Source organism: Cydia splendana, chromosome 6, assembly GCF_910591565.1.
Source record: "Cydia splendana chromosome 6, ilCydSple1.2, whole genome shotgun sequence".
Lineage (NCBI taxonomy): Eukaryota > Metazoa > Arthropoda > Insecta > Lepidoptera > Tortricidae > Cydia > Cydia splendana.
The window spans coordinates 8,847,426-8,981,439 of record NC_085965.1 but is presented as its reverse complement, the minus strand read 5'-3'; the positions used below and the strand labels follow the sequence as shown (position 1 = coordinate 8,981,439).

At 36.9% G+C, this 134,014-nt stretch overlaps 7 protein-coding genes across 11 annotated transcripts; 4 read left to right on the top strand and 3 right to left on the bottom strand.

Moving 5' to 3' along the window:
• Window positions 1-23,194: 23,194 nt before the first annotated feature.
• Window positions 23,195-45,734, top strand: LOC134791295 (trehalase-like). The gene is made up of 2 exons (XM_063762299.1): window positions 23,195-23,344; window positions 41,839-45,734. The coding sequence occupies exon 2, from the start codon at window positions 41,839-41,841 to the stop codon at window positions 43,573-43,575; it is 1,737 nt and encodes a 578-aa protein (XP_063618369.1). The 5' UTR covers window positions 23,195-23,344; the 3' UTR covers window positions 43,576-45,734.
• Window positions 45,735-46,908: 1,174 nt separating this feature from the next.
• On the top strand, window positions 46,909-49,272 carry LOC134791296 (trehalase-like). Its single transcript, XM_063762300.1, has one exon. It carries the CDS (start codon window positions 47,218-47,220, stop codon window positions 48,940-48,942), a length of 1,725 nt encoding a protein of 574 aa, XP_063618370.1. The 5' UTR covers window positions 46,909-47,217; the 3' UTR covers window positions 48,943-49,272.
• A 16,178-nt stretch (window positions 49,273-65,450) lies between these two features.
• Window positions 65,451-67,941, bottom strand: LOC134791316 (transcription factor Adf-1-like). 2 transcript variants are annotated; one of them, XM_063762328.1, is made up of 5 exons: window positions 67,698-67,941; window positions 67,301-67,447; window positions 66,735-66,876; window positions 65,659-66,117; window positions 65,451-65,511 (listed from the first exon to the last, which is right to left on the bottom strand). In XM_063762328.1, exons 2-4 carry the CDS (start codon window positions 67,431-67,433, stop codon window positions 65,772-65,774), a joined length of 621 nt encoding a protein of 206 aa, XP_063618398.1. In that variant the 5' UTR covers window positions 67,434-67,447; window positions 67,698-67,941; the 3' UTR covers window positions 65,451-65,511; window positions 65,659-65,771. The 2 variants fall into 2 exon arrangements, with proteins under 2 accessions (XP_063618398.1, XP_063618399.1); XM_063762329.1 differs by having other exon boundaries at window positions 67,301-67,443.
• Window positions 67,942-72,097: 4,156 nt separating this feature from the next.
• Window positions 72,098-100,434, top strand: LOC134791287 (acylamino-acid-releasing enzyme-like). 2 transcript variants are annotated; one of them, XM_063762284.1, is made up of 14 exons: window positions 72,098-72,241; window positions 73,113-73,324; window positions 74,559-74,728; window positions 85,037-85,185; window positions 85,563-85,700; window positions 86,363-86,492; window positions 88,065-88,198; window positions 89,018-89,198; window positions 89,969-90,087; window positions 91,299-91,446; window positions 92,342-92,473; window positions 95,482-95,770; window positions 96,807-97,016; window positions 99,870-100,434. In XM_063762284.1, exons 1-14 carry the CDS (start codon window positions 72,221-72,223, stop codon window positions 99,967-99,969), a joined length of 2,133 nt encoding a protein of 710 aa, XP_063618354.1. In that variant the 5' UTR covers window positions 72,098-72,220; the 3' UTR covers window positions 99,970-100,434. The 2 variants fall into 2 exon arrangements, with proteins under 2 accessions (XP_063618354.1, XP_063618353.1); XM_063762283.1 differs by lacking the exon at window positions 95,482-95,770 and adding an exon at window positions 94,226-94,523.
• Window positions 100,435-107,299: 6,865 nt separating this feature from the next.
• LOC134791277 (forkhead box protein J1-A-like) lies at window positions 107,300-111,530 on the top strand. 3 transcript variants are annotated; one of them, XM_063762266.1, is made up of 3 exons: window positions 107,300-107,540; window positions 107,888-108,505; window positions 110,192-111,530. In XM_063762266.1, the coding sequence occupies exons 2-3, from the start codon at window positions 107,903-107,905 to the stop codon at window positions 110,648-110,650; spliced, it is 1,062 nt and encodes a 353-aa protein (XP_063618336.1). In that variant the 5' UTR covers window positions 107,300-107,540; window positions 107,888-107,902; the 3' UTR covers window positions 110,651-111,530. The 3 variants fall into 3 exon arrangements, with proteins under 3 accessions (XP_063618336.1, XP_063618335.1, XP_063618334.1); XM_063762265.1 differs by having other exon boundaries at window positions 107,300-107,680; XM_063762264.1 differs by having other exon boundaries at window positions 107,300-108,505.
• Window positions 111,531-118,785: 7,255 nt separating this feature from the next.
• On the bottom strand, window positions 118,786-121,060 carry LOC134791294 (ecdysone oxidase-like). Its single transcript, XM_063762297.1, has 3 exons — window positions 120,823-121,060; window positions 120,480-120,682; window positions 118,786-120,231 (listed from the first exon to the last, which is right to left on the bottom strand). Exons 1-3 carry the CDS (start codon window positions 120,953-120,955, stop codon window positions 118,810-118,812), a joined length of 1,758 nt encoding a protein of 585 aa, XP_063618367.1. The 5' UTR covers window positions 120,956-121,060; the 3' UTR covers window positions 118,786-118,809.
• Window positions 121,061-121,775: 715 nt separating this feature from the next.
• On the bottom strand, window positions 121,776-127,236 carry LOC134791276 (geranylgeranyl transferase type-2 subunit beta). Its single transcript, XM_063762263.1, has 6 exons — window positions 126,981-127,236; window positions 126,352-126,469; window positions 126,009-126,102; window positions 125,083-125,253; window positions 124,538-124,691; window positions 121,776-122,121 (listed from the first exon to the last, which is right to left on the bottom strand). Exons 1-6 carry the CDS (start codon window positions 127,172-127,174, stop codon window positions 121,851-121,853), a joined length of 1,002 nt encoding a protein of 333 aa, XP_063618333.1. The 5' UTR covers window positions 127,175-127,236; the 3' UTR covers window positions 121,776-121,850.
• Window positions 127,237-134,014: the final 6,778 nt, after the last annotated feature.

Here is a 134,014-nt window from a genome sequence, read left to right as displayed (position 1 = left end):
ATGAACGAAATACCTAAATTCGATACACCTAATGTACGAAATACCTGAAGTCGATGCATTTAATGAACGAAACATCTAAAATCAAAACTATAACTATTAGGACATACAACATTTGGTATATTTTTTTAGCCAAATCATTCAATTGGCTTACTATTTTTTATTATAATATAAGGTCTAATCATTTGCCAGAGTCGAGATATGTGCGACGACGAGCAAACCGAGGAGGAGCGTGTTAGGTTAACTGCGACCAAACGGATCTATATCTGAATCCCTAAAGTCTTTTCTCCTATTTTTGCATTCCCTAATATTGTTTGTCATAATGATCAGTTGTTCTAACACTCGTATACCCTAATTTTGGTTTCCCTATTATCGAATGGCCGATATTTTTTTGTCCTAATATGTTTTTCCCTAATGGCACTTTCCATATTGAGTATTTATCCTAATGTTATGTAGCATAATTCTTTTTTTGCCTAATTATTGTTAGGCCTAAAAATTATATATCCTAACCATCATGTTACCTAATTTTACTTAGCCTATCGTTGCTTGACCTAACACTCGTATGCCCTAATTTTGATTTCCCTATTTGGTTTCGTTTTTAAAATGCTCGCAGTTCCAACCTAACCTAACCTAACCCACTTTTGTGGCAGCAGTTCGTTTTTGCGAGGATCACAGTTCTAACCTAACCTAACCCACTTTTGTGGCAGCAGTTCGTTTTTGCGAGGATCACAGTTCTAACCTAACCTAACCCACTTTTGTGGCAATAGTTCGTTTTTGAAGGATCGCAGTTCTAACCTAACCTAACCCACTTTTGTGGCAGCAGTTCGTTTTTGCAAGGTTCGTATTTCTAACCTAACCTAGTTTTAACAGCAGTTCGTTTTTACAATGGTCGCAGTTCTAACCTAACCTAACACACTTTTGTGGCAGCAGTTCGTTTTTGCGAGGGTCACAGTTCTAACCTAACCTAACCCACTTTTGTGGGTCCATATTGGGTTGCATACAAGTTTAGGTCATATCTTCGATGCGCATAACAACTTGTGTCATAATCATCATTGCGCATACAAATTAAAAGTCATATTATTATGTGTCATACATTTTTAGCCATAATATTTGATGACATACTCAGCATTTGTCATATATTTTTTGTGCATATAGGTTTTGATTATAATGAATCAAATGTCATACCAGCTAAAAGCATAGTTATCGATACTTGTAATGTTTCTACGTATAACGTTTTGTAGCATAATAATTTTCAACCATAATGGTTTACATAATTTTAGCCTCTCAACAACTCCTCGAAAAAAACCTTTTCCCTAATATCCGTCCAAACACTTAATTCGACGGAGCCCCGCTCACGCGGGGCTCCTATTTCTGCGTAGTTTGCCCTTCGGGCATCTAAAGAAACCTAACGAACCTAACCTACCTATTATGATTAGTTTCTTTTATAAAACCGTTTCTCCTACTGGAGGGGGCTCCTCTCCTTCGATCTCCTCTTTTATACGGTCTTTGTGTGGTTACGATTATGACATTTATGACTAAAGTAATATTTGCTTCATAGGTTGCTCACAACCATACATATTTATTATTCATGCTTTGGTTACAAAAATTTTGAAAATTTTGAAACTTTATGAAAAAAACATTATGACCACTATAAATATATGACTTAACTTTTTATGTCTATATTAATACTATGCACTGCAATACTTCGAACGAAAAACAATTATGGATATCAAGCATATGACTTAAAATTGTATACTAATTAAATTAATGACTATAAAAATTATGACAACTCATTTATGACAAAAACCCAGTTATGCTCAGGAATAATTCTGACTGAAGATTTTTATGACTTACAATTTTATGCATAAAGTGTTATGACAATTTAAAATATGACAAAAGTTGTTATGCGACCAGAGGGAGTCCCCACTTTTGTGGCAACAGTTCGTTACCATTCATTATGGAAAGTAATTGTTATGATAATTGATCAATAGGAAAAGTAACTGTTATGAGAATTGATAATTAGGGCAATAGCCATTAGGTCAAAACAGTTAGAGCATATTATTTTATGCCAAACATTGTTAGGGATTTCGAAGAATATGGTAAAAATCATTAGGGATCTTGATAGTTATGGTACAAATGCTTAGGACAAATGAGTCTTAGGCTAACCATTACATTATGGAAAATAATCGATATGACAATTGATCGTTAGGGCATGTGCCCATTAGGACAAACCAGTTAGGGCAAGTGACTTTAGGACAAACGTTGTTAGGGATTCAGAATGACACCCGACCAAACAGTGCCAAAACCGACTTTTATTTCATCGTCATGATGTTAACTTACAAAAATTAAGTTTTTGATAAGATATGATAAGATAACTAATTTGGTATTAGACTTACGAAATCATTTTACTACCTAAAAAGTAGCGTTTCAAAAAGTGTATTTTTAAGTTGTTATACAAACAAACAGTATCTACTGTAAGGTTGGGAAATCGTACGATTTATTGGGTGGAGTTGCCACTTGATCATTCGGCAAAATTATATGAACGTTGTACCAGGTATATAGACTTTAGGTATTCCGTGCATTAGGCATATCGACATTAGGTAATTCGTTCAGGAAGTATATCAACTTTAGGTATTTCGTGCGATAGGTTTAACAGTTTTAGGTATTTCGTCCATTAGGTAAATCAAGTTTAGGTACATCGTTAATTAGGTATATCAGCTTTAGGTGTATCATCCATTAGGTATATCAGCTATAGGTGTTTCGTGCATTAGGTATAATAGCTTTAGGTGAAACGTGCAGTAGGTAAAACGTGCATTAGGTATATCGTGCATTAGGTGTTTCGTCCATTAGGTTATTTGAGCTTAAGTATTATAAACTTAGGTCAGTCAATGTTTAGGTAAAATGATCGATAGGTAATTTAAAAATAGGTGAATCAAGCATAGGTGATTCAACATTAGGTAAATCAGTTTTCGGTATTCTGATATGTAACCCCTTGTTTTTAGGGTTCCGTACCTCGAAAGGAAAAACGGAACCCTTATAGGATCACTCGTGCGTCTGTCTATCTGTCCGACCCCCCTTTATCTCCGAAACTACTGGGACTAAAATTTTGAAAAAAAATACTCAAAATAGTTCTTTACCTATACCGGCCGTTCTTTACCTATTATGACCGGAAAACCTATTAAATGTGCAGTCGAGCGTGGACTTAATTACTTAGTTTTAGATCCGACCCCTACGGGGTTTTTAAAGACATTTTATTCACGTCCCACATTGTTCAAAATTGAGTAATGTACGGAACCCTTGGAACGCGACTTGACCGGTTGTTAAGATATAGAATAGGTACATATAGATACAAACCTCATGCGGAATTTGATCAATCGATTGAATTCGTTGCACCTTATGAATTTAGAATAGAAAATATTTATTTGGCGTAAAAACATACATTAGATACAATATCAAGTCAAACAAAGAAACGTACACCAAATAGGATGCCGCTCAGCATAAGCAGACAGTGTAAGGGTTTACTAATATGTGGCCGAAAATTGTATGGCAAATTATCACTACCCAAACTATTTTTCCCATAGTATAATTTGGCAAAACTATCAGATGGCAGACCAATGTTTCGCATATATAACATGTCGCAAATGATTATTTACAATATTATCGTATGGCAAAATATTTAGTTGGTCATGTTTCAAAATGTCTTTTATTGTTATGTCGAATGTATTGATAGGCATAAATTATTTTTCGCCTAATATTGTGAATAACGTACCTATCCCTGGGAGCAGTTTCGTTTTTAGGGTCATAAAAAAAAATAACCCTAACCTACCTATCTCTGGGAGCAGTCTCGTTTTACGGGTCATAAAAAAAAATAACCCTAACCTACCTATCTCTGGGAGCAGATTCGTTTTTAGGGTCACCAAAAAAAAAATAACCCTAACCTACCTATCTCTGGGAGCAGATTCGTTTTTAGGGTCAACAAAAAAAAAACCCTAACCGACCTATCTCTGGGAGCAGTTTCGTATTTAGGGTCATCAAAAAAAAAACCCTAACCTACCTATCTCTGGGAGCAGTTTCGTTTTACGGGTCATAAAAAAAAATAACCATAACCTACCTATCTCTGGGAGCAATTTCGTTTTTAGGGTCTTTTAAAAAATAACCATAACCTACCTATCTCTGGGAGCAGTTTCGTTTTACGGGTCATAAAAAAAATGCTAAATATAGTTGTGATCCAATAAAAAGTATGCGAAATTTCAATTTGGGCAAACGTTATTTAACAATAAATAGTTAGGTATAATAAAACATTTGCTTAGTAACTATTTTTCTAAATGAATCGTGGTAAAATGAACATCTGCTAAATAAAATTGTGTTCAAATAAAAATTATGCTAAATAATAATATGCTAAGTATTGGTTTGCCAACTAAAAGTACTGCAATAAGTTGGTTGGGAAGTGAAATTAGGCGAAAAATATTTCGGCGAGATGGCAGTACACCCAGTGTAAGACACTGCGCTGGTTTTCAGGGCACACAAAATTAAAAACTAAAACTTTAAAACGAATATACAGAAACAGAGCAGATAGAAACATAACACGTGTAAGAGCGTTTTCACATTTAATTGAGGAGAAATTAGTGAGATTGGGACATTTTGCGTGCACATTGTTTGTTAGCAAATATTGGCATGAAGTGCAGGGGAAACCAGTGGGGATCTCTCGTGACGTCGGTGCGGTAGGTGTGTTTGACACAGCGTTGCGGTTTACATAGGTGCGGTGAGGTGAGCCATATGGCAGGTCACGTAGACGAGCCCCTTCCACGTCACTCAAGGATATATCCCGTGATAGCTTTATGTATCTCCTTTATGTACGATTATTATATGTATGTACAAACATAATATTAGAATAAAAACATCTAGTTTGTATCGTTTGTTGGGATACCAGTGGAACTCTCGTGACGATGATGGAAGGTTTAAACGAATGCAAAAAACGGAATAATCCAACTTCTGCGGTGCAAAAAAATTAAAAATACCGGTCAAGTGCGAGTCGGACACGCGCACGAAGGGTTCCGTAACATTACGCAAAAAACGGCAAAAAAAATCACGTTTGTTGTATGGTAGCCCCACTTAACCTTTTGGACGCCAATGACCGATATATCCGCACCGCGGGTTCAACGCCAAAGACGTGACGTGGCGTCCGAGTGACAGCTTTTGTGTTTGACACGGCGTCGAAAAGGTTAAATATTTATTTTATTTTGTTTTTAGTATTTGTTGTAAAAGCGGCAACAGAAATACATCATCTGTGAAAATTTCAACTGCCTGACAGACAGACGGACAGCGGAGTCTTAGTAATAGTTCCGTTTTTACCCTTTGGGTACGGAACCCTAAAAATAATATTTTATATTCATTCTATACGCAAGAAACAAGTAATTTGAAACAAATACTTCATAGGTGGTAAGTACTCCTACTAAAGATTGCGTTCGTGGAGGCACGAACGCAATCTTTAGTAGGAGGTAGGACCGCTTTTCAAATACGTAGTTACAGTTGGAAATGGTTCTTATTCTAATTTTGAAGAGTTCTCGTACCCGTTTTAATGATTTTAGATTTTAGATGCGGACTTCCTCCTATCATCAGATTGCTTGTCATTATTGTGAGTTATTATTTGGCATTTATTTGTGTGATAACACACAAATAAATCCTGTGTTCCTGAGTCATTGTTGTAATCTATGTATATAAGTATGTATTTATCTATATATTTATGTATATCGTCGCCTAGGACCCATTGTACAGTCGACGTCAAAGATATATTTACACTTTTGCACCTTACTCCTTTGTAATAAGGCGATAAATGTGAACATATCTTCGACGTCGACTGTACAAGGTTTGCTTAGTTTGGGGCTAGGTTGATCTGTGTAAGATGTCCCCTAATATTTATTTATTATGCTTCTTTGTAATAAATGTTGAGAATACTTCTAGTCTCTAGTCTCAGGGCTGATCAGTTAAGTATAATGAGTTTATTAAATAATCTTTATCTCTAACCGCAACATAGAAGATTTGAGTCATTCTCATTAAGCACCTTATGACTAAAAATATTAAACCTGTTGTTTTATTGGATGATATCATTTGTAAACAATAACAAGTAAGAATTGTAGTCACTTGGTGGGTGTGTCAAGACATAGTCACGACGCTTACCGAGCTTGTCAAAAAGAACCAGCCGGCCTAGCCAAGTTGACAATCGCTATCGCTACGACAACGAAACGCTTTGTGTCTCTCTATCACTTTTCCATATTAGTGCCGTAGTGCTACAGTGACAACTGTCACTGTCGCTACGGAGCGTAAGCGATTGGCATGTTGGCTACGCGGCCTGTGTAGACGTGGCCTCGAAATCCATTAGAAATATAGGCGATACGAATATATTATGCTATATGTTTGGGGTAAAAATGCTTGGTATTTGATGGGTTGTGTTCAATTAATAACCCTTTAGCCTAAGCGCGCACCACGATTTTAGTTTTTGCGACACGATTTTAGAATCGCGCTGTAATATATCGCAGAAAATTCACTGCGCGCACTGCGATGAAAAAGTCGACGATTTGTGACGTTCCACGGAAAAAGGTACCTTATGAGGGTTTCTAGTTTCGGAGATATGAAATGTTTTGTAAAGAGGTGAAAAATGCTCTTTTTTTTTATTGTGTGATCTGAAACCTTAATGCGTAACGTTTGTTTACCTGTTTTTATTTTTGTTATAAGTTAGTTATAAGCCTAGTAATGTCGTCTCAGAGTTTAGTAGAAAAGGTACCTTATGGAAAAAAGATTGAAAATTCCCAAAAAAACTAGTCAATACGGGAAAAGAAGTTTGGTAGAGAACTGTATTAGCATTCTGCAAAACTAATTTGATAATTTCAGTTCTGGTTGGGGCGCCTCGCAAATATTATAACCGTACATCGACCGACATTACAAACCCAAGTAGCCTGCTATTATACCAAAGTTACTCTCGTCAAGTCTTTCTTAACTAGAATAATCTTCATTTGGTTTGGTCGCATGCAGTAAATCAGCCATTGGTTTGCTGAAAAATGCCAATACCCGACGCATTACCTTATGGAATATCTGAGGTCATTGAACCTCAATGCCGCTTTTCTTCAATAGCAACCGAAATATATTATTGATAAGAAATAGACGATTTATACCATCTTAACCCCAAAATGTTATCTAGTTTATCCTAACTGTTCCATCATCATCATGCCTCATCATGTAACTTAATCACAAGGTACCTTTTCATTACATACAAATTATTGGTCTTTTTTAAGATTATTATGACGAAGAACTAATTTAATTTGGGGCAGTTTAATGTAAATTAATATTTTCTATTCATAAAAGATAAACTGTAATATGATTGATATTTTGTAGTGATGTATTATTAGATTTATTTCCATAAGGTACCTTTTCGTAAATGTATGGAGCAAATACTGTTATTGTTATGTAAGTTTAAAGTGGCATAAGGGGTTAAATATAGTATTTAGTTGGGGTTTTAGGATTTATTTCATTTGAATGACAGAATTTCTTTCATATGTGCTCAGAAAAATTGATTGTGTGTCACATTAAAAGTAAAAATATTCAATTTTGTGATTTTATATGAAAAAGTCAGAAAATACATTTTCACCTCTAAATCGGTATTGTTTTTTGCTTAAACTGTCTGTCAGTGTCGTTTTCTAATAGATAAAATTTAAATCTTGAGAGCTCATTGCAATCAATCGTGAAAATGAAATAAAACTTTATTTTCAAGAGATTGGCTAGTATACACATAAATCAGTCGATATCAAAAGTTTCTATTTGCATTACAGAACAAGTCGCAATATTTTTTTAATCTCACATATATAAGGTATTATTATTTGTAGTCAACTATGTAACTTACTTCAGGAACATAGTTTTTTAGGCGGCTAAACTTAAAACTTCTCTATCGTAAAGTTGCTAATTTCACAACATTATTTTCAAAAAATCATATCTCTGTAACTACGCAACCTAGAAGGTTGATCTTTTGTGTTATCGATAGCTTATTTATTGTAGATTACTGGGGTATGCATAACTCCATACCCGCCATAAGGTACCTTTGACCGTGGGACGTCACATTTGTTCATTCTCAACATGGATTTCGTACCAGTCGTTTGTCATGAAACGTTGTCTTTAATACGTGATCGCTGTATGACTTTGAGTATTTATACCACAAAGGTGATCTCCTTCTATTTCCATAATTAAATGGTCAACATCTAGCGTCTTCAGCAGCAGGTTCCGACATGTTGACGCTTGGAGAGCGATATGCCGACTGAGGTCCGGGTGCGATTTTATTATCGCAGTGCGCGCGGGGCCATACAACTCCGTATGCTGCAATTCACTTTGCGACAATCGCGTCGCGAGCAGTCGCGGAAAAATGTGACAAATCACAATTTTAAAATCGCTGCGATTTTTTTGTCGCATATGCGCGCACTGCCATATAAACACATACGTTACATTTCTGCGACTAAATTATCGCGCGACAAAAAGTCGTGGTGCGCGCTTGGCCTTAGAGAGTTTAGAGAAATGGCTCTAGGATATCTATGGCTAGGTGGTGTATTATGTTATTATTTTCTAAGCTATCTTCTTTGTAATGTTTTTTTGCCGCACAGTTGTCACGTGATGTGATGTAATTATCATGTTTTGAACCTACTTATAGTAACAGCACCAGTCATGGGACATTTAAGAGGAAATTTGGAGTATTTATGATATTTCCCTTGTACATGTAAATGGTCTTCCGCTTAGCGTGTTAAAAGATGAAAGTCCTATCCGCCTTTCATGTTTTAGGCGTGTTGTATCAAAGATACTGCAATGAGTTTCCACATAATTAACAAATTAAAACTATGCTTTTTTTCTCCAGTCATGGACACCAAAGCTCCAGTAATGGGCCCCCGGTAATGGACGTGGATCCAGTAATGGGCCCCCTATAATGGACATTGCTCTATCAGTATAAAATATTGAAATGGGGAATAAGTTATGGCAAAAAAATAAATTTTTGGTATAAGCTTTTATCGCTGAATGTATTTTTCTTTCCACAGCCAATTATTATTGTATTAGATTCATCGAGACAATTCTAATATACCCAAACACAATTAGTTAGGGTTTATTGCGATAAAGTTCCCATGGCCACCTCCTGTCTCCATCATCAGATCAAGTCCATGTTATCATAATGTTGCATTATCATCCGATTTGCATACTTAATTACGTACTTACACAAAATTTCAACTGAATCGGAAATCGAAAAGTGGGTCAAATTCAGCTACCAAGATTTGACCCACACTAACTAACAAGGCAAGTTAAATAAAAGTTTGGAAAAACGATATTAATTTATCCTAAGTCCGAGAATACCTCCTGGTTGACATATTTCGTAACTACATTTTACTTCTGTATTGTTTAAAACATGAAATTATGGCATGGCAAGCATCATTATGTCAATTGTCCCATCATAGGAGGTATGCAGTTTTACAGCTCCTATAATGGGATTGGGCCAAATACCACTATTTTTTTACATCTGTGGAGTCACAACATAGTGTGTTGTATACCTTATCTCATGGTAAATGCAATTAACAAAACACATTCTAGTTTTCATCAAGTATTAATTAATTAAAATTTAATAAATTAACTCACCTCTCTTAGCGAAGTTGTTAAGAATTTATAGTGATATTTTTTTTCAGTGGCACGACAACTTTTGGGTTGACGCACATTTCTTAAAAAATAACCGAATTTAATAAAAATTCAAACATAATCAGCTCTAGGACTCTTATTTATGATAAAAATATATCCAGTGTTTATAAACTACTTTTATATACTTATTTTAGAGGAATTGTGTTTTTTTGTCCCATTACTGGTTCCGTGTCCATTATAGGGTATACTACTATATATCACGATGGTATACAAGTACTGCTCGTCTGATGCTGTGCAGACACCAGAACCCATAACCTCATTCGTGGCGGTGAATTATTCCATCTATCTATTCCCTTGATTACCGTGAATTTGGCCATGATAAAAAATATAATCATTCACATTTTTATCGCAGTGTTTTTTCTGGTATTCTACTACTGCTTCTAGCCCAGTGTCCGCTTGTTTCTCATAAAAACAATCTTCCTATTGTTTATGATCCGACGGTTTTATTGTTTGGTTACGTGAAAATATTCCTACGAACTAAATATGTGTAACATGGCAAGTATCCACTTTAGCAGAAGGGCTAACACCTTTCTCCTACTTTAGTAATTTTCCATTTCAAGTACCGATGTGGTTTCGATTCTAATCAAAGAAAAACAACATCGAGAGGTTCCTGGACTAAGTGCTTAGAACAAATTCCGTAGGTATGATAACTTTATTGGTGGGACCGGTGTTCCAATGGTCGCAGGTTCGAGTCCTGCTGGAGGTGTACATTTTTTAATTTTTACTTAATTTAAAAATTTCTTTGTTGGGGTGACAATGCATTTTTTTTGTAGATATAAAGATGAGCATTTGGGTGATTATGCTGTCTGTTTAGGTACTTACCTACAATAGGGTATTATACTGTATTTAAAATAAATTATTTTACACCATGCATGAAATAAAGCATACAGATAATTATTGGAAAAACACAGATAGAAGTTATTTTTAAACACAAATTCTATTTAATAAATCGGATAGAAATATAAAAAGTAGGTGAGTTGACCGTGACGTCACGATGTATTGTTTCATATAAATTCCACCATATTAGCAAATCGTTTTGACAGCTCTAAAAAAGTAACTGATTTGACTAGTAGGAAAATACCCTATAATACCTACCTAATCTTAGAGGATATAACCAACGGAGACGCCATGTCTAAAATTGTCGGTACAAAATAGTCTGCCGTTTTTTGCGGGGGAGGGGCACATCAAATGTATAGGTACGTCATGTCAGATAAACGTCAGTCCATACATATGGTTGACAAGTTGTTGACCATTGGCCGCCTATTTTCGACAGAGGGGAACGCCTGTTAATGGCGGCTCCATTGTTAATTACTCCGAGTACCTAATAATAATTTGCAATGATACCTAATATTGAAAACCATCGAGTTGGTCAGAAATTATGCGTTCAAAGTGCACTACAAAGTTTGCAGTTTTGTTCGTTGTGATTTTTAATACTTAAATTGTTGCTACAGTATTAAAAAAAAAACATAGATACACTTACTACATAAATACGCAAAATAACAATGCCGTTCGAAGTAGGTATACACCTCACTCTTGGTACATATCATATTAGGTACTTATGATTAAAAGGCACTCAATACTTTAATTATTATATACCTAGGGAATTGAGAACCAATGTAAGAGATAAGATAAGATAAAAATGTATTCAGGACGTGTAAACAAAAAACAACTTACTAATAACTGACATACAAAAACGCTTTACAACGTCACTGAAAAGGTTTCCACTCAGCTTCGTTTCAAAGCATCTTTTGGATACCTCGACGCTGGTCTTCCATGGAAATCCGTCTAAAAGTGCGCCACTAAGTTATACAAATAAAATCTTATTACTGTTTATTAGGTATATCTTACTAAACCTATAAGACATATGTACCTACAATAATTAAAATCTGAGATTTACTTTAATGGCTAAAGTAAACTTGATATAAGTAATAGTAATATTACAATTAATATAATAACATAATAGATTAAGACCCTGGGACCATAGGTGTAGGTATTTGACTCTCCTTTTCCACATGTAGGCTCTTAGGGTGGTATTCCACCTGTCCAATGTCAGTGCGTCTCACTCTCTTACTAAAGGAAAATTGTGAGACGCAATACACATTGGACAAACAAATTAAATACCACCATTACTGTATTTTCGGTACAAAGCGGTGTTCAAAATCATATTGTTATAGAATAGTTATCTCATCTCTCTTTCATTTACCTATACCTGGATTTCGTAGAACGTCACTGTAGTAATGTCGTTAATACTTAACTTACATTAATAGTTACTTGTCTCTCATAAGTCCTTCGGGAAGGATCGATTCAGGAGTGTCGTTCCACTATGACAACATTTAGGTACCTATTTACCATACCTATCGATTTATTTCGCAAATGTTTCACTCCCAAGGTTGCGTTGTTTTTCTGAAACCGGTGAATAAATAGGGTTGGTTTTTAATTCATCATACATTTACGTTATGTTTGTGATTCAAAAACAATTAATTAAAACCATTAAATCATCATGGAAAACTATACCCTGGTATAATACCAAATTTTCTCCTGACGTAACGCAGGTAACACTATTTTAGGAAACCTGTGCACTAAGTACTACAGCACAGTCATTGGAAAAAGACAACTTTTAGTCAGTCGTTTAAAATTTTGTTAAGGGTTATGAGGACATATTTCTTATATTGTTATATAGAAATACCAGGTACCAATAAGAGTGACATAACATAAATAATGTCAGAGATGAGGATGATAGTATAAAGTTTCTCGATCGTGATTTCCCCTATGTACAGTTTTATCAGCGGTGACCCCAGACGTTTTCCTATTCAGCGAGCCTATCTAATGAATACTTGCTCGATTCGAACTTTAAGATACGTCAGTTAATAGATCTAGAAACGATATGGATTAGATGTGTCAGTGTCAAAAGTGACGTTTTTGTTTGAAGAAAGGTCACATTGGACACTCACATATCTATTCCATATCGTTTCTAGATCTATTAACTGACGTATCTTATAGTTCGAATCGGGCTGTACATGTGCGTATTTATTATTATGTAATTTTAGGTATTTAAGGTATTTCAGGAGACGCGTGTAAATAAATCATGTACCTACCTAACTTATATTAAAACATAGAAGTTGGCTGACCCCACCACCATGTGGGATAGATAGCTAGGAAGAGAGAGAAATAGAAGTAGGCTTCCCTTATTTACATTCTGCGATGAGGTAGGTAACAAAAACAATTTAAAGTGTAAAATCACTAGAATGTGCCAAATAACATGTATAACATGTATAAATACGTGTAATAAGATCAACCTTCCTCAAAATTTCGGAAAGCATTTACTTTTAGTCATAACTCTTGGTTTGAGGAAAAGTGGAAGGTTGGTGTTTGTATTGTACCTACTAAATCTTCCAGTTTATTACCAATTGATGTATTCCATGATTACAAAGGTCGAAAGTCATCTCATCTCATTACAACCACTGGTTTTTATTTGTTATTTGACTTTGTAATTTTTATACTTACCTAATATATTATATTTAATATTATCCTGTTAGGTACTCCTAACTCTACTCTAACTCCAACAAGCTTTTATTAGGTCGACCTGTATGTAACTATGTAATGAATCTAATTTAACCATCTTCCAAGGATCGTAGCGTCATGAAAATTGGCAGCTGTATGTAGTTCTGATGACAATACAATAATATGGTACTGTCGAACTGATCTGATGATGGAGACAGGAGGTGGCCATAGGAACTCTGTGATGAAACAACGCAACCTAATTGTGTTAGGGGTTTTTAGAATTGTCTCGATGAGTATTAGTTGTCTGTCGTAAGAAAAGTACAGTCAGCGATAAAAGCTTGTACCAAAAATGAAGTTTTTGCCAAAAACTTATTTATACTAGCGTATAATCCGGCTAATGGTAACCGGACATTCGGACAATACACTTTACGGACGTTATTGCTGCTCCGCATTGTCGATCATTTCAAGGATTCACTTTTTTGATTTTGATTCACGTTGAACGGACGAATACAGACCCCTTAGTTACCATCAAGAACTTAATTTCTACTACCTACAGAACAAGTAGCAATATTATTGAGGCGGTAGTCTTCAGTTAGGTACTTATCCAGTTCAGCTATTTCAGATTTGAACGAGATGAGAAATATTTGGTGCTGAAATAAAAAAATAATGGAAAAATATCTGTCTCGCCCGGGAGACATTAAATTATACCTATTGTTCGTATTATAGTATCGTCAGCAGACGTGTCTGCTTAATCTATCTAATACCTTTAAACAAGCAATTCTTGTTTATTTATAAATATATATATTTCGGGGATCTCGGAAACGGCTCTAACGATTTCTATGAAATTTACTATATGGGTTTTCGGAGGCGATAAATCGATCTAGGGTCTTATCTCTGGGAAAACGCGCATTTTTGAGTTTTTATGTTTTCCCAGCAAAGCTCGGTCTCCCAGATATTGGTAAATTAATTGAGATGTAATTTCCTTGACCTGCCAGATGTATCTGTCTGATACCTACTACCTACCTGTCCCATTATTATGTATTATGCATTATGTCACCTATTCAGTTGTCAAGCGGACCCCAGGCTCCCATGAGCCGTGGCAGAATGCCGGGATAACGCGAGGAAGAAAAAGAAGACACATCTTACCTATAAATATCGTGCTACTGACTTTATCAATGAATTAGTACACCATACTTCCCATAAATGACACATTCTCTCATCTGAAGAATAGTTTTTCCTCCCGGCGCGGAACGTCCGAGGCCGCACGTACCAGCATTGTAATTTGCTCTCTGGCAGTAAGCGCAAAGTTCCGGAAATATTAGTAAGAAATCGATTTCCTTATCATTGGTATTCAAAACGGGCGTAATGATGCTATAGTTTACCAAATAAGGCCCGTAAATCTCGTTTGAAAGGGACGTACTTGCTCTGTTGCTTTTCGTATCGCTTTCCACTTTTATACACTCTTTACTTTTATGTAAGTAGTGGAGCGGTCGCAAGGTTCCTAAGGATTTTGGCAGATAAATGGTACTTAGTCCGGGAAGCAGGATTACGGTGTCAGTCAGTTAATTCATATAAATCAGGCCTGGGTTGATTAACGGATTGTCCAACGATGGCACTCGACACCCTAATAGATAGTATAGTTACCCTATGATAATATTTAGGCCGAACAGCAGTTTTGCCTCTATAATATGCATTTGCGTCTACAATATTTTACTCTACTTAACACGTCTGAGAGTCTGCATATTCCTTTGCATATGCCATAAATAAAACCATCGTGTCCGTAAACGTCGCATTCATTTAGTAAACAATACACAATCTTCCATGGACATTTAAACAAATTGCTACGTGCTGCTCAAGGAAGGGAAGTCCCTCGAGAAACACCTAAATGTCCCATTATTATGTATTATGTCTTATGTCACCTATTCAGAAATGATGAGCGTAAACAGTTTACAGCGAGAAACACCATGAAATAATTATGAAAATAGGCAAAGCAAGGTCATCTAAGGGATGTTCATACTTCATAGGTACCTAATTGTAAAATGTGACTAAATGAACGACATTATTTTAAATGGAACTCTTTTGTCCTAATAGTAGGCGGACATAACAGTCAAATAGCATTTTGCTTAGGCTTTTAGGGTTCCGTGGTCAAATAGGAACCCTTATAGTTTTGCCATGTGTAATGCATCACGTTTGTCAGTCCGTCGGTCCATCTGCGGCTTAGCTCAGTGATCGTTAGTGCTAGATTAAGCTGAAAAACTTTGGAGTTGGGGTGCTAACAAAGTGGAAAGGGGTTATTAGAGCAGTTATTCGATAAAGTACCTACCTAAATTATGTTGGCGGAAATACGCGTTAAGAAAATTAAAAAAAGTGTAACATTAACTTTTGAACCAAAAAATTGTTCATCTATCAGTTAAGATTTTAAGCCGTTTTTAAGTTTTCGCATTTAATTAAGGTGTATTTTTTTAAAGTACACTGCATTTTAACATTGTATTTTGTTTGACATCTGTCCTCTATTATGTATACGATTAGGTAAATAATTGATATAAGGACGACCCGCATGGCGACATAAGGACCATTAAGGTTAACTTTTTGTTGCATTACTGAGATCTGTATTTGCCAATTTGATGACTAATTTAGATTTTTTTTTGTAAAAAGGGGTTAAATTCTTTGCAATTTGGAGCAATTATTTCCAAAAAATATTCACTTGATAAAAGGTACATGCTTAGCAGCGGACACATCGACGAACTGACAGAAACAATATTATGGGTTCCTAGTTGACTACGGCACAGAATAAATAATACGAGTAGTACTAGGTACAGAAGATTCACTCTCTAACAAAACGCGTCTGTTACGATTAGGACAGATATGAGGGACCTCTATTGACGCATCGCCACTGATGTAAATACCAAACCGGAATAACCAAAATTTAGAGTCTGACCGAAATCGGATTTTTTGCCGGAACAGAAACCGAAGGTTCGGATTTGCTCTACCTTCGGTCGAAACATGATAGCTAATACCTATACCTATGCTGAAACCCAAATAGAAATTGAAACGTCCGTCGGACACTGTAAAAATTACAATCTTATAAGTTTTCGGCGTGGCCAAAAAATTCAACAGTTTTTTGAAACCGAACCATGGACCGGAACATTATTTTTATGCCAAAACCTGCCGAAACCGAAACTTCGGTCAGACACTACCAAAAATATTTGGCGTCATATCTAAAAATACTTGCTACGGGTGCACTTGACACACTCGTAACGAGAACTTATCTCATTGAGAAGAAATATGAGCCCCCATGGAAGTCAAGGTTGACATTATTTACTGGTTTGTAAGGAAATGCTTTGTAATTACAGGTTTGTATAGTTGGCCTTGAAATAACTAAAATACTTATAAAATGACTTTCTCATACGAACATACATATATACCTACTCGTAGGACGCTTTTACTTATTTTAACTTTATCGTAAGTACAGCTACTTTCAACAGTTTCAACCAAAGGATCTCTATATACCAGGTACCATACTTAAGGACGATATAGACGGACTGCAACCCGAATGCAATTTGTATGTGAACTGCACGCCGACCGCAACGTCGAGGTGCAGTTCCCATACAAGTTGCAGTCGGGTTGCAGTCAATCTGTACCGGCCCTTACCGTCGCCATCAGATATACTGGAGCGGCAAAGGTGTTCAAAAATATCTGAACATGCACATTAATCTCTTGATAATAGAGGCTTTCCTTAGATATTTATGAACCTTGGCATAAATACTGTATGTTCAATAACACACACAATTATTCAGGTGGAGTAGGAAAGGGTAGGAATTGACATACACTAGTAGTTCGCCCCGAACTGAGAACTCGCGGTTAACCAAAAATTATATAGCGATTGACTTTGTTGCACCTGCATAGGTACCTACTCGTATTGTGCGACATAAAATAATAGAAAATAAATGAGGGCGCCACATTCTACGTAACTGTCACATTTTTGACGTAAAATGCTTACACATGGCAACAATTTAGTATGGACATTTTTGAGTTCCATTTTATTTAATTTCTACTATTTTATGTCGCTCTATAGGCGGCAATGGATCAAAGATCGCGTGGATTTATTGCTAGGTCTGTGGAGCCCTTAACTGATAGATTTAAGCAAAGAGTAGTATGTATAATATAGTTGAGTTGTAATTTTGAAGCGCCATTTAAAAGTTTAGCGTTAAGTAATATAGATGGCGCTATTTTTTCGAATAAAGGGCTTCGTATACGCAAGTATACGGCTGTCCCTCCCCTGGATTTAAGTCACCACCATAGAGATTAAAATAAACTGTATCTGTGCTAAGCCGAAATATTTCCTGTCAAATGTCAAATACTTATATTATGTTTATTCTATTTTATTTTTCTCTTGCTAATTATATCAAAATGGCAAATTTAAAAACGATATTATAAAAGTGTAAGTCGAGCACTTTCATTTGATACTAAACTCGACCATGTTTCTTGCAAAAAAATGACCAGAATAGCAAGACCTCTCACAAACGGCTTTTTGGCTTTCTAAGCTCTTCTAGCTCAATAACCCCTTGATCGGGCCTGCTCATAATTTAATGACTAAAATATAATGCCCGCGACTACACGTTTACCCAATTTAATTTAAATTAGAACAAATTTACTTAAGTTTTTGAGTATCAAACTATCTTCTGACAGTTCAGCTTAAAAACATCGAAATGCCGGGACGTGCCGCTAGCCAGCCGCGTGTTCAAAGTCGAATGTAAGAACTTCGCTTCGCTTCGCTCGCTCGTTCGTTAATTATTCTAAGCCGATTGTTTTTCTACATTTAAACCGGGTTAAGTTTTCGATAACATTATCACCTGACTTTCGAACCAAGGCCAAATAATAGTAAATAGCACTATGTCACATTGTCAGAATGTATGCCTCGTGAAATGTCTTCCAATTAATGCAATAGAGATAAAACGAAATGGTGCTGCCATTGACAATTTGCGCGTTAACAGATGCCCCAATTCTGAACCAGTTGCAAATGTTACAAGGAGGTCTCTTTGGGCTATTCGTGATAGTGAACTTCATTTTGGTTTTGGCACTTTTCGTCTGATAAGAGTTGGTTCAATAGCTATTAGTTTGCAATAAAAAAAACTGGATTAGCGGGGAACCATAGCCCAAACCCTCTCGTACAATGAGATGAGGCTTGTGCCCTATGTAATTTAGAATCTGGGCTGTTGATGGTACCTACTAAAAAGAAAGAAAAGCTATCGACCTTATTCTATTCTCTGTACCCATCAATGTATCTCTCACGCTCAGATATTCGCAACACCAAACTTGATCTCGGTGGACGTGTGCTTACTGCATATAATAAAAAATATTTGTTGAAATTTGAACTTTAATAGCTGTCAATAGAGTTAAATATCATATCCGCCATATATGGCTTCGTATGCGGTAAGGCGGGGTTAAGACGAAAGTGGAGGACCCTTGCAAAATCGCCTTTTCATACAAACGTAGTCCTCATTTTCCTGTCTGGATATTAGTTTTATTGAAAATATTTTGATACAACACTGATGCTATCGCGTTCTATGGTTGCGTCACTTTTAAACAGATGCACAGAATATTTAGGCAGCAACTACGCACTCTGTTGCTGGCATTTGGGTTTGTCCTGTGTATTTGTTTCTGCCTGTATTTCCCTGACAAATACTTCAGATAGGTACCGACATTTTATATCTTCGACTGATGGCCAAGCCAAGGTAACACGTCACAATACGTCACATACTCATAAATGCAGGCACAGCTACGTCATGACATAGATGGAATGATATCAATCCTGTTTGATGTTTATTTTTTAGCAACACGTAATTGGACCGCACTTCTAAAAAGGAGGAGAATTTAATATATATATTTAACAATTAAATTTATAAATGTCTGTTTTTTCAGAAACAGTCTCCGTCAAATTCCGTCTTGAGGCACTTTCAGATTATCCCATTTTTGTCCAAGTTCCATTTTGTTATTTTGTGGAGAGGAACTGCTGATGACGATCGAAACGAGACTACACGTATATTAGAAGAAAGTGGAGGACCCGTGCTAAATCGCTTTTTCATACAAACGTATCTTCTTTTTTTCCTCTCTGGATGTTAACATTATTGAAAATACTTTGACACAATTTGTTGTAGGTATATCAACATCAACCACAGCTATGCCCCTACGATATTTTTCGAAATTCTAATTATTATAAGAGCATTTAAAAATTTGTATGAAATCTGTTTACAGCTCCTAATTTTTACAATAATCAATAAATCTAGGTTAATATACATCAAATTATGTAAAAATATTTTCCATAATGACAATATCCACTATATTCAGAGAGGAACATGGGGCTATGTTTGTATGGAAAAGCGGCCGTCCCCTATTCTCTTAACTTTTGGCTTGTTAAGATGGTTAAGATTGATACGCAACATATGCTAATAAGGTAAAGTCACAGACAAGACATCCTCCAGACTGAGCATAGTAGCTCTACCCCCTCTCCCCCTCTGCCACAAATACGGTAGTTTTACTCCATTTTCGAGTCGAAAGTGTCTTTGTGTGACGTCCGTGTCTTTGAAAGGACCAATCACGGCACGGGAACTCGCTCACCTCGTCCCCCGCACCCCCGTATTTTTGGTAGCATCGGTTTCATGAAATAATAGCTCTAACCTCCGTCTAGAGGATTCCTAGTCTATGGGTAAAGTGTAATTTTATTGGTCATGAAGACTGTACAACGATCGTGTATTTATAGTCATTTGGCTAAATACGAGTATATTTAACTTACACTGCATGTATTATGAGTCCTTAATATGTATACCTATAATATGTATAGTACAGTCAGCAGCAGAAGTTGCTAAGCGGGCTAGGTGTTCAAAATGAGCTTGACGCGTCTTTATTGTTAACAGAATAAGAGCGTGTCAAGGTAATTTTGAACACCTCGCCCGCTTAGCAACTTCTGCTGCTGACTGTACGTTGTAAACGAAAATTGTATTGCAATAAAATAAAAACATTTAGGTAATTTACATATTTATTGCCTATTGTACATTAACTTTTTAACGCATGTGTTTAACGAACTTTATTATCTCTCATCTATCAATCAGATAATCAATTATAAAAGCAAAAAGTAGGACTTAAATTGAAAATCGTGGACTTATCATTCTTATCAACGCTGGTATAGGGGGAAGTCCCGTATCGCCGGACGGCATCTAGTGCGCTTATCCCGGCAACTAACAATACGAGCAATTCAAGATTATGTGAAAGGGGCGCGGGCCCCGGGGGGACGTACCATGGTCGTGCATGGGACGCGCATTTCTTGTGACGCGCGCAGCGACTGCTGGAGAGGAGAGTTTGTTTGGTGTTTTTGTAGGGAACGCACACTCTGAACGACAAAGACTGGATACAGTACTTCACTTGCCATGGGTAGGCGGACGAAGCCTGTGCTTAACATTTTAGAGTGTTTAGAAGCCTATATTTGTAATAGCTGTAAAAAAAATTAAACCGTCCGGTGCTAGGGATTCGAAATGTAGTTCGTCCGGTACTAGGTGCCACTTGCACAGACTGAGTTTTATTCACTAAAGTTTACTTTTCGTTTTTGAATTAAATTTATGTAGAAGTTACACTTGTGATATTTTATTTCGATTCAAAATTTTGCTGACTAAAGTAATTCATAAATAAAGTTACATTTAAAAAAATACTTTTTTGTTTTCTTCAAAAAACCTTAGGCAACTCTTTTTGCAACCAAGAAACCAAGACTTGTTTGGAACAAAAAGTTAGCTAAATGTATACTTAAAGCTAGTTTTTTGGCCACACCATGGGATGTGAGACTGATAGAGTAGTCGCAATAAAAACCTACCCATCTCAAAAATAACTACTTAAATAATTAATAATTTACGTTCAATCAGGTTCCATAGGAAGGATAAACTTTAGTGTACAGTCGACGTGAAAGATAATTATGTTTACATTTTCCGCCTTTTTACAAAGGAGTATGCATGGTGCAAAAGTGTAAACTTATATATCTTTGACGTCGACTGTACAACTGTAAAAATGTACTTACAAACGCCATAAAAAAAAAAATTAATATAGGGACATTCTTACACAAATTGACTAAGTCCCACGGTAAGCTCAAGAAGGCTTGTATTGTGGGTACTCAGACAACGATATTATATAATATATAAATACTTAAATACATAGAAAACGTCCATGACTCAGGAACTGAAGGATTCGAACCCAGGACCATCGGCTTCGCAGGCAGGGTCACAACCTAGACCAGTGGTGGGCAAACTTTCTTCATGGGGGGCCAGAAAGTTTAGGATATTTAAATGGAGACCCATGCAGGATTGTAGCCAAATTTTTTTTTGATTTGTGATAACCGTGAGCCAATGCCATATATCCCATATACTAATTATTTCATAGGACCGGCGGCGGGCCGGATAAAATCCATTCGCGGGCCGCAGATGGCCCGCGGGCCGTACTTTGCCCACCACTGACCTAGACCCACTAGGTCAGACCGGTCGTCAAATGCAGGCTTACTGCCTCGTTTAGCAATTTCAAGTTATTGCCATACAAGATTTTGTACATATTCAATATGTTGTTGTTGCTGTCCTAAGGGTGGTATTCCATCTGTCCAATATCTTGGTCCAATGTCATTGCGTCTCACAATAAGAATTAAGCAAAATGTGAGACAAAATACACATTGGACAAAGAAGTTGGACAGATGGAATACCACCCTAGGCGCTTTCAGAGCAAGAGTACCTAAAGGAAAATCTTCTTCTTCTTCTTCGTCGTAACCTCATGACTGAGGATCGTGACCGCCATAAGTTGCGTTTTCTTGGATTGCTCTCCAACCTGGCCGATCTTCTGCCTTCCGCATAGAGCCCTGGAACTTGACGCGTGTGACTGCCTCAATGGCATCAAACCAGCCTTGGGGTATTCTGCCTCTGCCTCTTCTGCCCTCAACCTGGCCACCGATCATCAACTTCTCTAGACTGTCGGGTTCCCGCCGGGCCAAATAAAGGAAAATAATATTGAGAAATGCTTGAGCATGTTATTCTCTGTAGGTCACATTTTCAGCTGTTAATGAATCTTAGGGCCACTTGCACCATTCACTAACCCGGGGTTAACCGGTTAGACCTGGTGTTACCATAGTTTCCAGTACAATTTGACACTGGGTTAACAGTTTAACCGGTTAACCCCGGGTTAGTGGGATGGTGCAAGTGGCGCGTAACTATAATGTCCCTGGTTTAAAAGCCCCGAAAAACCTAATAGTAATCTAATAATCTTGAAGCAAATAAGGAAACGGCGCGGTAAATTTGACGTTTTAGATAAAAATAAGGAGACTAGATAATTTAAAATAAGTATTTTAAATTCTGTCGAGTCAAAAACACACGGAAGCTGATTCTGTTTTAAGAATTTGATATTGGTCTAAATCTGATTTTGATACGACCTCGAGTCAGTGTACTTAACTAAACAGTAGAAATAGGAAAATATGACGTCAAATATAATTCATTACCTTAATTACCTTTGTATTAAATCAGCCTTTTGTCGAGCTAATAATTGCTTTATCCCATAAAGTTTTGCTTGATGTTCACGTACTGTTATAAATTAATACATATTACGTTGAAAATTGCAAGGATAAGCGTGAAAAATCTGTGTATTTGTTGTGTTTACAAGTTGATAGAAATGTTACGTCGGAAACGCACGTATTTTTTGATGACATCTATCACGTTTATTCTACCTTCTACCGCTAGGCCACCAGCGCCGCGGAAAATTTTCAAAGAAACCTTGTCACAGTAACAATCAATAACTAGTCGCTAGAGACCTCATACTATTGTCACTGACAAAGTACAAAATGGGTAGGAAATTAAATTCTTCGACTGTACCTACACTCATCAAACTGAAGTGTCTCGTCAAGTGGGAGATTCAGTTTCAGGCTGAAGCTCACGTCAGCTTTTTATCATCGCGTGTATAAAAGGATGCGCCTACGCCGCTACAGCGAGTGTACAGCCAAGTCAGTTGAGAGGACACGGGCGGCGCGAGCGCGCGTGTTCGAATCAAATATCGACGATAACGACTTTACGATCGATAAGATAGTGATTGTGGATACATTGTGGGGAATTAGTGCAAGGTAAGGTGTTTTATTTGTTTATTTATTATAATTAGTGTGTTTATTTATTTTTTAGGATAGTGTACTTAGGTAATAAAATTGTGTTTATGGCACTTTTAGTGTTTGTTTGTAATGTATTAAAATATAGTACATTTATTAATTTGATTAATGTTTGCGTTAATGCTTGGATTACAAATAGATAAGACACTCTACATTTGTAATATACTTTCATAATCATATGTGGAATATTACTTTCATAATTATATGTAGAGGAAATGCAATTTCCAGTTATGTATATTATGATTGATTTAAAAGTATTTTTTTTATTAAAAAATACCTATAAATTGTTAGTTAAAATAACATTTTTTTAACTGTTGTTGTCAGTTAAAAAAAATATTTCACCTTCAACAATATAATGTGCCGTAAATGGATTTTTATAAACTATAATTAAGTGTAATAAGTCTAATAACGTCCTCCAAACAAAAATTTACTTGATCCACAAAAAGACCAAAAACATTGATTTTAAGACGGTTCATGTTTTTATTTCAATTTAAACCGGTAATTAAAGGTTTTTTGACATAACGAGAGGCAGAAATATAATGCTTTATGTTTTCGATAAACTAATTATCCTCCTAGATAGGTTTGTCGTGCTGTTATAATGTTGCGGTTGCCTATAAATACCGGATTCTCAAACTAATTGTTTCAACCACGCTTTTTGCAGTCTTTGGTCTTGTGGTCGCAATCAACTTCGGTAAGATAATCACGAAGATATTTGTGCCATACTCGTTTTTATAACATAAACGGTTAAGATTTACAATTGCTTGATCCGTCCGTCTTCTATTAATGTTTCGCACATTTGTTTGTGAGACTTATAAAAGACTATCTTACTATATACCTAGCTCGATAATTACACTTACGTATATAATCGGAATAATTATATTTACGGATTTTTGTAATATTAAAAAATATTTGGTTTCGATTGATTTCTGAACTTGGCTGTCACACTCGTTCTCCTACATTTAGCTATCTTAGAGCCACTTGCACCCGGAGTTAACCGGTTAAACCTGGAGTTAACATGGTTACCAGTACAATTTGACACCGGGTTAACGGTTTAACCGGTTAACCCCGGGTTAGTGGGATGGTGCAAGGCTTTGAGTGTTTTGACCCACATCAAAATTCATATGAGTTGTTCTCCGTATATTTTTTAACCTTTTTTGAGCTAAAGTAAGTATTTACTTAAATTAGATTTAGAACTTGTATTATTTTTATTGTAAAGGTTAATTCGACCAATGTCAACCGAATTTATTTTTAAATCAAATGCAAAGAGTAGTGTTAGTGTTATAAGTTGAACATAAGGTAAGATAAGTGTCTGTGTGGGCATCGTACTTTTAGCTCCCAAACGGATGGACCAATTTGAGTAGGTATGGTTTTGTTTAATCGAAGGTCTTATTTCCAAAGATGCTTCTCAGGCAGATTTAGTAGAGTTAGACCAAGAAAAGCCTGCAGAGATTTTGACAGCACCCGCAGTGCCAGTGTTATTTAATAAATTTATACGTCATAATTTCATAGAAGTTTGAAGTTTAAAATAACACCTGCACTGCGTGTGCTGTCAAAATCTCTAGTAGTAGTACAAAAAAACTTAAAATTAATAAGAAGTACAAAGGCGAAATTATCCCTTTGAGGGATCTCTTCCAGTTAACCTTTGAGATGAGATGAGAGAGTGAAAAGAGACACGTTACACGTTAACACAAACACGTACCTAAACAGGTTAGACGATATTATAATTTTGTTTATCGCTTTTCTTTAATATTTGATTTAATAGTATACTCTAGTTATGTACTTAGTTATCAAAATAATTCAAATTAAGTATTTTTTCAACGTTTTCCTTGTTTTTACCATTCGGAAAAAGGTGGCAAAAGTATTGTTACTATTAAGCTAATTTACATTACCGAAATTAACATTTACTTCAGTTGAGGAGTGTCTTTACAAAGGGGCTTATTTTTGGATGGGTTTCATAGAGAAATAGGCCCTTTTGAAAAAGACACTCATCAGTTAACAGTTGGATAAATAAATGTGTGCTATTGTGCGTTCTTTCCATTATATTTTTTTACGTGTAGGTACTTATTCCCATTTTCGGCTTGTTTGTCTTATTTTACACAGAATACGAATATTCTTCATTAAAAATGTATACGAAAGCTTAATAGATAAGTTAAGCATTCATACGGAAATAAATATTTACCAATATAATAATTGAAATCAGAAACTACAACCCGGGAAAAATAGTACCTAAGAATTAGCATTAGCTAAAGCAAAATTAGAACATGCTAAGTGCATGTCGGACCACGGATGTTTCGTAACTTTTAGAACTATGCAAAAACATGGAGCAAAAAAAAACTTTTCCTGACGACTATAGGCTTTGTCAACAGCTACTTAATCCCATGGCCTCGGGTCTGCTAATGGATTAGTTTATTTGTAACCGAGTGTATTTAACGTCATAAAGTAGCTAATCTATTATTCGTGACTGGGCAATTAATATTGCTAGGCATCCCTTCAAGTAGCGCCACCGAAAACGCGAAAAGTAGTCAATTGGCGGGGCCCCGGTGGGTGGTCAGCGCAGATTAAGAAAATTTTACAAAATCGTCGATTTAAGCTTTTCTATGTTTGAAAGTATATAAAATCACATATTGTTAGAATCGCCGTTATATAGGCTATTTGAATATAGCAATTAAATTATTCTAATATACATATATATTGGCCAGACGTAATCAAACTCCGGAAGAATGACAGTTTTCCAGCTTCCTTGTTAAAAATGACTACCACCATAAAACTAACTGATTATTGGAGGTAATTGCTATTTAATTATCAAAGGAAGACTTTTATCTTTAAGATGAAATCAATAAAAAAGACCTAAGATACAATTTCTTTTACAAAACAACCTCTTAAAAAACGAGACTGACCTCGGACTAGGCGGTCGCTCCCGAATCAATGGTCCTCACCAACAAATTTTATACCAAGTGTTATTGTGTTTCTTATGGTATGCTATCCTTCTCTAACTCGCTACCTAATTTTGGGCGCTAGAAGAGCGTAACTATACTTAAATGCGTTCAATTTCACCTCTAAATACGTCAACACCTCATTAGCCACTCACTGGTGGACTTCAGTTTACTGGTTTTCGCATCGACCATTCACGGGTTGACCGCCACTTGAAGGGATAATAGAGATCCATTGAGGTCCGCGGAGGAACTCTTACAGAGTGCTTTGTAGGCTAGCCGACGAATGGAAACACAGAATGCTGACTACCCCCTTATTCATAAACGTGCTAGAAGCCTCAATTTGTTTTATCCCTGTCTTACATACTTATACATAAGTCCTAAATAATAGATTAAGACAAACAAACGAGTATTAGTTATTAGCAAATTAAGGCTTGTAGCGCGTTTATTAATAAGGTCTTTTCTAATAGTAATAATCAATGATTTCAAAAGTAAAGATAGGCCCGTTCATATAATTTCGCGCGAAAATTCTCGTTTGGTGTGCCTGGTTGGAATGCTACAACGCGATTGGTTCATGAGTTCGCATCACCCGCGCGATTGGCTCAAATTCGTGCGTGACAGCCAAACTGACACCGCTGAACTGGCACCATTCTTAGTGCCCATCTTTACGAAGTAATATATAAGTCAATGGTAATAATAAAAATATATGGCCGATGTAGGTGAGTGCATTACACGTGGAATCATGGATGTGACTCGATCAAGGTGACATATTGGTGTTATTTTTATCACAAGAGCTTAGACAGGTTTAAGTTAGAGTTGGCAACGCAATTTATTAGCATTAAAAATATAGACAGAGCAAAATATTTATACGAAACAAATATTTAAAATGACCATAATTTAAAAAAGCGGAATTAAAAATTGTTTATTTTAGCGACACTGATAGGCCAAGTTTTTTTACTAAATCCTGACTAAAGTCCTGTGTTTGATTAGCATAAATCTCCGAAGGTCAAGTCAAGACTAGTTAGAACAGTAAGCAAATGTCAATTCACTACGCGTTTATAACATGACGGTCATGACGGAGTGCGAAGCGAAAACAATGCACATCAAATGGCAATTTTGTACGCACACAAACTAAAGCGTAATTAAGGAATACTCGGCCCGATTCGAACTTTAAGATACGTCAAATATTACGGCTAGATACGGATTACTCTGTATCTTTAGGCATTTAAATAAAAGTAATCAAACAATTTGTATATTTTCGGGTAACATTTATTGGTTAACGCGTGGATCAGTCACTGAACGACCTGACTTTACGACCTACATTATTTGATCATGTAATGTTTTCATCTACCCTCAACTGGCTTAAGGAACCATTTGAGGGTAGATTTTGTTTACTTTTATTGAAATACCTAAAGATACAGAGTATAGATATGGATTAGATATGTCAGTATCAAAAGTGACGTTTTTGTTTGAAGAAAAGTCACTTTTGACACATCTAATCCATATCGTATCCAGCCGTAATATTTAACGTATCTTTATAGTTCGAATCGGGCAGACCAGCTTTTGCCCGCAAAATCGGCTGAAAAACCATTCTATGTCCTTCCCCGGACCTATCTCTATACCAAATTTCATCTTAATCGGTTCAGCGGTTTAAACGTGAAGGTGTAATAGGCAACCAGACAGAGACAGACTTCGTCACATTACAGAAAGCGCATCCACCTTAGGTTTCGTTAAAACAGTATGTCAGTAAAGAGAAGTAATATTGATGGACGGAGAGCGAAGGTAGACCCAAACAACGATGGATGGATTGTGTGAAAGAGGATATGAGAAAGAAAAGAGTGAGTGCTGAGGTGACAAAAGATAGAGGAGAATGGAAGAGAAAAACATGTTGTGCCGACCCCACATAACGTGGGATAAGGGCAGGAAGAAGAAGAAGATTAAAATCAAACCCTGTTTGTTGTTGTCAATGCTGCTCCCTCTCTTCTAGGAGTCTTTTTTCTCAATGAGACGACCACATGACATGACGATGGTTGAATGGTAATGAACGTGTAGATACTTCTACCGTGGGTACTTATTTTTATTGTGCAATAAAGTTTAAGTGTAAATAAATAATATGTAAACGTACGTTGTTGAAATAATGATCGGTTTACGAGTACCTATATATACGGTAAAGGAAACTAATATAGTCTATTTTTTTATCTAATTTCTCCACCATTAACCAACGCTCCTCATTATATGTATTTTTCCTTTCCTGTTTTAGTTTAATTAAACTTGCTGTCCTTCTAAAATTTGAAAGATTAAATATTAATGCCAAAAAAAATTTTAAGTGAAACGAACTCTTTAAAGAATGTAGTGGTTTTAAACTTTTAATTGAATATCCAAGATACAGTTATATATTTATGTATTTTACGGAACGGACCGTTTTCATAGTGTATATGTGTATGGTTTCAATGGTATTTGATGAGGTGGTGTAAAAATTCAAAGACAAACAGTGATAAAACAAAGTTACGTTGTTTGTTTACATAGTTAGCAAGTTCTATTGAAATAGACTTTAGGTACTCAAAATTAATATTATTTTTTTATGCAAGTAGGCATCTAGGGCTATTTCACTCTTCTACGACTACTACTCTACCCTAGAAAAATATTTTCCTTATGGCCTTCACGTAAAGCACATTTAAATCTAAGTTGTTTATTTAATATAGTAATTATTTCCACTATAAAAAATTATCTAGTTTCGAAAATGACGAAATAACAATTAAAATATATAGGTAGGCACATTTAAATAAACGGGATACGGAATTTGATTTCGAATTGCACGTAGAATTAGTATTTTCATCGGTTCTACGGCGCGGCGGAGGCGCGTACATAGATTGTTTACAAAAATTTCAAGAAATTTGGTGAGATTACCTCCGATAGAATTGAATATTGTAGCATAATGAACACCTACTTCGTATTACAGGCAGTAACTTAACTAGTGACAGAGCCGGTCTCTATGTCATACTTATGCCTAATGCACTTACGAATGCTTGCGTCATAGGCTTTGCAGTTTTCCTCTAAAATGTGCCTTTACGTGAACACTAGTTGACTTTACTGTTCCTTTTTAGAGTGCCGACACCAATGTCCTTTGTATATATTTCAAATAGAACAAATTTATTACATTTTTATACTTAATGCTAATCGTGTTTTGGCGCGACGGAAGCGGTAGGAAGCTCTAAATATCTTAATTTAAATCTTTGGGTCAAACAGATCACTGTGTTATATCTTTCCTGTAGACATACACAAGAGTTAAGGGCTATAAAGGTTAATTTTCTTATTTAACTCTTATCCACGTGAAAAGGTCCTCCTTTTATTTAAAGAACTATGATAAAATCATTGCTTACATGCCCACAAGCTGTTAACTATTGCCCACAGGAGAGAAAAATAGTGTGTTATCGCGAACAGTACATTTTTCTCTCCTGTGGGCAATAGTTAACAGCTTGTGGGCATGTAAGCAATGATTTTATCATAGTTCTCTAAATAAAAGGAGGACCTTTTCACGTGGATAAGGGTTAAATAAGAAAATTAACCTTTATAGCCCTTAACTCTTGTGTATGTCTACAGGAAAGACATAACACAGTGATCTGTTTGACCCCTTTGCTTGAACTGATTGAAAAAGGACCTATAACAATACTCAAAAGGAGTTCTGACATCAGATATGAATTAAGATTCCTGCAGCGGGAAAATCATATTTATTATACAGTACAATACAATAATTGCAGGGATACCAGTGTTGATGATATGATGATACATAGTTATCTCAGCAAAGTGATACAATTAAAATAGATATTTTACAAATAATTGCTACGATTTTGATGAGGATATATAGATCAGATCAGACAGCCATAATCATTTATTCAATATAACAAGATATTATATTATAGGAATGATGGTTCTCTAGAGACTCGTTTAGCAATTAAGGAATGGATTACATAAACTCAAACTCAAACATTTAATTTACCAAAAAGGCCACAAGGGCACTTTTACACGTCAACGTTTACAAGCAATAAAAATAAATCACCAAAAATAATAAAATACAGTTCTTACATTACAAATAAATATCAATGATATTGTACATGTGATTACTTAGAGATGCAGACAGTCTGAACAGTTGTGAACGCACTACAAAACAACACTTGTTGTTGCCACATTACTTATTTGTTAGGTACATTACAGAATGTGAAAACTATGTGCTTCCACAGGGCTGGCCCTAGGCTGACAATACTACGTTATAAACTGAAATAGATGTATATATAGTTCGTTTTTAGGGTTCCGTACCCAAAGGGTAAAACGGGACCCTATTACTAAGACTTCGCTGTCCGTCCGTCCGTCCGTCCGTCCGTCTGTCACCAGGCTGTATCTCACGAACCGTGATAGCTAGACAGTTGAAATTTTCACAGATGATGTATTTCTGTTGCCGCTATAACAACAAATACTAAAAACGGAATAAAATAAAGATTTAAATGGGGCTCCCATACAACAAACGTGATTTTTGACCAAAGTTAAGCAACGTCGGGAGTGGTCAGTATTTGGATGGGTGACCGTTTTTTTTTTGCTTTTTTTTTTGTTTTTTGTTTTTTGCATTATGGTACGGAACCCTTCGTGCGCGAGTCCGACTCGCACTTGCCCGGTTTTTTTTTGCATTAGAAGGAAGGTAAGCGATCTTAACTAGTCTTTTAATTGAAAAACGCTTTTTAAAAATCAGTAACTATTACTTATGTAAGCAGAAGAATATAAATGATCTTATTAGATTCATAATTGTTACATATTTGCCGTGACTTATTTTTAAAACGTGTTTTTCAATTAAAATCATAGAATTAGATGACAAAGAACAACTGTCAATTTTCAAAAATGTGACCAAAAATGAAATGCAAGTGTGTGCGTAAATTGTCTATGTGAGATCAAAAATAGTGATGTCATGTTACAACATATTAATAATCTGTCGATGTTTGATTGCTTTATCGACTACTTTTTCAAATGTGTTATTTTAAACGTTAAAATTCTACGACATTATGACGTATAAATAACACTTGCACTGCGTTTGCCATCAAAATCGTTGCAGACTTATCTTAATGTAACTCTTACTGTGTTGGAAAGTGAAGTTTAAGTTTACCGCTATACATGAACACCTTCAAAAAGGTATAGCAATCGTTATTATTTGAAGTCGGTTATAAAAGCTAATATCTTAATGATGTCTTGTGAAGAAATAATTACATAGCTATTAATATAGGTACCGACAAGTTATCGATACTGTCATATGAACATTTTGTCAAGCCCTAGCGTAAAGTAACAGATTACGTTTTTACACAAAATATTTTAAATTATAGACTAATATTATAAAATATTAGCACACAAAGGAAGAAAAACTTATAATGAACTGTATAAACCGGCTTCTTACACTTTTTACGCTGCTAATTTGACAAAATATCGTTATGAAAATTTCGCTCAGAATATCATAAATCCTCTGAAATGAGTATTTGCTTGGACTATTTGGCCCTGTGACACTGCAATCCGGCACACTACAAGACACCATCTTCACTGAATTACTTTCTTTAATACTTTTCGTCCTAATCCGTGTATATTTTTCAATTTGAAAATTACCGTGATAAGCTCTTGGCCGTCCGCGGCCGTCGTCAAACTCAAAAGTGGTTACGTTTTCTCTTTGGTAGTCTGACTCTTTCGCACTCATGGGATGTTCATATACGTGATGGCTTCCCTTTCGCACACTTCAGCTGTCTGTCAAGCGGGAGCGGATGGTAGGTCTATGATTAAAATACACATAAAGATTGTTTACCTTTTTTATAATGCTAAAAAAACGAACTATAGGTACTAAAGAAAAAGCCGGAGGATACATACATCGTCTATTTGCGGATGTTAGGTATATACCTTAGCCCACTATCACTATCACGGTGGCATCGGTTTCATTTCTAAATATATGCAATCTTGAGAGGTTACCTACCGATTGCGATTCGGTCGCCGATAAGAAGTTGTTTATTCCATCATTCACTGTTTCTTGTGAAAAACATCAGGCCTTCAATATGTACTTGACAGCTATCTCGAGAGCATTATCACTATCAATGGAGTTTGTTTGAGGCTTATCATTGTTAGCACGGGTGAATTATCTGTCGAGTAGTTCTAAAGGGAACAACAATTGACTTAGGTAAATACCTACATACCTATTTACATTTCGTGACAAATAGTAATATAGTACTTTTGGCTTAGAAATCGGTTAGAATTAGTCAGCTCCGGATTTTCTTGCGATAGGGAATAGTCATCAAAAGTTATAATATCGGTACATTAACTTATATAAAACTAAATTTCTGCACATCTGAGTAAATCGTCTGTCTCTGTAAGATTATGCGATTTTGGTATTAAGAAAAGGTAGGTAGAAAAATAGGGTAAATATTTGCTGAGAGGATCGAATAGATTTACCCGAGTTTGAAGTTAGGCGACACACTTAACCCCCTTATTCAAAAAATTTTACAAGCGTCAATTAGTTAAATTTATCTTTTGCCCCTTTCTTACAAATATATAACTTATAAGTCAAAATGACAGATCAAGACAAACGATTTATGTAATTGGGACTTGTAGCGCGTTTATGAATAACATCAGTAGTATTTCAAAAATATCATTTTTTTTAATTAATTTATGGACATAATAAGGTTTACTACTACTTCGTCTAATTGACCGAGGGTCAGCGAAGGTCTCCGTTTCAGCATGGACATGCTTTCGTATGTCCGGATATTCTCCTCCATAGGTTGCAATTTTCAATCGATTTTCGTGAAATTTTGTGAGCAGGTTCAAAAATTAAATAAGTAAGTAATTTTTTTGTCGTTTTAGTTTTAGTTTTTTTTTTCAAAATGGCGGACCCGTAAAATTCCAGTTTAAAGCGACGCATTTCGAATTTAGTTTTCCGCAGCCTCTGGGGTACCCCTTGGCTGTCAATTTGACATGTAACAAAATTCACCTATTCCTCAAAACATTCTAAATTTCATTTTTTTCTCGAATTATATTCCTCATAGTAACTACCTCTATTCTCACCGAAGACTAATAAAATATATTTTATTAGTCTTCGTTTTTTACTTATTTTCGTATAAAATTATCTCCATTTCCTCTCATCCATCACTTAAGGGACGTAATTGAAAAGCAATTTAATAAAAATACAATAGGTGCTTACGATACCATTGTTATACATATATGAAGCGAATGACGCTGAGTCGTTTAATGTTACGAGGGTTGACTTAAAAATGCTCATAAATATATTTTACAGTGGAACCTGGATAATTGCAATCTCAAGGGACCGGCCATTTTTTGTCAATTAACCAGGTTTTTCAACCGACGAAAAAAAAAACGGAGGAGGTTCTCAAGTCGACGCGTATATTTTTTTTTTTCATTTAAGCAGGTCGTGTCAATTAACGAGGTTCAAAAAATCGCTGTGTCAATTATAGAGGTTTTCATTAATAGAGGTTGCGTTCTGACAAATTTCTTTTATGGAGGTGCAAATAACCATTGAAAGTAGATTTACACGCTTACGTTCTGGGTTTCTGGTCTATATATTGGTTCTGTCTATACTTGCACTTTTACACTACATTAATTACCTACTACTTTATTTTCTTATCATTTTGGGTTTAAAAAATACCCTTGATATGTAGAAGAAAGTTTTATTAGAATGTAAAAAGCATACTTTGTTTTACCTACTACAGGCTGTGATAGATACCCAATAGGTAATTAAATTGAATTCTGGATGAAGATATAAATAAAATGATCATTGCTATTTAAATATTGTTTCTGCTGTCTACTACTACATTATTTCAATAACAGAGGTAATAATAAGTAAGACTTGTTTCAATAATAGAGGTAAAAAGAAGAGCAAAAATAACGGATTTTTTTTAGTACAGTGTCAATTATAAAGGTCTTAGTTGCGATGTGGTCAATTACAGAGGCAAAATTACGAAAAGCACTAAAATCTAAATTGCAATTATAGAGGTTCCAACTTTCAATTATAGAGGCTTTGTGGTCTCAAGGGACCGGAACCGGACTTTTGGTTGCAATTATTGAGGTTTTCCATTTATACAGGTGTCAATTAACCAGGATTCACTGTATTTTAATAATTGTAAAAAATATTGTAGAAAAATATTTTACGTACGCTGCTGCCGTTACAAGTCAAGTATACAGTTAAGGTATCATTTGTAATAAACAGCTGTTACTATATATAAGATGAGGCCTGTAAATTGTTACATAAGAGCTATTATTTGCTTTTTGCGGATCGTGGCAGATTTTGCAAAAAGTGTCCCGCTTTTACCACTTTTTTTGTGAATTCCACCGCCATAGGTAACTAAAAACTGTATTTCACTAAAAGATACGACATTTCGGTTTAGCATGCTAGAATTAACTGAATGCTTTCTAGATCTCAATGAACTTCACTGTCGATAAAAACTCGACACTAACATTTTTACGTAACACTATAAAAAGCGTTTTAGAAACTTTATCAATTGATTATGACTAGAAACAAGATGAAATAGATTGTATTAAATTTGCTAGGTAGGGTACGCGTACCTTCCCCATATTTCCCCTAATTATTCAGATCCTAATTATCCAGATTATTCAGATCCTTCCTATATATCTATTTAGATTCCTTATTTCCTATACGTTTGTATTTTGTAGTTAATTTAGTTCAATATAAGTGCTACTCGCATGATAATTATTATTTTAGATAATTGGGATGAAAATTGCAAATAATAATTTCATTCTTCACACTCTTGCATTCTCTTTTTTAGTCGGTAATTAATTCTTCAATTTATGGCGTTCCATCCCATTCCCATTCGTGGCATCCCATTTAAACGTAAGAATTTAGAATGATAAAACGGACAGACGGACGGACTATTTAAAAGAACATATTTAATAATTAATGCTTTTCTAGAAATACGAGTTATTAGGTACCTAATGAATTTGAACGACTAAGAAAAATTAAGTGGCAAAAACCCAAGGAAAACAAAGATATTGGGGAAAAATGTGTATTTAGTACCTAGTTTTTTCCCTTCCTTCCTACATTATTAAATAAAATCCGATAAAAGATCCGAGAGTATTTTATAATGCTCCCATAATCTGAAAAACGACAAGCAATCGGATCCAAAACACGATCGGTTGCGCTCGAGTGGCTCTGGCCGTGGTTTTTTTACGCAAAACCAAACGGAAAAACCGGCGCGCGTAAAAAGTCTCTCTTAACCATCTGATGATAAATAATACAATATATTATTCTGTTTGTTGTTACTACCCAATAGTTTTTATTACTTTTCAAAATTCTCGAAGGCAAAAGCAACTCATTTATGCACTCAATTGAGCCTAACCTCATCGTCTATAATATTATTGATTCCATTGTTTAAAGAATTTAAGGCTTTGAAGTAGGTAAGTGAAAAACTTTATTGTACACCATAAAACGACGTTTAGTTGTGTATAATAAATAAAAATTATATTTAAATCCATTTAATCTGTTAAGTTACAATGACCTGGAACATCATATTCGACCTTAAACGATTTATGGTGGTAAAATATTCAAATTGTCGTCTAATCACTGGCACTTAATTAACTCACGCAGCGACTCGACTGAGCTAGCATAACTTGATCCGTGGATGCCTAGCTAGGATGTCTAATCATGGGTCAGACTTATACTGGACCTTGTGTAGCGACCCTGGCATTGGTAGATGAGCGAGGTCTTTACTCGGGCTGCTTTATTGAGGCTGCTTCATTATTGTTATCTAAGTAGGTCTTCATGAATTATATAGCAGCACGTTAAGGAGAATTATTATATAAAACCGGCCAAGTGCGAGTCGGACTCGCACACGAAGGGTTCCGTACCATTACGCAAAAAACGGCAAAAAATCACGTTTGTTGTATGGGAGCCCCACTTAAATATTTATTTTGTTTTTAGTATTTGTTGTTATAGCGGCAACAGAAATACCTCATCTGTGAAAATTTCAACTGTCTAGCTATCACGGTTCATGAGTTACAGCCTGGTGACAGACAGACGGACGGACGGACAGACGGAAAGCGGAGTCTTAGTAATAGGGTCCCTAAACCCTAAAAAGTTGATAATGAAACAATAAAATTTGCAGAAGCTCTACAAAAGCTGCAAGACTTATTCTAACGCCAAAAAATAAAGACTTCCTTTTCGGCTTATAAAAAGTTGAATATGAAGCAAAATAGTAGATAGTTACAAGTGTTACACTATATAATATAATCGTTAATAAAAATCTAAAATCGGTTTTAGGGAACTTCAGAATACCGCTTTAACAGTAAACGCCACAAACTGAGAAGATTGATCTAAACATATCTCTACCTCTACTATACTAGTAGCCTAGTAGACTAATCCCCATAATATTACTTAACCACATAACATAGACGTGATAACAGATTAAGGTCATCGGCGTTAGGCTTACGCAAAATATCCGAACTAGTGCATTTTATATAACAAATAATGTTACCAATACTTCAGATATAAATAAACATTTAAAAACATATATTTACAACCTATATTACCGAATGGTGCAACTCTAAAAATAGTCTTTAGGAATATTAAATACAGTTCAAATTTAAATATCAGTAAAAACGTGATGCGATCTTGCGAAAGTCACCTTTCCAAATGTCTTGTCTCTAGGAAGCCGGCCGAAATTAAACTACAATAACAACTCTACATGGTACTGCTGACTCTGGCAAATTGAATCTTATGCTTCTACGATAGGGTTGTAAATGAAAGAAAGCAGTAGGTACGCATTTATTTTCCAACGTGTCGCAAGAGATGGCGCCTACCTATCTTGATGCTGTCATTGCCATTAGATTAATTGATACGTACAGTCATTCATCTTTACGGGGACATACTCAGTTACAAAATGCCTTATGTAAGCTTGAGTTTAAAAATAAACATATTGTTCCAATAACATTGCCCTATTAACATACAAAATTACATGAAAACATTAGGTATGCGTAACGTTGCTTCATTACTTTCAGCCAATTTGCCACGCGATAACGAATTTGAATAGAGTAATAAATAAATGTCCTTCATATTTCGATGCATAATGTTAATAATGTACATTTCCGTTCACTGTACACAATACTTAGATATTGAAAAAAAGAAAACAAAAAGCCGTATCTTTTAAAAATCAACAAAAAACCTACCTAAATTTAAATTCCGAATACGACCGAACGGGTTAATTAGCATTTTGGCTAAAACAAAATAAAATGCAAACAGGTCAAGGAGGGTGAAAACGAAAAAAAAAAATGCACGCTAACAACATATCAATGATATCACTTGGTGCTTGGGTCACGGTCGATTTTGTTTACCTTTTTGTATACAAACTTACACTGTTTCTTGGGTTTGAGTTTTACAATGGTAATTTAGGCTAATAAGATAGATTATTACAGAGTGTAGATATATCTAATTAAGTTTATTATGAAACATACGCATATGTAAATAAGCATTTCAATAAACCTTAAAGGCGTCCGTCGTTGACAATACTGTCGTGAGTAGGGCTTGCATTCCGGAATTCCGGAATTTCGAAATTCCGGAATCTCGGACAAATTTTCCGATATTACAATTCCGGAATTGATACCACTCAATATCGAAAATTCCGGAATTGGATTTAAGTACTTTTTGTGGGTTTTAATACGTTAATTATTAAAAATTGTTAAGATACTACACTGTACGGGTGTTTTTTGTCGTTATTAAGTGCTTCTTAAAGTCTATTTTTTTATTCGGTAGACTAAAATGACATTTCATACTATGAAAAGACATTTTATGTTCATACTAGGAAATGTCATTTTAGTCTACCGAATAAAAAAATTGACTTTAGTCATTCAGTGAACTATTGTATAGGTATATTTTACTTTTCCGTTTGCTTTAGCAGTGGGACAATATGGGCTCATAATAAAATAATAAAAATACAATAAAGCAGAGCGATTTACTTGCTTAGAATAGTCTGAATACCACATAAGCGAACGTGTAGAATTGAAATTTAAAAATATTTTGACTCTATCTTGAATTCAGAGAGAAAGAGGTTTTCTCTATTAACGATTTCGAATCCTGTAGAAGCTCATAATATATGATATTCTGAATCATAATTAGGAACTAGGAAGGAAAAAGCCAAACTTAGACCTTCAACTTCTTAAACAACACCACTACCTACTATATAGGTTAGGAAGAGTAGGAAGCTATTATATTTAACTATTTTATAAAATTATGCATCGAATGGTTTGCTAGCAACTATAGTTTTCCCAAATAAATCCCCCGTATCATAGAAGTGAATAAGGTAACCATATTAATAAGGTGGTAAAAAAACGTACCTAATTCAAATTAAATTTCGCTTAAACAATACTAACTTTAATAAACGTAAAGTATCAGAATTTCACATTTTTTGTTGTTTTTTACTAAAAAATCGAATAAAAATATGGTAAACCCTAATTCCGGAACCAGTTCCGGAATTCCGGAATTGGAATCCTATATCGAAAATCAGTTCCGGAATTGGAAACCATCCGATATTGCAAGCCCTAGTCGTGAGTCGTGAGTGGTTGTATCTATGTACAGTCACCTGCAATAATACGTTACACAACGAAGGCCGCAAAAATATCTGACACGATCTTATTTGTATTCACATATTTTTGCGGCCTTCGAAGAGTAACATATATTATTGCAGGTAACTGAACCCATATCGCCTGAACGCAGCTTTTATCCTATAAAAATATTAGAGCCTATTAGAGAAAGTAATTCGAGGAAACCGGATATAGGGGACGGGAAAATGCGCGGTACTTCTTCTTCTTTCTTCTTCTTTCTCCTGGCTATGTTCCCATATCACTTGGGGTCAGCCCTCCTTGTACGTTTTCGCCACAACAATCGATTTTGTGTTGTCCCTGCGTCTACATTATTAGCTTTAAGATCTTTTTCGATTGTGCTCTTCCAGGTGGCGGCAGGTCGGCCTCTGCCTCGCTTCATTTCCTCTATTTGCATCACTGCTCTCGTCATATGGTCCTGGTCTCGCCTCATGACGTGTCCGTACCACCGCAAGCGATTTTCTCTCAGTTTGTCCTCAATTTTTATGACTTTGAACGTTCCTCTAATATATTCGTTTCTTATCCTGTCTAATCTCGTAACTCCTCCGGCCCAACGCAACATCTTCATTTCAGTGACGTGGATCCTTTGCTCATCTTCCTTTCTCATTGGCCAGCATTCCGATCCGTAAATTAGCGCTGGTCGGACTGCCTGTTTATAGACTTGGCCTTTAAGCTTTATGGGCATTCTGGTGTCACATAGCACGCCCGATAGTGACCTCCATTTGAGCCAGGCGGTTGTTATTCTGTGCTGGATGTCCTTTTCAGTCGCCTGTTTCGGGGCCACGATTGAACCGAGGTATTTAAATTCTTGTACTTGTTTTAATGAGGAACCCTCAATCATTACTGATGCGTTGTTATTGGCGTCGCCTCCAGACAGGTTGCACATCATGTATTCGGTTTTATCCCTGTTCACTCGAAGTCCATGTCTCTCCAAAGCTCGCTGCCATGCATTGAGCTGTTCCTGCACTTCCGTTAAGGTTTCTGAGATGAGAACTACATCGTCAGCGTAGAGCAAAGACCAAGGTGGCGGGCGCTGCAGATGTTCCGTGATGTAGTTCATCACTAGATTAAATAGTAACGGGCTTATAGTGGAACCCTGGTGAACTCCGACCTTTACCTCGAACTCGTCGGACTGACCCGCAGGACTGCTAACCCGTGTAGTTATCCCCTGATATAGATCTTTTATTAATGCGATGTATTGCTCTGGGACACGTTGCGATCTTAAAGCTTGCCAAATCAGTGCCCTTGGAACGCGGTCAAAAGCTTTTTCAAGATCGATGAATACAAGGTGGAGGTCTTTTTTAAGTGATCTGTATTTTTCCATGAGAATCTTCACGCTATGTATTGCATCTATCGTTCCTATTCCGCTTGTGAAACCACATTGATTTGGGGTGAGTCTGACAATCTTGTTTAATCGGTTGGCAAGGACAATCTCCCAAATTTTTAATGTATGGGAAGTTAATTTAATGCCCCGATAGTTGCCGCAGTTTGCCACGTCTCCTTTATTTTTGTAGAACGGGACTAATGTGCTGGTTCTCCACATGTCCGGTATCTTGCCGTTTGCCATAATTTCGTTGAAAAGGTTATTCAGCCAGGCCAATCCGGTGTTTCCAGCCCCTTTCCACACTTCAGCTGGAACCTCATCAGGTCCTATTGCTTTATTGTTTTTCATTTTACTTAGAGCTTTTCTTACTTCCGAAATTGTGACCTCTTCAATTGGGCCTTGTGCCGGGGCTGTGGCGTACAGTGGTTCGTGCGGATACTCCTCGTTTAGCAAATTTTGGTAGTATTCCTGCCATCTCCTATTTATATCCTCGTTTCGGGTTAGTAGTTTGCCAGATGCGTCCTTAATGTATTTATTACGTTTTATGTCTTTCGTCTGGCTTTGCCGCACTTTCGCAAGTTTAAATACATCGTGTTCTGATTGTGCTGCCTCCAAGTTCTTGTAGAAGTTGTCTCTGCTCTGAGCTCTTGCCGCAGCCACACAAGACTTAGCCACCTTTTTTGTCCGCCTATAGTCTTCTCTGTCAGCATCCAATCCCGAGGCCTGCCACTTTTTAAAGGTGATCTTTTTGTTTCTCAGTGTTGCTTTTACTTCCTCATTCCACCACGTAGGATCTTTGTTGGTTTTCAGCTTTCCTTTACTTGTGCCTAAACATCTCTTAGCGGTTTTTATGCAGTAGGAGTGGAACTCGGTCCATCGAGCATTGGCATCCGGCCCGCCAGGTCTTATTATCGTGTTTTCAAGAAATTTATCTGTTTGTTCGCTGACAAACTTTTAATATCGGTTTGAGAGCTTACACGAATGAAAATCTATATAAAATAAACAGAACTTGGTTCTAATAAGTCATAAGCATACTCTGTATCTTTAGGTACTTAAATAAAAGTAAACTAATAATTTGTACATTTGACTTTGACTTTAACCAAAATATTTGATCATGTAATGTTTTCATCAACCCTCAACTGGCTTAGAAGCCATTTGAGGGTACGTTTTGTTTACTCTTTTTTAAATACCTTAAGATACAGACTATACACTTCCAACGTCGTTGAGTGACATCAGGGAACGATTATGGTGATTACTTTATCTTAGTACATTTTAATTCCGTAAACCATTTGAGGTTTACGGAATTAAAATGTACTAAGATAAAGTAATCACCATAATCGTTCCTTTGAGACCTATTAGTAATTTAAATCAAAGTTTATATCATTAAGACTTCTAACATAATTATTCAAACTGTACCTAATTCATTGCCTACATTTTATACTTAATATAACATAGAAAATCGATTATAATTACTCTTTTAAAGTGTCCAACTGCCACGGGTCATTTATTGATTTCTAGACTTTTAAGTACCTATTTTAATCCACAGTTTTTCTTTTTTTTTACAGATGTTGCGTGTTCTCCTAATAGCGGTTGCGGCCGCTACAGCCCTTGCTGCGGACCTGCCGCCAAGCTGTGACAGCAAAGTGTACTGCCACGGCGACCTCCTCCACCATGTGATGATGAAGCGCGTCTATGAAGACTCCAAGACTTTCGTCGATCTCCCGATGAAACATGACCCGGACACCATCCTCGCAGCATTCGACAAGCTTTTAAACGAAACAAACGATCCCTCCAGAGAACAGGTTAAAGCGTTCGTTGAAGAACACTTCGATAGCGAAGATGAACTCGAGGAGTGGTCTCCGCCGGATTATTCTAAGAATCCCGCTTTCCTCACTAGAATCCGCGACGAAAAACTCAGGACGTTTGCCAAAAATATCAATGATATTTGGCCAACTCTGGGTAGAAAAGTAAAGCCCGTTGTATTTGAAAAACCAGACCACCACAGTCTCATTCCGATTTCGCACGGATTTATCATACCTGGCGGGAGATTCAAGGAGATTTACTACTGGGACACATATTGGATCATTGAAGGTCTCCTCATTTGTGGAATGCGGGATACTGCTCGGGGAATGATCGAGAACCTTATTGAGCTGTTGACGAAGTTGGGTCACATTCCTAACGGAAGCCGAGTATACTATAATGAGCGCAGTCAGCCACCTCTTCTCACAGCCATGGTCTCTCTGTACTATAGAGAAACGCAAGACATAAAATTCTTAATGGACAATATTGGACATCTGGAGAAAGAATTGGAATATTGGAGGCGGACGCAATTCGTGACATTCCAGAAGAACGGCCGGTCTCACACTTTGCTTAGATACTTTGCTCCGAGTGAAGGCCCTCGGCCAGAATCCTACTACGAAGATTATGAGGCTGCCCAAAACTTAAGTAGTGATCCAGCCCGACAGCAAGAATTCTACACCGATATCAAGAGCGCTGCCGAAAGCGGGTGGGACTTTTCTTCCCGTTGGTTTATCGACGACAAAGGGGATAATACGGGGCGCCTCCAAAACATCCACACGAGAGACATTATCCCAGTGGATTTGAACTCTATATATGCCAATGCTCTTCAAAATGTAGCGACGTTCCAATTGTATCTAGGAAACCTTGTCAAGGCCGCTGAATATGCTTACCGCGCCAGGCAATTAAGGAATTCAATCGAGCAAACTTTATGGGACGAGCAAGATGGTATCTGGTACGACTACGATATACTTGACAATAAGTTTAGAAAGTACTTCTATCCTAGTAACCTGTCTCCTCTTTGGATGGGAGCTGTCGAGAAAAGCCGAGTCAGGCAGAAATCGGCCCGTGTTTTAAAGTATCTGAAGTTGTCACACGGACTGGACTTCCCTGGAGGTATTCCCACTTCGTTGATCCAAAGTGGCCAACAGTGGGACTTCCCTAACGCGTGGCCGCCTCTAATCAGTATCGTTGTTAACGCACTTGAGGCCTCCGGAAATCAGCAATCGAGGAGAACGGCCTTCCAAGTTGCTCAGACCTGGGTGCGCGCTTGTTTACAGGGATTCAATGAAAATAAGCAGATGTTTGAGAAATATGACGCGGAAACTCCAGGGAAATTTGGGGGAGGTGGCGAGTATAAAGTGCAGGAAGGATTCGGATGGTCCAACGGTGTTGTGCTGGAATTCTTGAACAAATATGGTACCATTTTAACCGCTGACGATTCCGCTCTCTTGGGTCTGGACCCTGCTGACGACCGTTTCTCGGAGATTGCCAGCGAAAGTTGATGAAAATGAACTATAAGATGACTAACAGTAGATTGATAGGATCTATTTTAGAGCAGAATTTAATCTACCATGTGCAATCTATTTCAATAGTCACACATCTGAGTATTTCAATAGTCACACATCTGAGTGTGTTTTTTATGAATATAAAAATGCATCGCTGACTACATAGAAGCAGCATTTTTCTTATTATTGGGCATTCCGTTATCGATGGGTATACTAAGATTTTTTGCATCAGGTATTTATTTATTTGTACTGATCTTGAATGTTATTTCAAGATTAGGCTAAAAGCCTATGGACAAAACTTAAAACGTTTTGATCAGAATAATCAGTGATAAAATAGTAGTACCTATATCAATATTGAATATATATATATATATTTATATATATATATATATATATATATATATATATAGATAGGACCTTAAATTAAAAGCCTAATTTATGTGAAGTTACCTCAACATACGCTTACTTGTAGGTAAGTATAATAATAAATTAATAAAATAAACAAGTTACAAGATTTCAGTAAGTAGGTACCATGTATATAGTTTCTTATTTTACAGCTATGGACCTATGTTTTTGAATAGATAAGCTATTAACAAAATAATGTGATAATAACATTTATTAAGCATTTCTTGTTATTTTTTGTTATAAGGCATTTAATTAAGTAATTCGGTACATACTAATACTTGTATTTTATAAAAGTTGACATAAGTCGTTATTAATTGTATTTTAAAGTAGATAGGTAAGTATACAAAAACGGTTTGCAAACATGTAAGTAGGTACCTACTTAAGAACAATTAAAATATTATTATAAATATTCTATCCTGCTCGTGTTACTTACAAATACATTGACTATAATGCCGGCTGTACACGCTCGGCGAGAGCCTCTCGCCGAGAGTCTCGGGCGAGAAGCTGTTGACGAGAACACACCATGTACACACTCGTTGAATCATTTAAACCGCGGATTCCCGCCACGATGGACATAGAAACTGTTGCTGTTGGACTCTCGTTGGACCAAACTTTAACGGCTGATCACCAAAACGCGTCTTTACAGAAACACACCGAGTAATTATTGATAGTAATATTTAACATACGTGTGGTGGTAATTTGCATTTGTGATGTCTACCCCCCATTTGTTGATAGATTTTTGTCGGGTAGTTACACAAATCTCTGTTTTAACAATGAGTGTGTACATGCTCTGCCTCGCTGCCCTCGCGAGAGCAGCGATACTCTTTGACTCGGCCGCAAAAAACCGACCGCATTCGGGGAACGGCGAGACGAGACAAGACGAGAGCAGTCTGTAGTTCTGTACACACTCGCTCTCGGCCTGTCTCGGGGTGTCTCGACGAGAGTGTACAGCCGGCATAAGCATTTAATTTATAGATGGTCAAGCAGATCTTGTCAGTAGAAAAAGGCGGCAAATTTGAAAAATGTAGGCGCGAAGGGAAATCGGCTCATAGAAAATTTGAATATCGCGCCTTTTTCTACTGACAAGATTTGCTTGACCATCTTATATATAAGCACGATTAAATTCTAAAATGGATACAGTCAAGTTTTTTTTAACAGGATAGGAAAGGTTTTTTTCTTTAACTTGTACTTTTTGCTGGACGATCATTTTTTTCGTGGAATTAGAATTCAATATTAGTCAGATTTTAATGTACCGTCATGTTCATGTATTTATTACAATGGTATCAAAAATGTTGACTCAAATCTTATGTTACCTACCTACGGTATGTAAAAAAAATGTCTTGATATTGTTAATATTGTTATAGATGTATTAATTGTTCCTACCATATCCTACGTAAACTAAATAGCTATAATCTATATGTATATTTTATTCATGGTATAAATTTTAAAGCAGTATAATTAATTGTTGTATTAGTTTTAATAACATTATTAACATACCCCGGGGTTTTGGGTGCAGGAATGTTTTTCATTAGCCAAATAATAGGTAAACACTTTCAAAACAGTAAATATTCTAACATTTCTAAGCGTATTTGTTGCTTACTAAATATTTTTAATTAATAGTTTGGTAACTATTTTATTTACAATAAACTAAGTTATAAATTCACGAAACATTCCCACACCCAAACCCCGCGGTCTGATTATTAATTAATATTTAAATATGTAGTGTTTGAAAATAAAAGGCTGTGTCTTTACATAGATTTTTATTTATTTTATATTCAGCACTGCCGTGAATTCTGTTAATTGACTAAGCGAAAGCAAATGTCTCCGTTAAAGCTCCGTAAAATGCTTTCATATATGTCTGTCCGGCTGGTTCCTGTAGCTACCTAGCTACAGGTCGAATTTCTCAAGCGATTCTCGTAAAATTCGGTGTGCAGATTCTATATATTTATGTTTTTTGACAATTCACCTATTGGGTTTTTTTAATGGGGGAGTCATGGAGATTTGCGAGGTCACAGAGGTCATACTGGTTTTATATTTGAGGGACTTGAATTTAAAGGTGTAGTTAGGCCTGTGGTCCGCGGCTTAAACTGTGTTGAATAACCTTAGTTTTTGTCGGTGTTATGAATAATTTCAAACGCCTGACACAAGTTTTAGAGCAATATTCATTTGAAGATGTTTTATTTAGTTACTTATTGAGTTATTGTAGGATGTTATTAAGGATAGAGATTCCCCATGGCCTCAGTAATAAAAGCTTAAACAATTAGACAAGTGTAAGCCGTTTCGTACCATCCAACATACACATTTTCACAAAGTTTTCGACACCCTGAATACCTACTCTATTGTGTTTTTTATGGTTTTTCTTCTTTAAGGCTTTACATATTTTACAACTCCCCAGAGGGTAGAGACCCACAGGTTGAACAACATTATGGTATACTTTGCCGAGGTCGGTCCTTGTGATTGTTTGCTTCATTCTGTAGTTCTGTACTTAGGTGTGTCCCCAATAACCAAGGCCAGGTGCTTATATAATTACATTAATCTTTTTTAACTATTTGCAATATAATTGGAGCCTAAGTAAAATACCTTTACCTTCCATAAAACTCAATCTAAATCTTAATGCCAAGAAGCATTAAGCTACGTACTTAGTAGTGCGTGAACAAGTTTACTAGCTATTTAGATACTCGTTGTATCCATGAAATATAAACACGGAAAATTAATCATTCATAACAATCAGCTGATAACGTACTAGTGCGTGACGCAATCATTACATTATCAATAGCAAACTTAAAAACAGCAACGGATAAATTCGAACCACGCTCTTTTTCGATAGATAGTAGCAAATTTGTTAAGTGCAAATATAAATTTGTTACCATAAAGTATATTTATTTGTTCCATAAGGCTGACAAAGATACGAAATTTATAACGAAGGACGAGGTTAGACGGAGTTATCGAATTTGTTATAACTTAACGTCAGTTTGACAGTCTCCGTCGCGGAGATAGTACACGTTGTCTTCTAAAATGCGACCTAAATTCATAAAATCATCAGTGAAAGTGCTCTAGTTCTTCGTTACGTCAGACGGGATGGTGGATTCCAGGGATTAGCGAGAAGTGATCGAGTCGGTCATGGCTCTCGGCCGGTTAGGAGCGGTCGCGGCCCGGAAGCCAGTCGTCTCGCGCGCGTCGACACACGCTCGCCGCTCGTACGTTATGTTTACCGCGCGTAAAAAATAAATAAAAATGTTTACGCTACGGCTGCCGCTATACCCAGTACTGGGCTTGCTCAACGCCTACTCGCAGGCGTTCATCCCTTCCTGCAACTCTTCCATCTACTGCGCCGGCGAAATGCTACATCGCATCCAGCTCGCCAGGATTTTCCCGGATTCAAAAACTTTCGTTGACATGAAGCTATTGTTTTCTACGAACGATACGTTGGCAGATTTTGCTCAGCTGATGCACGACACGCATCGGAATCCTTCGCGTGAACAGCTTACCAAGTTCGTCGGAAAGCATTTCGAGCCAGGAAACGAACTGGAAAATTGGATGCCTCCTGACTTCAACCCATCGCCGCCTATACTAGATAGAATAATAGATCCGAAACTTAAAGTGTTTGCTAAAAATGTGATTGCCATTTGGGCAACATTGGGACGGAAAGTAAAACCTGTTGTTCATCAGCATCCTGACCGGTACAGCTTAATCTCAGTTCCTAATGGATTCATCGCACCTGGAGGTCGTTTTAAGGAGTTATACTACTGGGACTCTTACTGGATCGTACGTGGACTTCTACTCAGTGATATGGCAGAAACTGCCAAAGGTATGGTAGAAAATCTTCTGTATTTAGTTGACAAGTTTGGGTACATTCCAAACGGCAGTCGCATCTATTACTTAGGTAGAAGCCAACCACCTCTTCTTACGGCTATGGTTGCAGATTACTATGCCGTTTCGGAAGATCTCGCGTGGTTAAAGCGTCATATCCCTACTGTTGAAAATGAATTACGATACTGGTTGAATACAAAGAAAGTGACAGTCGAAATAAACGGGAACCAATATGTGCTCCTTCGATACTATTCTGATGAGGATGCCATAGGACCGCGACCAGAGTCATATTACGAAGACTATACTACTTCCCAGTTTTTACACTCAGAGGATTTGCGCCAGGTATTTTATAAAGAGATGAGGAGCGCGGCTGAAAGTGGTTGGGATTTTTCCACTCGCTGGTTCGTGACTGCTAGCTCAGATCCCGTCGGAAACCGGACTGATGTTCACGCCTCGCGCATTCTGCCGGTCGACCTAAACTCAATCTTTGCTGGGGCTCTTCAACTCGCTGGTGACTTGAGAGTCCTTCTCAACGACCACCGTGAGGCGCAAAAGTGGTACAGCCTCGCTAAATACTGGAGAAGGTCGATTGAGAATGTGCTGTGGGATACTTCCGACGGGACATGGTATGACTACGATTCTATGGCCAAAGCAAGAAGGAAGCATTTTTATCCAAGCTGTGCTACGCCTTTGTGGGCGGGAGCGGTGGAGAAAGAAGATGCTCCAAAATACGCTGCGCGTTTAGTAAGTTATTTGCATTCGTCCGGAGGACTCGATTTTCCTGGAGGAATCCCATCATCTCTTCTCCATTCTGGCGAGCAGTGGGACTATCCAAACGCATGGGCTCCAATGCAAAGCATACTCATAGGAGGGCTTGACAAAAGCGGTCACGAAGAAGCTCGAAAGTTAGCGAAAGAACAAGCTAAGCTTTGGATCCGCTCGAACTACTTAGGGTACAACAGGTACACCAAGATGTTTGAGAAATATAGTGCGGTCCAGCCGGGATATCCAGGGGATGGTGGGGAATATGGGGTGCAGGTTGGTTTTGGGTGGACGAATGGGGTAATATTAGAATTATTAGCAAATTACAGAGACGAGTTGCTTGATCAAAGTGCGGGAACGTCACTACCGTACGCGCGGCAAGTGTAAATTGGACTTTATAAAAAAGTGATGTACCTAAATACTAAATACGTAATTATATCATATCAGAATCGCGTATGAACAATGGCCTTTAACTTAAATAGATAAATAAACACGCTTTACTGAAATGAAATAAAGAACAAAGAGGAATTGATAGTACGAATTATTAAAATAAATATATAGTTGAGATATAAATTGTCGTTGAACGCGGAAGGAAGTGAGACATATTATTTATACCTATTTGTATGTAACTATGTATAGGAGTGAATGTAATGTGATATACAGTCGCTGTGGATCGCGTGTACCTAGTTGTTGTATTTAATGATAAGTCGGTAATTAAAAAACTGAGCAACGTGATTAACCTACTCAGAGTTTTATTATTATCCTCCCAATCACTTGTTGGTAACCTAACTGCTTTTAACGTTAATGTCTTAAATTAAACAATAGCAAATAAGATTTAACTATTCGACTTTAATACTTACCATTTTAGCCTAGGTAATATTAATATCGCTTAATCTGTGGATGAAGTTATCAAGTAGGTAGAAAGCATGATAGTTCAAATCCCGGCTCACATCTCCAAAACTTTTATTAGAATTTATATAATAACCTTTTCACATCACCTAATCAGAAAATGGATTTTTCTTCCCTGCTAGGAGGGATCAAAGTGGCACTTTTCTGTTCAACGACATTTCATTGCCAGTATAAAATATTAATATAATTAACTATGAACATCGTATGTGTATGTACAGCCTGGCAAAAAAGAGTAGAAATTAAAAAGTGGCAACACTGTAGTGTCAACACTAAAGGCCGTAACACACTATCGAACCGCACCGCGACCTTGGTGCGTCGCACCCATAAGTGAGAGCGAGAAAGAGATATCTGTTTCTCGCTCTCACTTATGTGTGTGACGCACTAAGGTCGCGGTGCGGTGCGATAGTGTGTTACCACTTTAAGTTTTTTTTATTTTCCTCATAGTTGATGTGAAAAGCAGTATGTGTCACACGGTATCAAAATTATTTCTTCTTGGGCGTTAACACTTGAATCCCTCATTACGCTCAGGATTCTACTTTAGAATCCCTCACTACGTTCGGGAATCCATACTACGTAGAATCCATCGCTTCATTCAGGATTCAATATACGCCCTTGACGGAAATATATCATTTTGATCCCTTGTAACACAAGCTACTATTGAAACTAACAAGGTGTTTTTCGTTGACGCTCCCTCAGGGAATTTCGTTAAGATGCAGCCGGGAAAGTGTTAAGAGAAGGGGGACTCTTAGAGATCATTCCTCCCGTAGGTACAATTTCTCTATCCGACTGTTGAATAAACAAAACTGTCTAATCCTCCTTTGTCGTCGGGCTTTGTTCGGATTTTTTAGAGGGTGCCTCAGGCGTCAAGTTAGGCATAAACCGCCCAACTTTGTATGAAGGTTTTATACCATGAAGGCGCCGCACAGAAGCGGGGACCAACAGTAGGTATGCCAGTGGCCGTAGCAGAGTGACGGTAGGCCAATTATCATTACCCGCTATACTGCATCCACCTCATTTATGCCTGTATTGTACCATCAGCCTGGCCTGGTATACAAGTGCATGGCGAATTTATCAATGAATTCATTTATAATATCTCCATGCAATTTCGCAGCTCACTGTATATTGACCTCCATTGACCATAATCAGGAATATAGTAACAGCACCAGTCATGGGACATTTAAGAGGAAATTTGGAGTATTTATGATATTTCCCTTGTACATGTAAATGGTCTTCCGCTTAGCGTGTTAAAAGATGAAAGTCCTATCCGCCTTTCATGTTTTAGGCGTGTTGTATCAAAGATACTGCAATGAGTTTCCACATAATTAACAAATTAAAACTATGCTTTTTTTCTCCAGTCATGGACACCAAAGCTCCAGTAATGGGCCCCCGGTAATGGACGTGGATCCAGTAATGGGCCCCCTATAATGGACATTGCTCTATCAGTATAAAATATTGAAATGGGGAATAAGTTATGGCAAAAAAATCAATTTTTGGTATAAGCTTTTATCGCTGAATGTATTTTTCTTTCCACAGCCAATTATTATTGTATTAGATTCATCGAGACAATTCTAATATACCCAAACACAATTAGTTAGGGTTTATTGCGATAAAGTTTCCCATGGCCACCTCCTGTCTCCATCATCAGATCAAGTCCATGTTATCATAATATTGCATTATCATCCGATTTGCGTACTTAATTACGTACTTACACAAAATTTCAACTGAATCGGAAATCGAAAAGTGGGTCAAATTCAGCTACCAAGATTTGACCCACACTAACTAACAAGGCAAGTTAAATAAAAGTTTGGAAAAACGATATTAATTTATCCTAAGTCCGAGAATACCTCCTGGTTGACATATTTCGTAACTACATTTTACTTCTGTATTGTTTAAAACATGAAATTATGGCATTGCAAGCATCATTATGTCAATTGTCCCATCATAGGAGGTATGCAGTTTTACAGCTCCTATAATGGGATTGGGCCAAATACCACTATTTTTTTACATCTGTGGAGTCACAACATAGTGTGTTGTATACCTTATCTCATGGTAAATGCAATTAACAAAACACATTCTAGTTTTCATCAAGTATTAATTAATTAAAATTTAATAAATTAACTCACCTCTCTTAGCGAAGTTGTTAAGAATTTTTAGTGATATTTTTTTTTAGTGGCACGACACTTTTGGGTTGACGCACATTTCTTAAAAAATAACCGAATTTAATAAAAATTCAAACATAATCAGCTCTAGGACTCTTATTTATGATAAAAATATATCCAGTGTCTATAAACTATTTTTATATACTTATTTTAGAGGAATTGTGTTTTTTTGTCCCATTACTGGTTCCGTGTCCATTATAGGGTATACTACTATAATTTAACTTACTCGCAGAAAACTTATTTTGGTAGAGATCGAATCACGAAAGTCGTGGTTCAACATGTTGTAGGTACCATCACGCTCCGCGATTGTTGCGCCATTTAGGGTCCTAGCTAAATTGGTTGTTCAATACTTACGCTATAGAATTTCCAATTTAGCAAGAACCCTAAATGGCATAACAATCTCGTGTGGTAACTGTACCAGCTAGTCGTTTACATCATCATCAAAGTTTGACAGGTTGGGTAAAGACGATGCGTGCACGAGCTATGTGTTCAAAATGGTCTAGGCACAACTTTACAACTTTTTTAACAAATTCTGTAGATCGTGCGTGGAAAGATCACTTTGAACACCTAGCCTACTACCCGGCCTGTCGGATATTATTGTTTCATTGACGCAATTATTATAGGTAGTTGAGAACACAACACATCGACCCACCCAATGAAACATAACAATGTGATAACTGATAACTTTATCAAGAGGGAGTTTCCAGTGATTCCACTAACCACATGGGTAGAGTTTAGAGTCTGTGCGAAAAGAGAAGAGTCGTGGAATGTATGGGGCTCAATACTCTATCTATCTTCTCTTTCCGAACAGATTCTAATCAGGGGACCTAAAAGGTACCTGCACCAAAAAAGGCCCATCGTTATTTGCAGTTTTGTCTATGGTACTAGCAAATATGGACACAAATAAGTATTACACTTATTAAAAGTATGGAATTTTTAAAGTAGGCAAGCTTAAGGACTGGGCCTTCTTTTGGTTGAGAATATGTTTTTACCGTAATTTTAATACTTAAAAAGTAAGTAAGTTTCCGAAAATAACCATAAGTAATTATATTATATCAGAGTCCATTTTCAGAATCACCCGGCATTTGGAAGCGATTCGGAACTACCCGAATACACCTTGCAAATAAAAACACGTGCACTCAGAATGCGAAGTTGCAGATTTTGCAATAGTATCCATAAACAATTAGACAAATAACGAAATAGTCGAGTAGGTATTAATTAATGAATGGCTAATAGTATTACATATTTACAACTTACGTGTTCGTGTTGCAATGTGTGTGATTGTCACGTAATTGTAATAATTATGTGAACAACATGTGTGCGTGCAATTGCGCAAAGTAGGTACCTGCGTAAAATGAAGGGTTCTACAAACATGTTCTGTATAAACTATTGCATTATGCATGTGAACTTTGTAGGTAAGTATGTCCAATATCTTAGTTAAAAAATACTTAAGTAGGTAAGTAAGTAGTATGTGATGTCACTGACAGACAGACAGACAGAATTGCACAGTTGAGTAGAAGTGGCAATAGGCAGGCCACATAGCCCGAAGAGCCGATGGCCGCTGGGGTAGAAAAGTGGGTACACGGATGGGTAACCGCAGAGTCGGACGCCCACAAACTAGATGGACGATCTCGTACGCGTCGCTGGGAGTAGGTGGCTGCGGTGTGCTAGAGATCTCTCCTGGTAGCAGTCTATGGGGGTGGACGTCAGCGGGTGATAGGTAGGTAGATATGTGTGGACCTAATACGAATAATAGCAGTCTATGGGGGAGGCCTACGTCCACCAGTGGACGTCAGCGGGTGATAGGTAGGTAGGTATGTGTGGACCTAATACGAAAGCAAATGAAGTGGTTTCCTGCTGTGAGCTGCGACAGCTGTCTTTTGAGTCCCGAACAAGCGAACGATTCTACAAATAGAGTCACGAACGATGCGAGTTTAAATAGGTAATAAAAATGTTGAAGAACTTCCTTCGGCAATTTAAAAAAATAAAAAAACTGACTTTTTCAGTTTTTTCATCTCATTGGTGTGCCATTTATGAAAATAAAATGACTAAAAATTGGTCGTAGGTACTTCCATAGTTCTTTAATTACTTTAGCATCTGTTCCGTGGTTCCTTATAATTTTATTTAAGGTTCGCAATAAAACTACTTCCAGTTTTATTTTCAGACTTTACTGGGTTCGGTTCCCGACTGGATAGTGGCGGATTTGCAGTCTTTGCCGCCCTAGGCCCCAGGCCCTGTAGCCGTCCCTTTCTCAGCACCCATCATATTGATTACATTTTGAGTTATTTCTTGTTATCATCAGCGAATTTTTTGTCACAATTTGCCGCCCCTAAATATCTTGCCGCCCTAGGCCCGGGCCATACATATATTATTATACTCTTTGCCCGGGCCTACTGGGCCTTAGGGCAAATCCGCCACTGCGGTTGGATGTGATGGTTCCTGAATGGATTTAGCTAAGAATCACCACAAAATATATTATTTTTATTCAACAACAACTTTTGAGTACCTTACACTTATTGTTAGTTTTAATTTTTCTCATTTGTAACTACTTTTATATTTAACTTTATTTTTTCAGATTTATTTTTTCATTTCTTTGCAGATAAAAGGTACCCCACAACATCAGAAGTTTGTATGCACGGGGCTTTTCTATGCAGCTGATCGTACAATACTATGTTGACATTTATTTTTAAGGTTCGCTTCGGATACGGATCTCTGGCAGATTTGCAAGTAATGCACCTGTAGGTATTAAGTAGACTTTGCTTTGCTCGACTTACATTTCGCAACCCGAGACTAGTCTCTATCCTAGGTTTATCGGCTTCTATAATCTATTCCACAAATATGTAGGTAATCTAAGTAGGTATTGTTTTTGATTTAATCATAAGGCGATAACTATGTTATGTTGGTTTAGACTATTTCGTATCAACCGTAAGAAAAACTTTCCGCATCCTTTAATGGAGACGGAATGATCAAATCGATCGATTCAAATTCAGTCAATCTCAAATTTATACACCAAGTTTAGATTTATGGTGATATTTAAGCCCTCTAAATTAAAAAAATGCCCCCAAACGAAAATAGCGCTATAAATTGGTATTCTTGCGTCCGCGCCTCCATTTTATCGGTAATATCGGTCATAATCGCCGGTCAAAATCGGCGAGCTAAATTGGCGTTTGCGTCTGCACGGCCTGATTTGATCGGACAATTTAATCAGAGTGGCGAAAAATTGTCTCGTCTGGACTGGGCTTTTTTCTCTACTCTCGAGTTATTATATGTAGTTACCTATTTTATTTGCTTAATGACCATTGTATGTTGACCAATGACCATGCATTATGTTATGTATATAGGTACTATTAGGTACCTAGTGTGGTTTCGTGGTCCACACGATTATTTGTATAATTATATTAATTATACTTAAGTTACCTATTTCTTTCAGTCATTAGATTACTACTAATTATGTAAGAATCAATATTTATACTTGCGAGAAGACAATGTGAGACCCAACTAATTCCATTCAAAGCTTACTGTTACGAACCGTATGATTGTATTCAAATGCATTTCTGCACAACCTTGTATTTGCCGCTGCATTTACAATTATATTTTTAATATACGCTTTATTACTTTGAAATAGGGTTGTAGTTAGAATACATAGCGTTTTAGAATTATTTGAAGGTATGATTGTAAGGGTCGAAGCGAGGTCGACTAATTTCATTAACAGATTTGGAGAAAGCTCAGTTGTTACACTATTGTTACCTTTTGTAATCAGTTGGTTGTAGTAATTCGGTTACCTACTTACATTAAGGCTACATACTATTAATTGATTAGATATCTATAATATACATATATATAATTATAAATTATGTCATTGTCATTACTCAGGTTATAGTCTGTATCTTTAGGGTATTTAAATAAAAGTAAACAAAATCTACCCTCAAATGGCTCCTTAAGTCAGTTGAGGGTAGATGAAAACATTACATGACTAAATAACGTAGGTTAAAGTCAGGTCGTTCGGTGGCAGATCCAGGCGGTTTTGTATTTGGTTGGTTAACCAATAAATGTTATAACTGCCCGAAAATTTACAAATTATTTGTTTACTTTTATTTAAATACCTAAAAATACAGAGTATAGAATAACTTTTATCCTCAAGCAGCCGCTAGCCGCCCAGAAGCCTATTAAATGGTTTAATATTCCATTCTATTATGAATCTTTATTTTGAGGTATCAATATTGCATTTGTCTTGTCTTGGCCAGTGTTGTAGTGTGGGCGGCTAGAGTATAAATATAACTAAATGTCGCTAATAATAGTATACCTACTAAGAAATAATTTACGGAATTCTGTCTCGTCCGCCTGCATTAATGCATTAATAAATTTTATAACAAACAATTTACAACGATAAAAAAACAACAATTATTTGAAAGGAATACTTACATTATAAATACGTATCACAATGTTTTGGCCCTTCGTAATCGTATGTCATTGACTTGTTTTGAAAGTACAGTTGATATGACCGGAAGTAATATACCTACCGTGGAAGCAATTAAAGCACACACACGAGGAATAATTTCAATGACATGTCTTTTTCTGGATCTAGACGTGTTCGTGACTTGCGATCACACTTTATTGAGTATCTGCGAAAAGAGAAGAGTCGTGGAATATAAGGGAACCAATACATTCTATGACTCTTCTCTTTCCGCACGTTTGACACAAGACTCTAGTGCTTTTTAACCTACTTAGGGCCAGTTGCTTTAATCACAATGGGGTTGGACGGTCGAATTTTGTTACAGATGACGCCAACGTAGGTTTCTCCTGTCAATACTGTTTATTAAAGGGGCCCACAACAGTCCGTCGGCCGGTATCGGCCTGTTAGTTAGAACAAAATTTTGACAGTTCTGAACAACTGACAGGCCGATACCGTCCGGCGGACTGTTAATCAGTGGGCCCCTTAACCGAGCGAGCGAGCGAGTGAAGTAAAGCAAAGTTCTTACATGCAATTTAGAACACTGCGCGCTGCTTATAGACTACCCTACTACCCAATTTATAGACTTCCCTTTACGTCTGGCAAGATGGCGCTTTAAAACACAAACGGCATGCGATTTTAGGGCATTGCTGTCTAAGTAGGTGTAAGAACTTCAATCGGTCGACCAAATACCGCAATGTATCGCGAATCGCATGCGATTATCAGTGACGTTTGTGGATTATGGCCAGCAGCTATGGACTGGTTAAAAAGGCCTGGCTGCGTGAAACAGATTTGTATTATGTTTAAGTAAGTACCTAAGCAAAAATACGTACCTAGGTATACATAATAAATAATACAGAATATACACTCTTCTGTTAAGCCCATGTGTTATTCTCATAGGTCCTATTAATGACCAGGAAATAACCGTTTATAAATACTATAACAACATATTCATTGAACTATAAACTGTTCGATCCGATAACAGATTGTACTCGTAACTATTTCCGCACATAAGCACTAAAGGCGAGTGGAACAGTGGCCAAGGCAATATCGACCTAATTGCCCGTATACTGTGGTGTAATTCAATACAGATAGTCCATAAGTGATGTATAAGTACCTCAGTTTAACAAATTGTCCTGTTTATTTAGAATGCAACCTTTATTCGGTATACAAAATCCATAATCAAAATGACTACCTTTTAAGTGGTTACAAGTGTCAACTAAGATCTCGAGGTTTGCTAAAAGCAGGATGGGTACCTAATGATTCTCCGATAAACTTTTAGCAGATCATCGATTCGCCGACAACGATTCGCCGAACATCGTTTCGCAGAGTCATTTATTTGTCAATGTAACTTCTGGTCAACTAACGTTACGTAGACTCTTGGTTCACATACCGTTCAGTTTGCTTCTGTGTAAATTCGCAGAACTATTATTGGATGATTTCCATTTGGCAGCCCATACAACCATTTCCAGTCGCCGTTACGACGCGGTGTTGACACATCTTGTGTCGACACCGTCTGTTTCGGTCACAATTCCAGTCGCAGAGTCGTCGCCGTGTCGACACAGTTACCAGAAATGGGGAAGGGTCGACACATGACACAAAGTGACATAAAGTGTGGTCGCCGTGTGCACACATTGTTTCGGGTTTGCGACTACTTTATGCCAAAATCATTCGTTCATTCGTTCATTTTGTTCCTGTCAAATGGAAACTGTCAGATGGAAAAATACTTAAATAAAAATAAGTGACATTAATACGCCATCTCTAAAACGGATTACAAGACGTAATTATATATTGTTTGCATTTATATTACAATAGGACTTAAATTATTATGGGGAATTAAACTGCTCGAGTGATTTGATAAACTAAGTGTAATATAATCAACGCGCCACCACATTGTTTTAGTTTAGCCGGAAATGAAATTGTTTACTTCTCAGTGCCTGTGTTCATAACTATATTATTTGAAGCATTTTTAGTACTTCGATGCGTATACTATACTTAAATAACAGAAATAACGCTTTACATACTACGAAACTTGTTAATTATGATGTGTAAATATGGTTTAAGGCTGAGAAATATTGCAGTCACAAAGTAGTTGCAATGTTTCGACTTTGTGTCGACTCTGTGTTGACACATGACACGCGCTGTCAAAAGTAATAACAAAGTTACTGGTATGTTACTGGATTTGCAAAATGGCTCCTTGTGTTGATTTGTTTTCAGATATTCTCAAAGTGTAAAAATGCCGTGGTCAGAGATGGGCATTCATCGATTAACTGTTTATTCGACTAATTAATGGAATAAAAAAAGTTAATTCTCAAATTTTAATCGCGATTAGTTTAGTCGACCTAACATAGATTGAAATTGAATTAATCTGAATATTAATCGAATAAATTATCGATTAAATCTCGATTGAAAGTTGACAGGGGGCCATTTTTGTACGTAAAAATAATAGAAATTTATGTCTTGCATGCAGATGGTAGCAAAACACTTTGTCATAAAAGTCGAGATGGGTGTCGATATATAGGTTTTAGGGAGTGCCGATTTCGAAAATAATGACCATTTTGGAATCCGAAATGGCGGCCATGCACTGTGTCATAAAAGTCGTCATGGATGTCGTTTTATACGTTTTAGGGGGCCCCAATTTTGAAAATGATGACCATTTTGGAATCCAAAATGGCGGCCATGCACTATGCCATAAAAGTCGTCATGGGTGTCGTTTTATAGGTTTTAGGGGGCGCAGATTTCGAAAATGATGACCATTTTGGATTCCAAGATGGCGGCCATGCACTATGTCATAAAAGTCGTCATGGATGTCGTTTTATAGGTTTTAGGGGGCCCCGATTTAGAAAATGATGACCATTTTGAAATCCAAAATGGCGGCCATGCACTATGTCATAAAAGTCGTCATGGGTGTCGTTTTATAGGTTTTGGGGGGCGCAGATTTAGAAAATGATAACCATTTTGGATTCCAAAATGGCGGCCATGCACTATGCCATAAAAGTCGTCATGGGTGTCGTTTTATAGGTTTTAGGGGGCGCAGATTTCGAAAATGATGACCGTTTTGGATTCCAAGATGGCGGCCATGCACTATGTCATAAAAGTCGTCATGGATGTCGTTTTATAGGTTTTAGGGGGCCCCGATTTAGAAAATGATGACCATTTTGAAATTCAAAATGGCGGCCATGCACTATGTCATAAAAGTCGTCATGGATGTCGTTTTATAGGTTTTGGGGGGCACAGATTTCGAAAATGATAACATTTTCAATTTCAAAATGGCGGCAATGCACTATGTCATAAAAGTCGTCATGGATATCGTTTTATAAGTTTTAGGGGGCGCAGATTTCGAAAATGATGACTATTTTGGATTCCAAGATGGCGGCCATGCACTATGTCATAAAAGTCGTCATGGATGTCGTTTTATAGGTTTTAGGGGGCGCAGATTTCGAAAATGATGACCATTTTGGAATCCAAAGTGGCGGCCATGCAGTATGTCATAAAAGTCGTCATGGCTGTCGTTTTATAGGTTTTAGGGAGCGCAGATTTCGAAAATAATAACTATTTTGGAATCCAAGATGGCCGCCATGCACTATGTTAAAAGTCGTCATGGATGTCGTTTTATTTATTTATTATTTATTTATTTATTTATTTAAATAAATAAATAAATAATAAACGTTTTATTGGTCATGGTCATCAATTTCGAAATCTGCACACCTGTTTCAAATAAGGTATCGGTAGATGCATCCTAGTAAGGGCCAGTTGCACCAACCACATTTGACAGACTGATCAACGTCAGCCGGCGCGCCCCGGCACTTTACTATGAAACTTTCCATACATAAAAATTTAGCGAACTCTTTAACGATACGAACAGTTTGGTGCAACCGACCCTAAGTCAACAACATCTATATCTACTATCGAAATGTACTTTTGATAGTACTTATGTAGTAGTACGAAATGTAATCTGAAAGGAATCAAGTAATATATATTCCTGTTCCTAATGAAGAATCGACATTGATTTATATTACTAGTAATTGTAGTATTCGAAAAATTGATTCCTGATTCCTCAAATGGAATTGTACTTGGTAATTCGGTATTGTTAGATTACAAAGTAATCTAGGAATCGGTAATCAGATTACAAAGTAATTTCAAGTAATCGTGGAATCAGGAATCAATTACGAAATGCCCATCTCAGACTAAGTGGCACTGCATTCAATTGATCTGTTTGGCGAACCGCGAGTTCACAGTTCGGGGCGATGTATAGGTTGTAGGGTGTGCAGAATTCGAAAATGATGACCATTTTGGAAACCAAGATGTCTACCGTACACTTTGTCATAAAAGTCGTCATGGATCTCGATTTATAGGTATTAGGGAGTGGAGAATTCGAAAATTATGACCGTTTTAGAATCTAAGATGTCTGCCGTGCACGTTGGTCATGGTCATCACTTTCGAATTCTACTCTTCCTAACACCTATAAAATAAATCAACATCCACGACGGGTCATATGACAAAGTGCACGGCAGACATCTTGGAATCCAAAATGGTCATCATTTTCGAATTCTGCACTCCCTTAAACCTATAAAACGATATCCATGACGACTTTTATGACAAAGTGCACGGCAGTTATCTTGGATTCCAAACTGGTCATCATTTTCGAAATCGGCACTTCCTAAAACCTATAAAACGATATTCATGACGACTTTTATGACAAAATACGTAGCCGCCATCTTGGATTATAAAATGATCATCGTTTTCGAATTCTGCACTCCCTAAAACCTATAAATCGACATCCGTGACGACGCAAGTTATCTTTATTTTCAGATCTAACAAATTGCTACAGAATACAAAGGACAAAAAAGAAGCGAGGAGGTAATGAAACAAGCAAAAATGCAAATGATTCCTCGACGCAATTGGGTGATTCTTAAATTGTGTCCAGATTTTTTTGTCATAAAAGTTTTTATTTTTCACATATTACTCTCACAAGTTCCGTGACATTTCGACCTTGTAATTTTTTAAGTAAATGTTTTTGTTTATCTATGAGGATCTCACTAGAATAATATAATCAAGGTATGTTTATATTTGATGATTGAAATAGTAACGCAAAAAAAATATATTTGTGTCTTATATTCCTGCCGAAGACTTTTATTTTACCTTTTCCTTCTACACAAGTTTGGCCAAGTAATAAGAATTTAGGGCTCTCAATTTTATTTTGACTTCTACAACAGTAAAGCTACGAGGCCATGTTTGGTATCGTTTTCGTATAAATTCGCAGTACCAAATTTAGTTAAGGTATCACATTGACACCATTCCGAAGTAAAAACATATAAACTTATTAAAATACTTTCTTTTAAACTCCTCTTCACGCTTAAACTGCTGAACAGTTTTAATTTAAATTTGGTACACATATATTTTGAGTCCCGAGACAGGACATAATAAGTTATCTGAAAAATCATCCTTTAAAGGTGTGAAATGAGGTGTAGGGGGGAATTCAGAATTGACTTCTTGAAGTTAATACTGTTTAAGTTTAGGTTTGAAGTCATGTTTTTTTATCATTTTTAACTAAATCAAAGATGTAGACCATCCCAAATTTCATATAAATCGGTTCAGCGGTTATTGATTTCCCGTACAAATTTCCACGCCACTTTTCACACCTTCAAAAGATGATTTTGGTTATAAGATCTATCCTATGTCCTGTTCCGGGACGCAAACTATTTCTATACCAAATTTCAACGAAATCGGTTCAGCGGTTAAGCGTCAAGAGGAGTTTCAAAAAAACCGGCCAAGTGCGAGTCGGACTCGCGTATTAAGGGTTCCGTACATTAAGTCCGACTCGCGCTTGACTGCACATTTCTAATAGGTTTTCCTGTCATCTATAGGTAAAGAACTATTTTGTGTATTCAGACGGACATACATACAGACGCACGAGTGATCCTATAAGGGTTCCGTTTTTTCCTTTTGAGGTACGGAACCCTAAAAAGATTTTTTTTTATTATGTGGAATGGTGTCAATGTGATACCTTAAATGGATTCAGCACCCCAGATTTATACGAAAACGATACCAAACACGGCCTAGCACCTTCACTGATATAGATATATCAAGATAAAATTGAGAGCCCTAAATAAACTTTCAAGAGCGGATATCTCAAAAACTATTCAACATATCGAAAAAATTGACTGAATAAACTTGTAACAAATTAAATTAACTTTCATTTTGTATAAGTGGCCATGTCGCTGAGATGCATAGTTTCCGAGATATAATCGAAAAACCGGAAAATGGGACCTTCAAATCCCCTCTCTCCCCCCCGCTCAAGGGCTACGGCCGGGGACTTTTGATATGTTCACCTCCTAACTTGTCAAACCGAGTTACGGAGTCAAAAATTGTGTTCCGAGCATTTCCCTCTACAACTTTTGGAGCATTCGTTGCCTGACCTAAGTAGCTTATTGCATTTCTTTAAAAACTTTTCTGTAAAAGGTTGACGGGTGTTGGGTGTTTATATGGTTTCGGTCGATTATTATCATTTGCATTGCCCATGATGACTTACTAGAATTACGAGCACACGAGACACTAATAGTAGTTTGACAAACCTTGGTTTTCAAGAGGTACTTTATATTGACATTCGCTGTCACAAATTTGCTGTCAGATTTAGTCGCAAACCGCACGCAAAGTGCACACAAATGTGTCGACACCTTGTTACGGAAAAGTGTAGACACGGCGACGACACTTTGTTTCGAAACAATTCTAGACACATTGTGTGGACTCTGTTACGACACATCTGACATTTAGTTACCACTTTGTGATTCTGCGACTGGAATGGTTATATGGGAGAGTAATCGTTTCGTTTAAGCAATGTTTAGTCGAATAACGTTTCACATTTTACATATAAGTCGTTATTTTCGAAACAAAAGAATGAAATAAAATATTATCATTTTTTAAGTAAATGCGTTAAGTATATGTATATAAAGTTACGAAGAAGTTAGCGAATATGTAGTGTCAAAGGTAAGGCTACAGTTGCACTTCATGAAATTGGTGGATTTCAGGAGGTTACTTTAGAAAATACCGAAATCAAATACACATGCCTTTAAAAATTGAGGGGTTCCGTCAATTCCTCATGGATTACAACATCAGATCAGAACCAAAATTATTATGGGAATACCTCGCAGGTAACTTTTTTCAAACAAAAAAATAATAACTCAAATCGGACTATGGGTGCTGGAGTAATCGTTAAACATACTTGTACTTTTAAAAAATCATCATCATTATCATCAACAATCATCGTCATCAGGTGCACTTCATCAATAATTGAAATCTCACCTTATTTTATATTTTTTTTAGCATTAGAAAGAAGGTAAGCGACGTTGACATGTCTTTTAATTGAAAAACGCTTTTTAAAAATCAGTAACTAAGTATTACTTATGAAAGCAGAAGAATATAAATAATCATATTAGATTCGTGAATGTTACATATTTGCCATGACTTATTTTTAAAAAGAGTTTTTCAATTAAAAGACACGTCAAGATTGTTTACCTTTTAATGCCAAATGAACATTCGACCTATTGTGTTTCGACCAATGGTTTCTCGGGTAATTATGACAGTTACTAAATGATTCTTCTACGAATAGTAAATATGCGTATCAATGTTCTGCTTATTGACTACTCTCGCAAACGACTATTATGCGAATCGTTACTCTGCCAAACAACCCGTCTGCGAATCATTGTCGGCGAAACAAAAATCGGCGTATTTTTTTTCGGAATATCAATAGGGCACCCAACTCCACACTTAATAGTTCAAACTAGGTTAAAACTTAATTTAATCACAAAATTCACAAATCCTTTTTTTTAGTTTACAGAAAACTGCATGAATCTGGGGTCAATATCCCCAAGAAAAACTAAGTAAGTACCTACTAAAAGATTTTCACTAGATAGAACAACGCCATCTAGCGTGCGATTCGCAAACTAAACATAATTATACGTACTTACCTACAACTCTGGATTATCATTATCACTAAACAGAACAGCGGCACCTAGTCCGTCTGTGCGTCCGCGGCTTACCTGTCTGTTAGTGCTAGAAAGCTGCAATTTGGGATAATAGGCTACATTCCTACTAGTCAAATCAGCTTCTTTTTTAGAACTGTCAAAACGATTTGCTAATATGGAATTTATATGAAAACGAATGTAGTGACGTCACGATAAACTCACCTACTTTTTATATTTCAATCCGATTTATTAAATACAAATTGTGTTTAAAAATAGCTGTTATCTATATTTTTCTAATAATTATCTGGGACTTTATTTCGAGCACGGTTTGAAATAATTTATTTTAAGTACAGGAAACATCCCAATAGGGATAATAATAATAATATACCTAAATCAATCACACCGCCAAACTAGTGAAATCAAAACTAGAAAAAAAAAATTAGGATACACGAAAAATGGAAATATTTTTTTTCGTTTCAATTTTAAGGTGTGGGGTGTCGTTGGATATAGATCTTTCAAAACGGATAAGGATATTTACGGATACGGATAAAGCCTCCCATTCACACTCCTACCTTGTAGTCCGCCTCGTAGTCCGCCTCGTTGGGTAGGATTGTGTATGGGGGTTGCGGACTACGAGCCGTCCGTCCTACCGTTTATAGCCGTTTGTAGGACGGCTCGTAGTCCGCAACCCCCATACACAATCCTACCCAACGAGGCGGACTACGAGGCGGACTACAAGGTAGGAGTGTGAATGGGGGGCTTAAGGGATAGTTTTAAAACTTTGGCGCCTCCCTCGGGCCAGTTAAATTCGCCGCCCTATTAAGGGCTGATAATTTATCTCATATAAGGAAACAAAGTGACTTTGTAATGATTAACAAACCCTGTTTTGAAGCCCCTTGCAGCTTGCCGCCCCGGGCCATGGCCCCCTTGGCCCTAGGGTAAATACGCCCCTAGGGTATTTACTTGTGTTATGTAGATAATACCTACTTAGTAATTAATAGTCTGTTTAAGGCAACCTATTGCGACGGATAGGTAACGGAATCCTACACTGAGCATGGTCCATGGCCCGACATGCTCTTGGCCGGTTTTTAAATGAATTTAAAGTTTATTTTCGTAGACGATTGACACCCTGATTGAGCAACTGTGATAATCTAATATTTTGAATGCCTTTTGATTTTAGATGAGCAAACAATGCATTATCTTTCTTGCCCTTTATTTTTTGTCGGTAAAGTGATTTGAAATCGGGTGGTTCATCTTTTGAGCAGTTAAGACAGGTCTTTTAAAAAAAGCAACGTTAATAGTTAATTATAGTCACTTTAATACTTAACTTTATTGCAGCTGTCATTTAAGAATTCTCGACAACAATTAAGTTGACGAAAACTTTACAAGTAGGTAAGTACTTTGATAAGTGGTCGTCAAAATGTGAACGTACAAAAATCTCTGTATCAAAAGAACTATGCGCCTACGTTTATGGCTCCTCTACACGATGGGCCAACGCCGGCCTCTCCAAGGGACGCATTTATGCGTTAGAGGGAGCAAGTGATATTGCTATCTCATTCTACCGCATGGCTGCGTCCCTTGGAGTGGCCGGCGTTGGCCCATCGTGTAGAGGAGCCATTACAGTTTAAAACTGACTTGCGGTATGCCACAAACGTTATTGAAGTTTCTGTATTAAGATTACTGAGTTCTTATGTTTAATTTTTTTTAAGTTATTTTAATTTAAAACCCTACAAATTATTCAACACCATCAATAATCCCCAACCCATTTTCTGTTGTCGTGACGTACGGCATTTCCACTTGACATCCGAATTCGGCCTCATACAGAACTTGTAAGATCTTCAAGCGCGCTGCCGCGTTCTGTTTTGAGTTTAATCTCTTCAAGATAGGCGCGCAGCTGAAGAGGAATAGTTCGTCTGGGTCAGTTCTCTGTGGTTCTTCCTCTGAGGAGTTGAGGCGGGCCTTCTTGGGGGCTGGCTGCTCCTCGTCATACTCGAACTTGTCTTGGAAGGAGAGGTCGGGGAGAGACTGTTGGGGGCGGCGCTCTTCTTCCGTGTCTGAGTCTTCCTCTTTTTTTGATGAGCTGGAATTGTGATATGAACAATTATTTATACGGCGATTTTTTGATAAAAATGCGTACCATATAAGATAGTTCTTTATTTAATTCTGGGAGTGACTGATAGATACAGTAGCCATTGCCGTTACAGCATTCGGGTCCGCAGAAATACTTTAGGTGGGTTTTTTAACGTTTTACAATCATACAATCTTATAATCTTATATATCGATCACAGGAAGGTGCTCCTCCTTAACGGTGGCACAGATAGAGCTAATCATGGATCCGGCATCCAGTGTAGTTCCGCTTGGAATTGGTGAATAATAAAGTTGGTGAAGCAGATCTTGTCAGTAGAAAAAGGCGGCAAATTTGAAAAATGTAGGCGTGAAGGGATATTGTCTCATAGAAAATTTGAATATTGAGCCTTTTTTTAAATACTGACAAGATTTGCTTGACCATCTATACGTGAATTGAGGCCTACGTCCCATATATGGATAAAGGTCAGCTGCGTGCCTAAGTGCGGCAACAGGAACCCCATGGTCTGGTGATTCAGCCACCGGGTCCGGCTCCCCTTTTACTGATTAATTATAAGTGGCCGTAATGTGTGTAAATTGCTATAGTAAAAACGTTGTTTGGTTATGTAGTACCTGCTGTGGGCGGGGTCCAAGTGCGGCAGAAGGAACCTCATGGCCTGATGGTATGGCCACCGAGTCCTGCCTCCGTGAGTCCTTTGCAGTTTGATGAAAGAGTCGCGGAGGGATCGCCAGCGCTTCTTACACTCTGCTTCAGCTGTAGATAAAATACTGATTTTCATTAATAACTTGCTGCTCTTAATTAATAAATTACCTATTTGATTTAATTGTCAATTTTTAAAATGGAAAAGATTCGGCTGTTTAAGGTTCAGGTAGGCGAAATACTTATTACCAAAAAATACTTGTAACTATAAGTAGCAGTGGCGAGACGTTCACAGAACTTAATCCCACCCGGTTTGCCTAACTTTCCGACGGTTAAATTTAACTACCGTAGGACGTATAGGTACGATTCCTCCAGCTCATGAAAAAAGGAAAGCCAAGTCAGCAGCTTGCCTACGTGAATTTATTTGGCGCGTCGCACACACCATACATACTTATTTGTGCTAAGCTAATAGTTTGGCTGACTGTACATGGAGAAAAAAGTTTTAAAGATACCTAGCAAATTGTTCAAAAGAAAGTACCTGACACATTGAGTGCCTCTTGGACTTCTTTCCAGGCGTCATCCCTGAGTTTAGTTTTATTGAAGCCACTGACCGATTTGTCGTACAAAATCGGCCGTTTCTCGACCTCCTTGATCAAATCCAATTCATTCATCTTTCATGTGCTGGCTGAAAAGAAAAAAGCCGCTGTCAAGTATTTAAATAAACAACCAAGGCAGTATGGCTAAGAGCTTTAGCCTGTCCATCGACAAAAAAAAAACAAAACAAAAGCGCGGGAATACAAAATAGTTTTTTTCGTTAATTACATTAAAATTGTTAGATGCTTAGCTAGGGATCCATGGTTAGGTAATTATTAGCTAATAGTTAGTTCATTTAATAAATAGTAACTATTTCCAAATATTCTTAAATTGCAACTTACCTCCGTCCTACGGCTATCTTCTTGACTCGAATAAAGACACTTGAATGGACTGAACTGTACGAATAGCAGGTTATTATTCTAATTATTGGTAATTTTCACCGGGAAGCGGCAGGGTGTTGTTTGGAGGGCTGGTATTGTGGCAATGGGGCGAGGGGCGACGCGCGGTACGCGCGCGCCGCGCGTATCGAGCGGCGCGGCGCGGCGACGCGTTGCCGTGCTCGCGAAGGTATGCTTCCTGTAGGTGGGTGTACTGTGTGTGTATATATATCTACGGCTAAACTCCATTAAACCACCTAATAGATTACGAGAGACTAGTCGCAAAAAAAAGTAAACTACATAGTACATAGTATTGGTCTACCGTTTAACTGAGGTGTTTGTTAGAAGTTATTATGTTATTATGGTCAACTACGGACTAGTTGAAGTTTAGCTGCAAACCTAAGCTAGCCTAAGGAACTGTCCATAAATTAGGTCATCTTTTTTGACGATTTTTTACCCCCCCACCCCCTAAAATCATGCTTCGAACGACCCCGTTTCCTCCTACGTCATGCTACCATCATCCGATGTCCAGACTCCCCCCCCCCCCCCTTAATTTGAAATGACGTAATTTATGAATAGCCCCTAAACCTACCTGGCTTGTATTATGTGTTAAGTACGTAGAAAATGTAGAAATGTAACTTTTAAGTCCCAGAACTAAGCTACCTACTTCTACTAGAAAATCTCCGCACAACTTCTTTACCAACCGTCTGAGTTAATTGGTAGCCAGACCTCTGTAGTAAAGTAACATTAGTAACTCGCCTCTAATTGAGATCCCGCGTTTTGCAAAAAACTTGCACTTAATTGGTAGGGGGCTATTCATAAATTACGTCATTTCAAATTAGGGGGGGGGGGTCTGGACATCGGATGACGGTAGCATGAAGTAGGAGGAAATGGGGTCATTTGAAGCATGATTTTTGGATGATTATAGGGGGGGGGGGGGTCAAAAATCGTCAAAAATCGATGACGTAATTTATGGACAGCCCCTAGTAAAACAAAATCTTTCAACGGATGCAAATAAAATACCTACCTTAAAGACCTACCTACTCTACCATGACTCTACCTAACCATTGTAAAAATAACTTTGGCAAATGATTCGGTTAAGTTGTGTTCTAATGTATGGGGAAGACAAACAAATTATAGCCAGCCTTTTATGAATGTAGTATGATACCTTTGGGTATGGTGCTTTACCCACGCTAGCGTCCCCTTCCCTCCCCCTGGCGCAACCCCCCTTTTTGCATGAAATATGTCCCGGTTGACGGTTTTTATTAATTTTTGAGAAAAGTATTAGAATTAGGAATAAAGTGTCAAGGTAAGAAATAATTCTTAATAAATTCTAAACAAAAAAAAAGGTTATATGCAACTATTTGGTAAGACTATTCATGTATAAACTTGTTGAAGTTCAATATAACATAGTACGTGATAGTACATACTGAAAGAAATCTTATACGGAGAATAAGATTGCAAGGTTATTCTCCGTGTAGGATTTCTTTCAGTACTATTACGTACTATGTTATATTGAACTTAAACAAGTTTTTCAACGGTTAAATTTTGTCGAAGTTCATCTAGCCATAACATGAATATGGTGCGTCATATCAAAAAAATGAATATAACCTTTTTTGTTAAGAATTTAATAGGGATTATTTCTTTCATTGACACTTTTTTCCTTTATTGTATACTTTCCCCAAAAAGGGGGGGTTGCGGCAGGGGAAGGTAAGGGGACGCTAGCGTGCGTAAAGCACCATACCCAAAGGTATCATACTACATTCATAAAAGGCTGGCTATAACTAGTTTTTCAAAAAACACAATTTGACCGAATCAAAAAAGGGATATAAAACTACCATGTTTACCTACTGTATAACCCAAATGCACCCAGGGTTTTTATACCTCCATTAAAAATTAAAATAATAAGTGTTACCTAAAAATGTACCTACTTTATTAAACAATTTAAATTGCCACCACTGTGCATGGTTCTTACTTTACTCTTTGGTCATCAACTTCATTCTAGCAAAGACATATCGTCGTTGCGTTTACCAAATCTTATATGTGCGAGATCTTAATCAAATGAATTAACACCTTATGTATTTTGTTGCTAGGTAACTATTTGTCAATCAAAAATCGAACACATATCAGTATGTTATGTAACTTCGTATAAGACGAATAAAGTCTAAGGAAAAAACGTGCCTCGGAATTCAAGTAAAAGTCATTCTCGAATAGATGCCGCACACACCTTTAGCCTATCCTCGGCTAGATGGCGTGACGACACCGTTTCATATTTAACAATTTTAACACATAGATATCAGTGAATGAACGTGGATCAAAATGATATAAAAATAATAAAATCATTTATCCATATACACCGTGTTTTTATTGAATTCCGTTAACTTCGGGGTATAGTTAAGTACGTTTATAAGAACTAAACGGCATAGTTAATTTTCAAAAAAAAAATTTTTTTTGTTTTCTTTTTTGTTTTTTTTTTTTGTTTAAAAAGTAATTAAATGTAGCATATAGCGTTGTTGTAACACGGGCATTACATTTAACTCAACCAAACAATTGAAATCTGTGACATATCAATGTCATTTCGTACATCAATCGACCGAGATTGTACTTAAGTTTAGTAGCAAATGTATGAACTCATTCTAAACACTAATCAATATGTAAGCCGGCCCTAAGGCAAGTGTACACGCTTGTAGAGGCCTTATAGTAAAAAAATAAATTATGGATTATCTCCGAAATGGACTTAATTAGAACATCGGTGTCTTTGAGAAAGTTACTTGATTTAAGCTCAGGAATGCACCCTTGAAATTAACGGAAATCAAAAAAAACACGGTGTATATACATTTTTTTAACTTTATACGTTTTCATTTTAAGTTTTAGTCGTGTGTCGATAGATGGCAGTAAATTTACAGTGACTACAAAATTTACAATCAATCAATCAATCAAATCAAAGCATTTATTTTCAGGCTACTAAGGCCCATAGATACATACCTTACAAACTAACATATATATACAATAATAAAAAACTTAAATACTAAAAAATCATTTACAATGACAGGACCCCTCTATACCATCTATTCTTTTTGATTCTAGTATGATTCTAGCTCAGGATCAAGGCCTGTTCACTTCCTAAGAAAGTTATGTCCCCAAATAATTGCGCATGTGTGCGCCTTAATCTTCTATGTGTGCGTTGGCCTCCGGGAAAAAGTTGCGAGTAATAAAAATAAAAACATTTTTCTACAGCAACATTGCTCCCAACTCTGATTTAAATTATCACGAATTTTATACAATATTAATCATAAAACGGGACTTAAAACGCTTAAAACTTAATTACATGCGATTAAGTTTTATAATGAATATTTGCTTCCAACTGTCTTTATCAATGTTCATAAAATATATGGAGGGTAGGTACGTCTACCCACCATAATAAAAAATATATTTGTCAATGACTCTGTCCAACTGCTGTGGTTAAAGTTCATAACGAAAATTTTATTTATTAACTCTTTAAATAATACATACAACGTGTACCGCTACGTACCACTTAAGACTGTAAGTCTGTACCTACATGGATTACAGCAATGCACATAGAAAATGTGCTAAATGCGGAGCAACGGCTGTTGAAGCAGCCAGAGTGAAATTTACAACTTTAGTGGGTTCAGAAGGAACCGAGTCATAACGCATCTGGAAAGCGTATTAATTAACCGTGAAGAAATGTATGAATACAAGTTGGAAATCTGTGTAAAATGCCGTATGTAAAGTGTAGTGTATCTGTGTGTAAAGTGTAATAGGTAGGTATGCCTAATGTTATTTGTATAAAAGGTACTGAAAACTTTGTGAATGCGCTTTATTAATGTCTATTTTTTTATTAAGTTGCCAGTTGCCAGTTTTCAGTGTATATTTTTATATGTAAAACATTTTTTTAATAAATAATATATATAATGTTATAAACATAAACATGCCTTTTATTTAAATCAATTGATAATACCACAAACAAGGGGTAATATTTGCATCTTGCATATATTTCGTGATATGAAGATAACAAATATGTTTATCAACAGAATTACTACCTACCAATACCCGCCAGGCTAAACCGGTTGTCAACTTTAGTTCCATTGGTACACAAAGACGGCGCCACTAGTATAAACGTATAAACGGTTGGGGACATTTTTTTGTATGGAGTTACCGTTCTTCTCCTAGTGAGTATTATATTCTTTGCTCAGGATTCTAGTGCCTTGCCTTGCACACGGGCAAATCCGCGGCAAATCGAAATATCGCGCATGCAGCGTTTTGTTCGTTCCGAAAACAAGCATATTATTCTTGTGTTGCGTCAGTTGCGTTCTATTTGTTTTCATTGTTTTGACAGCCGGCTGGCAGTTCGGTTCACAGCTGACTTTCCGTACTTTGCTACTTTGTTACAAAATACAAAGCAAGTTTTATCATTATCATTGCCACTATCACATATAGTATTTATTTATACCTTCATTGGTCGTGTGATGTTGAAAATGTCTTCCCAGGTAAGTAACGATCTCTTAGTTCTAATTGAATTTATCCAATAGTTAAGTAAACGAAATATCGAAGTTTCATTCGAAGATTTGTAACCATATTGTGTATGTAAACATAATAATTGAAAGGTACAAATGTTCAGCGTTGTACTAATACATTTCTTAATTGATATTAGGTACGACAACTTCATAAATCCTTTGTTCTCTTGGGTAAACATAACCTAGCAACATACTTTTTTAAACTTTCACGATTATCAAACATTATTAATCGCGTATTATTTTTACCTAAATCTTAAAACTTAAATACGTGATAAGTCCCGTTGTGCAATTTAATAATCTACTTTTTTTTATAAATCTTCACTGTAGGGTAGGCAATCGTTTTCTTAATAAGCATAATTTTATTTGCTCCTCTCTTCCCTATGTACAAACCTTGTCCTGGCCTGGTTTAAGTGTGTATGTGTGCCTAAATACCTACTTAGGTATGGTTTTAGTTTGCAAAATATGTTCCTTATACCTATAATTTAGATTTATATTGTACCTTATATAATTAATATCTTTTCTATCTCATTTAGGCATTTTGTACCTCAGAGAAACCTCTAGCTACAAATTCTCATAATTTAACATAATTATAATTACTAGTTTTTATAGCAGCAAGTACCATCCTTATCTTCTGATTCCGAGGAGACTCTTACCTTGTGTATATGACAGTTTAAACAATACTTCCTCTGTTCCCAAGCATTATAACACTTATGCTTACATTATCTTTGAAGATCTACATTGATACATTACATATCTCCCAATATAGTTAATTCTAGTTTTTAATACACCCAGCCTTATATGCATATGTATAATAATAATATGTAGCTTAATATTAAATTTTCAGATTGAGACAATAGTAAATGCATACAAAACATTGTCTAAAATTCCTACCGTTACTGGAGGGAGGTTGAATAATGCAGCCAATAAGATCAGCAGTGTGCAGTCCGTGCGAAACATCGACAAAGGCAAGAACAGCAAATATCTGTACAACTATGTCTTGGATGATAATCTGAATGTTATTTGTAGAACTGATTATGGAGTTGATATAAGTAATGAGTAAGTATCATTTAACTATAGTCTGTATCTTTAGATATTTAAATAAAAGTAAACAAACAATATAAATTTTTTTGGGTAGTTATAACATTTATTGGTTAACCAACCAAATACAAAACCGCCTGGATCAGTCACTAAACGACCTGACTTTAACCTTAAAATGTTACAAAATAAAAAATAATGTATGATGTATGATGTATGTAAATAATGTATTATTTGATCATGTAACAGTTTAATCTACCCTCAAATGGCTCCTTAAGCCAGTTAAGGATAGATTTTGTTTACTTTTATTTAAATACCTAGAGATACAGAGTATGTATAGGCTTAGGCATTTAAAATTCATTGCGTGTAAGGTAACAAATTTATAGTTATAGTCTATTAAGCAGGTGTACACAGAACAAGCTGTTTGGCAATAGCTTACATTTACTATTCATTGTGCAAATATTACATAGAGATAAAACTCATTATAAGGGCTTGTGCACAAATCACCCGATGTTCGACAGGGGGAGGGGGGTCACGAAAAAATCACGATAGATCTTTGGGGGAGGGGGGTATAAGGAAACCTCACGTGTATTTTTCTACAGTGAACGAAACTAAGAAAAAAAAAACTAACACATACCTAAGTAGATACTTTTTCTCGGTTTCGTTAAACATAAATCTTCACTCTGCACTTCAAAATAGCGAGTCTATTTATCGAAAATAGAAAAATAAATAAGATTTTCTATATACAATACTATTTATCTTAAAATTAGGTCGAATGAAAAAATTTCAAAAAAATACACGTGAGGTTGGGTGGGGGGAGGGGGGGTAGCCAATAACCTCACCATATATCACCAAGGGGGAGAAGGGGCAAAAAGTAGCCGAAAACACCTCGCGTGATTTGTGCACAACCCCTAAGCAGTTGTAAATAGATATTATTTGTACAAAATGTCGCACTATTGTTTGCATTGTATTGTATGTAGGTTGTGATATTGTTTTACGAATATTATGTATGTAATTTTAACTTTTAGTATTTATAATCACGATATGACTTGTATATATGTTTTTTTGCTTATTTAACCATTCCATGATGGCAAACTCACTGTCATAGAAAATGCATAAAAACCTAATTGTGTATAGGATCATTCCACCAAGGATAAAGAGAAATACCATAAATAATAGGATGCCATGGAATAAAATGGTGACACGCATTCATTACTCTTGCCGTAGAATGACTATCTAATTTCTTAATTGACAGGCTTCTATCGGCTGTGTCACCAAAAGAGACTTTCAAAGCAGTGATCCGCGAGGAAAAAGATAACAAGGACACAAAGAAGCAATACTTAGAGATTTGGAGGCTGAATGCGGGGCTGACTAACTGTATTGACCTCACTGCATTGGATATACATGGAGACGTTTATGCTGACTGTAAGTTTTATAATGTTAAATCATAATAGCTCTGGCCCCGTTTTTTGCCACGGCTCGCTAACGAAGTCTAAAGTCCATGGCTAAAATCTCATGAATTGTAAATCAATAGTTTTTACGAAAGCAAATGCCATCTGACTAAGAAAACTCTCAAGGGAGAACTAAATAGTCTTGTTTCCTGAAAATATCTATTTGATATCAGTTTTTTCGAGTGACTTGCAAAAATGCAAATATGGTTTGAAACCACAAAATTTTGATAAGTAATATTTATCAGAACTAGAATAATGTAAGTTAAAGTCAGGTCGTTCAGTGACAGATCCAGGCGGTTTTGTATTTTTTTTTATGGCTTTCCCCTCTTGTGTGTATTGGCAGGAGGGATTTTGCCAATGACGACGTTTTAAGATGTACCACGCACGATAAGAATGTTCGGTGAATAATTTTGATTTGGTGATAGGAATTGTGCTGGGAACCTAAAACAAAACATTTATTGTTATGGACATCACAGAGGTTTTGTATTTGGTTGGTTAACCAATAAATGTTATAACTACCCGAAAATGTACAAATTATTTCTTTAGTTTTATTTAAATACCTAAAGAAAAAAATATAGTGTTAGGTACACATCTCAAATCCGAGACGTCTAAGGAGATCCATCTGTGATTGGATATTTGATGTTTATTTTCACTGACACTTGTAAATTACAAAATAAATTAACCATTAATTCGGTCAATCACTCTAGCGCACTCAATAGGCACAGGCAGCACTGGACGGCTATGATGGTTTTGTCACCATATCATTAATCATTTAATGCATGATATGACGACTATCTGATAAATGATATAATTCGGTAAAAAGTCGCGAGGATAACGTATAAGTGGCTAATGATAGCGTGATATGTTTTGAGGTTTATAAAAATCAATTTTAAACTCGATGACTTAAGGTGTATTTTAAAGAAAAGATGGTTAAATCACATTCTACCACTTATCCACATATGTCATTATAAGAATTAAACACCTAATCGAAAAAAATAAACAATAGAAGGAGCAAGGCTATGGTCAATATACACGGTGTAACATGAGGAAACCGAATAATTTTAACAGCATATTCCTGATCATATTTAGAGACAAAAATGTCCTTTAAAGTTAGTTAGAGTTAATACTTGACAATAAAAACTTGTTTTTTTTAATTGAAAAAAAAAAAACAAGTTTTTATAGTTACATAGTGCAAAACGCCTTTTTGATAGCGATGTTGCTACTATGGGACGTAGTCTAAATATCTTTATTGATAGATGTCAAAAAGTGACAAGTAACACTTCGCAAAAACTAATTTTTACAAAAAAAAAAACGTAAACATACATTTTAAGTGACAAGTTTACGTATACCTAAGCGTCGGTCCTACACCGCGCGGGCGGGACAGTTCCTATTGACAATGTTTGATGTGCAGTTGTTGTTAAGTCCCCATACAAAATTGCACCCCTTTAAGGCATGAAATGGTAGGCCCGTATTTTTTACGTTTATGCAAATAACTGACGGTCTTTCCACCGCTATACAACCGGCTGACGGTTTTTTTTATTTATAATAGCATCTAAACTATCATCTGGCAAAGTATCAGGAGGCGATGATTGAAAAAAAATTTTTTTTTACATGTTTATGTGATTAACTGACGGTCTTTCCACAGGGATACAACCGGCTGACAATTTTTTAATTCACGATAGCATCTAAGAAACTATCATCTCAGACAAAGTATTAAGCGGGAGGCGATGACTGACGATATTTGCTCCTGCCGCAACATATAGGGCTAGTATAAGGTGACGCTTACGGGAAAGGGGCTGATGTGACCCTCGCTCTGGTTCTTTCCTTGTCCAACAAATATCACTGGCCATTTAGCGAGGTAATGCCGCCAGTATTTTTGGCACATTACGTCCGGGGTATAATCAGAGTGGGGGGGTAATATTGTATTTGTTAAGTCATTTAGTTTTACTTATTACTAGAAGATGTACATATTATTCGCTGGGTCGGAGTCCGGAGAACCACGAATCGATCGCAACGCGCACCGTGGCCCAAAAAGAAACTTTCGGCAGACCAACTGTCACGTTTTACTAGCGAGGTTTACCTACGTATCCGTGCATTTAAAGTAATAATAATAAATAAAGCACCAGCTTCCATTATTAACTTTAATGCTGACTCTCCCTTCAATTCCAACATGTAACGGCAAAGGATTACACCTAATTTTCTTTGCAGGTGCATACATTTCTTCAAAGTAGGTATTTCCCTTTTGAGTTATTTTCTTTGGCGAACTGTCTGGCACTAGGTCTGCCCAATTGCTGCTCTTCACTGGTTTTTAGGAAGTTTTCTTAGTAGTTGATGTAGTATATATCAGAGCCGCGATATGTTTACTCCTAACGTACACACAATCACATTTTCCACTCGTAACATAACGACTAGAATCAATCTGTAAAAAATATTTCTTTATTTTCTATTACATTATAACATTAATGGATATGGATATTATGTATGTACTACGTCAAATATCGAAAAACAGAAAAAAACCGCTTACATTCAAGGATGTTTGTCACTGAAGTTTGACGAATTAGGTACAAAGATATAATTCGGTAAAAAGTCGCGAGGATAACGTATAAGTGGCTAATGATAGCGTGATATGTTTTGAGGTTTATAAAAATCAATTTTAAACTCGATGACTTAAGGTGTATTTTAAAGAAAAGATGGTTAAATCACATTCTACCACTTATCCACATATGTCATTATAAGAATTAAACACCTAATCGAAAAAAATAAACAATAGAAGGAGCAAGGCTATGGTCAATATACACGGTGTAACATGAGGAAACCGAATAATTTTAACAGCATATTCCTGATCATATTTAGAGACAAAAATGTCCTTTAAAGTTAGTTAGAGTTAATACTTGACAATAAAAACTTGTTTTTTTTAATTGAAAAAAAAAAAACAAGTTTTTATAGTTACATAGTGCAAAACGCCTTTTTGATAGCGATGTTGCTACTATGGGACGTAGTCTAAATATCTTTATTGATAGATGTCAAAAAGTGACAAGTAACACTTCGCAAAAACTAATTTTTACAAAAAAAAAAACGTAAACATACATTTTAAGTGACAAGTTTACGTATAATATTTATTTTTGATGTACAAAAACATTCAAAAACATTGAAAATACCAAACAAAAACATTTTTTTTTGGTGAAATTGATTAAAACTCATATTACATTTTTTCCTTCTTTTGACCTCAGAAATGCGTGGTTAAAATCTTTCGCATTCCTCGTGAGCACCTTGTATACCTACCTTTTTTGCTTAGCACGTTATAGTGTCCCACTGGTGGGCAAAGGCCTCTCCCCTTGATTTCCACAACGCCCGTTGTTGTGCTTTTTCCGGCCAGTTATACTGCCCCCTCCCCTTTAGTAGTTAAGTGGCTATGTATGTATACAATAGGGATGTTGACATGAATCGAGAATATATAATATGTTATGTTTTTACCATAACAGGGAATATTAGAATGCTGAAAATCATATTTTGCAAGTGTAATTATATGCGTAACAAATTTATTAAAAATAATCAAAAATGTTCAAAATAACGCCCAATATCACGTGACTGCAAACGCCAATCGGAGCGCGTTACGTCACGGCAACAGAAAGTCCCAAAGACAAGTCGTCAAACCTGACCGTAATCCATACGACACCACCAAAGAGTTTGGTTGTTCAAAAACTATGTATTATTTATTTCGACATTAGACATTTATTACGTACAAAAAATATTATTACATGATATAAAGTGTATATTTATTTGTTATTAAATAAATAAAATGTTCTAACGATATTTCACTAAAATCTTTTTAATAATTTGGCTGAATGGAACTACCATTGCCACGTTGGCTGATCCTAACGTACACACAATCACATTTTCCACTCGTAACATAACGACTAGAATCAATCTGTAAAAAATATTTCTTTATTTTCTATTACATTATAACATTAATGGATATGGATATTATGTATGTACTACGTCAAATATCGAAAAACAGAAAAAAAACCGCTTACATTCAAGGATGTTTGTCACTGAAGTTTGACGAATTAGGTACACAAGCTTCAATGGTGTGGCTCTTATGATCTTCACATTTGATTTCTTTTAGGTACATCTTGCACATGTTAAGCCAAAACTTATTATTATCCTTTTGGAAAAACACGAAAAGTCTGCATTATTAACGACACTACAGTCATATCTAATACCTTTAAACGAGCAATTCTTGGATATTTATTTATTTATATGTATATATATTTCGGGGATCTCGGAAACGGCTCAAACGATTTCGATGAAATTTGCTATATGGGGGTTTCCGGGGGCGAAAAATTGATCTAGCTAGGTTTTTATATGTTTTCCGAGCATAGCTCGGTCTCCCAGATATTAGTTACCTATATGAAATGCGTTATTAGATTTTTATTTCTTTACTTCTCGCAAAGTCAGCCATGAGAAAGTCTGTGTGTGTGTACTACCTGAAATTTATTGATTGTGTCATTTGTGCCATTTTAGAGGGGAAATGAAGATTTACATGTTCGAATAGAATATATGTAAATTACAATATTTTTTTTTTTTTTTTTTTTTTTTTTTATGGCGTTTATTACAGTAGCCAGTGTCATGTCGATATGTATTAAATCGAAAATTTAGAAATTATAATGAGATAATTAATAATAGTTGCTGATTTCAAAAATGGTATATATCAAAGTTTCAATTTATTAAGTTCACAGAAAGAAGCTAGAGCTAAAAATATAAATTTGTCTTTGGATTTAATCAATTGTATAATAGAAGTAGGTAAGGAAACTTTAAGGTGAAAAAGATCCGTATAAAGATAATCATGATTATATAAAGGGCATGCAAGAAAGATGTGATTTAAGTCACCTTCCTCCTGCCCACATTCGCACAGCGAGGAGTCTCGACTATGGATTTTTTTCAGATGTACAGGAGAACAGCAATGGCCCAGTCTCATTCGAATAATTATGGAACAGAACTGTTTTGGGATAAAAATCCTTGAGAACCAAGGTTTTCTTGGTACATCAGGTTGTACAAGGTAATAAGATTTGGTTCGGGATCGATTAGCGGCAGTCCACTTGGCCGACCAGGCTTGGAAAAGCCAACTAGAGGCCAGAGGGACTAAATCATAACAGTGGTTCCTGAAGGGCGTTTTGTCACCGCAAACCACGGCTTCCTTAGCTACCCGATCCGCTCTTTCATTCCCTGAGACCCCTGAGTGGCCCGGAACCCAGATCAAGGCAACCTCAAACCCCCTTTTTTTACAGATTAGAAGATTCTCCTTAATTTGGAGGATAATTGGGTTGTGGAATTTGGACGAAAACGGGTTAGATAGTAGTGCTTGTAGACAACTACGGGAATCTGAAAAGATGATAGCTTTCTTAAGTTTGAAAAGAATAATAAACTTCACACTCTCCAAAATGCCAATACATTCTCCAGTATATACAGACGTTTCAGGAGGGCATTTAATTTTTTGTACTATGTTATATTGAGAGTGGAAAACTCCTACTCCCACACAGCCAGTTGGTGATAATTTAGACGCATCACAGAATATAGTGTTCCAGTCATGCCATTCGCGCGTAAGGATCTGGCGGAGGTACTCATCTGCATGAGGATCATTATGACAAATGTCGAAGTTTAGAATAACGCGGGGCTGGTAAATGATAATCGCGTAGTTAAATTCATACAAAGGTAGTCGGCGGGTATGGTAAACTGGATCTTTGAGAGTTTGAAACTTTCTTAGGCTATTCACAAGACAGGGTAGGTCAAGACGATTAGGGGCAGACACTGCTTTAAGGTCATATAAACGGTGAATGATAGGATGATACGAGAATTGTAGCGATCGGAAAAAATAACTATCCGCTAAGAATTGACGGCGCAAAGCGAGGGGAGGCTCAACACACTCTACCTGCATAGCCTTGATTGGGCTAGACCTCATTGCACCCAAAATAATTCTTAGGGCTTTCGATTGGATTAGATCAAGTTTTTTCAATCCAGCTTTATTCCCTGGTACCAAGAGATGGGAGCCATAATCTAATATGCTTCGAACAGTAGCATTATAAATTAGTTTCAGGGAAGTAGGATGGGAACCCCACCAAACTCCCGCTAGGCATCTGAGAGTGTTAAGTCCACGTTCACATTTTTTAACTAAATATTCAAAGTGCAGGTCCCCGGTTAGTTTAGAATCTAAATTAATTCCTAAAAATTTGTAGGAGGGACGGAAGGGAATATTAGAATCGTTGATCGAAACATTCAAATTAGGCAGGGCTCTTTTACGAGTATAAACGACTGCACAGCATTTAGAAGGAGACAGGGACAGACCATTATTAGAGAGCCAGTTATTTAAAGACTGAAGTGACATGTTGATAGACTCACTGGCAGAAACTAGGTTTTTATTTGAGGAGTAAATTAAAAGATCATCTGCATATTGGAGTACTTGGCAGTCAGAAATAGACCGCTCCAGGTCATGAGTGTAAAAATTGTACAGTAGGGGGCTCAGGACAGATCCCTGTGGTAATCCGCGCCAAACCAGTCTAGAAGGGTTGATGTTAGGGTCTTTGCCCCGGAATGTAACTTGCCTTTCGGAAAGTAGGTTACCCACAAGACAGGCCAATCTCGCAGGTATTCTCAAATTACGGAGTTTTTCTCGGAGAATGGAAAGTTGAACATTGTCGTAGGCAGCCTCGACGTCCAAGAATACTGCAAGAACCGAAGCTTGTTTTGAAAAAGCTAGTCTTATATCCGTTGTGAAAATAGCCAAGCTATCAATTGTACTTTTACCTTTTCTAAAGCCATATTGAGATTTTCCTAACAATTCGTGGTTTTCAAGAAACCATTCCAATCTGTTCTTGATAAGATGCTCTAAAATCTTAGTTAGAACGGACGATAAGGCTATAGGTCGGTATGATTGTGGGTCATTTGGGTCCTTACCTGGTTTAAGAATGGGCATTATCAGTTGAGATTTCCAGGACCGAGGGGGCCGGCCCGAAAGCAAAATAGAGTTAATTAGGCCAAGGAAGTAATTAAGGAATCGGTCACCAGCTTTAGCAATAAACGAATAGGGAATACCATCATGTCCTGGGGCGGAGTCTTTTACCGCTCCCAACACATTCCTGAGCTCCACAAGTGAGAACAACTGATCTAGGGGGTCAGATGAATGGTTATTCAGCAAACCTATAGTGGATTCAAGAACCCCAGGAACATATGGAGGAGCTATTTTGGTTAGAAAAGATTCAGCCCATTGTAAAGAATTTGGGTAAGGACATTTACAAGGGTTATATGATCTTCTAAATTTTCTGATATTGTTCCAAACAATTGTATCCGGAGAAGAGGGACTTAAAGAGGAACAGAATGATTTCCACCCTTCAGACTTCTTATTCTTAAGCAAGATTTTGGTATCCGTCATGGTTTTTTTCAGTGAATCAAAATTCTCATTTGACATATTTACAGCATACTCCCGCTCTGCTCTTTTTCTAGCCCTGATAGCCTTAGAGCAGTCACTGTCCCACCACGGGGGAGAAGCCAGTTTGCCAACAACTGTGTTTTTAAGGGGAAAGACCTTATCCGCAGACGTCTTAATGGCTGCAATTAAGGCGTCGGAACAAAGTTCTATAGAGTGTGGAGTGATGGGAGGAAGATGTAACGTCTCATACTCTAGACGTTTTTTGTAACTATCCCAGTCTGCGTTGTTGATATTATATATTAGAAGGGGATAGGTTATTGAAGGTCTTTTAGAGGAACCAAAAGGAAGACACAGTAAAATAGGGAAATGATCGCTTCCATAAGTGCTGTCCAGGACTTCCCAGGAAATTCGAGATGCAAGAGAAGGAGAGCAAAGGGATAAGTCAACTGCACTAGCTGATTGATTAGGGAGAGAGCGTCGGGTGGGTGAACCCGAGTTTAGTAGGCATAAGTTGCATTTGTCCAATATATCTAGTAGAAACTGTTCTCCTAGAGCGTCATCTTTTTTCTCACAACCCCATAAAGCATGGTGGATATTAAAATCCCCAAGAACAATAATAGGTTGGGGGAGGGGTTCTATTAACTTCCTAAGAGACTTTAGGATGTTAGAAGAAGGATCAGGAATATAAAGGGATAAAAATGTAATGCCTTCCACACGAGCACAAGCTGCGTGGAAATTAGGACTATTATTAGGCAGTGAAATAGGTAAGTAGGAAATATGGTCTCTAATGAAAAGGGCACTTCCAGCACAGCCATCAGCCCGGCAATCCATTAGAGAACAATAACTGGGGATTTTGAAATTGGAGTTTTGCTTTAGCCATATTTCTGATATGGCCAAGATAGCTGGATTGTATTTATTGATAAGGTAAAGTATCTCTTGTTTTTTATTGTTGATACTGCGACTGTTCCACTGAAGTATTACTTGATCCATTATGATTTAACAGAGATGAAATAAAAGGCGCTACGTGGGAAATCAAAGAAGGGTTAGCCAAAGGGCTGGCGGGAGAAAAAATTTTAACGAAGGAAGAAATCAACTTTATAATTTCTGAAACTATGAATTGTTCCTTAGGGGGTGGTTGATTAGGGAAGACCGGTCTGGATTCGACAACCGGGGCCCTTGTCAAAGCATCATGAGCTCTTTTATCATACCCTTTTTCGAGGTGAGGAGGCGTGCGGGGTTGACGGAAAAAAATATTTATAATATTTCACTGAAATTATTTGTTCTCTTCGTAATGACAGCCAGCCATTTGACATTTCAAAGTCCGCTGTCATATCGCACCCAGCGAATAGGTTATGTTTTATTTTCAAATAAACGATTTCTTTTTCTAAACTGCAACATTCCTAACTGTAGGTACATCGGTGGACCTTATTTCAAAAGGCATACAGTCCACCGATGTGCAGTTAACAGTGTGGGTGATTGTACAATTCTGCCGTGCTTATAACAAGAGCAGTAGAGTCAGACCAAGAAAAGTCTGCAGCGGATTTGATAGCCCACGCAGTGCAAGTGTTATTTTAAACGTCAAACTTCTATGAAATTATGACGTATAAATAACACTTGCACTGCGTGGGCTATCAAATCCGCTGCAGACTTTTCTTGGTCAGACTCTAACTCATTTTGAAGTGTCATTCAATTGGATACTTTGTACTTGTACAATATGTTCTACAATTGAAAGAGATTTCAAAATGAGTTACTGCTCTTAATAAGCACGGCAGAATTATTTATTTGATTTTGTCAGATCACCGTATTTTAGGTTATAAGGTCGACTACACAGTAAATTTTGTATGACATTACAAGCAAATATCAGCAATCGTGAATTAAGTATTATAGCGGAAGTAGACTCGGCTATAATATAGCCGAGTCTACTTTAGTCCGATAATGTAGCTTATTTCAAAGACTATGAACTCTAAGTACTAGAAATAAAGTAGATTTTGAGACATGATAAAGACGGTTAAATTTGAGGCGATGGAATAAAAGATTCAATTTAAAAAAAACCTTATATAAACTCAATTAGAATCTATATTTCAAAATCTTAAACCATGGATAACTTTTAACTATCAATGCCACATGTGCATAAGTGGTGATAGCATGTCATTTAGCCAACTATTCATTAAAATACGCTTTTAAGTAAACTTGTTTAGAATTGATTTTTCAAAAGCTCAAACTATAGATAAATTTAACTGTCAATGACATATCTAGATAAGTGGTAGAATGTGGTTTAACCATATTTTCTTTAAAATACACCTTAAGTCGTCGAGTATAAATATGATTTTTCAAAACCTCAAAACATGTCACGTTATCATTAGTCACATATACGTTATCCTCGCGAACTATTAATTAAAATACGCTTTAAGTAAACTTGTTTAGAATTGATTTTTCAAATTAAAAGCTCAAATCATGGATAAGTTTTAACTCTCAATGACATATGTGGATAAGTGGTAGAATGTGATTTAACCATCTTTTCTTTAAAATACACCTTAAGTCATCGAGTTTAAAATTGATTTTTATAAACCTCAAAACATATCACGCTATCATTAGCCACTTATACGTTATCCTCGCGACTTTTTACCGAATTATATCATTTATCAGATAGTCGTCATATCATGCATTAAATGATTAATGATATGGTGACAAAACCATCATAGGCGTCCTGACCTATGAAAATAATCACATGCCAAAATTATTGTGGTTAATAATGGTTTGTGGTTGATTTGGTATGTCTGGGCTAGCCCAGAAGGGAAACTTTGAAATGCCATGATGGCCGTAGTATTCGCTTTACCTACTATTGATATTGTTTTCCAGCCGAATTTGGTAGCTTGGATTGGTCCCAGGATGAAACGGCGGTAGTTTACGTTGCTGAAAGGAAGTTGAAGAAATCTGAGCCTTATATCAAGAGGAGTAAAGCAGAAGATGCATCTAAATCTGGTGGAGGCGATCCTGCACCGAAAAAGGTATAAGAATCCTGTACCTAATTCATAACATAACGTTTTAGGGGAATAACACAGGAACCTCTCTCAACACTGTAGGTATGTGTAGGCTGGGCAACCACGACTTGATCTGCTAGTTTCGTAAGTAAAAATAATAAACACTATTGTACGAAACGGGGATAGATAACAGCATGTCTATACTTAAAGTGTATTGTCCCAGTTTAGTGACTCTCCATTGAAATAGGTACTTACACTTTTAGTAAGATTTGAACTCGATCATAACGTTACGTTACATTTGATCAGGCGTATTGTCAACCGATCAGCAACGATAAATACTGGACTGAGAAATACGATTATGCGGTTCCTAATGCTAGATAACATAATTTTGGTTTGTTTTTCAGGGTGAAGAGTATGTGTACAGACAAGACTGGGGCGAGCAGTTGGTCGGCAAGCACCTCTCCGTGGTCGTGGTGTGTAAGATCGAGTCTGAAGCCTTCAGCGTTTTGGAGGGGCTGCCTGAAAGTTGTTGTCCAGGACAGGTAATAAAGTTATATCACATGTTGAATTTTGTTTTAACATTTTGAAGTTTCATCACCAACCGACATACAGTGTGAAGTGAGGGCACGGCCATTCTTTCAGAGCTCAGTGGCTCAGTGCACAGGAGGGTGAACGCTGGCTCTATGCGAATTAGGGATTTCACACACATGTACACACCACACAGTATTGTTTTGCTATTTAGGGTTCTTGCTAAATTGGACATTCTATTGCATTGTATTGAACAACCAATTTAGCTAGGACCCTAAATGGCGCAAAAATCGCGGAGCGTGATGGCATCATCAATATCATCATGATGTTTTTCTTCATCGAAAAGCAACCAAGGTTGAAGGTTATTTCAACTTAACTAGATGTGAAATATTAAATTAAAAGTGCCCAAAGCCACCAAGTTTCGAACCGGCGCGTTTTAACATTCGAAAGTGACTCTACTACTACTACTCTAGCAACTTCTAGGTCAACCGGTCACAGTGGCACCCTTCCAAGCTTCCTTAGTAGCAATCCTTGAAATGCTTGTAGTGTCGGCTATCCTCTAAATGCTAGATAGTTAAGTGTCTACTTTCTATCCTAATTATTCTACTGTAATTCCACCGTTGCACTCCTTACCTCCTCAACCGAAACAATATTTATAAATGTGTTACGTTTGAAGGTACGCTTCGCGCCAGATGGCAAGAGCGTCGTGGGCGTGGCTTGGGAGACGGAGCCTCGGCGTCTCGGCCTCATCTTCTGCACCAACCGACCTAGTTTCATCTTCGACTTGACCTTGGATGGCCAGCTCAGTAAGTATCGACAATAGGGTATTCTCCTACTAGTCAAATCAGTTTCTTTTTTATAACTGTCAAAACCATTTGCTAATATGGAATTTATATGAAACATTCAGTCACACAGTGACGTCAGTGACGTCACGTCACTGACAACTCGCTTACTTTTTATATTTCTATCCGATTTATTAAATAGATATTGTGTTTAAAAATAACTGCTATCTATGTTTTACTAATTATTACCTGGTGCTTTATTTCATGCATGGTGTGAAGTAATTTATTTTAAATACAGCCAAATATCCTATGGTACTAACTTTACTGGCGTATTTGACCGAAGCGAAGCGAAGGTCTACGTTTTGACTCGGGCATTTTGCTTTCGTATGTCCGGATGTTCTCCTCTACAGGTCGCAATTCTTAACCGATTCTCGTGAAATTTTGTGACCGAATTTTATGACTAAATAATTTTTTTTTGTCAATTCGGTTTTTGGAAATTTTTAAAAATGGCGGAGTCGTGATACCTGGCGCCTAAACAAATAGTCGTATCGATATCATAAGACTTTTTTCTTTTTGAAACATGTTTACAGAGTTAATCGCAAAAAATGCAGAAAAAAAATATCGCTGGTTTAGGCGGTATTTAGATATTTAACTTTAACTAATTTTAATTTGAGAAGGAGTAGCTAAATTTCGTCAACCCATCTAAGAACTATTTGGCTCAGTTTGTAAACGTTCGCTTTGTCTGTTTGCACAGAGGGTCTGGGTTCGATCCCCAGTAATTGTATGCTGGGATATTATAACTTTTTGTATTTTTTTACACATAAATTTCGTATTGTTTTTCTTTAATTTACTATACACCGTGTTTTTATTGAATTCCGTTAACTTCGGGGTATAGTTAAGTACGTTTATAAGAACTAAATGGCATAGTTAATTTTCAAAAAAAAAATTTTTTTTGTTTTCTTTTTTGTTTTTTTTTTTGTTTAAAAAGTAATTAAATGTAGCATATAGCGTTGTTGTAACACGGGCATTACATTTAACTCAACCAAACAATTGAAATCTGTGACATATCAATGTCATTTCGTACATCAATCGACCGAGATTGTACTTAAGTTTAGTAGCAAATGTATGAACTCATTCTAAACACTAATCAATATGTAAGCCGGCCCTAAGGCAAGTGTACACGCTTGTAGAGGCCTTATAGTAAAAAAATAAATTATGGATTATCTCCGAAATGGACTTAATTAGAACATCGGTGTCTTTGAGAAAGTTACTTGATTTAAGCTCAGGAATGCACCCTTGAAATTAACGGAAATAAAAAAAAACACGGTGTATTTAAAGCTCTTAGCACCATGTTATTTCAAGCTCTGCTCGCGAGGTCTACAGCTCACAGAGCCACTAGTTTACTGAAGGTATAAACTGTAAAGGATGGCAAAAATTTAATATTTTTCTCTGTTTGGCTTGATACTTTTCATTGAACCATATTGCCTACGTAATAAGGGTGACGGTTAACTAGAGCAGCCAAAGCTATAACGTTTCATTTGTGACCGTATTACTATCTGTAATAAATAGTTTATTGATATTCCACTTTTATTTTAGCTAAACTGTCTGCAGAGAGTAAAGCGGTGCGCTCCCCACGTTTCAGGCCAAACGGCGACTTGGTCTGGCTTCAGCGCGCGGCCGACGGCCCGCACCACGCTTGCCACGCTTTGGTTATAAAGAGGAAAGGCCAGGTAAGCAGGGCTCGGAACCAGTTTTTTTTAAACCCATAGCCTAATATTTTTAGTAGTACATAGTAGTAGTAAAACACTTTATTGTACAAAAATCAAAACAAAACAGGAAAAATAATATTCGTCATTAGTACAAAGGCGAACTTATCCCTTTAAGGGATCTCTTCCAGTTAACCTTTGAGCAATTGAGGGAGAATTGGAGACGGTAGACATCCGTACTGTACCAACGGCGCAAAAAAAAAGGAATAAAATATCTAGTTTTTAATTATTTTATTCTCTTTACGTAGGACTGAATCATGTGTTTATTTAGGTAACAACTTCGTATTATTAGATTGACACATTAATAAAGAAATAATAAACCAAAGAACAACAAAGAACGTCAAAATACCGGTATTTTTTGTATGAAGAAAAAACCGGTTCCGAGTCTTGCAGGTAAGATCCTAGATATTTAGAAGATGACCGAGGGAAGGTCTTCGTTTCAGCTTGGACAAAAATCGTCGTCATTTTGTTTTTGAAAATTTAGGAAATGATGGAGTCATGGGGGTGCACGCAATCACAGAGCCACTATCTATCTATCTAATACCTTTAAACTAGCAATTCTTATATTTATTTATTTATATATATATTTCGGGGATCTCGGAAACGGCTCTAACGATTTCGATGAAATTTGTTATATGGGGATTTTCGGGGGCGATAAATAGATCTAGCTAAGTCTTATATCTAGGAAAACGCGCATTTTTGAGTTTTTATATGTTTTCCGAGCAAAGCTCGGTGTCCCAGATATTTATAGGTATTCTAAATTAAATATTGTATTTGTTTCAGAGCGAAGTATCACCAATAATAATAGACATAGTACAAACGGAAATCGCCACGGCCCAGAGCAAGCCGTTCCACGGGCTGTACAACCAGGGCCTTCCCAAGAACTGCTTCACCAAAGATAGTTCCAGGATCGTGTTTAGCACGCCCAGCGTGTGTGACGTAAAAACCTATACTGTTGATATTGGTGAGTTGGTATTTTGAGGGTTTTTATTTGATAGTTTACAAACTATAGAGAAAATAAAGGAAAATAGGCCTTGTGAGAAAATAGAATGATATGAAAGCATAGTCAGCCTCATAATTATTTTACTGTTATCACAAAACGAATCACGAATCTACTTAGAGTGTCCAATTTTCTGCTACAATATTTGACTCTACTGTACACATTTAGTTATTCCTTGTGCCCATTTTGAAATTGATATACAAAAGTGTGATAGTGTAATATATTATCAGACATCGAAGTCTTTGTGGCAAAAACGAGTGTTTGAGAAAATGAAACATCGATAAATCTGTTATCGATAAGTCATACATTCATATTTATAAAATATATAAAGTTACATAAACTTCTTATTGCTGTAGGTAAGTTACCGAGAAATTTCAATAATGCAAATCAATTACAAAGCGGTACATATTTTTTTTATTACACATAGTTACTTACAAATTAAAACGTAAACTGTAGTATACACATACAGTGCCAAAAAATAGACAACTACCAATATATCAAAAGAGAAGAAGATATCGAACGTGTTGTGTATTTCGCGGTAGCTAACTTCTTATAAAATTTAATAAATATCTAAGTACATATGTATAACGTCAAGGCAACATCGATAACAGACATGTCGATATTTCATTTTGTTAATCACTTTATTTTGCCACAAAAACTTCTACGTCTGTATATTATACTTACTTTACTCTTTGGTGTAATACTTATAATGCAACAATGTTTTTTATTTTCAGAAAACGGCAAGATAGCTGAGATATCCAGCCCCGACTCCCGCCAAGGTTCACTCTCTGTGCTGGATGTCAAGAATGATGTTATCCTTGCGTCATTCTCCGATATGCTGACACCGGCACAGGTAAACATTCCCCCCCCCCCCCCCCCCCACTGACGCGTTATAGAGTCAGCAAAGATAATCAAAATTCATTATTAACACTTTCATTTGCCACCCAGCCAAACAAGACATCCGCGCCAGGCCACAACAATTTCGTCATATAAAGCAGTAGTACCACCATCCCGACTATCGGGTTATCCGGCCTGGGAACGAAATCATAAAATACCCGATAGTCGGAATAACGCACTGAATGTGTTAAATTTAGAACATTTTATTAGCCGGTCCATGTATAAAACAGGTAGTTATCTCGTATTAAGGCTGTCATATTAATTTGATATGTAGACGCAACCGGGAATTTTAGATAGAAAAGACATACAAGTCACTTCCACAAAAACAGAGTTACAAAGTAAATGTAATCTTATTTACGGTAGCATAGGTGCAAGGTCAACTTTACGCCCTTATTATTTTTTGGCAACCTACTTTCTAGCAAATTGAGTTATCTGCACGATTTTAAGACGAAACAGGAGCTAAGTTTTAAATATTTTAGGTAAATATACCCGTCTCGCTAACGGAAGCGGCACCTAAAAGTAGTGCGATAAGGACAAGGCGAAAAATCCTGCGTAAAAATCTCAAAAATCGAGGTTTCGTATTCCTGTTTCCTCCTCCAAAACTTAACCAATCGTAACCAAATTTGGAAATCTAAATGATTATGAAATTATCGGTGTCGGACCGTTTTGCTTTTTTGGCTAATTGATATCAGTTTTGAATGCCACGCCTCTCATTGCGGCATAGTCAATTAGGCCATTTTGGCCATTTTTGAAGGCTCTAGCGCCTTAAAAACAAAAATATCAAAAAAAGCAAAACGGTCCGACACAGATATTGACAATATTAATCTGTGTTGAAAAAATCATTGCTCTAGCTTCCAAAACCACGGAGGAAAACGAGGAGTACGTTTGTATGGAGAAATGACCACTCCCGTTGGCTCTTAAGTCGTTTCCCTGAGCCCAGTAGATTCTTCCTTATCTAATACTTTTAAACGAGCAATTCTTGTCTATTTCTGTATTTCGGGGATCTCTGCAACGGCTCTTACGATTTCGATGAAATTTGCTATATGGCGGTTTTCGGGGGCGAGAAATCGATCTCGCTAGGTCTAGGTCTTATCTTTGGGAAAACGCGCTCCCAGATATTTTTGTATATTTATCACACTCGCCCCTTTTCACAATATATGTTTGCAGTTATACGTGGGCAAATTGCCTGGCGCTGGGAAGGAAGGGGAGGTAAAATGGAACGTCGTGAGCGAAGCAGTGAAGGTCCCAGAATCGCTGGCCAGCTCTACCATACGCTACCTGAGCCATAAGCACGAGAGCACGGATGATGCTGTCAGTAAGTAGAGCCACATACCTATTAACTTTTCATTGTGTTTTATTGCATATCTCTATTTCAAATTATTAACTACCCACTGAAAATTATCTGGAAGAGATCGCTCTTTAGCGATAAGACCATCTGTTGTTTACCCGTACTTTTATAATCTTCTTTAATATATTAAGGGCCAGTTGCACCAACCACATTTGACAGACTGATCAACGTCAGCCGGCGCCCCCCGGCGCTTTACTATGAAACTTTCCATACATAAAAATTTAGCGAACTCTTTAACGATACGAACAGTTTGGTGCAACCGACCCTATGTTGTGTTCTATATTGTATCGGAAGTCGATACTTAAATGAGAAGTAACTATGACAATTCAAAAGTGACACGAAAATTCCGGTCTCTGATCATGATGCCCCATCTTCCTGAGGTCATCCATTAGATTCAATCGATTTCTGAGGCTTAACACATTCAGGGCCAAGAACCCGACAGTCGGGTACACTGTTTGTAGCGACTACGCGCTACATACGGCGAAAACGTGGCTACGCGCTACGAGCGTAACCCGTAGCACTTAGTGGCAATGAATGTGTTGAATGCCCCCTAAATGCCAGCAACTATTTACTTATTGGTTAATTCGGCACTGTCCTCCGTTCAACCCGGAAAATTTTATTGTTTGAAATTTCGTTTTTTCGTTTATCGCTTTCGCTCGTGTTTTAAACTCTCGGCACTCGTTTGGAATTTGTTACTTTCTACACTTAAGGGCCTATACAGACGGGCTGCAAATTGTATGGGAACTGCACGCCAACTGCATGCCAACTGCAACGTCGGCGTGCAGTTCCCATACAAGTTGCAGTCGCTTTGCAGTGTGTCTGTACTGGCCTTAATTCAAAATAACTAAGTATTTCCTTGCAGAGACATTTTCCTCGCTGTACCTCGCACCGAAGTCATCCGACAAACTGCCATTGATAGTTTGGCCCCACGGTGGCCCGCACTCCGCCTTCGTTAATTCGTACTCGTTGGAGGCGGCCCTCTTCAACATGTTGGGTAAGTTGCTAGCCTGGGCTATAACCGCGAAAATCAAAGTTCGCAAATTGCGGGCATCTTTCTCTGTCACTCTTATTACGCCTTCATTGGAGTAAAAGAGAAAGGTCCCCGCAATTTGCGAATTTCGGTTTTCGCGGTAGCCCCTCTGTTGTACAAACAGCAACTCTCCACTGTACATGGGTGGACCTTATTACAAAAGGCATAAGGACCACCGATGTACAGTTAACAGTGTGGGCGATGGTACAATGGGGTGATACGAATGTAGAAGAGTCGATCAATAGTTGTTATTCTGTCCCATCAGCCAGGAGACAATAGTAGCATAGTTTCTTAGAAGAACTGCTGTACAGTCACCTGCAATAATATGTGCCTCTTCGAAGGCCGCAAAAATATGTGACACGCTCTTATGGCTCTACAAACAAGATCGTGTCAGATATTTTTGCGGCCTTCGTTGTGTAACATATTATCGCTGGTGACTTTACCATGTTCTACAAACGTTCTTGGTAGATGTCCCGTTATGGAAAGACCTTATAACTACCAGAACATTCAAGTTTGGTTCATTTAAATACGAAATAACTAGTATTTTAAGTGACCCAGGAGACCGTAACCATGGCAACTACTGACAAGAAAAAGTTGATTCACCCAGAAAAGCAAACGTTGCCCTTGTGTAGAGTTAGACCAAGAAAAGTACGACGTATAAATAACACTTGCACTGCGCGGCGCTATCAAAATCGCTGCAGACTTTTCACGGTCTAACTCGATCATCACCACAAAATATCCAGTAATTTTTAAATTAACCTGATTAGAATTTGCTTGAATACTCTTTAGTCAGTTATACTTTGTAATTTTTTTTTATTTGGACCTATGGGGCTATTCATAAATTACGTCATTTCAAATTAGGGGGGGGGGGGGTCTGGACATCGGATGACGGTAGCATGAAGTAGGAGGAAATGGGGTCATTTAAGCATGATTTTTGGATGATTATAGGGGGGGGGGGGTCAAAAATCGATGACGTAATTTATGGACAGCCCCTATAGAGTTAGACCAAGAAGAGTCTGCAGCGATTTTCATAGCCCATGCAGTGCAAGTGTTATTTTTAATGTCTAAATTCTATGAAAGTATGACGTATAAATAACACTTGCACTGCGTGGGCTATCAAAATCGCTACAGACTTTTCTTGGTCTAACTCTAGCCCGTCTAAGTTAACAGTAAAAATCTTCATCTTTTATTTTTGACATTTATTATGACTGCTACAGATTTAACTAAGGCGGAATCTAACCTTATATTAAATGTTGTCCTTTTCTGATAAGACTTTCGTTTCGGTAACTAAGTATTATACTATTTATTATTTTACCTATTTAATCTCCTATTGGTTGTTTTTCTGTTTCGGCATAAAGTAATATGGTTTCGGTTATAAATTAAATGAATAGGCCGCTTATTGTGTCGCTTATCCAAATAGGGTATATGCACGCTTTAAATTTATGTTTTCGTGTTTAAATACGTTTCGTGATGCACACTTATTGATTTCTTCTTTCCTTGCTGTTGTTGTCTGCACAATTGTACATGTTTTGTGATCGTCACGAAAAAAAATATTTTATATTTTTTTATCTAAATACCTATATAATGCATGTATAGGAAATGTTGGTTAATTTTATAAATAAAAGCCACATTTAAAAACCCTCGCAGAAACCCATGAATCCTACAATTTGTCAAAATTTTCTGATGCACTATTACAATGCATATACCCTGTTCCAGGATTCGCGGTGCTCCTGATAAACTACCGCGGCTCCGTGGGCTCGGGCGAACAGAGCGTGACCTTCCTGCCCAAACGTGTCGGCACGGCCGACGTACTTGACTGCAAGCTCGCAACAGACGACGCCATTACTAAGTTCAACGTCGACGCTAAGAAAATATGTTTAGCGGGTGGTTCACACGGGGGGTTCCTAGTGGCGCATTTGAGTGGGCAGTATCCGGAGACTTACTATGCTGTTGTTAGTCGGAACCCGGTTATAGATGTCGCTAGCATGTTCAACTCTAGTGATATACCTGACTGGTGAGTTCATAGGCCATTGTCACCTTTACAAATAATTCTTTCAGGTGTGATATCATCAATGCTGCGTCCATTTAAGTTTATGTGTCTCACATAAAGCGACACTGAGTTTGTAGTAATCTGCTCAATAGTTTACCGTAAGTTAGCCACTTACGACGCCTTTACTAAGTTAAACGTCGACGCTAAGAAAATATGTTTAGCGGGTGGTTCGCATGGAGGGTTCCTAGTGGCACATCTGAGTGGGCAGTATCCGGAGACTTACTATGCTGCTGTTAGTCGGAACCCGGTTATAGATGTCGCTAGCATGTTCAACTCTAGTGATATACCTGACTGGTGAGTTCATAGACTTTTGACTGTGATTATTTTAGGTAAAGTCAACACTGCGTCGATATAGTAATAAAAAATCAGGAGCTTTAACGGTTTGGGCGCCAATGACGGATATATCCGCACCGTAGGTCCAACGCCGGATTAATCCGTCACAGACAACAGAGCAACATAGACCTACGTGCATGTGCATAAGGGTCAATTTCAGTTTTGACATTTCGGTGACGTAGCGTCCGAGTGACAGCTTTTGTGTTTGACCCGGCATCGAAAAGGTTAAACACCGTGCTTCGCAAGTGCTTCCTATGTAAAACTAGTTTCAATTCGATCGTTTTCTTGAAGTAGAACTGTGATTTGATTTTAGTTAGTTCGACGGTGCGTCTTCTATGTTTTGCTCTCCAAGCCACAAACTTTATTGTTAATCCGTCACGTGATACCGTCTGCGTTGCTGTCAGGTCTTAAATCTGTCTTCTAATCCTTTAGGTTTGTTTAGAGAAAATCTTCCTACTCATTCATTACAACCAAAAATGTACTAGTCTTATCAGAAAAGGACAATTTCAAAACGTCATATATGATTGTTTTGACATCTCCAACATCTAAAAATCAAAAAAGCGACTACTACGAGTATATCATCCCATAGGTTTTGCCTCACTCCGCATAAACTACCGAGGTTCGACCGGCCACGGCGACGCCAGTGTCCGCTTCTTACTCTCCAACGCCGGTCGGATCGACGTCGACGACTGCTTTCTCGCTCTCTCCGAAGTGCTAGAGGGGAACATAGACAACGTTTCTCTGCTCGGAGGAAGCTATGGGGGATTCCTGGTGGCCCATTTGGCTGGGCGGTGGCCGGAGATATTTAGGAGTGTGGTGATGAGGAATCCTTTAATAGATATGGCTACGAAGGGGCATTATGCTGATAATTCTGATGGGTGAGTGGCGGTGAAGCATATTGGGTTTACAGTATGTAGGTAACTTAGTACAGTGGGCTGCAAAATTGCATTGCCACAATACGAATGACTTAATTCATAAAGTGGCCATGCAACTTTAAGGCTATCTGTGTGTTCATATAATTTGGCGCAGTCGGTAGGATCTATAGTGATTATTTTGTATGAGAGTGCTCACTCCATACATCAGTTTTGGTACCAAAACGACTATTATTTTCGCAGTAGCAGCGAGTAGCGGAATTATTAGAATTCTCTAGTGTCGAGACTCACGAAAATTATATTGAACAACAATTTACAACTAATATTAAAAGCAGATGGAGTTGAAAATAGAGTTTCGGTTAATCTACTCGGTATATTAGCTGAAAATTGTTGAGCATTAGACTTTAAGGTCGTCGGAACATCTATTGTCAAGAACATCTATGTACTTATGAACTATCATTAAATTCGTTTAATTTCTCGGTGTGACATAGGCTATATTTGTGATTTCTCGTACAAATTATTACCTTATTACAACTACATAAGGTAGATTTTAATTTGGAAAGCTACATTTAAATTGTTTGCAAAGCCTAACCGCATTCAATTTTCTTTAATTCGGCTTGTTATAGATCGTGTCATTCACGATGACGCGTGCCTTTACTCGTAATGTCACGTTATTAAAGGTTAGATTTGACTAATCTGCGCGTCATCGTGGGTGACACGAACTATAACCCCCTTTTTAGGGATCCGTACCCAAAGGGTACTTACCCTATTACTAAGACTCCACTGTCCATCCGTCTGTCTGTCCGTCTGTCTGTCACCAGGCTGTATCTCATGAACCGTGATAGCTAGGCAGTCGAAATTTTCACAGATGATGTATTTTTGTTGCCATAGCGGCAAAACAACAAATACTAAAAACAGAATAAAATAAATATTTAAATGGGGCTCCCATACATACGTGATTTTTTTGCCGTTTTTTTGCGTAATGGTACGGAACCCTTCGTGCGCGAGTCCTACTCACATTGGCCGGTTTTTTAAAATCCAGGTGCGCAGTAGAAGCCGGATTCCCCTTCACCGAGAAAGGCAAGCCCTCCGAAGACGAACTGCTAACCATGAGGCGCTGTTCGCCGCTGGTCCACGTGCATAAAGTTAAAGCCCCCACGGCTTTCATGTTGGGGAAGGGAGACAAGAGGGTCCCGCATTATCAGGGGCTCGAGATGGCTAGGAGGCTGAAGGCTAATGGGGTTGAGACCAGGTGAGATTTTTTTTGTTTTCTAACCCCCTTAGGGGTTGTGCACAAATCACGGTTTTCGGCTACTTTTTGAGCCCCCCCTCCCCCTAAGTGATATTTGGTGAGGTTTTTGGCTACCCTCCCCCACATAACCTCACGTGTATTTTTTTGAAATTTTCTATCAGACCGGTCAAGGCCACGCGCTCCAAAATTTCGTAAAATAGACTCGCTATTTTGAAGTGCGGAGTGAATATTTATGTTTAACGAAACGGACAAAAAGTATCTACTCATGTGGTAGGTATTTTTTCTTAGTTTCGTTCACTGTAGAAAAATACACGTGAGGTCTCCCTTATACCCCCCCTCCCCCAACGTGATCTGTCGTGATTTTTTCGTGACCCCCACCCCCCCCTCTCGAACCTCGCGTGATTTGTGCACAAGCCCTTATTCATAAAACTTTACGGGCCTGATTTAATTTAATTATGTTTTATCCCTTTCTTACACATACATAAGTCAAAAAGACAGATAAAGACAAACGATTCATAGCTAATTCAGGGCAGTAACGCGTTTATGAATAACGCCATAAGACTTAGTGTCATCAGCTTTTTCACTCGTTCAAGGCTACTAAGAAAAACCTCGAGGAAACAAGAAAGATACCTAGTTGCATTTCCTTACGCCGTAAGCTTTCAAGCAAAGCTACATACCTATGTTAACATAATTTCCCTTTAGTTCGTTTTCATAATTACGATTTCGTAATTGGCTACGTAAGTGGAATTATTTTTCGCTGTTTCATAATTAATTATCAAAGAAGAATTTATTTTCTGTTTTTGTAATCGAGTACTTTTTCTTCGTCCGTAGTTAATTACGAAACTCATTAGTTTTTTTATCTTTCATAATTAATTATTAAGCAAGAATTTATTGGACTAATCTACTACGTAATTATAAACTTGCAATAAAATCAAATAGAAATTATCAAGAAATCGATCAAGAGATCAAAAAGACCGTAGCAGAGTTAGTTGACAACAAAATTACGGCCGGTCACTGTGTGGAGATTATTGCTCCATTTATGTATTAGCCTAAGAAGTAAGTAAATATTCTTTATTGCACCAATAATTATACATTTTACATACATGTAAAACTACAAAGAAATTTTAACGGAAAAATAGAACCCGGTAACAACAGGCGGTCTTATCGCTAAAAAGCGATCTCTTCCAGACAACCTTTGGGTAGCAGGAAATATAGAACTCAAACAAAAGTCAACAGGTAGTGCACGGAGCGAAATATGGAGACTATTAAACACAAACACACATATTACATACTACTTATATTAGTATTACAACAAAACCTAATACACAAATAAATATACAATATACATAATATATATTTATACTTACATATATACAATATATAGAATGAATGGAGTATTGTCTCTTTAAGTGCAAAATATATTTTTTGTTTAAAAGGTGATGTTGTATTTAATTTATTGTTACTCCATTTTAACAATGAGCTTTTGTTCCATATAGATAATATGTATTAAAGTCGATGATTTCCAATATGAATCTTTTTATTTTCTCTAAGGATTTATTCTTATCCAACCAAAGTTTAGTAAAAAAACTCTAAGTCAGATAGTATCATAATAGCAGTCTCATAATCATCATATCAACAAATAGACGTTCACTGCTTAACATGGGTTTCCCCAATTGTGGCGATTCTTGGGGCAGAATATCAGATATATTCAGGTAATTCATTTTACTAAAAAACTAAAAGCATTATATGAACAATGTGAAACATAGGAAGGTCGTTGTTAATATAGGTATACGTATAACATGTGTTGAAACAATTTTTACTAGAGATGCACCGGATATTCGGTTACTATCCGGTATCCGGCCTATCCGGCCAATATTTTAATATCTGGCCGGATACCGGATAATGTCCTACTATCCGGCCGGATACCGGATAGTAACATTGCTTGATTTCGGAGTAAGCAAATTGGATTTAAGAAACAGTCACGGTCATAATCGTCCTTGTTTATTGTTTTAAAACAATTTAAACATTCCACTGACTTACACGCGCACTCATTTCGAACCTATAAATGTGTCCGCGCGAACGTTCACTAGGAAACAGGTCAAACCTACACAATGCGCACCTGAAAAACCGAAATGTAGGTATAGTTCCGCCGGCCGAATATACGGCGGCCGGATACCGAATATTCGGCCGATGGTCAGGCCGAATATCTGGTATCCGGCCAAACAACTATCCGTTGCATCTCTAATTTTTACTATAAAATTGATAATTGAGTACGAAACAGCCACAAATAATTCCCTTTTCGTAGCCAACTCACTAGCTAGGTAGGTACCTAATCACAAAAAAATCTTACATCGGAGTTACCTACGAAACCCGATTACTAAAACAGTAATTAAATTCTTGTTTGATAATTAATGACCAAGCAGTGAAATATAATTCACGTTTCGTAGCCAATTCACTACGAACACGGAAAAAAAATCTTATTTCGTAGTTAACCACGAAACTCGGTTACGAAAACAGCAAATAAATTCTTCTTTGATAATTAATTATGAAACAGCGAAAAATAATTCCACTTACGTAGCCAATTACGAAATCGTAATTATGAAAACGAACTAAAGGATAATTTCAACCTTAGCACTCTAATTTAAACTTTAAATTTGTTCAAAGTTGCGCAAAAACTGACGCAATTTGAATGAAATAAATCCCCAGAATGTAACGTAATGTTTTGAATGTAACTTTTATTTCTGTAAAAAAAATAGGTTGATGCAGACAGAAAAAGGGGTACCCGCCTGTAGAAATACCTCTATATACTGTTCTCATTCTACTTAATTCTGATTTATAGTTATTTGTTCCCAGAGTATACATGTACGACGATAACCACTCGCTATCGTCGCTGCCGCACGAGATGGACCAACTCATCAACAGTGCTAGCTGGCTACTGGAGCATTTACCCTAGACTGGACCTTGGAACTTAGATTACGGATATAGCAGCTGTCCTCCTATGGAAATTACTAAAAATGTAGACAATCCTATTTGCATATATAATTCAACATTACAATGCGTACATTACATCTAAACAATTAAATTTAAACCCAGATGATAAGAATTAAATTTAATTGTAGGATACTTTTTATTCCAAAAATCAACTGTTTGTATAATGGACGGAAATTTGGAATATAGGGTAATTCGCCAGTAACTGGCCACTTTTAGTAACTCGCCGCCCTAAACTAAAAATTAATTCTATGCACCTATTAATAGAATTCATTTTAGTATAAGGTGGCCAGTTATTGAAAGTAAATAAAAACTAAAATGTAAAGCTTGTTTTAAGGGATTTGTTTACAGTTTTAGTAATTTCTAATAAAAAAATTGGTCGCTCGAGTCAGAATTTTTGCCATAACGTGTAATACGAATTTTTAGCTTTATATTTTTTGTAGAGTAAGTAAAACGTTCGCATTTGATATTTTTAAATATATTTTTTATTATATAAAAATATATTTGTTTTTCTTATCACATTGTAACATCACATATTCCTTAGTTTCTTTCTACATGGATATTCCTATAAATTCGTCCACCGAAAATCTAACATGCACCTTACCTTTATAAACCATTTGATAAATGACACTAAGTAGGACAGAAAACTAGGGGAAGAAAATCACCCTTAAGTGTGTACCCATAAGGTAGGCAAACATCAGACCCCGAACCCTCTAGCCAATAAAACAATACAAATTGCTACCCCAATGATCCGCTAGACTAGCTAGACAGGTGGTGCGACATGTGTGAGTACTTCAAAAACGTTTGGCAGTAGATATTTTATTTGGTTCCGTAACGGTGGGATTTTTAAGTAGCTATTTCATGATCCAATAGACAAGACATTGTAATTTCATAACTTAAATAAGGACGGCAATGTCGCTCTAGAGTTAGACCAAGAAAAGTCTGCGGCGATTTTGATAGCCCACGCAGTGCGAGTGTTATTTTAAACGTCAAACATCTATGAAATTATGATGTATAAATATATTTAGGTTATCAAAATCACTGCAGACTTTTCTTGGTCTAACTCTAGCATATTAATGCCATAGAGAGAGAGAGGTGTTTCACTTGCTACGGCGCAAACGATTGTCATCTCGGGTAGGCCCCCTGATAACTAACGCTGGATAGTTTATACATATGTAAATATATATAGGTACTTAGGTCTCTGCACAGATCCCCTACTAGTTATGTCTGTATCTTTAGGTATTAAAAAAAAGTAAACAAACAATTTGTACATTTTCGGGTAGTTATAACATTTATTGGTTAACCAACCAAATACAAAACCGCCTGGATTAGTCACTGAACGACCTGAGTTTAACCTACCTACATTATTTGATCATGTAATGTTTTCAACTACCGTCAACTGGCTTAAGGAGCCATTTGAGGGTAGATATTGTTTACTTTTATTGAAATACCTAAAGATACAGAGTATAAGTTACGGTATTATGACGTACCTACTTTAAATAACACTTTCACTGCGTACTATGTATCTCGTTGTACTAGTATCGTTGCTGACATTAAACGAAACAATTTAAATAAATTCTACGGATCGCAATATAAGTATTCGTTTACAAACTCAAATTTAACTACGTAATATCAACAACTTCAACAAGTTAAAAATATTGAAATACTTAGGACCCCACTGACCGCGATATAGTAGGTGGAGTTACCTACAAATCCTATTACGTTTAAAACAACTGGGGGATAGGATAGGTAAACATTGATACAGGCAGACACTTAAAAATATCAAAAATCTCCCCCTATAACCTGTCAACCGGTGACTACCTTTGCCTATAGTCAATTGTTGACTTCGTAAACATCCCTCCAGTTGCGCAGCATGGTCGCGCGTCTTTACATTTTTCCCGCTCTTTACACCCTTCGGCCTCATTGCGTAATAAGTAGGTACTTATTCACCATTTGCGAGTCGAACGCTTGGAGAATCAGTGATCTAGAGATTCGGATTGTGTATGTATCTAATCTAATTTTGCTAAATATTGGTCACCCTGTAGGTGTCAAGTTTCGCGCGCCTTATGTAAAAGAGGTGAAAATAAGTACTTAATATTCAACCTCTTTAATCTTTCCTAATTATTATTGCTGGCTGGAATTATTTATGACATTGGCATAAACTGTCAAACACGTCAATATGTCACGTGATCCAGTACCTATGGCACGCAGGCAGCACGCAGGACTTTCGTAATTAATTGACAATCAATTAAAGAGCTAACTCGGAGCTTAATTAATTAATGTGATCAGAACTAAAGAGGTCGGCCTTATTCTTATGAAAGTTTCACTGAAAAATTTGACATCCGGTTATGGGATGACATGGATGACAGTTGCCGGCGCCGTTTTTAAAGTTAACACTTGAACAATTGAACGTGTCATAGACGCTACTTGTGCAAAAGGTAGGTAAGTACATAATAATGCCTACTTCGTCCTTTCCTTAGACTTTAAGTAGTGACAGTTTGTGGAGCGGCTGCGCTATACTTGAACTATAGTCTAACTACGCTACGTTTTTATGCCAAGTGCTAATGTCAAGTACAGTCGCCATCAGATATATCGGAGCGGCCAAGGTGCTCACAAATATCGGAACACGCCTCTATTGTCAGGGCGTTAGAGCGCGTGTTCAGATATTGTGAACACCTTGGCCGCTCCGATATATCTGATGGCGACTGTACCTATGGATCTTATACAGCTAGAGATAGGGATCAAATTATGAATGCATTCTTACTGCCATTAAGTTTGTGCAAAATTAGGATATTCCGAAATTATTTGAAATAATAAAAATATAAAGACTAACGTTTCGATGTCGTCATGGGCGGTGTCAAGTGGTTCGAACTTAACCGTTCGTCTCGCCCTAGCGATTAGAATATCACCTGTCATACAGTTCCCGCTGTTTCCACCCTTGCGCGGCGAGCGGAACGGTGCCGCCCGCGCCAGTCCCGAATATTGACAATATGCTCCCCGTGAATTGCACTTATGGGCGGATTTCATCACAAAAAATTTCACCGTACAAAAATTTTTTTTTTTAATGTTTAATTTAACACGATTCTAGCTGGGTAAAGTAATAGGGGGCTGTATATTGAGGATATTTATGGAATTTATACAATCATTTGTGGCTTATATTTGAAGTTATCGCTTTCGAAAAATAAAAACGCATGATGGTGATGACAATCATGGTATGGTAATGACTCTTTTATAGACGGTAATGACACTGCATGTACGGTAATGACGATTTGGGAACTAATTTATATATGTATTAAAAACGTATTAAAAAAACAAAAACTGTTTTTAATTGTAAGGCTTTAGAACTTTAATAAACATTACAAATAACATGTTTTTGAACATAAAACTAGCTACATAAATTATTTTTAGAAAATTATAAAAAATACATTTTATTCATGTAAATAAATATATAACAAGTATTTTTATTGTATAATTTTAAATAATTTAATTTCCGAAATAGGCAATTTATGTATTCATTTATTTTTTTGGGTTTTTTCAATGTTAAATCATATTAACAATATTGTACTCTTATTATCAGTTTAAACCCGCATCTTCTTTTATCTACTGCATAACTTGGTATTTATATCATATTATAAAATTGCTGGCTTACCAGTGAGCTTAATTTTTATGATATATTACTTTTTTTTTGATAATGTGATTCATTGCATAAGTTTGTATTTTTGTTGTTTTATAAATTAACTTTAAAAATAGCTACATATAATGATTTAAATCCATATATATGTTGTTTAATAGCTAAACATTAATGTATAATCAGTGTTTTATAAGTTGCAAGACCCCTACTTGTAATGCATGTCATAAATTACAAAATGTTAGGTATTGGGTCCGGTGACTACCCAATGGTATAATTATCAATTGCTGTAATTATATACATCAATTAATATAATATTATCAAAAAACATAAGGCCATCACGATAGTGAGCCACTACCGTAGCCTATGGTCGCTTAAAACTTAATATATGTTGCTTGTTTAAATACTTTGTTTTAACACGACTAACATGCAATTACAGACTCTAAGTTGCACGATTTACATTATTAGATAATAAAAAATAAACATTTGTATGTTCTAAGTTCTAAGTGACCTAAATTTTGCCTACTTCAGTCAAAATGTTATTTAAAAACTAACCATCCTCTAGTGTGAAAGAAATAGTCATATCTTCTTCTACATTTATTCTACATTTATAAGGTAGACATTATATAGTGTTAGAAGACATAGAGAACGTTTTTCAAACATACAGCTTAATTTCATAATGAATTATAGCAAAATAACTAGAAAAGTTTCTGAGAATCGTCATCACCATACACATGAAATCATCACCGGTCGTCATTTTTTCCCGGTGATGTTGGGTATGGTATTGACGATTTGAGAGTTTCTTGTTTTTATTTCTAGAATACGAATAATAGTAGTTAATGTCTATGCTACACAATAAACTTCATGTAGTTTGCCATTCATTTCAATAATTATTTCTAATATATCATTTGTAACTTTTTTAAACCAAAGCATAACGGTGATGATGCTCTGTTGTGACAAACTACGTTTTACAAATTTGTTCGTAATATTTCTCACGATTCAATGATGTGACTTTATAGTGAAATCATTTTTGGCATTCTATATTAAAGTGAAAAATAGGGCAAGGACCTTTAGCGGTATTTCGTTGTTCATACACGGAGATAAGCTCACATTGACATTACCATGACGGTGTTGACGAATATTCGTGACAAAATTTTAAATATTTTTAAATGTACTTTCTCGGTGAAGGAATTATTGCATATTTTTTCATGTGTTAAACAACAACATGGAAAAGATATAAGTAAAAGAAAAATCGCAATCGTACGATAGGTATGCTATAATTTTCACTGCAAACAAAAAGGTTCAGATTTTTCCGGTAGACGGTGATGACTTTAGACACATAAAACATTTTATATAAAAAAAACTATTAAGTTATTGGAGATGGTAATTGAAGGAACATGAAGATAATAGTTCTTAAAAACACATAAAAAAGTTGCAACTCGCACAACCTACTAGTTTTTTTTATAAAGACCTAACCATAAGTTTTCGCAGGATTTTGAAATCCACCCTTATGCACGTCTTCAATGATACAAAAAGGTACAGTCACCTGCAATAATATGTTACACAACGAAGGCCGCAAAAATATCTGACACGATCTTATTTGTAGAGCCATAAGAGCGTGTCACATATTTTTGCGGCCTTCGAAGAGTAACATATTATTATTAATTGCAGGTGACTGTACCTACCTACTAAGGCATGTTTATAGAGATAGAGACCTTTATTGTATGCAAATAAAGGTAGGTTATAGGTATATCATACATTACATGGACACTGAAAAGGGCGCAACATTAAAAACTTACCCACAACTTCGACAATAGGTTGTTTTTGATTTTTTAGTGTGAAAAAATATGTAAATGGATTTAAATGATTTCCTGCTATGTGTCGGCTCGTCATCAAAGAAACCTTTTTCTTTCACACGGACAAAGAAAACTGCCAAGGCAGCCGAATTATATGTGAATTAGGGGCATTTTCCAGTTCGCGGACGCAGGACAAGGCGACGACCCCGTTAACTACTGCCTACTTTCCCTAACGAGTGCATTCAACCCTTGACGTCAAGACCTTGTTTACTTTGAGGAACCCTTGCCGATCGCCTACCATGTTGAGTGCTTTAGCACTTTATTAGTGGACCTAATTTGTAGAGCTGAGCGTTTTTTTCCGTAAGTGTTTTTAAAAACACTTTCTTGTGCTGTAACGAAATAACAGTTTGTGGCAGGAACGACAAACTGTTTTTATAAAAACGATGACAAAGAGGCGGCGACATACGATAACATAGTCGCGCATAACGGACGCAACTATCGCAAAGCAAAACGCAGCTCTAAAACTGTTTTATTCGTTTTCCGATGAGCAGGGACAGATATAGGTTATTGGCTAACGAAAGAGCGAGATAGAGATAAAAACGAAACGAAACGGATTGAGCTTTGTTCAGGTAGACGCTAGGCACGCTTTTTACCAGGCCATTATATTCAAAAACTTTAATGTTCGTTAGACAAATAAGTGCTTTATTTTCTAAGCATTAGGGTTTAAATTAAGGAATCTTTTAATGCGTAAATTTAAAGCAAGTAGCGAAAGTAGCGTCAATTGAACAACATTAAAAATTATTCACGACGCTTAACGAACACTCGCTAGCATCATGAATTGAGAGGCCATTTTATGTGTGACCTATCGATTTATCTTTATAAAGTACTGAAGTTAGGGGTCAAGTTATATTAGACATTAGTGAGACGATGCAAATTAGGTTTTTTTGAAATGTGAATTGCGTATTTTACGTTTTATTACTTCAATATGCGATTTCGTTTCGTTTCGTTCGACACACACACGGAATCCAGTTATTTTAGAAACTGTTTTTGAAAACAGTTACGTGGTTAAAAAAAACTGTTACGTTTCGTTTCACGGAAAACTCGAAACGACCCAGCTCTACTAATTTGACACTCTATTCATATTCACCCAATTGCATTTACTGAGGCGAAGTTGTTTATAAGTACATATGAAAATCACGAGTCTACTTCGAAACCGGTCTCCTAAAAAATTGTCACATCACGTCAGCCCAACGAGTTGATGCCGATTACCATTAGAACTAAATCCATCCATAGTAATGTGACGAGCTACTATACATACTGACCCTCAAATTTCGTTTTAATTTCAAGGTAGAAAATCCTACCCAATTTCCATCCATTTCCATTAGTATTCTCCACTGAAAAATGCGAACAACGCTACCGGCGCGTAGCAAAAACGGTCCTGATACGGCATTATCAATATCAAACAACTTCTGCACTTAAAGGCTCGCATTATGCGTAGTTGAACCATTAAAAGTTGGAGGAAGCCCGCACGGTCTCGGTGATAAGACGATAGCCGTGAGTGGTGACAAATTGCGCCTTATGCGGGCGCCGGGGTATGTCTACAGACTATTAAGTAAACCAAGTTATTAATGCCATTTTGTGTACCTACCTAATAGGTTGGTAGGTACTATTTTGTCCATTGTCTTTCGTTGTGTGGTGTTTTAAAGTAAAAAATGTTAACAAAAATTACTTAAACCATAAAAAATGTATGTAGGTACCTAGCCAAAAATGTTGTACCACAAGAATGGAATAAAATACATTTGGCTATAAGTAAGTAGGTACCTATATCCGGAAAAAACTGCAAGTTAGAGACGACCCACTCATTTTAAACAAAAAGGATTGCATTGTGATACAGCCGTCAAACAGTGGAGGCTTCCGAGTCCATAGAATCACCCCTACACCCTCGTTCTTCAAAGCGGAAAAATATCGATCGTACGAACACCTGTTCGCGGTACAATGGGGGAGCGCACCTGCCCATACTACCACCACAATCCACCGCGCCGCCGGCCGCGCGAACGTGCGCTGACCGCCTCCACGTCACGTATCGATCCGCTGACCACCACGCACTGGCAGGTTATACCACCATTACCGCTGCCCAGCAAATATGTTCTAAATTCAAAAGTTCTAACGGTTTGTTCTGATTTCAAAAACGTTGCGTTGCGTCAAAAGTGATTTTTCCACCGGTATTTACGAAGTGCAACCAGTTTCACGCGGTTTTATTTCCAAAAATAGTTTTTAATTTCAACGCAAGCACTTTAGAATCCAATTTTATTAAACGCATTAATGAATTTGGTGCCGCAGCAGTTGTTTTTGTATTTCCTAATATTACGCGCCGTCATAAAAGCTAACATTGGAAAGAATTACTTATTAATGTCGTCAATGATTCATCGACAATGACTCATCGGTTTTTGCTGTTCCAGTGATGTGAAGCGACCATGCACATAACCTCGGGTCTGTCGCCGGCGTCGGGCGAGATGCTGGACACTTCTGTCCTGCAACTATACGGGGAGGCCGGGGACCAATGCGGCTACTTCTCCGTCGACCACGCCGTCCCCGAGTCCTCGCACACCGTTGAGATAGAATACGTTTACGAACAACCAGAAACCTACGCGCAAAATGTAGATTTAGAACCAGTAAAAGAAGAAGTACAAACAAAGACTGTGAGGAAGCAGGAGAAAATAGTAGTTGATGATGAGCAGGAAACAGATTTGACTAATCTGACATGGCTGCAGAACATTACGAATATCATGGCGATTCCACAGTTTCCAATACCGCCTGTGTCTCCGAGTCCTCCAATTAAGACACCTCAGACCACGAGACTACAGAAGTTTAACCAGACTATAGCAAAGTGTCAAAGGGATTTTATGGAGAACAGGGCGGAATATCAGAGCAATAGCGAGAAGAAACCGCCGTATTCGTACAGTACGCTCATTTGTATGGCCATGCGGTACAATGATGATAAGATGACGCTGTCGGCCATATACTCGTGGATTAAGGAGAATTTTAAATATTATAGGAATGCTGATCCCACTTGGCAGGTGAGTGAGTTAACTTTAAATAACGAAGCATAAATAGATTAAACAAGTCAAGAACAGGGGATGGAAAGACACGTTCGCCGTGGGAACATTATCCCCAACTGACAGCCGAAAATGCACTATATGTAATCTGCCTCTATCCTTACCTGTTAGTTATATTTCTAGAAAAACTAAATTTAGCCTATAGATGCACTGATGCATCTGCTCGGTTGACTTTAATATTATACTCTGTTGATATTGGTGTACAATTTTATTTCATACACGAAAATTGTATCTATTTGAGCAATAGGTAGGTATAATCTTATGTGATCATGGATTAAGGAGCAGACATATAAAATACCATTCGTGGTCACCACGCGTTGACTCTACCACCACGACTCTACTCCTCGGTTCAGTAGCATTCCCTCTACCTCACGTAAATTATAAATATAAACAAAAATATTGCTCTATCTTATACTACTTATCATAGTATACAAATTAATTTAGGATATAATTGAGTGGTGGGGTTCGCTGTGTAGTATTTTACATATCATATAGTACATCCTGTACATAGCGATCTTTGTAACTGGTGAATAAAATTATAAAGCAAAGTTTGATGAGTAAAAACTTTAAGGGCCTACTAAGATAAAGATAAAAATAAAGATACTACAAAGATCCTGTTATTTTTCGATGCGCCTTAAGCTACGCTTTTTCTTCAATTTTGGAATATTTCGCTTGCTCTGGTCTCAATATTAAAAGGATGAGGAAACAACAATGTTGTTGTTTCCTTGTTCAACAAATAACTACCTATTAAGTCTAGCTTCAACCCACAAAATATTCGAATTGCTAGTTTGCTCCTAGGGCATTTCCATTTAAAATTGTATCCCCAACTTTTGTGTTACAATTGAGATTTCTCATACTCAGAATCACAAGCTCTTTCTATGCTTACCGAGAAAAAAATGTCCCCAATGTTTTTGGTCCATATGGTTACGTTTTCGAAACAACTGTCTATGACCGTAACATAATGGACAAACAAAAATATACATGAAATTTTGGGGACACTTTTTCTAGCATTAGGATCGTGATTCTGAGTGGAAATAATATAAAAAATCTAAAATGCAAGTTGGGGGATAAAATTTTAAACTGAAATGCCGACTAAGTACGAGTATTTGAGTCATAAGTACCTCTACCATGTATATTCTTTTAATTAGCGAATTTTCTGAGCTCAAAGTTAGATAAGAACTTGTGCAACTATCCCGGTGTTATCGGGCCGGGAGCCCCCTATTTAATAAACGTTAAATCGCCATGCGATTAGATTACGCATAATTGGTAATATCAAGCTATATGTCAGCCGTGGATTTTATTTCGAGTGGCTTACTGATGTGATATGGGATTCATTCCCAAATGCTGAACGGATATGATATTATTTATATGTTATAATTTATTGCGTTCATAATTTATGTCCAGTCCCAAACAAATGGCAATTGAAAATTATATAATACCTAGTATTTATGTTCAGGTCATAAATTACCATTGTCCTTATTAGGGTTCGTTCACATATTACGTCACGGTCTAAAAAAATCGAAATTTTGTGCGATGTAATTAATGGATGACCCCTTATATAACTTAGTAATAGAATAGAAGTGATATTAAACTTTCAGTGTTTTTATTTTTAAAATATTTATTAAGCATTTTTTCTCTTACTTACAGAACTCAATAAGGCACAACCTGTCACTAAACAAAGTATTCGTCAAAGTCGCCCGTTCGAAACAGGAGCCCGGGAAAGGTGGATTTTGGAAACTAGACCTGGGACACCTCAAGGGGACCCAGCGTATCTCCAACAGGTCACATAAGAAGAAGAAGACAGACAGTATCAATACAGAAACAAATGAAGACCGGACAGCTGTCGCGAACATACCACAAGTTGTTCAAGGGATAGCGACCGATATGGGACATGCTGTGAGCTTACATTTGCCCGAGTTTATTAGTCTACCGTTACCTGAAATAACGTTGGACAGTCATGTCGGAGCGAATGTGATTGTGGAACCAGTGGCGCCCCCGCCGTTGATACAGGAAGATGACTTGAGCTCTCTGCTCCTCAATCCGATGGATTGGAACGATTTGCAGTTGGACATGCTGGACAACTATCTCGACTCTTGCTTCAAGTAAAGGTAAGGTAATACTGAGGTGAAAACAAGGATTTTTCGAGATTTCACTTAGTCTGCGCTCCATGGTGGTCATTATGCGAAACTGAGCTAAGAAATTACAAAGAAAACCTCTCTTTTGGATGACAGATGGTACAACAAGTATTACTTAAATTAGATTTATAGAATCTACGAAAATATTTCTTAAACAACGTTTTCGCGATAACTAGTATGATATATAGGTAGTAATAGGAAAAATTTCAATTAATGTGATTTCTGTGGGATTTGATGTTTGTGCCTTCGAGTTGCTTGTGTAGTTCTTCAGTGTTAACTTGTCAAGGGAGTCGCGGAGGCTTGACCAGATGGGAGGTGAACCATCTTTTTAAATTTCACTGAAATGGTTAGCCATCCATCGAAATAACCCACAGTTTTATGGGGTGTTGGTGTTTATGCTTTAACGAGGCAGAAAATGTGAATAGATATGTCCCAATTTATACTAGTACTTTTCATGGTAACGAAGTAGATTAAGGTCTTCTAGTCAGAGACAAAGAAATAAAGCGAAACAATAGTAGATGTATAATCATAGGGTAGAGAGATGTTTGCATTTAGGCGATAATGGGATATCATACTCTCTTCTGTTTTTATTGTCCTTATAAATGTGTGTTAATGTAATAATTTAATTTTCTGTTAATGTTAAAAAGGTTGTTTACGCTTGTAAAAATGCAATAAAGCACAAAAATTAGTTTTACGCAAACTTTTAGAAATAGGTGTAACTTTTAAGCTCAAATGATGCATAATGCCGTCCAATAATAATAAAATATAACATTTATTTATTGTGACTGTTGCAATACAAAGTATTAGTATGCTCAAAATATCTCTAGGTCTGTAACGAAACGCTCAGTATTTTCAAAAATGGGTATTTAATATTTTTGGTAATATGTTACGAAGGAATATATTCGCCGTTTTTTACTTGTTGATAAAGGTTGATAAAATGCCTATAATAATTTTGTTAAACAAAATGAATAGGCACAGCACTCTGAAGAACTAACATGTACCAATTGTACCATATCTGAGATTTGAACAATCGGCCATAAATTAACCAGATGAGAGTCCTTTCAAGTTTTTTGGTATATAGGTATATATAGCGATTTCTACGATATAATTATTACGACATCCGTGTAAAATTTTCGTAGGAATTTCCGTATTAAACAGATTATAAAATATGATATCAACATTATATCTCGGTGCTCGTAGTATAATATGATCTATATCAAGCGTGCAGTAGTGTAAATTTTCATTGTATATCTAAGCAAAATCTATCTCAATGTACTTCTTAGGTCCTATGCTAACAACCGTTTAAATATTCGCCCGTATCGATTTATGTACACACTAATATTATATCGGTATAAGAGAAACTCCCGATATTTATAAGTATTATGTTCGTATCATATTAATTACGCGGCATTTTAATTAAGGCCAAAACTACGAGTATGGAGTAAATTAAGGATACTGGTGCTAGTACTAGCACCAGTATCCATAATTTTGGTACCTATGCCTCTAGTTTATCTCACATTGGTCTCTCGCTACGTCGTAGAGCCTACGGCGTAGAAGGAGTGGGATGCTACGGGTTTTATTAAGCAAACTCATTAAATCTGTTTACTACAGCCTACGCCTTACTACGTCATTTATTCATTATTATGATCCCCTTTCGGCACGCTTTAAGCCCTTGGGAAGAAGGGTTGCCATGTCATATTTATTTAGTATAGTCTCTAACCTGACAAACGGGAAAATCAAATATAAAAATAAAACTGTAGCAACAAATCGCATATTTTGGTGTGATATATAAGTATTTACCTACGTACATTTTACCTACATTTACCTAGTATTTACCTACATTTTACCTCTATAATTTTTTTTCTGTTAGAAATAAAGGTAAAATGTGAATTGCTAAGCGCAAAACTTTATAAATCGAAATTTTAATTTTTTTTTGAAATTATAACAATTACTTACCTATTGTACTTTGAAAATTCAGCAGTGTTAAAGACAAAATAAATCTGGCTATGTTTTCGTATTTTACCATAGGAAGTTACAGGCGGGGTCTTATTTTAAGAAGTCGCTGGCCCAATATTACAGGGTTCTATGTAACATTTTCAAGATAGTTGAAATTCGACTTAATGTCACTATCTGCCGTATTCGAACTTCAAGATATTCACAAGAGACGACACGTACTAGATCCATTCTAGATACGTTATAGTTTAGATATCAACTAGTTCTCTTTTGCAGCGCAATTCGGGCAACCAATGTCACTTTTACGTTAGACAGAGTAAGATATCTATTAGATGTGAATTGGATCTCTAAGTCATATCCTGTGGAAATCGTTCAACAGTATCTCCAGAATCGCGCAAATGTCAAACTTGACAGGTGGGATCTTAAACATATCGTTATCGTATCTTGGTGATGTCTAATAGATGTCTATTTCAAAATCCGAATCGGGCCCTATGACAATGTTTAAATTTCAGTTCGATAAAAGTGAAACATATAATAGAACCCTCTAATATTGGGCCAGCGAAGTGTTTGTTCCCAAAATAACCCATTTGTCAATCGTTGTATAAGAAGCTATGAGCATTCGTAGGTAAGTAGGTATTTTGAGTTAAACATTATGGCAATATTTGCGACAATTTACCGCTCAGTATTATGATGTACAATTTAAACTAGATATTAGATATTAAGCTGTAATAATTAGTATTAAAAAGGTACCTAAAGGTAATGTCTCTACACTTAGGTACTCTTAATTTGGCCGTGAGTTTTCGAAAATGAATTGGAATTTACAAAGCATAAAAAGAAGGATGTGGTAAGGAAAAAAATAATCTTAATCATCATAATTATTTGAAGGCGTCATCTATTTGTTACAGCTAAAATTTAATAGCCCTAGTGCTATGAGACAAAAAAAAAAATATTGGTATTAGAGAGGATGCCAAGTTTAGTGCCCCAACGTGGTTATCATTCTGACGCGGTTCCTCATGTCACGAGGCTCCGTGTGAGCAAGTCAGCGCTATGCACATATATAGCGATGTCCCGCTCGCACACTGGAGCGACGTGCGGATGCGCATCTAATGTCAAGACGCCTATTTAAGTGGATTTTTACTTCTGAACTTGGTTCCGATATTAGGTACTTATTACGAAGTAAGAAGGGAAAAATACGAAGAAACCCTTCAAAAACTAAATAAATCTATTTACGACGTTTTTACGGGTCATAATAAGAGGGCTTACCGCGAACCACGTTCGACGTGTTGCCTCCCTGTCACACATACGTACGAATTTACAAGTGCGACAGAAAGGCAATACCTACGTCGAACGCGGTTCGCCCGGTCCGGTCAGATGTGGCTTATTGCGACATCATTATCAATTCTGCTACGATTATCATATCATATCATTTGCATGAATAACACATCGGCCATATTTAAGAGATAAGTGGAGGGAACAGGGTAATTACGCCTATCAGGAATCCGTCCAGTATTATAAGACGCAATATGCGTAGGTATATAGCTTGCTCAGCACTATGTATACAGTATCACATATTAAATTTATTTACAAATGTATTTTAAAATAAGTATAAGCAGCAATATATTAATTAGATTTTGTCTGCAATTTGCAATATGATTTTAGGGTGTTAAGATAATAAAATGTTAAAATTTCAAAGAAAATTATGATTGTATTGTATATTTTATTTAGTAAGAGTTATCATGCTCAAATATAATTTCAATTAATGTATATTGCTATTGTCCTGAATTCATAAAACATAAACACAGACAGAACTAAAAAAAGGTTCCAAAGGGATCTAACAAAATTTAGGGCGAGCATCCACCAGAGATGAGACGAGTGAATCGAGTTATAAGAGCGCTAATAGCACGCTTGGTTTTGGTGGATGATGACCCTTATAAAAGTCAATATGGCACGTCCATTGTATTGCTTACATATTTGGTTGAGATTTATTGTACACATGACACCAAATGTGAAAAACCGACTGCAGCACACGTTACAGAAGTCCGTGGAAATTAGTATGAACTGCTTATGTCGGCGGCCGATCGTAAGATCAGGCATACCGTGAAATTCCTAGGCATATCATGAAACGTGAAAATCTTTGACTCGTTTCCTTAGTCGACAGAGCCCCGCTACGCAGAGCCAGGCGTGGCTCACTCCGCGATTTCGTCGCTTTGCTACAGGTAGCTAAAAGTACATCCGTTCCACACCAATTTTGGTGGCTAGCCATAAGCCGCGCGTGGCGCTGTCACCACCTAGCGGCCATATCTGTCCTGATCGTAACAGACGCGTTTTGTTAGAGAGTGAGTCTTCTGTACCTAGTACTATTATTTATTCTGTGGCAGGGCTTTTATTTCTGGGCAGTTTGCCCTTCGGGCATCTGAAGCAACCTAACGAACCTATCCTACCTATATATTGGTTTAGTATGACTATCGTCAAAACATTACACAGGAACATTACGATCTGCCTGATCCATCGGCCGCTACATATATACGTGCGTGCCAAGAGTGTGTTGTAGTTGGTTTCCGCTTTAGGTAGCTGTCCGACCGGCGGCGTGTAAGCGACTAGTTCAGATCTTTTTCTCGCGCAAGAAACGTGGGCACGTGTAGGTAGACGTAGAATCCGTAAAGTAAATTAATGTATTAATTGATGGTCGCTTAAGTAAGAGAAAACAGTCACCAGCGAAGTTAAAATTTGCTCATCCCTACTCGCTGGTCGTCGCTAGTTGGACAGCTGCCTTTACACTCTGGCTAAAAATAATGGCGGCAAAATATAGCTCTTTGCATATCTTTCTTAGGCGTAGTAGTGTTACAAGAAATGACGTGTTATGTTATGACAGGTTTATCTAGCCACTTGCATCATTCCACTGACCCGGGGTTAACCGGTTAAACCTGGAGTTACCAGTACAATTAGACACTGGGTTAACGTTTTAACCGCTTTATCCCGGGTTAGTGGGATGGTGCAAGTGGCGTATGTACCTACGAGATAGTCTAGGTACCAATACCAATTGGCAGTTAATTTTGTAGCAGTAATTAGATGCCAGTTGTTATTGCATCTATTTTAAACATTGTAAATCAATAATAAAATATACATATTTAACATAGGTACCTACACCTTTCCGTCCATATGTGTGTTCTTGCACTTATAAAGTAGATTTTTGTGCCTATAGCTAGTTATTATTATTACTTACTTGAATGTAAGTTTTGCATGTTGTTTAGTAAGGGATGAGAAAGGGGAATGACAGGATGTTGTGAATACCTATTACTAAAGATTTGTCTACTCAGTATTATGATTGCTATTACCTATGCATGAAAAAAAAAAGTATTTACAAGATCGAAAACTTAGCTTGCTTAGTACTGCTCTTTTATATAAGTAAACAAAGATTTCAAAAGTAAAGATTTGCCCGTTCATATAATTCCGATCGTGCATGTGCAATTGCGCACCAACGACTATGTGTACAAACGCGATTCGCGCACCAACGAACTGGCCCATTTTGTAGTGCCCGTAAGGTCCGTTTTTACGAAGTAATATTTAAGTCAGTGTTTGTAACTCTCAAATTAAATCTTTAAACAAAGAAAGGTAAAAACCTTCATATTTGAGAAATCTTACTCTGCATTTCTACTTTAATAAGAAGCTCTGTAGATTGTGGACAAACCCAAGTAACAATTTGTGGTTCTATAGTAGTCGATAGAACGTTTCCCAAATACCACCTAAGGTCCTATAAAAGACCAAAGAAGATTGTATAAAGCCGAAATGGCGCATCTTATGTGCCATTCAGTGATATAGTAGACCTGTAGCAGTGTCAGTCGTGACGTTTTAGGTCTATAAAAGTGATGTGATGATCACTTTTGTGCTAATTTATTGTCAGTAACGCCATTATAGTGTTAATTTATACTATAGTGGCATTTGAGATTCCATTATAGTGCTTGTTTTATACTATAGTAGTATTTGAAATTGTATTATAGTGCTTTTTTATACTATTGTAGAATTCATAGTTCCTTTACTACGAAATTTGCTATCAAGTTTTCCATCAACTGTTGTGAGTGGTTTTGTTGTGTGTTTACTTCACAAAAACGGTACTAAGTAAAATGGTGATAAGTAAAGACTTTATATTAATATGCGCCATTTTGATGTCGAATAATTCGGTCCTTAGTGCAAAAAGTATATGGGACGGAAGTTTTACCGTTAGAATAGTATTAGTTTAATGAGGAATTTTAAATGCCCCCTCGATTTATTTATGTTTTTAATAAAATAATTTAATAAAATATTATGATATTCACCATAGTTACTACTATACAGCCAAGAAGTAAATCTGACGCTTTTATAGGCTAACTATAGAACTTACGACGAAATATTCACCGCCATCATGATTAAAATTAGGGTTCCAAAAGAATTTTGCTGTGACCCAGTTACACCTACAAACTCTTTAGAAAGATATAGGTATTTTTTTTAAATTTAGATGTAGTCATTACTGTTGTTTCCTTTTTCAGTGTGATTGGTAAAAAAAATGTGCTAATAATGGATGTCGATAAATATCTAAACCGTCACGATTTTATGCTTGTATTAAATCATTGATGATAAATCTCACCTACAGTCACTAATATTACTGGGGTCTTTTTTATCAATTCATTAAAATATAAAAATATTTTGTACGGAACCACATTATGTGGCTTAGGCCTGAACTTATATAAGCAAGATATAAGTAGCCATTACAGATCAAATTTATCATTTACAAGTAGTCGTTTTCTACCTTTATGTATCTAACTCGGTTTATAAAAGACATAAAAACTCAACTATAACCCTGTTGTCTTTTAAAAGAAAAAACAAAACCACTATACAACAGTTTTGTGATATAAAAGAGTCATTGTGACGTTTACAGCGATGAGATATAATAGCTAGGGATTTAAAAACTACTAAAGCGCTTTTTAACGCTATAAATATGTCCCAAAAACGCTACTATAGAGCAAAACAGTTCTATGATAGTGTTCATATGACTTCTAAAGTATTATGTACTATAGCAGTGATCTCTAAAGCCACTATATCCTGAAATCGGTGTATAGCTGGGTTTTTGTCACTGTTAGAACACAAAACTATAGCGGCTAGCAGGGAACCTTAATAGCGCAAACTACTAAAGTACTATGAACTATAGCAGTGATCTCTAAAGCCACTATATCCTAAAATCGTTGTATAGTTGGGTTTTTGTCACTGTTAAAACACAAAACTATAGCGGCTTGGCAGGGAACCTTAATAGCGCAAATTAGTTGCATAAAAGTGTTTCCAAATACTATTATACAGTAATATTGCTCTATAGTGGTTATATAAGTTATATTTGAACCTGTTATAGTACACGCCTATAACGGCTCTATAAAATGATGAAATAAACCTTTATATCAATTGCTTATAGAATATATTAGCTGTATAAGCCTATAGAGCAAAAAGGTGTTGCCAAGCGCTTTTATACGACAGGTGGTCACCTCTGAAACCTTAATACGACGTCTATACAAGCTTTTAGCAATAAAAACTAAAATTATAGGACTAAAATGTTACTTGGGAATGGACTAAAGTTTTTTTTGTAAGTATCATAATAGGTTTGTAGGTGTGCAGTTAAAATATGCAAAAATATTTACTTTACAGACACTAACAAAAATATCTTGACACAAGACTCTATTGACATTGAAATAGAGCCTATTTTTGAGTAGATCTTTTTGCTGTTGGCTAATCTTATATTCTCTTGCATAACTGAATAAAAAGCAGAATTTTATCGTAGAAATAATTTGTGTCTAGTCATTGGAATATTAATAATTTGTTTTATTAAGTATGTGTTTTAGTATAATAATAATTCTTAGATGTCTTAGTGAATTGTGAAACAATAAAAATATGTTATAAGTACCTATAGCTGACAAGGCATGTGATGTGGGTTTGTCACAATTGGTCTCAAGTTTTTAACTGATATTTCAGATAAATTGACGATCACTGGTCTTTGATATTGTAATACTTTTGTAGTTGGATGTCTTACCTGAGATTTGAAATGGTTGTTTTGAAATTCTGGCTCAAAAGGTCATGTAATATCAAATATTTCATGTTAGAAGTGTCCTTAATACTTCAAAATAAAGTTTCAAAACGTATTTGCATTATTATTTACTATCACAGATTTGCATGTAAACAAACAGCATAGATATATTCATAAATTATATCACCTCTGTAACATAGATCATTGTTTTTACTTTTTATATTTTTGTCAAAATACAAGCTTGCCATCATAGCAATAGCAGCATTAATATTGCCACTGGGTAATGTTGGTAACACTGAACCATCTACCACATACAGCCTTCTTACACCATGTACTCTAAATGAAGTATCAACTACAGAATTCGAGCTAGAAAGACCCATGGAACATGTACCTACAGGGTGGTAGCTAGTCAAAGTTAAATGCCTTATATAACAATCCAAATAGTCATCAGAGAACAAAACATATGTCTCACACTCTGGGAAAGGTAAAGTATTGACAAATCCACCTATATCCTGAATTGCCTGTGTCTTTATAAACTGTAACACTTTCTTCACACCATTCCTCAAAACATGTAGATCTTCGTTTTCCTCAAAATACTTTGGATCAATCAGCGGAGGTGCATTAGGATCTCTACTGTTTATGTAAACCTTCCCTTTGCTCTTTGGATGTAAAACTATAGGTAAAATAGTTGCTGTATGTTTGTCAAATAACTTTGTAAAATAACTATCCCATACTTCATCCTTTAACCCTAATAATTTCATCAAATGACTGCCTCCGTCTGACGCTATCCCTACTGGCAACACCATAAATTGCAAGTCAGATTCTTTTTCACCTTCAGTTGACAAGAAACCTACAGCTTCACAACCAGGGGACGTAAAGGGACCCTGGCCATTAATAAAGTATTCATAAACATTCATAAGGTTAAGAACATTTAAAGCATTTACTCTTAAAGAACTATTGAATAAGAGTAAATCAAGGCCTGTAGCTACATGCTCTTGCAAGTTTTCACCTACTGGCAATTGTTGTACTGTTGGTATATCTAACAAGTTTAATAAACTTTTGGGTCCAATCCCAGATAATTGCAAGAGTTTGGGACTGTTATAAGTACCAGCTGAAACTATGACTCCTTTTCTGGCATAGCATTCAATCTCTTTTCCAAACTTCAATACTTTCACACCATGCGCTACATTTTGTTTAATCAAAATTTTACTAACTAAAGCATTTGTGACTATATGTTTACTGTCTACATTATCAGACATGGCCCATCTCTTACCTTTGTATTGACTAAGTCTACTATTTGTAAATTTTCCATTATTTGTTTCATATCCTAATTCTATGGCAGCATTTATTACAGCATCAGCTAGTTCACTCTTGTATAACACATTGTCTATGTGAAGGAACTGTTTCTCAACAAATTCAAACTGTTTCTCTATATACTCTTTACTGTGTTCCTGATGAAACCAATTGATGTAATGTAATAAGTTTCCCCTCACATGCACCATGTTGTTGAGCTTTGAAGAGCCTCCCACTATTTTTCCTTGAATGAGCTTGCATTTCTAAAAACATACCAACATTATAAGGCAACAACTTTACCATATAAAATTAGTACTTAGCACTAAAGCGTAACACTAAAATGTTTTTTTTTCTTAACCTTGAACTTAAAAAGCTTTTATCATAACATATTTTTAATTTGCATAAAATTTGGCAGTCCTACTTATTGTTAAAAAAATAAATCCCAAATAGTGCTTTAGCAACAAGTGTTTTCATATAATTGCTCTTAACATAAATTGTATCAATTACATACCCTATTTTTCATAGCCAGGCAAGCATTATCTTGTGGCACTGTTTCATACTGCCAATCATATGGTGAGCCATGTATTAAAGGGCCCAACACAGGTATCTCAAACAGTAGGTTGCCTTGGCCTCCTGCCTCCAACACAATGAATGTGAAATTGGTTTCCGTGGCCAATCTGTGTGCTATCAAGGAACCGGCTGTGCCTGATCCAACTAAAATATATAAAAAAAAACTATGTAAATATGCATAGGGTTATTTTAAAGTATAACATATAATTTCAGCTTCAATATGAATGTTGATGTTATATGATTGATTGAATGATATTTTGAAATGAAACCTAGAGTTATCTTACCAATAATATAGTCATATTCTTGATTAATTTTGTCATTATAAGAACCGATCAAATTTCCATAATATACAATGAAAATAAACAGCGTAAATGAATTAACGCACACACCGATTATCAAAAACAGGAAGTTATTCATTTTAGCTTGTATCTCATATGCTTAAAGCTACTGAATCAATATTATAATATACTTTTATTTAATGTTTACAAACTTTCAAATCCATTTATAACCTTAATTTGAGCTGTCAAACTTGTCAATGTCAGGAGGTAAGTCACGTTATAGCAGCGTTCATTGTATTAAGTTGGTAAGTGAAAATGAAGTTATACTTGGTCAAGCCATTTCCGTCAGTAGAAAAGAGCGGCAAATTTAAAAAATGTAGGCGTAAAGAGTTATCGTCCCATTGAAAATTAGAATTTCGCGCCTTTTTCTACTGACAAACTTGTTTAACCGTCTATAGATGAGCGTTTCTTTTATTTTTTGCCAGTTTTATACATTGTGACCTTCTTTGCCACTTTTGTGTTATTATATTTGTAGTCAGGATCGCGAGCCCTTTTCATCCTTATAGGAGAAAAAAGTTTCCTAAAATTTCCATACATTTTTCAAATTTTCCTTTTTGTTACCGCCATACAAAGTATATGGGGAAATGGTAACACAATAGGAAAAAAAGCTTTGGGACATTTTTTTAACCCATTAGGATCGAAAGAGCTCGTGATTCCGAGTAGAAATAACACAAACGTGGCAAAAAAGGTCACTGTATATCTGTATATAAATATGGCAATAAATAAAAGAAACGCCTGACAGATACAACGGTTTAAAGACAGACTGTAAAATAACATGTGCCAGCGAATATGTTGTTCCCGCGATGGGAGCAAAGTAACTAGTCCATGTCAGTTGCCTTATTTAAAAAAGCACAATATAGAATTCTCTAAACAATTAAGTTGCAAAAACGGCATGATAGAAAAATCATTTATTACTCTTTGTCCAATATACAAATCCATGCATAAATAATAAATATTTTATTAATACTTTTACACTATATATGTAAAACTTGCGGTTCTAATCTTAACCTATCTATGGTTTCTTGAGGTAGGCAGTACGTAGGGTTGACAGCTTTGATGCCAGGGTTGCCAAGCAGGGACAGTCCTGTTAGACCAAAGAGGGTGTGGAATGGGTCCGTGATGTCCCCAGGCCTGTCACTAAAGCCACCAGTCTCGGCGTCCTGGCAGGCGAGGATGAATTCTTCTAGGGCTTTCTTGTCGACCCAGTGTATCCGGTTTAGCATTGTTAGGGATGACATTACCCACCTGAAATAAATAACAGTGTGCAATAAGGGTAGGTACATAGTACATATATCATTCCCTACACACCCTTGTTACCATAGAAATAAGGACGTGGACCGATACATTTGGCCACTTCGGCCGTCATTATCTATTTGATGCTGATTGTAACACAATTTTTTATATATACATTTTTAAGCCACTGTTAAAAATTTTTACCTATGTATACAGGGTGTCCCAGAAATCGACGTCAAGCCGTAAACGCATGATAGACCAAGTCATAACAGTTATCATAAAAATACAAAAAAAATCCAACTTATGTGGTTTAAAAATTATGGTCAATTTAAAAAAATCACTAAAAATCCACACCCTGTAATGGTTCTTTAACTCTTGTTACTACAAATTCCATAATTTATTCTATTTTTTTTATTATTATGTAATCTTGAATAATGCTTCTGTAGATTTTTGCCTAAAATTTAAAGCCAACTGCTATTACTTGGAAGAAAATTACACTTTATCAAAACCAAATTATTTAAATTTACTGTTTCGCCCAACTTTAACTGACTGTACTGAAAAAAAAATGTACTACGCTAGTTTGGCAAGTAACGTTAAAAACTGGCGCGTTTAATAAGGATTCCAAAATGGTATAACACTTGCTAGATTACGTTTTAAATAATTGGTCAATATTTTTTTTTGTAAATAACCCCAATTTTTCACAAAATTTCCATACTTCCTTAAAATGACTTTAGCTTACCTAAAGCTGTGCTCAACGCCGTTTCTTAGTTTGATAGAGACGGGAAGAGTCATTTTGGAGTGTGAGCGAGATAAGAAATCAAATTTCCACGTAATTTAAGAGCAAGGTCATGATATTGACTCAATCTTTTTACTTTAATTTAGGACCAGTTTTCTCATTAAATAAAACACAAATTATCAGATTTGAATTATTTTTTTTAGTTCAAACTGCCTTCCTTCAAAAGACACAGAGAAGACCCTCGATTCTTAGAGAAAATTTTATGGACCGATGAGTCAACATTTAAAAAAGATGGCTAAATGAATTTGCACAATTTGCACGAGGTGCATGTAGAAAATCCAAATTTGATGAGGCAAGATAAGTCACAGTATCGATTTAAAGTAAACATGTGGACCGGGATACTAAATGGCAGAATAATTGGACCTTTTGAGCTGCCACAGATTTTGAATGGTTTGGTTGGCAAGTTTATTTGGATTTACTACAAAATACTTTACCAGATTTATTAGAAGTCGTGTCACTGAACATTTACAGAGAAATGTGGTTCCAGCAAGATGGCTGCCCAGCGCACTATGCCCGTTTAGTAAGAGAACATCTTGATGAAGAATACCCGCTCAGGTGGATAGGGCGCGCTGGGACAGTCTTGTGGCCACCCCGTTCGCCTGATTTAAATCCCCTAGATTTTGTTTACTGGGGAGCGGTTAAAGAGAAAGTGTACTCAAAAACAATTGAGAATTTAGCTGAGCTGCGGGAAAGAATTGTAAATAGGGGAAGATTTGCCCGGAAAATAACCCGATCTTTTTTAAGAAGATGTCGTGCGTGCATTGCTGCTGAAGGAAGGCAGTTTGAACATTTATTGTAAAAAAAATAATTCAAATCTGATAATTTGTTTTTTATTTAAAAAAATCTAATGAGAAAACTGGTCCTAAATTAAAGTAAAAAGATTGAGTCAATTTTCACAACCTTGCTCTTAAATTACGTGGTAATTTGATTTCTTATCTCGCTCACACTCCAAAATGACTCTTCCCGTCTCTATCAAACTAAGGAACGGCGTTGAGCAAAGCTTTAGGTAAGCTAAAGTCATTTTAAGGAAGTATGGACATTTTGTGAACTGGGGTTATTTACAAAAAAAAACTGACCAATTACTTAAAACGTAATCTAGCAAGTGTTATACCATTTTGGAATCCTTATTAAACGCGCCAGTTTTTAACGTTACTTGCCAAACTAGCGTAGTAAATTTTTTTTTCAGTACAGTCAGTTAAACTTGGGCGAAACAGTAAATTTAAATAATTTGGTTTTGAAGAAGTGTAATTTTCTTCCAAGTAATAGCAGTGGGCTTTAAATTTTAGGCAAAAATCTACAGAAGCATTATTCAAGCTTACATAATAATAATAAAATTTGAATAAATTATGGAATTTGTAGTAACAAGAGTTAAAGAACCATTACAGGGTGTGGATTTTTTTGTGAATTTTTAAAGTGACCATAATTTTTAAAGAACGTGAGTTGGATTTTTTTTTGTATTTTTATGATAACTGTTATGACTTGGTCTATCATCCGTTTACGGCTTGACGTTGATTTCTGGGACATCCTGTATAAGAGGGAAGCATAGGTCGGAAAGCTTCTCGGGTCTTCTGTTAAGGACCCCAGCGAATGTTTCCTTTCAAATAAACACGCGATAGAGAGATATGCAGTTACCACGAGTAACAGAGGTCGGGGAGCTTCTCGGGCCGGCCGTTGAGCCCGCCGCTGGGCAGCTGGCGCTCGCACAGCCACCACGCGAGCTCGTCGGCGCGCAGCGCGTCCAGGCGCCGGCAGATGGATAGGGTGCCCACGCAGCAGTAGATTAGACCTGGGACATTAAAAATATTCATAAATTACTTAATGACAAATTACATTGCCATCGATCCAATCATAGGATTGCAAGGGTAAATCGTCAATTACTGGCCACTATTTAATAATAACTGGCCACCTTATACTAAAAATGAATTCTACTCACCTATAAACAGAATTTACTTTAGTATAAGGTGTCAATAACTGACCATCCATGAATAACTAGCCACCTACTAACATGAATTCTGTTTATAGGTGAATAAAAATCATTTTTAGTTTAAGGTGGCTAGTTATTAAACAGTGGCCGATAATTGACGTTTTACCCTATGCCAAGTCAAGGATTTTTTTAAATGCTAGCTTTTAGTGTTGTCGTACACAGAGTACGTGTATGTAGGTATAGTTATAGTTACCTGCGTGACTTTCAGAGCCAGGCTTGGAACCGAAGCCCCCATCAAAGTTCATGCAGCTCAGCACGAACTCGACTGCTCGATCCACGTTGACGGCGTCTAATCGTTTAAGGAGGGACAGGCACATCACCGCGCAGAACGTGAACCGGGTGTCCACCTCGCCCCATTTGTCTCCTAAGATAAGAAACATAAAAACATCATATTTAATTAATCAATTTCAGCACGCTCATCTACAATTCCTTGAATCTAACACAGACATACAGTTCTTACTCAGTATCACACTTTTGATATTCTGACCAATTTAAGAGGTCACCTCAGGCAAACTAAGCGTTGAGGGCTATGGGAGATCAAGACCGATGGAGACAAATCATATGAGCTGCAAAACCAAGTGAAAGTGGTCACAATCTTCAGTAATGAGGGAACGACAAGGTAGAGAGAACGAAGAGATACTGAGTAGACATGATATAAAATTAACAAATATCACAATTTAAAAAGGCATGTTTTGAAATTGAATTAAGAGCGCTGGTAAACTAGTGGTAAGAGCATGCGACTTTCAATCTGGAGTTCGCGGGTTCGAACCCCGGCACATACCAATGGGTTTTTCGGAACTTATATATGAAATATAATTTGATATTTAGCAGTCGCTTTTAGGTGAAGGAAAACATCGTGAGGAAACCGGACTAATCCCAATAAGGCCTAGCTTACCCTCTGGGTTGGAAGGTCAGATGGCAGTCACTTTCGTAAAAACTAGTGCCTAGTTGCCTGTTTCTAGTTCTTGGGATTAGCTGCCAAGCGGACCCCAGGCTCCCATGAGCCGTGGCAAAATGCCGGGACAACGCGAGGAAAATGATGATGTTTTGTAATTGACAAGTGGGAAGGTTACGGGGTTGTATTAAAAACAAAGCAAATGTGAGCGGTAACCAACTTACCAAAGAAGCTGCCATCCTCTTGCTGCATAGACTTGATGTATCTAACTACTCCTTCCACATCAATTGCATCTACTCTGTCATATAACGCAAGTATCTGTAAAATAATAAAACACATACATATGTCAGAGAGTAGAGTGTATAGAGGTGGATTGTCAAAGGTAATTATGTAGGCACTGTACAAGTACATTTACTGCCATCTTTCGACAGAAGATTAAAACTGTTAGAACGCCATGTGACTTTGATCCTTATTCTTTCACTGATATGTGTTAACTTGTTAAATATTCATATTAACACCATGTTCAATCGTAGTTGATCCTATATATTATTCCTCTATGTATTTTACCTGTACTGCACTCAATGTGTACAACAAGTGTGGGTCATGTCCTATGCTAGCAGAGATGCCCCCGCTTTCACTGTCCTGGCATGATGTGATGAATTCAATTATCTCTTCTTTTGGCATCCTGAAATCACAAATCAAACATTTATTTGTTTAATGAAGAATAACAAAGTATTCTCTTTGGAGCAATATGTAGGAATGAATTTATGAAGAGCCGACTTAGCAAAAGTGTGCCATAACAGCACATAACAGTATTTTGTAATAACGGACAGGTACTCAATCTTGTGCACAAGATGGGGATGGGGACACATTAAACTTGTGCTAAGGGCCAGTACCCCTAAAAAAAGACTATTATCATGATCATCTTCCTCGCACGATATTTTCCTTCACCGGAAAGCAACATTAATATCAAATGATATTTCGTTTAGTACGAGCCTGAGTTTGAACCCGCGACCTCCAGACTGGAAGTTGCATGCAATTACACTGCTCATTGTCTTCTGAGCTAGTTGATCTGAATAATTGCATAGTAAGTCTGCTGATTTCATCATCAATAATCATAAAATACCGACTATGGTAAGAATTACCTCAAAACATTTTTTTTATGTGGTATGTAGTAGACATATATAAAACAATACCTGGAAGATTGCCCCATCAGGTCCATTGCTGTTACAGTCCAATATATCCCCGACATGCGAAGATACTCAGTCATGCAATATTCGAAGTCATCTTTATTAAGTCCGTACCCCGCCAAGTAGTCGGAATGCTTTTGTAGAAACAGCGTACGTGGCCGGGAGTCGGAGAGCACGATGTCTTTTGTATTAAAAGACATTATTTTTAAATAAAAAACAAATATTTGTAATTTATTTTATTGTACGCCTCCGACCGACTAATAACAACTTTGACATTGACATTATTTGCTTTGACAATTGACAATAACGATGACGTCGGTTTGACATCTACATCGTTGATATCGTGCGTTTAAACATGACACCCAAACGCTCCGTGAGCGTAAAGCCGTAACAGCCGTAGTCTGTTATGGCTTTGCTGGCCACAGACGCACGGTTTCTTTCCGTATGGAATGACCTGCGCAAGCGAGACAGCACTATGAATGTGTATAGCGACCTCCGGTTCACGCCTGTGATTCCGTACCGAAACCGAATGAAAATTCCGTGCATCTGCTGCGGCTTAGAAAACGTCGCGTGTAAGACCTAGTCGTAGCTCGTCGTTTGCTCAAAGAATGTGAATGTATATGTAAATTTTCTTTGATGGTATACCAATTCCTTTCTCACCCACTGTTAAAAATCTAGGGGTCACCATGGATCAGACACTTTCCTGGGCGCCTCATGTCACTGAATTGAGCAAAAAGCTGTTTGGATCTCTCCATTCTTTAAGGCGCCTTCAGAACTTTCTTCCACTTGATACCAAAGCCATGCTGGCTCGGTCACTGTTACTGCCTTTACTCGACTACGGCGACGCTGTGAATCTGGACATGACAGAAGAACTCCTGAACAAGTTAGAGCGCTTACAGAATGTCTGTATAAGATTCATTTTCGGCCTACGGAAGTACGATCATGTGTCTTACTACCGTCAAAAACTCAATTGGCTTCCAATCCGCCGCCGTAGAGATCTTCACACTCTTTCTCTTCTCTTTAATGTTCTTTTTACACCTTCTTCTCCTTTATACCTCTCTCAAAAATTTCAATTTCTGGCTGAAGGCAGTGGCCACCGTCTGCGTTCGAGCGCGAATTTATCACTTGCCATCCCTCCTCACAAATCTCGAGGATACAACAAGTCCTTCGCAGTGCGTCCAGTGAAGCTGTGGAATGAGCTGCCTGTTTCGGTCAGGCAGGCACAATCGGTTGCGTCGTTCAAGGAGAGGTTAAAGAAACTATGGTTATCTGATCTGACTGATTAATTTGTCTATATTTCTATTGTATAGTTGCTTTATATCGTTCTAATTCTTTCCAATTTTTAGTGTATTTTCCCCATTCCTTTTTGTGTAATATATGTATGTTTATCCTATAAATTTTGTATGTATTTATATCCTTTATCTTTCTGGTACCTTGTTGTACATTTTGCTGCATTTGTCACCCTCTTTTCACTTTCTCCTCTCATCTACTCAAAGGTTAACTGGAAGAGATCCCTCAAAGGGATAAGTTCGCCTTTGTACTTCTTACTAATTGTATGTTATTTTTGATATGTCTTTTTGTACAATAAAGAGTTTACTACTACTACTACTAATGTACGATTAAAACATAAGTATGTATTCGCTGTCATGTTTTGCCTAGAAAATAAATAAATTATAGGTAATAGCTACATTAACTTAACAATTCACTTAGGTAGTGGTTTGATAGCGCAATGCGATATTTATATCACTGTTCTCTATATGTCAAACGAAAGTGACGCAGGGTTGCAACTCAATTATTATGAGATTAGTTGTGTACAATGATACATTCGCATATGCAAAGGGTAAACTTTCAGAGCCAGGACAGCTACTATGAGTGCCATGACTCCATGAGTATCGAAATTACAAACGTACCGTTTCTATCGAACCAGCCGGGCTAGCACATGATTGGCGTGACAGTATCTCGCGGCGAGATAGACTACCCATCCCTTTTAATTAACATAGTTAGAAAAAGACTGGTAGCAGTGTTGGCCGAAATGTTAATGCAATTGAAAATTCTTGACCATTAAGGGCGTAACAGACTATCGCACCGCACCGCGACCTTGGAGCGGTTCTAGGAATAGCTCGTACTGGCGTGGGCTTCCACACTATCGCACCGAACCGTCAAAACGGTGCGATCTTAGCTTACAGACTGCCGCATACGTGCGCCAGTGTTGCCAAGTGTCCCATATTTCCGTGTTTTTCAACGAATTTTTGGAATGGAATCCTTTAAGATTGAATTTAAATTAATGTGGTTCCGCTTTTTTAGAGGTAGATGAAGGGCGTGAGACGTGGACCTTAAAGAAAGCCGACCGTGACCGCATTGATGCTTTTGAGATGTGGTGCTGGCGCAGGACAGCACATCGCACCAACGTATCGATTCTTCAGGAGCTCAAGATCCAGACGAGGCTTTCTACCACCTGCCTGCGAAGGATTCTGGAGTACTTCGGACACATAGCCAGGAAAAGCAGCGATAATCTCGAAAAATTAGTGGTCACTGGCAAAGTGGAAGGAAACAGACCTAGGGGCAGAAGCCCGATACGTTGGACTGACCAGGTTCGCACCACCCTCGACACCACCGTACACGACGCTCTTCACGAGGCAGCAGATAGAAGTGTGTGGCGCCGAGTGGTCCACACAAAACTATTTCGACGAGATGGTCACGACCCTCAGCATTGAGGAAACCGACGCGAGGAGGAGGAGGGAAGGGCGTGAGGTAATATAATGCACCTTTTTCCATGAAAATCTTTAAAAATCTGTGTCTTTTTAAAGCACTGCTTCCGCATTTTTGTTATTTCATCGACTGGCTACATTGCCGTCCACTGTCATAACTTGAAAATGACAGCTGTCAATCGGTGCGATGGAGCTTACACACTAGGGAAATTGGTGCGGAGCGCACCAGTATTATTATTCCACTGTCATAATTTCAAAATGACAGCTGTGAAACTGTGCGATGCAGCTTACACACTAGGGAAATTGGTGCGGAGCGCACCAGTATTATTATTACCTGTCAGTTGGTGCGACGTGCATGCCCACCGCACCGCTATTAATAATAATTATGTGCGATGGAAGCTTACACACTATCGATAAATGCGCCGCACCGCACCAAGGTCGCGGTCCGGTGCGATAGTCTGTTACTACTTTTAACTAGTACAAGTTGAACCGTCAACTGTAACCGTCCGTTACCGTTTACGGTTCAATTTGTAATGGTTAATGGTCAATTGCAATTAACGTTCGGCCAACACTGACTGGTAGTCTATCTCGCCGCGGTATACCGTCACGCCAATCATGTGCTCGGCCTACAAAAGCGACATCGTGATCCCTCTAACCTACAAAGTGGCCGTCTAGACGGGACAATCAAATTAAAAATTTGATCAGAAATTAAATTAGCGACAATAATTCATCTATGTATAAGCGTCCACGCGTACAAAATTTAAGGTTGTCTATTGTTTGTCCGAAAATTATATAAAATAATACTCATATGCCCGAATTTTATTTGCCCGAATTTCATTTGCCCGAATTGTTTGTTTACCATAAAAATGATGTGACATACTCTTTGTTTACCCGATTATTAGATTCCATAACGTACGAGTGCCATACGTGTTGTTGTCCATATTATTAATTGTAATAATATTATTTAATAGAATATTTAAACCTCACCTAACCCACTTTTCCAGTAGTATTTCTTTTCTGTAAGGGTCGCAGTTCAAACCTAACCTAACCCATTTTTCTAGTAGCATTTGGTTTCTGTAAGGGTCGCAATTCAAACCTAACCTAGCCCACTTTTCTGATAGCATTTCTTTTCTGTAAGGGTCGCAATTCAAACCTAACCTAACCTACTTTTCTAGTAGCATTTATTTTCTGTGTGGGGTGCAGTTCAAACCTAACCTAACCCACTTTTCCAATAGCATTTATTTTCTGTAAGGGTCGCAGTTCAAACCTAACCTAACCCACTTTTCCAGTAGCATTACTTTTCTGTAAGGGTCGCAGTTCAAACCTAACCTAACCCATTTTTCTAGTAGCATTTGGTTTCTGTAAAAAAAAATATATTATGGCTAGTGATCATTATGGCTTACAATGATGATGACAAATGATATTATTGAAATTGATTTTATGGGAAACAAAGTTTCTGGCACGTGACTAATATAGTAAACAATAAGTATTGCATATATGTAATTATGGGAAACAATATAATGGCTGTTGACTATTATGGCAAATGAAATTATGGCAAATGAAATTTTGGCAAGTGGGTGTATACCAAAATTTAATCATCAATTTTACTTAGATATATGGTGTTTGGTACCGCCGAGTGCTTGATATTTAAAAAATCCCCCTAACGCGGACGCTAGCGTGAAAAATTGTCATTTTTGCGCCCGCACCTCCTGATTTGATCGGTCATAATGAGTATTGTATTCTTTGGTCATAATCTATAAGGCAAAGAACACACGTAGCGGTGTGGCACCGCCCGGCGCGGCGGCAAGCGGTGCAACGGGTTGAAATTTTTTATCACGGTGTGTAGGTAATCCGCCTAGACCGGACACAGCGGGCGTGGTGCCACACCGCTTCGTGTGTTCTTCGCCTTACAATCGAATTAATAGTGGGTTCGGCGAATTTCATTTTTTCATCCACACAATTAAATTGATAATTTAGTTACCTAGGTTATGTGCGAAAAATAGTCCCGTCCACTGCTTAATATCATGCACAATATCATGTAAAAAACCGGGCAAGTGCGAGTCGGACTCGCGCAAGAAGGGTTCCGTACCATAATGCAAAAAAAAACGAAAAAAAGCAATAAAAAAACGGTCACCCATCCAAGTCTCCCGACTCCCTCCCGACTCCCGACGTTGCTTAACTTTGGTCAAAAATCACGTTTGTTGTATGGGAGCCCCATTTAAATCTTTATTTTATTCTGTTTTTAGTATTTGTTGTTATAGCGGCAACAGAAATACATCATCTGTGAAAATTTCAACTGTCTCACTATCACGGTTCGTGAGATACAGCCTGGTGACAGACAGACGGACGGACGGACGGACGGACGGACAGCGAAGTCTTAGTAATAGGGTCCCGTTTTACCCTTTGGGTACGGAACCCTAAAAACGGCTGAGCGGATATCGATGAAATTAGGCACATAAATACAGTTTAAAACCCGGAAAAAATGTAGGTACATGGTCTCAAGGTCGATTTATACTAGAAGCGAGTAAATAGAATATCTCTAGCTCATTGACCTATGACCACGCTCTCATAACAGTTAACGAAGTGTAGATAGCCTCCTAGGGCCCAGCCATACAAATGAAAAATCGAAAATTTGCCTCTGAAATTTGAACCTAAAATGTAAGAAATAGAGTTGATTTTGCGTTGTTTGAAAATTGAACGAAACAAAGCAAAAACGACTCTGTTCCAATTGAATAAGAACTGAAGAAGTACTATAATAGGTATAGGACCTTGGGCCTTAGAAGGATAGTGTCGGCGGGTGTTTACACAGTTCTATGTTATCAGAGATCAAGTGGGGGCTATAAACATAAGCCGCGGCTTGATAAATTTGTTAAGGAGAATAATACTTTAGGGATTTTATAATAATTAAAGATTTAATAAGAGAAGAAGTATATAATATATATTTACTATTTAGGTAATTTATTCCGATATTTACTGCATACATAGGCGATTTTCACATTGTATGCGGATCCGCAATCCACTCCACATGTGAGCTACTTATAATACGGTTACTTATAATGTACATAGCGCTGTCTCGCTCACAACAGACGCGTAACTTGTACAGATGTTAGAGTGCATAATTATTTTTCACCACACCAGCTCGGAAAGGCTTACTTTGCACTTCAAAAACGGATACTTTGCTATCAGTAATACACATGTGAGGCAAAGTAATCAAATGCAAATTTTGAGTGGTTTTCTTATGTTTGCTGGTAGAATTGACTTTTAAATGATGTTTTGAATGATAAATATTCAATAACATTCATTTGCATTTGATTTTGTTTCATATTTTACATTTAATATTTGCTTCGGGTTGGTGTGGTGAAAAATTTTGTGTTTCACTCGGTTGCTAATTTTGTTTAACCCTCGTGCTTTAAAAACCCTCGCAACGCTCAAGATTCCATTTTTCGAACCACTCGCTACGCTCGTGGTTCAATTTTGAAATCTTTCGCTTGCTCGTATATCAATATTAGCACGAGCGGTTAAACAACAACTTTGCCCCATTGTAAAACAAATAACTATTTCATCGTATTTTCACAGGAATGCACAAACGTGTCTTGCTATTTCAGTCATTCTCGGTACAATAAGTACTGAGGTTGACTGAAGTAGCATAACAAAAATAAGAACGTTTCTGAGAAAATACGATGGAAAATTACATCTGTACGGTAATATTTTTCATTGTGCAAAAATGTAAATATAAATAATATTTCGTAGCATTTTATAAATAGGGTAGGTACCTACCAACTAAAATACTTTATGACAATAACAGCTTTTTAAATTCATGAGAAGTTTGGCGTTTTTTTATGAGATCGCAACTGCGCACGGCACGGCACGTGCAATTATATATTCGCATAGGTACTTTCTAAATGTGAATTCCGACAATGGCATCCGTTCCTTTGAATATGAATATTACGTGATATTTATAGTATAAATAGAATTTGTGCCGTGATTTGAGGATACTTTAGGACTTAAATAAATAACCGAGTTCCTTCGATATTTAAAAGGTGTAAATGTAGGGTAGGAAGGTTTTAATTTTGTAAAGCAAAGACGTCTGTTAACGATACCACAATGTTCACGCTTTAATATAAGTAAGGGAAAATTTAAAAATTCATCGTTTTAGGCGAGACTCGAACTCACGACTCCAGCACGCCGCCCCGCCCTGCCAATGCCAGCTAAGCTATCGAGACTTGCCGTTTTTTGAGCTGCGGTTTTCTTCGGATTTATACCACTGCAATGGACTGGCATACTGCGTGCCCCGCATAGCAGTGGGCTTCACATCCGCTTTGTAAAACTTTA

Coding starts and splice junctions, on each gene's coding strand:
- LOC134791287 (XM_063762283.1), top strand. CDS start 72,221: ATGTTGAAAATGTCTTCCCAG. Junction 72,242..73,112: donor TGTTGAAAATGTCTTCCCAG/GTAAGTAACGAT, acceptor TTAAATTTTCAG/ATTGAGACAATAGTAAATGC. Junction 97,017..99,869: donor GCTAATGGGGTTGAGACCAG/GTGAGATTTTTT, acceptor ATTTGTTCCCAG/AGTATACATGTACGACGATA.
- LOC134791277 (XM_063762266.1), top strand. CDS start 107,903: ATGCACATAACCTCGGGTCTGTCGCCGGCGTCGGGCGAGATGCTGGAC. Junction 108,506..110,191: donor ATGCTGATCCCACTTGGCAG/GTGAGTGAGTTA, acceptor TCTTACTTACAG/AACTCAATAAGGCACAACCT.
- LOC134791296 (XM_063762300.1), top strand. CDS start 47,218: ATGTTTACGCTACGGCTGCCGCTATACCCAGTACTGGGCTTGCTCAAC.
- LOC134791316 (XM_063762328.1), bottom strand. CDS start 67,433: ATGAATGAATTGGATTTGATCAAGGAGGTCGAGAAACGGCCGATTTTG. Junction 66,877..67,300: donor AGAGGCACTCAATGTGTCAG/GTACTTTCTTTT, acceptor TTTTATCTACAG/CTGAAGCAGAGTGTAAGAAG. Junction 66,118..66,734: donor TTGGACCCCGCCCACAGCAG/GTACTACATAAC, acceptor TCACAATTCCAG/CTCATCAAAAAAAGAGGAAG.
- LOC134791276 (XM_063762263.1), bottom strand. CDS start 127,174: ATGTCTTTTAATACAAAAGACATCGTGCTCTCCGACTCCCGGCCACGT. Junction 125,254..126,008: donor AGAGGATGGCAGCTTCTTTG/GTAAGTTGGTTA, acceptor TTCTTATCTTAG/GAGACAAATGGGGCGAGGTG. Junction 124,692..125,082: donor TGGCTCTGAAAGTCACGCAG/GTAACTATAACT, acceptor TTAATGTCCCAG/GTCTAATCTACTGCTGCGTG.
- LOC134791294 (XM_063762297.1), bottom strand. CDS start 120,955: ATGAATAACTTCCTGTTTTTGATAATCGGTGTGTGCGTTAATTCATTT. Junction 120,683..120,822: donor AGAATATGACTATATTATTG/GTAAGATAACTC, acceptor TATATATTTTAG/TTGGATCAGGCACAGCCGGT. Junction 120,232..120,479: donor GCCTGGCTATGAAAAATAGG/GTATGTAATTGA, acceptor GTATGTTTTTAG/AAATGCAAGCTCATTCAAGG.
- LOC134791295 (XM_063762299.1), top strand. CDS start 41,839: ATGTTGCGTGTTCTCCTAATAGCGGTTGCGGCCGCTACAGCCCTTGCT.